Genomic DNA, 144,179 nt, shown 5'->3' on the forward strand with positions numbered 1-144,179 from the left:
TTTATATGCAATTTCAGGAATAAGAGCGGCAATAACATACAGGAAAAAAGAAGCGGATAAGGTTTCAGCGGCTGGAAGGTTACGGCAGGATATTTTGAATTGCGCCCAGCATGTGTTTGGAGAACACAAAGATTGTGCAAATTATTTCTGCCAACGAAAAACGGATACAAACACATGGGACACAATTTCCACTGAATTAAAGGGACAAATTCAACATATTTTGCGCACTCTGGCAAGTCACTCCAGAAGCTTGCTATGCGATGTTGATAATAATGTGGTGGAGGGATTTAACTCCATAGTAGCAAAATTCATTGGTGGAAAAAGAATAAATTACAGCTTGTCACAATCATACGAAACAAGATGTATGGCAGCTGTAGTTTCTTTCAACAGCAAACATGCCCACATGTATCTTGGAAGAATTTCGAAAAGGTCTCGCAATCGTTTACTAGAAACCATGGAAATTCGAAGGCGTAGGAAAGCAATGAGAACGTGGGAAATGGCTAGAAAAAAAGGAAGAAAAGTGCAAGCGACAAACGATAAAGGAAATGCTGATTATGGAGAAAATTGCGAAAAACCGGATATGACTCCTGAAATTTTCGAAGAGAACAAAAAGGCGTTTCTTCAAGGATTAGAAAAAACAGATGCCGAAAGAGTTCAGCTGCAAGAGTCCACAAGGCTTCAAGCTGGCTCCGGACAATGGCTCGAAGAACGCAGAAAGTTGCTTACTGCTTCCAATTTTGGGAGAGTTTATAAAATGAATGCTACCACAAGTCCTGCCAATGCAATTAAGAGTTTGTTGTATCAAATAAAAACTTTAAATGTGCCGTCCATCAACCACGGAAAGGTTAATGAGGAAAAAGCGAGGCTCCAGCTAATGCAGCAAGAAAATGTAACAATTGTGAGCTGTGGTCTCTTTGTCAACAAAAAGTGGAATTTTTTGGGTGCTTCACCAGACGGTCTAATTCTGGATTCGGACTCCATTGTAGAGATTAAGTGTCCATATTCCGCGTTCCAGAAAAAAATGTCATTTGAGGAGGCAGTTATTTAAAAAAAAATAACTTTTTGGAAACAAGAAGCGGCGACAAGAATTCTTAAAATCAATAAAAATCACGTTTGGTATTACCAAATTCAAGGGCAGCTCCAAATAACTGACAAAGAGTCCTGCCTCTTAGGTGTTTGGTTAGGAGATAATTATCCTTTAAAAACACAATGGGTAATGAAAGATAATGAGTTTTGGGAAGAAAAAATGTTACCAAAACTTCAAAGGTTTTACTTCCATTCCTTGTTACCAGAATTGGTTGATCCACGACACATCAGAAATATGCCCATACGTGATAATAAATAGGTAAGCATTTTTTATATATGGAACATTTTTTCCGGCTCTTATTTTTTAGGTCTATTCTTTATCCATGACGGCAGGACTAGTTTATTGTCTAATTTTTATTTTTAGCTTTTAGTACATAGTTAGGTATGTTGTAAATAGCTAGTTTCTTGTAAATATTGAAATTTCTGTTAATTAATTAATTTTTACTACCATTTTTCATTGTAAATATATGAAAGTCTAAATTTTTCATTTATTGTCATTTTTTAATTTTTAACATATAGATACATAGTTTTTAGGTTTTTGTAAATAGCTAGTATGTTGTAAATATAAAAATTTCTGTTAGTTAAAAAAATATTTTGTTTTTTTTTTTGAAAATATATGAATCTTTTTTTACGCATGTTTCATTGCATAACACCTATGTTCCTAACTACAGTCAAATCTTTTAATTCGACTATATGTTAATCGAATCTTAAATTAAAATTAAAATTATATTTATTAAACTAATTCAGTAATCCGAAAAATTGACAATCCAGAGAACGCCTTGAATTAGTTTCTTTTTATCGTGATTTACCAGTATCTTAGAACGTTTTTTCTTTTTCATTAAATAAACACTTCAAATTTAAAATAAAACTGTTCAAATTGGGAACATCTTCTTTGGGCATACAAATATCAAGTAAGACCAATCTAGGTAATGTTGTAAATCACAAATACATTCTTTGTTGTGACATCAGCATAACCACAGAATTTTAAGCGCCCTAAGCCGGTCGGGCCGACAGTTTTATGATCGACACCCCGAGAGCGAGTTCGAGATTCCTTTTAACCTAGCCTTAAATGAACGCATGATATTTAGGTGATGCAGCCAGCTCTGCAAACATGTGGTCAAACCGATTTCGCTCAGTTTAGAGAGAGAGAGAGCGTATTCGGCCCATCGCTACCATAGGCGCATACTGGAATGATAAAAAAAATTTAGTTGGATGACGATAATTGTAAAAGACACTCTCGAATGCATTTAATACCGTACAAAAAATACGGTTTTACACCTTATTGCACAGAATATTCAAACATGCAATCATACTTTGTAACGGTTTTATTTTCTTAAATTCTTGAAAATGGTCACTAATACATCGTATAATCAATTATAATCTTTGGCGGTACGGGAGGCGCTTCGGAGTCCCGTAGATGCTTGGGCACTTAGACATCGTTGACGTAACACCTTCGTTCAACTAAAACAGACCAAAACCCTAACAATTATCGTACCCTGTTTGATTGTAGTACCTGTTTCCGAAATGTGGTTTCTAATTTAGGTTTTCCTTCTGTTAGCCCCGACTTTGGAGGGAGTTGGACCAGGCTCGTTCCCTCTCTGTTTTCCCGAGTTAGTTGTGTTGTCTGGCTGTGAAGAGACTATAAGGATGGGTAGCCCCAGAGTATTTCAAACCGTTCTCTCGGAGAAGTTTGAGCATCTTACTCCGGGTAATTTTAGTGCTCACGTGCCTATTGTGTTGTCGTACCAAGTTGTAGGGCGCCTTGGTACGGTTTAAACGCCCTTTTGTCCCTTTATGTTCTAGTGCAAATGTTCTCAAGAGCACAAATTCTATAACTTTCCTCTTGTTCTTTTAATTGTTACATTTTTCTTACTTACCTCTCGATCACATAACCATCGGCATAATATCGGCCTCTTTTACACAAGCGAAATGTAAACAAACTTAAACTTTTCCACCTGCCATGACACACCAATTTCGCATGCGGCTTTTAAGAACTAAGTGTGCGCTTTCGGAAGATCCTACCGATAAATTCAAAATTTCCACTTTCTTATACACAGGCCGATATTGACACGGTTCGCGCCACGAAAAGGGACAAGGAGAAGTCGTCTGACTTTCCATCAACCTTCCTTTTCTGCTGCGGTACTGGTCGAGTAAGGACGCTCTAGTGACAATTGTGTGAAAATTTACCTTATCTAAATTTACCTTTGCGGATCTCGGAATTGCCGATTTACACATTTTCGTTCCGTTCGTAATTAAGTTCCGCACCAATTTCCTTCGTCGTCCCTCATAGAGGTAATGCAAAATTTCTTTTACTAGAGTAAATTCGCCAGTAGTCAGCCACTTTCAGCATATATTGATTTTGCACAGATACCAATAAAAAATTTGAGCCAAGAATAACCACATTTTAGTCTGTGTAATGGAATAAACAATATATTTTCAGGTTTATAGTTTTTTTTTTGAATAAAATATTATTATGCATAATTATGTCAATAAACTTGTAAAAACAAAGACCAAATACCCTATACTCAGCTACTTAAAATTTTATGTCAGCCACTGATGATCTATCATGCGTTCATTTAAAAACCTTGGCTCAGTTGACTGTGCTTTAAATTTGAACTTGGGAACAGTGTAATCGGATCCGGAAATAGTTGCCGGCAGTCATTTATGGAATGTCAAAAAGTTTTGAGGTTAGATATTTTTCCACCCTTGTAATCTTATTTTACTCGTTACTTGTTTTGCTTTGCATTTAGTCTTATTTCATCGTATTTTTCTCTCTGTTCAACGTTTTCAGAACTCCATAATTGTGTGTGAGTGCACAATTTTTTGTGGTTTGACTGCACTGTGCGAATTTTGCATTTTATTATGCTTTAGTTCGTTGTTCGAGTGTTAATCATGTTTTTTTCATAACAACATAAAATGTTTATGCTGGAATCGTACTGCCCCAACGGAAGAAAAAGGTTGACGGAATTTGGGAGTATTCTGTTAATGCATGCTTTTTCTCTACAACAAACATGTTCTTAGTTTGTCCTTTGACTCATTCTAGCCTGGTTTACTTGTTAGCCTAAATAAAATTTACACCAACTGTTTCGATTAAGAATTCCAGTCACAAACCCACTCATTTATCCAAGTACGCCCGTGTATTTGCATCGCGGGTCTAAAAGTGGCAGCAAAATGAAATCACCAAAATTTTTTAAATATTTTTTTTCTACTTTTTGAAATTATGGCTGCCTTGGGTTACTGCGCGTATTTCTGCTATGGTGCTTGATTTAACTTTCAGCAGGTTTTTGTGTGAAATCAAAGAAGATTTTCGTTTGACGATATTGACATTTCGTAATGGCAGTGGCCCCGTCGACTGTCAAAATTCTACGCTGGAAAATTAAAAAACAAAAGAAGATTCCACAGTCTCCTGAGCCAAGGTTTTTATTTGAACGCTCGATAGTAGTCAGCCTCATCATTGGTAGATTAAATTAACTAACAGGTAAATAGATAATAATACCTATTTCTTTAAAGTATTTATTGAACGATCACATAGGTAAAATATTACATGTATTTAATTTTTGTTTAAATTGTTTTTACAAATTGAGCAAGTAAAGGTCTTTTTTTGAATACCGTCGTAATCACCTCCTTCAAAAGTTGTGCATTCCAAATAGTACCACTTTAGACATGTATCACATTCTATATTTGTTGAATTGTCTTCTGTGTCATTATCTAAATATAAATTACAAGTTGCACATATTTCTTCCACCTTTCCTTCTATTGGCGTAGCATTATTTGTATTGCCGTTAAGCCTTTCATAGTTTTCTTCTTGTTCATTTTTGTTTTGTGTTAAGGCCGATGAAGTGGTTGCTATATCGTGATGCGTGTCATCAAATTGTTCAACAACTTTTCTCTTCTTTGGAACCGTTTTTTTCTTATGAGTTGCACATTTAAGCCTTTCTTCTTTCCTTTTTTCTTTTTCATTTGCTGCTTTTTCATTAATAGCCACCTTTTGTTCAAATTCAATTGAAGAAATTGCAGCTGGTAGTCGGTCCTGAATTTTTCGCTTTCCTTTTGTTAATATGGGAGATGGAAAAAACAGATGATTTCTGAAGGTTTCTTCTTTTCTTGTACTTTTTTCATTCTGGTTATTTGTCAATGTAATGTCTTGTGAAATTCTTATTTTATTATTTTCCTTTTTCAAGTTTGTATCTTTACTTTTCAATAAACAGCTCTCAGTTATATTTATCACTTTTATTTTAAAATTACATCTTTCCGACTTGGACGGTTCACATCTATCAAGTCCGTTTTTATTTTCTTCAGCAATTAGCACATCATCTTGTTCAAAGTTATACGCATTGCAGTTATTTCATTATCTACCTCAGTTTTCTTCGTTATAATCTGATGATGAATTTCTTTAGAATACATCTTATTAGGTCCAACTTTGTCTTCTTCTGGAGCAAATTTATTGTTATTTATAGTATTAGTGAGTAGGATATAAGCGCCGATGTCGTCACAAATTCCGCCTAAATTCTCACGTTAGATGGCGCCACGGTCTGCAAGCTTCTCGCTAGATGGCGCTGCAGTCAGTCAGCGCCGCCGTCAATCAAAGATGGCGCTGGCCTCCATTTTAATTATTTTTTTATTTTTTAAACTTCCCGCCAATATCAGATGGCCGACGACGACGACGACGACCCGACCGACGCACCGCACCCCCCGCGCGTTTGCGAATATGCAACCACAAGAATGTTACAAGTAGTAGTAGTAGTAGTAAGAGTAGCTTTTTGGGGTTGTGAAATTTTGGTTTTTGGGGTTGTGAAATTTTGAATATATGATTTTTGAAATGTGCAATTTTGAATACATGAAGTATACAATACATGCTGTATTGAGTTAAGCAATTTTAAATGGATTATTAGGAGAACAGAAAAAATCGCTCTAGTGTTTATCTAACTACCTCCTACTACGCTAAATTGTATTAATGGGAGAACAGGAATAAGGAGTAATTTTTTTCTGAAAAAAAAACCCTAGTATATGTAGTTTTTATTTATTTATTTTTTTTTGTCAAAGCGAAAGTTGAGAGGGGTGATCTCCGCTCTGCTTTGCTTGGTCTTCCTTTTTTCTTTTTTCGGCTTGATGGCACTTCCATATGTGCCGCTCAAGCCTAAACCATAGCACCTTATGTTTGGAGTCGTATGGACATACGACAATTTCATCTAAATTAAAAAAACACAAAAAAAAATAATTTCCAACTAAACTATTAAAAAATGATTAAACTTAGTATTGTATATTGATGGTTCACGTACTTTTTCCATTTTTTTTTTTTTAGTTTTTAATAAAAGTACCTTTTAACTCAATAAGACAAAAGACACTGATACAGTTGAAAAACAGCATGTTGACTTTTATACTGTTTGGCATAGATAGAGGGTTCGAGTGGGGGGAGTTGTTTACAACGCTAATGTTTATTTAAGTAAATACGTATTAGGTTCGATAAAAAATAAAACAGGAAATAGAACAAACAAATATTTTATTAATATTTGGAAAAAATATTTATAAAAAAGTATTAAATTTTACAAAAACTAAGAAGGGGTTAGGGAATTGAATAATGCCCCCAAGCGTGAGTACTAATTAGATCATCTAAAATATATCTCTTATTATCTAATGCATTTAATCCTAACTTATTAATATTTACAGAAAATAGTTCATGATTAATTGATCTTATACTATTAAAATTAACATAACCTACTGTATTATTAAATAAACATTCATATATATCGTTAAATTCTATTTTTCTAGTATTAATAATCCTATAACTATCATTATCAACATTATCTACAAAATCAACACTATTGCATAATTTTTGTTGTTTATTTTTTGGTTCGTCATTTTCTATAATCACTGCACTTTTTTTAATTCCTTTAATTTTAGGCTCTTTTACTTCTCCATTCACTTTATAATCATAAACTTTTGGTCTTAGAGTAATAAACTCTGTAAGAATTTTACCATTCAATTCATCTTTCATTAATCCTGGAATTTTTTTATTTACAAGAGGAATATTCCAAATATTATTTACATCATAATCACTAGTATCAAATTTTGAATTTGCAAAATCTCGTATTAGATCATAAAGCGAATAATTTTCTTTTTTACATGTCATTTTATAAATAAAACTATCAGTATCCATATATAATAATTTTGATTGAAAATAATTTTTTATTTGCTTATTAATAAAATCGTAATGAAAATCGTACATAATAATTTTTGATAATTCTAAAACAGTAAATCCTACGTAGATTGGCCTTTTCATTTTGATTTCGGTTTTACTTAATTCGATGCTAACTAAATTCTTATTTAGTATTTTAACGTTTTTAAATTCTGGTTTTAGAATGTATTTTCTGGCTTGTTTCCAATTTTTTACTAATACAATTTTACGTTTTTTCCGGTCTGATTCTAATGTTTTTCCAAAGATAGAATTTAATAAAAGTTTAAAAAATCCTTTCTCGAATTCATTTTTAGCATCCATACGCAATTTTGTATTAAATTCAATATAAGGTTTTAATCATGCGTCTTGGTCAAATGTTAAAACTCGATGAATTTTTTTAATTTGTAAACCATATTTTATACACTGTAACAAATTTTTATAATGTATAACGTAATTTTGTTTATCATATAACGTACACATTAACTTTGAATTTCGTGGTTCAGGACAAAAAGGAAAATCATCATGTTCATCGTGTATACTTTTAACATAATATAAGTCAACTTCTAAAATAAACCCTTTGTTATCATTAGTATTTAATTTTTGAGGCTCAGCGAAAATTTCATTAATTTCATTTGTTGATAACCAATGAAAATTTCCAATAGGTAACTTTTGACTTAAAGCCCAGCCATATAAATTGTTAGCATCGATATAAAAAAGATAATCTATAGGTTTTGTAGGATCATATGTTTTTGAATAATGTGTATTATTACATTCAGCATATCTATGTACCGCTTGAGTAATTCCTCCGCGTATTGATTTTTCGATAAACAAAAACATTTCACTATCGGTAAACAATTCAAGTTTAACTTTTGTGATTTTTAAAGCAGCTGCCCATGAAAGGCCTGGACTAGTATAGAAGGATGCAGCATCAAGTTGGTAATATTTCATTGTTAAGTCGCGAAAATTTTCGAAAACATCAGCTAATTGAATTACATCACATTTTAAATATAAATCGGAGTATTCTCCTAAAGTTTTAATTCCAAATTTTTCCCAAACATTCTGTGCATGAAAATAATCTTTATCTGAAATATGTTTATTTATCATTCGATTGAAAAATTGTGGTTTTGTTGGTAATTAAGTATCTTCGAAGACAGATGAGGAAGTGATATAATCATACGGAAATACTCCTTTTTTTAATAATAATTGAAAAACATCATCTGTAACATTGGGGAAAAAAGCTTTCATAAGAGAAAACTGATTTAGCTTTAAAAAAGATACAAGTTTATCTAATGATGTAGGTAGAAAGCGAAAAGAATCTAAAAACGTAATTTTCATGTTACAATGTATTCCTGAAAATGAAATATAATTTTCATGATTCAATGGTATTATTTCAGTATTTGAAAAATTATTAATAAATTCTGTAATAAAAAGGTGAGCGTCATATCCAGACAAATTATGTAAAAAAACTGGCAACTTATTTGAAATTTGAATTTGTAAATTACAATTATTGCATATTGTAGAAATAAATTCACCAGTTAAATGGTTATGATGTATAACTTTTTTATTATTATCTATAAAATTGCAACCACATAAATTACAATTATTAGTTGTTTCATGTAACTCTTTTTCTAATTCTGATAAAGGTTTATTTAGTATTTTCTTTTGTTTTAACAATATTTTATTTACAAATTTGCAAATTTCTTTTAATTCTGAAATAAACCACTCTTGAGGCTTTTCTCCTCTGTAAGTCTTAAAACTATCTAATTTACTATCAAAAGAACATTTAATAAAATATGCTATACTATAGGCAACATGTTTTTGATATGGATTCGTAAAAGAATTTTTTGTATTGGGGTAACAAGTATCTAATGGAACTGTTAAACATTCAAAGTCTGCATATATAACAAATGGTAAACGTAGCAATGACTTAAACTGTGAAAAATGTAAAAGACTTTCTGGAGAATTCGGTTCAGGTAAGCTTGTTTTAACTGCAGGAAATGTTGAACAATCCCGTTTATGTCTATCAATTTTATCTTTTGATTTCGAAGGAATATGTTGTAAACAACGATCACAAAAAAATATTTGATGCTCATTTTTAGTTAAATATAATAAATTTATATGTTTTTCTTTTACATTTTTTGTATGATAAATAGGACCATCAATTTGTCGGGTTTTTTCGTTGAATTTAAATACATTAATAGAAATAGTAGGATTCTGTTTTTCAAATTTGGAAATATCTTTTATTTTAACAGGCATTTCAATATTTTTTAAGTTTAAAATTTCATGAACATTACTAGGATAAGATTCAACTCTCTCATATTTAGAGTGATTAACAGGAAAAAGTGCAGCCAAGATAGAATAAACAAAACAATAATTATCCTTATTAAAAATATTAATAAAACAAGAACCTTTTCCTTTCAGCTCAATAGGAAGAGGAATGTATGTTCCCCCAGAGTCACTAGAATGGGAGGTGGTATCTTCTTCTTCATTTTGCGATATATTAAATATCGATAATTTGTTTATGGAAATCATCAAATTTTCAATACTTTCTAATGCTTCACCAGACTTATTTTCAGTGAAATCATCCATCTGTAAATTTTATAAAAATTAACAAAAAATAAATGTTATTACTTATATTTTACCTGATTTAATATAGCATCAAATAAATTTTCTAAAATTGAAGGAATTTCTTCAGAGTGAAAGACTGATTGATTCTGGGTGTTAAAACTTCGAAAGGCATGTTCTTTAGTTACTTTTAATTGATAAATACAATTTAATATAATGTTAATTTTAAAAGCTCCTAATTTTCGTAAAATTTTTTCAAATTTGATAATTAGAATTTCCTTGCAATGTTCAAAAAAATATTTCGGTTCTATGTAATAATTATTGCTGATTAAATAAGTTCGTAGCCGATTATTAAAAGCTGATGAAATCTAAAAATATAAATTAATTAAATTAATTTCATAATTTAAAAAAAAATGCTTACTTTAACAAAGGAAATTTTCTGACGTATATCTTGTTGTAAACCTTTTCCATATTTTGTTGAAGAGGATATTTTTTCTTAAAAATGCGTGAATAAAGTTTTTACTCTTGAAATGTAGTATTCATATTTTTTTTCCTCTCCTAAACTTGTTGCTTGTTGTTGAGTATTTTCTAAAATTTTTTCCTTGTTTCTAATAAAATTTTTAAAGGTTTTATAATCATAATCGGAAATAGCGTTTTGTAAAAAAATTTTATATTTTTTTGGACATCGTAGAATTTCAATAATGTTGATGGTGATGGAGGTGGTGGTGGTGATGATGATGATGATGATGATGATAATGTTGTTAACGGAGAAGCAGACATAATTATGTGATCTTTTTAAACTCGACAATATTAGCCCAGTTCACCCGTCCCGTATTTTTTTTCCTAAGTAAATTATTACGGAACCTTTTCCACTTAACAGATATTTTATGGCTCTGTTATTTAAAGTTGATACAATTCTTTGAGGAACAAAGAAGTTACCCTCATCAATTTCGCATATAACGCCCCATCCTGTTTTTGTTTTCAATCTTATGAGATTTCTTATTTTATATTCTTTCTTCTGAATTAGAGAATCAATTTTGATAAGTGGAGGCAATTCACATGCACCTCGTTGATTTAATTGTAATAAAATTTCATCTGGACCAACTTCATTGTTTTCACTGCCTGAAGGGTCTTCAAGATTTGTTGAAGCTGAGGGTTCATCAACAATTAGAGGTTCTGGGTCATAATTATTTATATAATAATTTGGAAGATTATTTTCCATTTCTATTATAAAAAATAAATTTAAGTAAATAATAAAATTTCAAAAACTCACTTACTTATTTCTTTTGTGAAAAAGAATTTAAAAAAATGGTATCACTCACTTGTTTACCGAATAACTCGTGGAAGCCAACTGAATCAAATGATAACATCCACTTCTTAAATATCTTTTCTTAATAAGAAGACAAGTCTGAACACGTTAATAAACATATCTTATCGTAATAAAACAAGTTAGAACAAGTTAAACCTACGTAATTCCATTTGTGGTTAACCACAAAATCTTATCTTATCTTATCTAAGAACATCCTGTTTTTATGGTAAACAACAAATTCCTAACTTATCTTAATAAGACAAGTTAGAACGAGTTAGAACAAGTTAATATACAAGTAATAATAATAATAATAATAATAATAATAATAATAATAATAATAATAATAATAATAATAATAATAATAATAATAATAATAATAATAATAATAATAATAATAATAATAATAATAATAATAATAATAATAATAATAATAATAATAATAATAATAATAATAATAATAATAATAATAATAATAATAATAATAATAATAATAATAATAATAATAATAATAATAATAATAATAATAATAATAATAATAATAATAATAATAATAATAATAATAATAATAATAATAATAATAATAATAATAATAATAATAATAATAATAATAATAATAATAATAATAATAATAATAATAATAATAATAATAATAATAATAATAATAATAATAATAATAATAATAATAATAATAATAATAATAATAATAATAATAATAATAATAATAATAATAATAATAATAATAATAATAATAATAATAATAATAATAATAATAATAATAATAATAATAATAATAATAATAATAATAATAATAATAATAATAATAATAATAATAATAATAATAATAATAATAATAATAATAATAATAATAATAATAATAATAATAATAATAATAATAATAATAATAATAATAATAATAATAATAATAATAATAATAATAATAATAATAATAATAATAATAATAATAATAATAATAATAATAATAATAATAATAATAATAATAATAATAATAATAATAATAATAATAATAATAATAATAATAATAATAATAATAATAATAATAATAATAATAATAATAATAATAATAATAATAATAATAATAATAATAATAATAATAATAATAATAATAATAATAATAATAATAATAATAATAATAATAATAATAATAATAATAATAATAATAATAATAATAATAATAATAATAATAATAATAATATTAATAAACGAAAAAACTATATACTTCCACTTTTTTCCATAAAATCATATTATATCTGAGAATTTCCTGTTTTTGTTTTTGTTTCTGTTTGTTTGTTTTCAAGTTAGGAAGAAGATTAAACCACATTTAGTTTATTGATATCATATCGTATCTAATAATGTATATTTGAAGGTAAAAAACAAAATTTTGTTTGTTATTTTGCATCACGCCAACGGAAATTCTTGTTTTTCTTTGATAAATGTGTTATAGAGGGGATTCATTCCTATATATATGCGATCCACTTTAAACAGTGATTAGTTTTACATGTTCAATATTCCATCATCGCAATGAATTTGATATTCATGGGTAACAATGATCTTTCTGTCGGTAAGTTAAAATGTATGATTATTTTATTACATACAATTAATTATATATATATATATTTTTTTAATTTTCAGATGAAACACTCATCATAAAAAATATAATTGAAGATGCAATTATACCGTTAGATCTACAACATCATTTATCATTTGCCTTCATCAATGTAGGAGATTCGCCACTAGACGATCAAGAACACTATATAAAAATAGTACATTTTTTAAATTATACGTTTAAAGTAAGATTAGATATAATATGTAATAGAACGATATCATATTAATTTTTAAAATATCTGTTATCTGTATTGTATTGTATTATTGTATGTATCTAAAAATCAAATAAAACACTTGTAATAAAATTATAGTTTTATTTCAACTTACAAGTTTTTCTACAAGTTGATGAAGTGTTAGCAAACAAAGGTTTTTTAATACATAATGCACACCAAAATAAATCATCCTTAACGTAATTTCCAGAATCAATTGTTCTTATTATAGTATGTTCATAACATTGTTTAAACGAAAAAATACATGAATCTTGTACATTTTTATATAAATTCTTATAAAACTTATAACAGTCTATACAATAACGAAACTTTTTGTTTACACTTTTAAATTTATAATAATTACCTTTTAAACACATTGTTGATGCACCAAAAAAAGGTAAATACAAATCGTAATCTGCAACTTCAAACATGATATGCAAGTACAAATTATCATCATCAATATATTTATCGTATTTATAATCCATCAATTTTCTGTTATTATTCTCGTAGATTTCAAGACCTTCGATGAAATCTTCATCTGAACCACGATTTTTTGCATAATATGGTTTCTTGTTCTCGAAAATTTTCTGCCACCTTATCGTTGGTAATGCGATTAAGAATTTATGAAAAATTTTCGTTGGTATCATCGCATGTAAATATTTCAAAACTTGATATAACTTCTCTCGATTATTCCAACAATTTTCTATAATACATTTCTGACATAGAAGTTCTAGTCGATTTGGCATATTAACGCAGTCACTTTAAGATTAACACCTAAATTCAATCAGACTGTTTTTATAGTTGAAATTTAACAAAAAATGTATCTATTTATATTTATGGTTAATTAACCTTAAGAAAATTAATAATTCAATTTTTTACATCTGTTTATCTACGTTTGCGGTTAACTAATCTTATCAAAATTACTCATTCTCATTCTCATCGTTTGCTTCCTCATATTTTGTATTAAAATGAATAAGTGAAGAGATTAAATTCTTTAGTTGTAATAAGATTGGTTCGTTAGGACAATTAATTCCAAAAATTGATAAATCCTTTTTGCCAGCTCTAATTAAAGTATTAGTAAATTCATCATACTCATAGTAATTTTTTTTAGTAAAAAAATATATTTTTCCGTTTGTAAAACGAATTGCTCCTGTAATTTTATTTGGTATACCATTAAAATCTTTTGATATAAGTCCTAAATTTGATCTATAATTATGATGAGTGTTTATTGTTACATATTTATCATCAGAAAAAAGATATAATTGTCCATCATAATTGTTAACCATTGCTCTGATAGGTACATTTAATTTAAATTCTTGTAAAATTTTTTTAGGATATCCATATTTAAGACTCCAATTTGGCAAAGAAACAATATAAATCATATCATTTATAATTTATAAAATTTCATCGGAGGAAGGTCGTCTAGCAATAGCAGTAATTTTAGTAAAATTTTTAGGTAAAAATGTTAGCCAGGTTATAATTTTCATTGGTTGACCGTAATCTTTCATATTATTAAAATCTATTATCCAAAACCATTCATTATAAATAATATATAAATGACTTTGAATAATTAAAAAATGATTAAATTTTTTTAGCGAACATAAATCAGGAATTAAAGGTATTTTATTTATTTGTATTGTTGTTGTTGTTGTTGTTGTTGTTGTTGTTGTTGTTGTTGTTGTTGTTGTTGTTGTTGTTGTTGTTGTTGTTGTTGTTGTTGTTGTTGTTGTTGTTGTTGTTGTTGTTGTTGTTGTTGTTGTTGTTGTTGTTGTTGTTGTTGTTGTTGTTGTTGTTGTTGTTGTTGTTGTTGTTGTTGTTGTTGTTGTTGTTGTTGTTGTTGTTGTTGTTGTTGTTGTTGTTGTTGTTGTTGTTGTTGTTGTTGTTGTTGTTGTTGTTGTTGTTGTTGTTGTTGTTGTTGTTGTTGTTGTTGTTGTTGTTGTTGTTGTTGTTGTTGTTGTTGTTGTTGTTGTTGTTGTTGTTGTTGTTGTTGTTGTTGTTGTTGTTGTTGTTGTTGTTGTTGTTGTTGTTGTTGTTGTTGTTGTTGTTGTTGTTGTTGTTGTTGTTGTTGTTGTTGTTGTTGTTGTTGTTGTTGTTGTTGTTGTTGTTGTTGTTGTTGTTGTTGTTGTTGTTGTTGTTGTTGTTGTTGTTGTTGTTGTTGTTGTTGTTGTTGTTGTTGTTGTTGTTGTTGTTGTTGTTGTTGTTGTTGTTGTTGTTGTTGTTGTTGTTGTTGTTGTTGTTGTTGTTGTTGTTGTTGTTGTTGTTGTTGTTGTTGTTGTTGTTGTTGTTGTTGTTGTTGTTGTTGTTGTTGTTGTTGTTGTTGTTGTTGTTGTTGTTGTTGTTGTTGTTGTTGTTGTTGTTGTTGTTGTTGTTGTTGTTGTTGTTGTTGTTGTTGTTGTTGTTGTTGTTGTTGTTGTTGTTGTTGTTGTTGTTGTTGTTGTTGTTGTTGTTGTTGTTGTTGTTGTTGTTGTTGTTGTTGTTGTTGTTGTTGTTGTTGTTGTTGTTGTTGTTGTTGTTGTTGTTGTTGTTGTTGTTGTTGTTGTTGTTGTTGTTGTTGTTGTTGTTGTTGTTGTTGTTGTTGTTGTTGTTGTTGTTGTTGTTGTTGTTGTTGTTGTTGTTGTTGTTGTTGTTGTTGTTGTTGTTGTTGTTGTTGTTGTTGTTGTTGTTGTTGTTGTTGTTGTTGTTGTTGTTGTTGTTGTTGTTGTTGTTGTTGTTGTTGTTGTTGTTGTTGTTGTTGTTGTTGTTGTTGTTGTTGTTGTTGTTGTTGTTGTTGTTGTTGTTGTTGTTGTTGTTGTTGTTGTTGTTGTTGTTGTTGTTGTTGTTGTTGTTGTTGTTGTTGTTGTTGTTGTTGTTGTTGTTGTTGTTGTTGTTGTTGTTGTTGTTGTTGTTGTTGTTGTTGTTGTTGTTGTTGTTGTTGTTGTTGTTGTTGTTGTTGTTGTTGTTGTTGTTGTTGTTGTTGTTGTTGTTGTTGTTGTTGTTGTTGTTGTTGTTGTTGTTGTTGTTGTTGTTGTTGTTGTTGTTGTTGTTGTTGTTGTTGTTGTTGTTGTTGTTGTTGTTGTTGTTGTTGTTGTTGTTGTTGTTGTTGTTGTTGTTGTTGTTGTTGTTGTTGTTGTTGTTGTTGTTGTTGTTGTTGTTGTTGTTGTTGTTGTTGTTGTTGTTGTTGTTGTTGTTGTTGTTGTTGTTGTTGTTGTTGTTGTTGTTGTTGTTGTTGTTGTTGTTGTTGTTGTTGTTGTTGTTGTTGTTGTTGTTGTTGTTGTTGTTGTTGTTGTTGTTGTTGTTGTTGTTGTTGTTGTTGTTGTTGTTGTTGTTGTTGTTGTTGTTGTTGTTGTTGTTGTTGTTGTTGTTGTTGTTGTTGTTGTTGTTGTTGTTGTTGTTGTTGTTGTTGTTGTTGTTGTTGTTGTTGTTGTTGTTGTTGTTGTTGTTGTTGTTGTTGTTGTTGTTGTTGTTGTTGTTGTTGTTGTTGTTGTTGTTGTTGTTGTTGTTGTTGTTGTTGTTGTTGTTGTTGTTGTTGTTGTTGTTGTTGTTGTTGTTGTTGTTGTTGTTGTTGTTGTTGTTCGGGAAAATATGCGTGAAAACGACTATTTGTATATTTCATCCAATTTAATGAGGTTTTATTCCACTTTGTTAAATGCAATGTATATTCAGATAATACATCTTTCATTCCACATCTCGGCTGTTTTATGAAATTGAGTGTTTCGTTGTTAATTTTTCCGGTAGAAGGTAAATTATATGTACGTTGAAATTCTAGTAAGGCATCAGAAAAATTATTTTCATTAAATTTTAACTCTTCAAAAGTTCTGTTTTCTTCAGTTTGATTTTCACGTTGTAGATAACCAAAATTTGTTAAGTACTGAGATAAATATCGGTTTGTACAGTTTGTATTATCATCATTACCGTTCACTTCACTAACAACACTTTTACAAGATGAATACCCAATTAAAGTTATAATAATAACGATAATAATTCGCGTCATGGTTTCAGATGTATTACTTTCGTGAAACTAAGCAAAATAGGAATATTTTTTTAAAATACTTAATCTTCTCTCCCTTCAAAAAAATATATTTAATAAAACAGCCAATCAAAACATAATAACGTCGCGTGTGACGTCACAGCAGTCACGTTTATGGTGGGGGGAATTTAGATTTTCAAAATGGCGGAGATTTCAAATATTGGTGGCAAATTCAAAAATCTAAAATCGCGAAAATTTAAAAGTCTGTACTTAAAATTTAAAAATTACAAAAATGTAAAAATAGGAGGCAGGAAAAATAAGGGACAAGAAATTTACAAATAAAAACAAATTTAAACTAGTTTCATTTATAAAGTTTATTTTTACAAGAACATAAGTTTATATTGTCACAGGGTGGGATTAAAAGGCATGTGAGTGTTTTGTATAAAAGGTTTATTTACACAATGACTAGATTGGCAAAAATGTACTTACATCTTAGGAGCGATAATTTTAAGGGCACAGGTCACACTTAGGAAACAAACACTCGACGACAAAATGACAAACCCGATTTCCGCGTATCACTCGACTCAACTCGACTCCCTAATATTCCGCGTTTTTATTATGCTTCGAGAAGCTGACTCGACAGTATTGATAACATTTCCGTGTTACACTTATGAAACGCATCGCAACCCAGACCTCTTTTCGAAACATAATTTTTGTTACGGAATATTAGGTAATAACGAAACTAACCCGATTTCCGCGTATGTGACATATGCCCGGCCCTACGAGTTTGTCGCCCCGACAAACACTTTATAATTCTAACTTACAAACTACCCTAACCAAATATTACATTCTAAACAACCTTCCGCACCAGCGCCTCACTGTCAAAATGTTCACGTCGTTACTGTCTTTGGATTTTCACACTTGTCCAGTTTTTTTTTCGACATCACTGTCACTAGTTTCACCCAGAGAAAGGTTTCAGAGCCTCATGAACTTTGTTGGCGATGCTTGCCACGACTGACCTGGATTGCTTATGATTCCCTTGACTTTGTCTTGGATCCAATTCCGAGACCACCTGGTCCAATTTTGTAAAATCTTCACACATTTCTGCAGCTTTCGTTCTGCCTGAAGACGAGAGACTTGTAGGGACCATTTCGTTCACACCTAGGTGAACAGCTTTATTGCTGACTTTGCCCCTCTCCCTTGGTTCCGCTCCTTGCTTTCTGGAAGAACTTGCTTTCCAACTTGGCAAGAGCTTTACATGTGGTCCCTTTTCAACCGATTGACTCCGAAATGTGCTCTCTCCACCTCCTCCAGACTACTCCTAGGACAGGACAAAGGTCTCCCTCTGATATAGATTTGGCTCGTCTTCCGGTTGGACGTTCTCTTCTCGTGGGCGTTGGGCAAAAAAAACACAACACAAAATTAAATTAAATTCCAAAAAAAACTTAAAATCTACACATAAATATTTTGAAATTTGAGCCGACTGGCTTTACATCACACTATTTACTACGTTGTGCTGACAAGAATGAATTTTCGCGACCTTCATTCTTGCAGCACCGACCTTGACTGGGATGTGGCTGTTTACATATTTTTGCTGACAGCCACATAACCAATAAACTTGACTCAACTAAACGAGATCCCGACGCGATTTTCCAATTTTTTGTTTTTTACTCTAATATTTTCTCAAGATTTTACAAATAATTAAAATATACTTACGTGTTTTTTCTTTGTTTCCTTTTTCCTAACACATGGTTTTATATCCTCCTTCTCCTTAACACCGAGCATACGTTTACTTTCACTTCTCTACTGAAAAATAATTAACTGACTTTAAATTTCACTACTTACGTTTTCTCTCTTTAGAACTACAAAATTTTTCGCACTACGCCTGTCGACGTAGCACGGAATACCTCTTGCTCTTATTTCAGCACCTCCTGTGCTTTTTCATCGTGACTTCTCCGCCACGGACTCAAGTCGGCCACTTAGGCCCACACTTGTGGTCTCCTTTCCACAAGTTTTCCCTCTGGACACCCCATGTGCCCTTTTCTTTCTTCTCTCTTCAGCACCTCCTGTGCTCTTCGTGGTCCTCTCGCCACGGCTTACTCCTCAGCCACTTAGGCCCTCCCTCAGCAGCACCTCCTGCGCCACTCTTCGTGGTCTCTTTACCACGGAATCCTCCTCGGCCACTTTGGCCCTCAGCAGCACACTTTGTGCCACTCTTCGTGGTCTCCCTACCACGAAATTCTCCTCCAGGCAACGTATACTAACACCTGCGGCCTCCTCACCACAAGTACCTATTTGGACACCTCCTGTGTCCTAACTCACGGGCAACTCCAATTTTCGTAGTTCTTCCGCCTAAAATTTTCTCTGATCTCTTCCTATCTTCGAATTCAACCATGCTCTTCACAATTTTTAATTTCCTAAAGTTGTAATCTAAAAGCTTATAATTTTAAAAACACGTAAACACATTTTTTCCCCATAAAAACCTTATCTAACTGATCCCTAATTCTTAGCCTATTTCTCATGTTATACCCTATTACATCTTAACCTAATTACTTATACCTCCTTCTCTACCTCCCAAAAATTTTCTAGGGTCGGAGTCCTCATTACCTTAAGGACTTCTTCTAAGGTTCTCTTTATCATTGTCTTTTTTCTTACTTTCTTACCACGAACATCTGTCTGATTTGCCGACTCATCAGTTTCGCTACTTTGACTCGATTACAAATGCTATGATTGAACTACTCTCGTCAGCAGTTTTATCGTTAAATTGCCCTAGTTTTTTATTGTTACATTCCCCAAAATTTTTACTAAACTACCCTTTTCGCTGTTCCTTTCCGACCCCGACCCGAACTTTTGAATTTGAAGTGAACGGTAAAACATGTCTAATCCTCGATGACGTCCCATACAAAAAAACGATCTTATTTTATTCTGATTAGATGTGGCAACATCGTCAAATATAAAAATAGAATTTGTTTTACATTTGTTTGGGGATATTATTTTTTCATTATCATCATATTGGTAATACCCTATTTCTTTAACTTTATTTAAAACTGATTTAAGTAACTGATATTTTATCTGGTATAGTGATTTACAATATATATACAAATTTTCAAATTTCAATCCATTCGGATGAAAAATTAAACTTAACATTATATTTGTTTTTCCACTTCCGGATGGTCCACATATTATACAACGAATTGAATTTGGAAACAATCGACCATGTTTAGAATGTAATTTTAATTCGCTTGTATTAATATTTTCATAATTGATAACCGGTAAGGAAAATTTTTGTTTAATGACACGCATAATTAGTATTCTTGTTACAATGGACTATGAAGTGATACTAAACAAATTTTTTATCTGCAACACTATAAATTGATGTTTGTTTTACTAATTTAGTCAGTTAGTGCTTAATGGCGAGAGGTGAAGGTTTACTTAATAGCAGCATAAACAAGTTACCGATCGAATTGCATTTTCCGGGGTATCAATACTGTGGTCCTGGTACAAAGTTAGCAAAAAGACTTAATCGACAAGATCCGGGAATAAATAAACTTGATCAGTATTGTAAAGTTCACGATATAGAATACTCTAAATCAAATAATTTGAAAGATAGACATAAAGCTGATCAAATTTTGGAAAACAAAGCCTGGTCACGTGTAATATCAAAAGACGCTAAATTTGGTGAAAAAGCAAGTGCGTGGTTGGTAACAAATATTATGAAACTAAAAAGAAAACTCGGAATGGGTATTAAAAGAACAACAAAGAAGAAAACAATTAAGAAGAAAAAAACTCGTAAATGCCAAAGAGGAATAAAAAGAACTCGTAAATGTGGAAGAGGAATGAAAAAAACACGTCAACAACAACAACAACAACAACAACAACAACAACAACAACATAATGGAAAGACAAAAATGAATTTAAGAAAAAGATGTAATACAAAAAAAAAGGAATTGGATTTCAAGCTGGTATTATTAATAGTCTAAGAAAAAGTGGTTTAACAGAAAATCATAAAATAAGTACTATTCTAAAACACGCACGAGCAGCAGTTAAAGCAGCAGGAGGGAAAAAAATATTAAAGTCCCTAGAATTATCCCTATTAAAAAAGGAGGACTTATACCACTTTTACCTTTAATTTTTGGTGGACTTAGTGCACTAGGAAGTTTAGGTGCTGGTGCTGCTACAGTGGCTCGTGCAGTAAATAATGCAAAAAGTGCACAGAAAAAATTAGAAGAAGCACAACGGCATAATAAAACTATGGAAGCAATAGCTATTGGAAAAAAAGGAAGCGGTCTATATTTAAAACGTTTGCGAAAAGGATATGGCTTATTTTTAAAAAAATTTTCAAAAAACTCCCAATAAAGCTACCCAAGAAAGCATTAACTAATCAAAATTTACTAAAATATGCTAAAATCTTAAAACTTACAGATTTTCAAAGTGTATTTATGAAAGATAAATTACCACAACATTGTTTTAATTATGAAAGTGGAATAGTAAATCTTGATGATAATAAAGGAGAAGGCACACATTGGGTAGCTTATAAAAAAAATAAAAAAATTGTGCATTATTTTGATAGTTTTGGCAACTTTAAGCCACCAAAATCCCTAATTAATTATTTTAAAAACTGTAAAATCTATTATAACCATGATAAATTTCAAAATCTAACCTATAATTGTGGACATTTGTGTTTAAAATTTCTATATAATATGAAACATAATTAAATTAAATCAGTTTCATTCTAACAGTTGTCATGTTTGTTCTTCTTTTATTTACTGATACGAAAAGTGTTTTGAGTGTTAATCTGTCACCATCAATTTATATTGATAATAATTATATATATTCTCTAGCACTAATTGGATTAGATACTTATAATCACATACCAAATATTGAAGATGGTACTGATAAGTTATATTATAACACAATAACCAAAAATCCTTCAAATAATCAAATTGTTAAAACACAAAACGTAATTCGTCTTCCTAAAGGAACATTTGAAATTTCAGATATTGAAAAATACATTCAAGATAATTTAGTTGGAAGTGAAGTAAGTGAGAAAGAAAGAAATACATTTTTTTCATTAAAACCAAATATAAATACATTAAAGTGTGAAATAAAAAGCATATACGAAATAGACTTTACGCCAGCTGATTCAATTTCTAAAATCCTAGGCTTTTCCAATAAAATATTACAAGCAAATCAATTACATGAAAGCGATTTACCTGTAAATATTATCAAGGCAAATTCAATAAGGGTAGACTGTAATATAATAGAAGGCTCATATTTAAACGGAAATTTATATCATAGTTTATATCAAAGTCCAATTACTGTAAGTCTAGCTGAACAAATTGTAATAAGTCCCCAAAATCATATTTATTTACCTATAGATAGACAACAAGTCATAGAAAATATTACCCTAAAACTTGTTGATCAAAACAGTGAATTAATTGATTTTAACGGGCAAACAATCAATATTCAATTAGCATTAAAAATTGAAAGAAAATAATATTGAATATGAGATTAATCTATAAAGATGAGAGTTCCACCAGTTTCTTATCAGTACCAAATGAACCATCTAGCCGTTCATTAGCTATAACAAGTGGTTCTTCAAAAAACTTAAAATCTACAAAAAAACTAACCTTAAAATCGAAAACAAAATTAACCTCAAAAAGTATCAAGATTTTAAAATCATTAGGTTACAATGTCGTTAATATCAAACGTACTCCAAATCTTTCGAAAACCTACACAAGACACATATAATCCTCAAAATCAACTATTTAGAAATAATGATCGCATAAATTTTATTATTAATCAAGAAAACGTATGGATATTATGGAAAAAATCATATATTAAAATCAATTGTACCTTGGAATGGGATCCACTTCCTGCAAACACAACTGAAGAAGCATTTGGTCAAGTTACTTTAATCAATAATATCGGTCCATTTTTATTTGATTCTATTTCATATTACCTTAATAATACTGAAATAGATAGTGTAGACCAAGTTGGTTTGGTTTCAACAGTTAAAACATATCTTTGTTTTATGAAAAATGAATTTGAGGAATATCAGTCTCTAGGATGGACAAAAAATTTAAATGATCAACTTTATACATTTAATCCGAGAACTAAAAAGTTTTCTCTTAAATTAAAATTATCTCAAATGTTAAATTTACCATTTACTTATGAACGTATTATGTGTGGCACTCATAAAATGAGTTTAGTAAGATCTAGAACAGATGATAATTGTTATGTGAGTACAGGAGTAAGAAAAGCTCGAATTACTATAACAGATATGAATTTAGTAGCTTTACATGTTTATCCTGCTGTTAAAATTCAACTTCAGTTACTTGATTCAATAAAAAAAAATCGTGCAATTCCATTAGCTTTTCAAAAATGGGAAATACAGTCTAAGGATTTACCAGACGCTAAAACAACTTCATGGAAAATTCAAACCATTCAACGTGTTGAACGTCCTAATTGGATTATTGTATTTTTTCAAACTGAACGAGATTTTAATTCACGAAATATCCTAAATGATAAATTTGAGAACATAATTAATAATATAATACCCACTGAAATTGATGATAAATTAAATAAATCAATAAACAAAATAGAAAAACATATTTTCGATTTAACTAAAAAAATAAACAAAATAAATAATCTCTTTGAAAAAGAGAAAACCAACTTAACAATCAATAAGGAAATAATTGAAAATCATTTTAATAAAATGGAAAAATATACTCGTAAAATCCTAAATGATAAGTTTGAGAACATAATTAATAATATAATACCCACTGAAATTGATGATAAATTAAATAAATCAATAAACAAAATAGAAAAACATATTTTCGATATAACTAAAAAAATAAATATAATAGATAATCTATTTGAAAAAGAGAAAACCAACTTAACAATCAATAAGGAAATAATTGGAAATCATTTTAATAAAATGGAACAAATTTTATTTGATTTACATAAAGTATTTGAGAAGTTTAAACAATATGATAAAGAGATGAACAGTAAAATAGGAATCTTAGATAGTAAACTTAAAAATATTAACAATATTATTAATTCGATTACCAATGTGCTAGATAAAAGAATGAACAATAAAATTACAACTATACTTGACACTCATATGAATAATAAAATTGATATCAAATGGAAAATGTTAATGAATAATACTAATGAACTAACGAATCGAATTAAAAAATTGGAAAAAGAATATAACACATTAGATAAAAAAAGAACGACCATACCAAAAACTATAACTAACAGCAAAAAAATGAAAAATACAAATAAAAAACAAAGCAACGAAAAAATTGATTCTTATGAGAATACTGAAATAGATGATGTTAAAATAGAACCTTTACCTCACAATAAAAACAAATGTCTTCCAGGTTACCAAGCTGACAAGTATATTAAACATGTCTGTAAGTATTACGAAAAATAATTTCAATATTTATGTATATTTTTTTAGTTTTAGGCTTATAGGTACCTTATTCTACAAGAATTGAATAAAAATATACAATTGGTAAAATACAATTATAACAACATGTAATAATGAAATAATAAATTATTAATAAACATTCCCTTCTTGTTAGTCACAAGGTTACACGTGCAATATTATTGTGATTTGTGGTTTTTTATCTTATCAGTTACTATCTTGTCCCTAATTAAATTTCATTTCATTTCAACATTCTATTTCTGTTAGTCATAGGGTTACACGTGTGATATTTATTGTGGTTTGTGGTTTTTTATCTTATCAATTACTGTCTTGTCTATAACTTTGTTATTGTGATTAGTCTTTGTTACTGTGATTTGTGGTTTTTATCTTATCAATTACTATCTTGCCCCTAATTAAAATTTATTTATCAACGGAAATTGTGGTTTTCATGTCTCATCCTGTTGTTCAACCCAACTTTATATAAAGACGTTCATGTACATGGTATTTCGAGTAGTGTCTAGTCAAACGTAGTGTAGTCGAAAAACTGTCTTAATAAATATATATATAATGTCGTTGTAATGTCGTTACCAAATATTGAATTTCGATTAACTACACTAGAACTTGAAGAATTCTTAAGCAGTGTATATGACCTCAAAGAAAAAATAATTCTCCAAAAAGTATGGAAGACGTTAGCAAATTTTAATTCAAATGGACGGAAATCTTTTTTGAGTGGAGGATACGCAGCATTCATAAAAGGCTACACAACAGCGTATACAGACGTGGATATTTATATAGAAGGTAATCCACGTAAAGAAGAGATCACTGATCTCACAAAATACTATAACATAAACAATTCGAATATTATCACATATTTCGAAATGGAGACGTCGAATCTAAATATCTTATTTAATTTTATATACGTAAAGCGACCTTGGGATAATATCATAATAAATGCTCTGCAGATAATTAGTGAATTTGATATAAATATATGTAAAATCGCATATTTTCCAATCGAAATCAACGGAGGGTTAAAAATACAATTAGTTGAAATGGTATTATCCAGTAAAGATTTATCATTTCAAAAAGCAAAAACGGCAGAACGGGCTCTAAAATATGAACTACGATTAAAAGAAAATATATCAGAAAAACTGCTTGCTATACAGGTAAGGAAAACTTTATTCGTTTTATTAATTTGTTACTTAATATTTTATTTTAGAAATCGATTAATTCAAATCCAAAAATATATATAAATTTGAAAGAAAACGCTACTGTAGAAGACAAAGATGTATAATCAATTTTAAATATCCATTTATAAATAATAATAGCAATTGTTTTAGGCTATGTTCCGAAGATTAAAAAGCCACTTTGAAAAAAAATAAATCAACTTCTTTTCAGGATACGTAAGTTTTTATCTTGTATGTACAATAATTTAGAATTATTTTAATATTCTTGAAACTTTTGATTTTATTTTTTCTTCTAGATCTACTGACGGACTGATGAATTGCGTATCATTAACATCATCATCTACAAGCCTACCATTAGGACTGGAATCATCGCCAATAGGGGAGGACCACTGCGCTTAACATCATCAACAGGATTCAGGTTTTAGGACAGAGCACGATCTCCAGAAGTCCAAAAATCCACACCACTGTTGTTAGATGTCGTCATAATCTTTTTTTAACTTTATTATTATTAGCCAGTCTAAAAACAAAAAGTCAAGCCGAAGGTTATTGGGAGGTTGTTAGGGGAAAATCCTAGACACAGACCAGATCACCTCTCTCAACCCCCCGCAAAAAAACCTTCGGCTTGACAAAAAAAAAACCTACCTATACCTACCTCGTTTGTACCGTATGTAAATATATGATATATTGTATGTTATTTTGTTTTAATATATTATTTTTAAAATACTCTTATTAATGTAAAATATTATTTTATAAATACATAATATGTTACATATTATTGTTTTTTTTCTGAAAACAAAAAAAATAATAATCCTAATCAGGATTTGAACCTCGATTTCCTTATCGATAAAATAATGACTTTCCTTTATTACTTATTAGTGACAAGCGCGATTTTCTGATATTTTGCTTAACTCAATACAGCATGTATTGTATACTTCATGTATTCAAAATTGCACATTTCAAAAATCATATATTCAAAATTTCACAACCCCAAAAACCAAAATTTCACAACCCCAAAAAGCTACTCTTACTACTACTACTACTTGTAACATTCTTGTGGTTGCATATTCGCAAACGCGCGGGGGGTGTGGTGCGTCGGTCGGGTCGTCGTCGTCGTCGTCGGCCATCTGATATTGGCGAGAAGTTTAAAAAATAAAAAAATAATTAAAATGGAGGCCAGCGCCATCTTTGATTGACGGCGGCGCTGACTGACGGCAGCGCCATCTAGCGAGAAGCTTGCAGACCGTGGCGCCATCTAACGTGAGAATTTAGGCGGAATTTGTGACGACATCGGCGCTTATATCCTACTTTAGTGTTTTCTTCAAGGGCGTTTAATTTAGCTAAATATATTTCGTTGTTAATAACTAAAACCATTGGTTGCCCAACTGGATTGTTGTTGTCATCGCTTGTAAGAAGATCTTGATTGATATAAGTTTCTTCATATCTAAAGTTATGATTGGGTAGTTCATTAAAATCGAGTTCAACCACACCTGCAGTGGGAAAATTATTTTGACGTCCTGATACTACTTTATTATCAATGATTTGAAGTGTCCCGTCAGCTAGTACTTCAAAAGTTTCAGATTGTGGAAACAGTTCTTGCTTTATTAATTGTAATTGTTTAATAACGTTTTCAATGTTTTCGATTCCCTTCTCAACAAATTTTTCTTTGAAATGTGTTAAAACTTTTTGAACATTTCAAACTGCTCTTCCGTAACGTCAAAGTTCTGTTTGTCTTCCTGAATGTGCAATCTCTCTAAACGATTTTGAATGCATTTATAATAATCAACAGCCGTAGGGTCAAATGGAAATAAGCCGCATTTCTTGAAGCCATTCTTAATTGTTTTGGGTAAGGACTCATCTTCTAGTACCTGTTGTAATAAAGGGCAAAACTTACATTTGGTTAATGTACAATTTACATTTTCTGGTTTCGCTTGCCACTCCCTCACAGTATTTTTCCAGTTTGTTTTTAAGGGCTTAAACACACTGACATCGGCTGGCTGCATTATGTGTGTGGTATTGGGGGGAAGTGCATATAGAATTATTCCGTGATCATGACAGAACTGACTGAGCTCTATAGACAAATGAGATTTATGCCCATCGACTAAAAGTAGCACGGGTCTTACAACGTTTTTGTCGTCAAGCCATTAGCTATATACTCATAAAAGATATCACTTCTTATCCATCCACTTTCTGATCTTTCTAAGAACCAACCCGAAGGAATACTGTCAACTATAGCTTTGTTTGGCCTCACAAATGGAAAAACCACCATTGGAGTTAATGTTCTCCCACCTGCAGAAAAAAACTAGAAAAACTGTAATTGTTTCCTTTTTATTCCCTTTTTTGACTTTATAATTATTTTTGTACCCTTTCGTTGCTAAAACTTTGCCTGATTTTGAACACATGCTAAAGCTCGTTTCATCTCCATTGAAGATTCTTGAGGGGTCTTTCAAAATGTGTAAAGTTTGGGATATTTCAAGAAATTGTTCTAATTCACGGAATCATTTCTTCATTTAGTGCTTTTGTAAGTCCCTCTGTTTCACGTAAAGCTAGCTTAGGATGTCTTTTGATAAAACCCTCATAACATTTTTGTCCAGGTTTGTTTTGATGAAAGGAGTTTTTTGAACGCTGTTAAGAAAATCGTTTTTCTTTTGAGAAAACCCACATTTTGCTAAATCATTTAGCCATTTTTCTTCTTTTTTTTTGAAAGAATTGTACCTGGACCCATTTTGCGTGGACCTTCTTTAACGCGGCCATGAAGTCTGTCTTGTATAGTTCCTCGCGGTACTCCATTTGAATCAGAAAAAAAATTAGCAATTGAACTATTTTAGCCGTTTCCCCCTTTGCCCCACCCCTGCCTGTGAACCCATAATCTGTATAGACCTTCAGGGGCCTGAGAGAAAACAAATTTATTTACATTTGAAACTGTACGCGGTCGAATTTGGTCGAATTATTGTTAAAAATAAACTAATAATGACAAGTACTTCTAAGCGTTATTGTTCCGTGCCACAGTGTAATACGTATGTGAGCAAAGACATTTCTTTGCATTATTTTCCAATGAAAGACGTAAAGTTGTGTAAGAAGTGGTTAGAAGTTTTGAGGATTGGAAAGTCAGTATCCAAGCATATGAATATCTTCAGTAAACATTTCTTGGTCAGCGATTTCAGACCATCAGGTATTTAAATGTGGTAGCCAAAGCTTTTCACTGGTGTTCACGTGAGATTGAACTTCCTTAAAGCAAAAAGAGATAACCTCAAAGTCAGGCGCTTTAAACCCACAGCCATTCCCTTATAAAACTTGCCAACGCGAAAATATGATAAACCAGCAAAAACACGACAAACTAAGAATAGTTAACAATAGTTGTACATAAATTTACAATATATAATTATAGATGTTTTTTTTTTCAGTGCGTTGAAGATCTTGCTTGTCCTTATCGAAATTAAACTAAACATTCCATTCACATATTTAGCTATTCTTTTTGGTTTATCTGTTTTATCAGCCAGTAGGTATTTTTATTCTACACTGTCATTATTGTCTTTGTCTGTAAAACCTATTGTGTACTGGCCTACTAAAGAAGAAGTTTTGACAAATATGCCTACGTGTTTTAAAAAATATCGACACACAAGGATTGTTTTAGATTGCACTGAAATCCAAGAGGATAGGTGCAAATGCCTGAAATGTAGGATTTTAACATACTCTCATTACAAAGGACGGCACACTATTAAATATTTAGTTGGAATAACCCCAGCAGGAACAATTTCATTTGTTAGTTTTGGATATTGTCACATACGCGGAAATCGGGTTAGTTTTGTTATTACCTAACATTTCCGTGTTACACTTATGAAACACATCGCAACCCAGACCTCTTTTCGAAACATAATTCTTGTTACGGAATATTAGGTAATAACAAAACTAACCCGATTTCCGCGTATGTGACAATATGGTGGTCGCACAAGTGACAAAGAAATTTGTAATAAGGAAAAAATTCTTGATAAGTTGGATATGCTAGATGGTATAATGGTGGATAAAGGTGTTTTAATAGAAAAAGAATGTGAAGAACGTTTACTGAAATTAATAAGACCCCCCTTCTTATGAAAACAAAAACAATTCTCAAAAAGTGATGCAAAACAGACTGCTGATATAGCCAGAGCGCGTGTTCACGTTGAACGCGCAATAGAGAGAATAAAAACATTTATTATTTTGCACGGCCAAATTTCGTGGTATATAGTACCTTAAACCAATGAAATTATGACAGTTGTGGCGGCGATGGTAAACTTATCGCCTCCAATTTTAGCGGACGATAAATTTGAGCCCATTGATGAATGTAGAATATCTAGATCCTAATGTATACCCTAAATAAAGGAAATTGAAAGATTTTTTTTTGTTTTACTTGTGTTTATTTTTACAAAATACATGTAGCATTTTACTTAAATATTTGTTAGATACTCTTTTAATCAATGACCTGGCAAAAGCTTCAACAAAATTAACCAAAACTTGGACAAAAGATTTAAAATAAACAGAATAAATAACTAAATGTGTTTGAGGTAAGTTTAAGAAGGCCATACCCAATTGTATTTGTCCAAAAATTCTATGTTTTTTCTTCAATGTTAACGTATTATTTATAGTTGTTAAATAGTCACATGTATTAAGAAATTCACTTGCAGGAATGCTTTTACCTAAAATTATTGTTCACATACCTTCTAAAGTAAAGATTTACTTTACCAGCATAAGGGCACTTTATTTCTAATAAAATATTAGGTTTTCCTTTCATGATCACAATCCCATCAGGGGAGTATCCCAGCCAAGGAAAATGTTTACAAACTATTAAACCTAGTGTCAGGACTTCACATTGGTTACTAAATTTGTAAAAATTTAATGCCTCTTGCTCATATAGTGCCATGTTCTGTATACTTTGAACTAAATTCTAAAGGGAAAAAGTAGTCAACAGCTTTTTTTTCCAGTCATCTTTTGAAAATGTGAATATAGAATAACATCTTGAACCTGCAGTACACACAACGTATTTTTTAAAATATAAAAAAAGTAGAACCTGTTATTCTTAATTGTCGTTCCTTTTTCCACATGTCTGATTTTTGATTATACTCACTTGCAATTGCAAGCTGATCACTATTTCTCAGGTCACATATAATTTTTTTACAACAATCTTCTAACTGAAATGCAGATAAATTCACATCAATTTGGTCCAAATATGCAGATTGGTTAGCTTGCATTAAAATTTCTGATAATTTGTGCATCCGGGTTGGTGAAGATGCTACCCTAAAATAATACAAACAGCAGAAAAGGGGGAACTCAAAAGTAAACAAAAGTAATAAAATAGTAAAATTGCCAAGGCTTGAGAGTGCCATAATCAATTTTTTTTTAGTTGAAATACACCTGGGCACATTTTTTGACAAATCATCTAATTGATCCTTTCTCTCTGTAAATTTGGATGTCCTAAAATTGGCGGAACAGATTAGCAGGGAGGTGTGGCCTATGGTCCAGAAACATCAAAAAAATTTTTTTTAAAAATCTATCTTTCTTAGTTTTTAAGATATTCGCTCATTTTTAATAGAAAATTTGGCAATATTGCAGTTTTACCTTGATGATCTCGATAGGCATAAAGGTGACCTCTTAAGTTCATGGAAACAAGATCCACGTGCCCCAACAATAATGCAATAATAAAAACTATGGAAACCATATAATAGCGACAATAAAAACCAGACTTCACAAGTCACAAAATCGTTTCAAATCGTCAATGTAAATATGACAGTTTAATGGTAAAACGAAAATCCGTCTTAATACAGCTCTGCCAGTCCTACGACGCTTTTTGTTCTTGTGGTAACAATGGTCGAAATCATGCAACTTTGGCCTGGTACGGTTAGACCAGAGCAGACGGTTTTAAAAAGTGGTTTCTACATCTGGTTTGAATCTTTTGGCATTTATGCTGACAAAATAAAAAAAATAGCAAACATTTTTGTTTACAGACATCAACGCATTAACCTACTACAAACAAAAAGGTAAGGCACAACTCAAAACTCGGAATTTATTACTTAATTTCATTGTCTGCATTGTTAGTGGCAATGATGCCGCATATTTTTTCAGGTAAAATGGTCAAAAATAAATAGCTGTAAAAGCTACAGACAATACCGTAAAAAGCTGTAACTTGGAATATAACTTTTTTATTTATTTCTCTAACAAACCGCATTTAAAAAATACATGAAATTTTTGTAGGTACTGAACTAAGTGAGGTCAAATGTTCCAACTTGAAACCTCCATTACAGCTTAAATAAAAGAGATAGAATTTTTTTACCATTTTTTCTATGATCTCTAACCTATTAGTGTACCACATATCTGTTCCGCCAATTTTGGGACAGCATGTATATAGCTGAAAATTTATTACCTACAAATTGAGCATTTCATAAAAAAATTCAAACAAGTATTGCAAATATTCAAGACTTACAAAGAGTATCAGTCTGTCTAGATTACGCTTGTCTATTGTTTCATGAGAAGAGAAGTTCTCTTTTTTGGGTTTATGGCACTAAAACTCTTCTATGTTATTCTTTTCATACATTTCATCTATTCTTTTTTTTTCTTTGCCCCATACCTGCGTCAGATCTGTGGAGCTGAGTAATTCAAAATCTTCATATCTACAATAAAATAATATGAACTTTGCTGTTGTCATAATCTCACTTTTACCCCACACAAAATTATGTGACCCGCCTTGAAAAGCGCTTCACCTTCCTTAATTGGTCTATCGTGACCACCAATGTAATTAATAATGTCCAAAAAAGAAATATCTATTTTTGGCATGGTTTAAACACGTGTTTATTCCACTCAAACTAATTCACATCGAGCAATGTTTTCCCGATTTCACTCTTATTTCACAGATTTTTGACAGTAAATAGCGCCATCTAGTGACCGCTGATTTTCTCCTATAATCGACGTGCGCACACTTTTTTTTAATGTTTTGATTTATAAGCAGTCGATTATTTTGTTGTCGTTGCGGTTTTTGGTGACATTTTGTTTTAATGTGTTTTAAAGACTTCAGAAAACGGTTTAACGTGATTTTTTGGGTGTTTTTGTGATCAAACATCTCTACTTTTATATGGATCCTTTATTTAAATCTAATGTATAGTGTGAATTGACACTGTTTCATTTAATGAAGGATGAATCAACTTAAGGCAACTTAAGATAAACGTTACTGAAAGGTGTCTATACAACAATTAATTGCGATTTCTAGATATTAATATAATCATATTACACCAAGAAGGATCACACAAACCTCTCTAATAAGGGAATTTTCGGATGTTTTGGAGATGAAGACCGTCCTTGGAGATGATAACGGTTCTTGGGATGTAATTGAAAATTCGATGAAGAGGAGTTAAATGTAATGTGCAGTAATTACTATTTCATAATTATAAATAAATTTATTGTAGTTGCGAAGCCAGTATTTTGTGAAAGCAGGGAGTTTAGAACTTGCTATGGTTCAAGGTTTTCAAATTCGCCATGTCTCTCTGTCTATGTTTTTGATGCTATTTTACACAATTTTATAACGCATATGCCTGTTAAAAAAAACAATGTTTTTTTGTGATTTCTAAATTTAGAAACTAAGCGAAAAAATGTATTCTACAAGTTTCATACAAGGTAAACAATATTAAAGCCTACTACTATTATAAATTTAAATGATTACATGGTAATTTTAATCAGTAACTTTTAGTTATAGTTATGTATATCAGATATGTCGCTTCTTATTTAAAATAATTTTAGCATACTTGTAATTCTCTTGTGTTAGTGTAATTTACTAATAACTATAATACAATCGAGATTACTTTTAAAAAAATTTAAAACTTATCAAGAACTTTAACATCAAACTGTTATAGTCCGTGTTAGGGCTGCTTTTACAAACGTCCGTAAATTTTATAACGGCGAATAAATTTCGAAAAATACGTTGTTGAACAAAAACACTTAAAACTTATCGGGAGTCTGTTCATCTGAGAATTGTAAAATTTAGCCTTAGGGAGCTAAAAATTGGACTATTGTCAAAGGTTACAATCAAAATTTTGATATTTTTTTGCTTTTCTGAACTGTCTGTAGACAAGTTATCGAACCAACAAAACTGATGTATTTATACAGACTGATCCCGAAATACTGTCTGATAGCAATCTGAATTTAAAATTTAAAGGATACCAATAGTGTACACTTCCAGTTAACAATTCAATAAACATTGTGTATATTTGAACAATGTATTTACATAGATTACTACATCGGAGTATGTTTATGGAGAACAATTTGAGTTAAATTAATTTTGCCTATACATTCCAGCACGTTATTATTTTTTTTAATAAATTTTTATTGGAAAGATTTTGTTTCATTTTATTAAGCGATGTTAAATGTTTTTGTGCTATTGCAAGTGTTACAGATGCTTTTTTTTAAATGTCTCGTAACAGTGCATGAGTACAGAAACATTTAACATTTATATTTCTTTAAATTTGGAAAATAAATAAAACGTCCTGTTTGAATTTCTCGCTATTATCGAGTTAGTTCGTTCTCTCAGGGTTAGGTAGCGCTTTCGCGAAAAACGAGGGATAGACAGAGAAATTCGCTTCTCCTTCTCTCTTATTCCATGATTAGTAGTTAACCAGGGTGGTGAAACCTAAATGCACCAAGCCAAGTATAGGCGCCAAATTCAAAATCGACTGTAGTTCGGATTGCCATCGCAGATGTCGCACACACGTTTAGTCAATTTTAGCGAAGCTACCTATAATATCGCACAAATTAACAGTGGACCTGTGACAGTTGCCATTGTGCAAATCGCCATTTTGTGCTTGGTTTGTTTGGTGTTCGCCTTCGGCTTTGTTTTATGTGAAATTTGTACTGTTTTGTGGTTTTTTTCGTGTGTGTGCTTTTTTGAACTTTTTTATTGTGGGAATATAAATAATTTGATGGATCAATCATTAGTTTATAGTTATCGTATCGTGTATTTTGACTAGTGATAATAAATTTTTATTACAAGTTTATTGTCTTTATTTATTCTCATATTTTATTTTTCGTATTCTTTGTAAATATTCAGCAACAATAGTTGTCTAACATCTGAAAGTGTTATTAGCAACTATTGTTGTGAATATTTACAAACAATACGAAAAATGCAATCAAACTTTAAAAGAAAAGTAACTACGGGCAATTCAAATCGCCCGCGATAACACTTAGTACGCGCTGGCAACAATAGATGTGCTAGTGACACTTTCGCTCTATCGGGACAAGGACAGATGCGTTTCTGTAAAACCTGTTATTCTGTGGTAGTTAACGTGCGGAGTGAGGTGAACATGTGAGTGAGGTTGTGCGCTACCAAAAGTATTTTCTAATACAGAATATCGAAGGATATCAGGTAGGATTTGTTATTTTTGTATTATGGCCAACTATCTGTTTTATTTGTTTTTATATTTTGTGGAATTCGTTTGGTGATTTCGAACCAGTTTTAGTTTTACTACGTTTACTGTAGATTTAATTTAAAGTTTTATTGCCTTCCAGTTTTTCTAGCGTATATTCTACAAGAAACTAAAGTATACTAGTTTATCATACAAGTAAAGAAAACTTGTTCATTATCTGTGAGTGATGGGTTTCTGAAGCGAGTGCGGAGCAGATAATGACAACTTTTCTTTATGTGTATAGTACACTCAGAAAAGTTAAAAATGTCGTGTCTATAAACCGATTCTCATTACTCGGGTCTTCCTTCCCACCCAAACGTAGTTGTAAATCATCTGCGAGGGTCATTGCATTTTAAATGGCAACTTAATGGCAAATTTGCTTAATCGTGGTTTAAATTTTAATGATGGTAACTATAATAATAATTAAATCGACGGTCAATTTCAAAGTTTTCGCGTTCTAAAAACGGCAGTAAATATTTAAAATAAAAACTGCATGCAAATATGCATCATTATCACTTTCGCCTCGCATATGATTTACAACTACGGTTGGGTAGAAGTAATGAGGGTCGGTTTATGGACACGACATTTTTAACTTTTCTGAGTGTATAACGTGTCTTATAGGTATATCGAAAAGTTTTTGTTAAATTTTTTCACCGATCGAATAAAATTCAAATGGCTACTTTATTCTATCGAATTTTTGTGGTATGGCTTTAATTGAAGAAATTTATATAACTAGGTGTATTACTCATCCCAAATCCGGGTACGTAATGTAAATCTAATTTCTCAATTTTCTTACTTTTATTTCATAACTCGAATGAAATAATATACTATAGTAACCACTTGTAGAATAAAGGTGTACCACTTCTACCCTTGGAATAAGCAACAACATTATTAATACCTATAAGAGAAATTGTATTTGCTTAATTTCAAGATTTACTTCTTAATGATGTAGGCAAAAGCGTTTTTAAACTTCGTTCAACGATATTTTGAGGAAGATGTAACCCATAATCGGTGGTAATCTTTTACGACGGCCTGTCAATGAGCCACTGTAAAGCTTGTTTACCTACTCGACCGCCAACTGAATATTTCCAGGTTACTAAACTCAACATAAAACGTTTAATAAAGTTAACTAATTAAAAAATATTGAGTACGGACCATTTCGGAAGAAATCATTTTGGACGTCTGGTTGGCCCTCGCCTTGATCTGTCTTGCAGCTGGGGTGCTGCAGCTATACCTGCCAATTCTAATCTCTCTTGCAGGGACAAGACACCCCGAGGCGAAGGTCGGATGCCTATCCGATGATTGACAGCTGTCACTGAAAACAGGTCTAAAAAAAGTATGCAACTTGTAGTACACCAATTCTCAACAATCGCTTCGGTACCCTGAAGCCTTAAACGTCATTGGTTGATTCGATTGCAGTTCATTTTCATGATTCGTTAACGATTCAATTAGTTCCAAATTAGCGTTTAATTACCGGTTACTTAATAAGTGATTTATTGAGAGTTTATTTAAGTGACTTAAGTCTAATTAAGTAAATAAAATATAAATATATATATATTTATATGTATAAAGTAATATATATAACACTTCGCTACTCAACACGACCTTGAAATTTCGTAAGTGGAATTTAGCTGTCAGGGAGCGAACCAGTGCAATAAACGTGTCAGGCCACCCTCTGCATTATCTAGTAAGAATATTTATGATAGGGTTCGATAGTTTGCTTTTCGAGACATAGCAGCGGTTTTGTTGTTTGAAGAGGACTCGCTACAAATCTAGTAATGGTACTAGTAATAGTGGGAATAATGTTTTTAAATAAAAGATAAATATAATATATTTTTGTTTAATTAATTAATTTTTTAATTCATTAATTTATTATTTGATTAACATCATCTAATATTAACAACGTGAATGAACCAAGTAAATTGCTTCAATTTGGTCACGTGAATAGTTAATCACGTATTTAATTGCGGATTAAATTAATGACGTTTCTATAAACTGGTCTTTAAAATATCTGATCTCTTATTATGCAGTTCAATTAGAATGATTTGATGTTTAATTTGTGGTAAAGTTATTTAATATTATGTTGAATAAATTTGTGCAGATTCAGTTTTAAACAATTTATTTATTTATATTATTTTACATTATAAGAAAATATCTCGAACTGGCATACTACGAGTTTGTCTCGGATTTACTAATTCAGGTAGTAAACATTTCTTATAAAAAAATTTTAAATATGGCTTCATTTTAATTTCACAAATATCATTGTTTTAAGTGTTCTCTATTTCAATTTTATTAGGGCCAGTCCATACTCCCAGAACACATACTTGTTTTTGAGTGATATGCAACTGGCCCTGTATGTGGTAGTACCAATCGTGATTTTAGTTTATTTGTATTTGTTGTTTTTTATATACCAAAACGTAATTTTCTTTTGGATGATATCTTCTTCGGGTGTAAGTCCCAGCTTGAAAGCAGTGTATGGACACTTAATTTCTACCAAAGTGTTGTCACCTATGATGTCGTCAGGTCAGGTCAGGCCGGAAGGCTTTATTTTGGTATTCAGTAACTTCTCCATCTCCCTCTTGGCAATATCTTCAGAATTTTTCCTGTGGTTTAGTGATGCCACTTGTAGATTTTTCGTCCAATACAATAAACTTTTTACAAGTTTTGACGAACTGGTGTTTTTTCGGCGTTTGCAAATTTTCGCAAAATTTGAAGCGGTCAGTAATTTTCGACGCTCTTCCATCCATCTTCCACTGCTGCTTTGGAAACGAGTTTCTTTTTCCAGTGCTTCAATTTCCCCTATTTTTCGCTTCAACTTTACCAGAAAATCCTCTTCTTGTTCCAGGTAGACTTCAATTGGAAGGTCTGGCTGTTGACATGAGTCTCCGTAGTCACCAGTTCTATCGTTTTTCGTACATACGGCGGCTTTTTTGTAATTTTTTGTTTGTCGTCTAATATTTTGACGTCGGTTTTTCTGCAGACGCCTCACTTCCATGCGTCGAAGAATTTTTGAATTCCTGAGGGAAGATTTGTTTCGCAAGAACTCGAAATGTACCATTTTGGTATTCCAATTCATCACAGCAGCTGCACATCGCATTTTTTATGAATCCGATAAGGCAAAATTAATTCTTTTTCCACCGACGAATTTCGCAACTATTGAATTATATTGTTCGACGGTGTTGATCTCTACATCGTACAATAAACTTCGTGAATGATTAGCGAGAGCGCAACAGACGTTTAAATTTTTTTCAAAAAATTCTTTTGATAGCTTATCCATTTCGTTCTGTTCTCCGGATCGTGTACAAAAGTACGGTAAATATTTATTGTGTTGTCCAAAAACATGATACGCAACAATCAAAATATCGCTTCTTCTTGCCTTCGTGGCAGATATATTGTTTATCTCAACTTTGTGGTGCTTGATCGCCCCTCTGATTCCCATTAATATTTTTGTGTCTAAAAGTTTGCGTTGTGGCAGGGAAAAGAAAGTATTAGTTGTAAGGGTTTTTAATTTAGTGCAGAAATTTCAACTTTCTCGACGGTTAAGTCACCATATGGTCGAGCTTCAATGATTTTTTTATATGTGCTACTGTCGCCATCCCCTATCATAATATTATACGTTATTCCCTGTTCTTGTATACTAAATTGAAACCCCTTCACCAATATTTCTGACTCCATGCTTGCTGAGCTCCCGAAATGATTTTTATTACAATTATGTAATTTTTTCTCTCCTTCATTACCTCTTGTGCAAATAATACAATACTTGTTTTTAACACCGTAGTCCAAAACTTTTTTTTGTGTTGGCCAGTTATAGCAGTTACCCCTGATAACGCACTGTAGTTACTGCGATAACTTCTTTTGGACCAGCAACCATCTACTACAACTGGTACTAACGGAAATCCTTGCTCATCAACGGAATTTACTGAACGAGCGTATTCTGCTTCTTCCTGTGCAGCCTGATTCATCACATCTTCCGCAGTTTGTTGTCATTGTGGTACAAGTTTGTGGTGGTACTTAGAATATGTTTTTATATGTTTAAACATGATAACCACTCTTCTAAGTTGTAAAAACCTCCACCAATTGACATGATTTATTGCGCACGTATTGAAATCAATTTGACTATCAGGCGTTTGCGAATTTAAATGGAACGACAACTCACAGATGTCATATTTTAAAATAAATTTTGAAATCAATCCGGTCCGAATCTCTTTTACTAAATATAAATTTTGAAAAGAGTATTCAAATACTTTTGAGTGATTTGAGATTTCTTGTAAAGTTTCGAAAATATATTGGAAATCCATAATTCGGTTGCCTTCCACAGACCCTATAAAAAAAATTAGATATTCAGCAACCAAAAATTATGCACTCATAAGAAATCGGAACCTCATTCTCAATATACGATTACATTTTATATAATACTCTAATTGTTATCTATTATTGATAATTTCTAAGGTTCTGTTTCAATAAAAAATTAAATTAATTATTAATAGAATTAATCCATAGAAACGATTGTTATAATCATAATAACGATTGTTTTCCAAAAAAGCTTAAATTTTACGAAAAATAAACATGTACCATGCGATCATTTGAATTTATAATTAGAGTAAACATTTTATTGGCTTTGTGAATGATAAACTAGTGCTAATTGAGGGAAAAAATTTGTTCTAATTGAATATTACCGCTCTAAACATTTTTATTTGATCCTTCGGCTTTATTAATTATCACAATCAGCGTTTTCATCTATGTTAAAAACTGATAAAGCCTACTCTAATTATAAATTGAAATGATCACATGGTACAATAAATCAAGCAATAAATGTAAAAGATTACTTACTTGCTTAATATTCCGTAAGTTTTCCACATGTCCTTTTCTACGTTTTCTAGATGAAAGCTTTCTCACATTTTTCCCATTTGCTTTGGCCATATCGAATCAAAATTTATCTAAATGTAGATAACAAACAGGAATATAAAATAATGCATAAAAGTTTTTTTAGTGTACCTACGTTCAATACAACAATAAAAGTAACTTTCACTAAATATAACTATAAAACACTAAACTAAAAATACAACACTTCACTTATACACGAATTAGAACTATTAAAATTTTTAACAAAGACCGAGCTAAACGAAAGACTTCTTGGAGTCGCACAAACGAAAATGCAAATGAAGGAAAAATTTGTCTTAGGTGGGCCTTATACTTGAACGTAGTAGCTGGGAATGGATTGGAATCACAGGGGATAGGATTTAATTTGGTAAATTTGTAACTCTTCAATGAAAGTACAATCACAATTGCCGTTAGATGTGTTATAAACATTATTAAACAATATTCATTTTATTGAGATTTTCAAAAAAATATAAGAAAATAATTAAATGTAACATAAAATCTATAGATTGATTGATACATATCACAATGTAGGTCTTTGTTTACTATTCAGAGAAAAATGGGTACTTTGGTCGAATGTCGTAAAACGTTGTTGTCCTTCTCACTCTTCGAGAAAGCAGGTAAGAGCAAGAAAGATAAACGTTGGGCCGCTCTCGGCACAAACTAGGGGTAAGTTGTCTTTCTCGCACTTAGGTCAGTTAAAAGAGACAGCAAACTTTCGCAAGCCCAACTACGTCACCCTCCCAAAACATTTCAGTGATTCTCAACATGTCTTAAAAATCATTTTAATATTGAAATTCACAATTAACATGAATGTTTGCTGTTAATAGTAAATATCTTGTTTATGGAGTTGACTACACAAACATGCTGTAACCGTTCGGGGGTCAGGTCAGGTCAGGCCTCATTGACGTATTAGTATGAACTGGACGGAGCTTCGTGTATTCGCGTGGTTACTCGTGGCGGTGACAAGTAGGAAAGAGTGCGATAGATTTTACTGTTAATGTTTCGAACAAGGAAGTCCGAAACATGTCACGTGACGGTAGCCATGAACCCGGCAATTTAAATGGGGAAAATCGGAAAAAACAGTAAAAATCATCTATTTTGTTGAAAATTATTTATTACGCAAATGTATACATGAAAAAAAATCATTCATGTCTGAAAATAATTAACTTGGTACACTTATGTCTAAGTCTATCTTTTACTTCATTTAAATTTTTATTTTCGTGGTTAATTCTTATGCGAAAATAAGTAAAAAAAAATAAGTAAAGCAACTGTATAAAATGATTTTGAATGGGATCCTGATCTAATATATGGTTATTTAAAGAATTAAAAACTGTTTTGTTATTATCAAGCATTCTCACCCTTTTTAGGACCATTTTATTTGAAAAATTATCATTTCTTGTAACGTGACCAAATTCTCGAAAAATTTTTTTGGCAATGTTGCAAATGTAAATTACATCACTCGACGGCTTTACTAAGCCACCCCTAGTTTTTCGGCTTATTAAAGATGAAAGAGAAGTGTCACTGCTCAAAGCTTTAGCACAAACATTGCAATTTAAAGATTTTAAAATTTTTTTAACAACAAAACCTGCAATATATCCCATTACATTCGACACATAAGGTGAAAAGGACAAATCCGTGAATAATAATATCTTCACATTCGTCAGTGGTTTCCTCTTCAATATCGATAATAGAATCAATCGAACTTTTCTTCTTTGTTGAACTTGTTATTTTGAGGATACTGGTTTCATCTTGGGCGAGACAATTAGCAGCCTCAGAACTGTTTAATTCAACATGTAACAATATTTTTTTGTATGCCCCTTGAAACTGTGCTGCGGTTGGGTTTTTAGTAAAGCCACCTCTTGATCGAATATTCGAAAAAAACATTTCGATGTGGTCCTGGCTCACTTCATAAATCAAGAAATAGTCGAAATATTTTTTCTCCTTGACGTAGAAATCAAGAATTCCTTCGCAGCTGGCCATATTGACTAACAAGCCAATGAATCCTGTTTTTCTTCTGCTGCTGAGAACGTTGGAACCATTTGGTGCAGACAAGTTTGAAAAATAGTCCTTCATAACATGAAAATAATTGCCAATGTATGATCTATTCGATGAAGAGAGGGGTTTCTTATAAAGTTGTTTGCTTAACGAGTTACGAATATTCATAAGGTCAAACCAATTGTTCATAAACCGGCAGAACTCTGAAGTATATTCTGAATCTTTGAAATTAGCCAATCCCAAATCAAAATTGCAGTAGTCCAGAGCATCAGCGACGCTATTGCTGAATGTTTGGGCGGCTAATTTCACCTTCATAATTTCGTTTTTAAAATTTAAATGTCTTGGTCTCAATTTTGTTGCAGAGTGTAGTCCAGATTGTTCTTGCAGCTCGACAAGATAAATGAAATACTTCCAGTTTATAATGTTCTTAGTTTTGTCAAAAATGTAATTCCAAAACTCTAGTGCGTTGCGAATTAACTTTAGGACATGACAAGCATCAAGAAAACAATATACTGGATGTTGTGTAACTGGATGCGAAAAATACGTTTTTAGCCGTTTAGGTGAAAAATTCCCTCCTAATTCATTCACTATGGTTAAATTTGAAGACAAACCATGAAAAGTAACGGAAATTATTGCTCCAGTTTTGAGTACCATAGTTAAACATCCATTTATTAAATTTGCCTTTTCTCTAGCAGTCAGTCCGTTTATTAAAAAATGCGGTCACCAGAAATACTACTGCCTCTGTAGCCAGCGGAAGTGATTCACCTTCTGTGGGGATTCCAAAATCCACTAAACCAATTTGGCGCTTTTCCCATTCCACTGGACATGTTTTTTAATTGCCATTTCGTCTATAACGAGGCCAAGTATTAATTTCTTGTTGTCTTTGTTCATTTCCTTTACTTTCATTTCAATCGCTCTTAAAGATTCATGTGTATATCCTGGTGACCCATCGACTGCCCTATACCATTTTTGCAATGTTTTCGGGTGAGGTAAGCAGTTGCCAAAAATTTTACGTACATAGTTATAAGCAGATGATGAATAAAAATTCAATGTAAGAGCAAAAATACGTAATTCCTCTTGATATTGCCTACTTGTTTTTACTTTAGTCTGTCTCAAAAGAACTTGCTGCAGATTTTCTGGTATACAATCTTACAAACAAAACTTATAAAGCAAAACAATATAAAAACTAAAAAAAGCCCCAAAAATTTCTGAAAATAAATTTTCTTCTGTGAAAAATATTTAGAGCAAATACCTAGCATACAAAAAATTTTTTTTACGATTAACAGGAAACTTATACCAGGCAAAATGTATTTGCAACATCGCATAATAAGGAATTACATCTAAATACAATACCGATAAAGATATGCACAAAATTAATAAGCAAGAAGGCGCTAAGCATCAAAAGCATCAAATTAGTACTTACGACATGCAAATGTTATTTACTGTCATGCAATTTAATACTTACAACGAGCTAGATTTCTACATACAAGCAAAAGGTATTTCTACTATAATTTACATTACCTGTAATATCCAGTAGCAATTATCTGAAATCTTGTGAGAATTTTTCAAATGATTTATTGCGTCGGTCAAAGTCTTAATTTTTTTTTAATCGGTAAGTTTTGTTCTGTAAATACTTAATAGTGCGTCTTTGTTTGTTTATGATTTTTTTTGATAATTCGAACATCTTTTTAGCTCTAGCTGGAACATCCATATCTTCACAAAAATCTCCAAGGAAAACTGGAAAGCGCCTATTTCTTCTGCAATATATTAAGACTTATTAATTAGAATGATATCTTTGGTTTTTACTTACTGCCTTTTACTAATGTTCAGCATTTCATTGTTAACCGGCGCAATAACAGACGAGGTAATTTCTTGAGGCTCTTGTAAAGGAGTAACAGGTTCTAAAACCTCATTATAACTAAAATATAGGATTATAATTATGTAGGTATTTTATATATTTATATTTACAATAAAAAATATAAATCTTAAAAATTGAACGATGCATTTAATAAAATAATGTAAGTATAACACGCACCTACTTGAGCCTGGAACATCGTCAGGTTTATTGGTTAAAATTTCATTTCTGACGAGAACTCTTCTGGCCGTTCGCTTTTTCTGTAAGTGATCCGGGAAAGCAAAAATCGAAGGCACGGCATTTGTCATCAATATCAATTTTCCGAATTGAAAAACAAAGTCCTTCTTCTCAAAATGTTTACTACAGACCCTTGAAGCCGTGGTTGGGTTAAAGTTTTTTCTTTTTAAAGCAATGACCCATTTTTTTTTCAACTCCATATCTTGAGGAAAGCTGAAGTTATATTATTCTAGTTATAGTTAAAACAGCAATAAAAATAAGTAATATCACCGATGAAATGAAATGTTATTGCCTTTTTTTGGCGCTCTGTGCAGCCAAAAGCACAGCATGAAGTCACCATAATAATTATTACCACACCGATAAAATAAAACACCTGAACTTATCACTTCCTTGAACACTGTTTACCACTTTTGAAAGTCTTGAAACAATGCTTGAAACATGGACCAACTTCTTTAGAGAGCCATGTTTTGCCTACCGTCAGCTGATCAACTAGCGCTATCTTTGTCAGAATGGTGTCCGCAGTACCTCTCTCTCTAAACTCCCTCCATTTACTTATAATACCTCTATGTCTGGCCTTGTCAAAATGTTTAGTTTTGAGGTGATCGTCTAGAGATTGTTTGGAGGACCGCTACGTTGTCGTGTAGATTTGGAGATTCGTTATTTCAAGCACTGTGTGTCTGGGAAAAGAAAACGCAAAGAGTTCGACCCAAAATGTTTATTCACTAAATTTACAGTAATTGGTGATAGTATGCAACACGTTATACAATTCAGAAGTGAGTATAGACAACAAGTTAAACACTATACCTAGGCAACCAGCTAAACGAGTATTGAATCTCGAAGAACTGAGCGGGAAATTTGAATGCAAAGTTGATTACTCGGACCCAACCTGGTGATTCTAGAAAGACGGTTGCAAGAGGGACTCCCAAAGGTTCCGACCACCGCGTGCTCTCCATTCCCTAACCTTAGGTATACATCTCTCCCCAAGCCCCGGGGGAAAAGCTAGGCTCTCTTTTAAATTGGCATGTTTTGTAGTTGGGCCATTGCACTCACTGGTACTGCCGAGGACTTCTTTCCTAGTGTGATGGCAAGTTCCAAAGGGAGACAGAAAGATAGTTACTACTCAAACATGCAGCCAAATTAAGCCTTCATAATCAACAGTTTGTTTTAATTAAGCAAAAGAGCTCTCGTCGAATTCAACACGTACATATCACGTGCTCCTAACTAAACATAAGCTTTTTACAGTAAGCGAAAGTCTGGTAAAAATAGAATAAATGACATGAAAGGATTAAGGTTGCGCCCTGTGGAAAAAAAGAATAATTAACGCTCTGTAAAAGAAAAGATTAATTAACGCCCTGTAAAAAGAAAGGATTAATTAACGCTCGTTAAAGGTGGTGATCCTGGTGTGTGTGACGAAGTGTTTGTCTCTTTGAGACCTGGAGTATCTCTCGAGGTACATTTCACCGTTTGGCGCTCAACCCGTCGCAGACAAAGAAGCTGCCATGGTGATAAACCCCAACTGAAAGCTGAACCAATCTCATCTTTTGAAGAGGCGCTCAATCCGTCAGAGACAAAGAAGCTGCCTGAGATTTTCGTTCAACTCCAGGAGATTATTTCTCAAACAATCTCTCCAACCCGTCGGCGGGAAAGATTGATCGGCTTCGCGAGTTAGTTGGCTCAACCCGTCGCAGACAAAGAAGCTCAACAAAACTCGCGGCTGGTGCGCTCAACCCGTCGAAGACAAAGAAGCTGCACCTGAATTAAGTTGGTAACTGAATCAATCCTTTATTTGAAGTTGGCGCTCAACCCGTCGGAGACAAAGAAGCTGCCAAGGATTTACATCCAGCACCAGGAGTTACTCCAAACAGTCTTTCCGACCCGTCGGTGGAAAAAATGAGTTTGGAACGCAAAGCTAGTTGGCTCAACCGGTCGAAGACAAAGAAGCTCAACTACAGCAGTGAGACGAGTGCAAGCGTTGTCTCCGAAAAGACGTACAAACACTGTCTGCCTTTCCTCTTCCAAGCGGCAACTATTTATAGGGGTTGCGTGACGTCACTGGATCTGTGGCCTACGTGACTAACAAGAAATATTGTTTAAAGTTGATAAACAATGCGTCAATATCTTCGAAGGATTGACAGGAAGTTTGCAAAAGTCTCTGGATGATGTCGAGATGAGATAGAATCGACGTATTTGTTCCTCAATCGCCAATTAATTAATAAAAGCGTTTCCACGTGGAATAATAGAGCTTTCTTCGGGTTTATTCTGCTTGATTTTTGATAATTTTCTCGTGTCTTAAGCTGAATGAGGTTTGGAGTTGTGTGTTGTATGAAGTTTGCAGGTTTGATTCAATCCGTGACGATTATGTTTGATATAAAATGGGGATGAATTGAAATGTACCTCAGGCGGTATCAAAGATCGGCGATTTCGAGCTTAGGGCTTCCTCTTGTGAATTTGATTTAGATTAGGTTTTTCCCTGGATGGCAATGCAGAGAATTAACGATTTAATAAGGGTAAAACAATAGAAAAGTCCGCCATCTGGAATCAGTTTTCTCCCCTTGGAATTTGAGGAATGTGGTGTTTTTCAGGCCCTCGCTATCTGCTCTTTTGTTTCACATCCAGTGGCTGGGTAAAATCGTCTCTTCGAGGGTCGAAAAGTGACGCAACGAAGCTTCTCAACTTGTATTTAAAACGTTGTGAGATTTTTGACGAAGAAAATAATTTAAATATTGAATGCTTGGCGCGTTAAATGAAAAAGAAAAAAGAAAAAATGGTGTCGAAATGTTGGTTGCCTAAGGTGTAAAGGCCCGAATGGTCTCAATGCAAAAGACACATTAATTTATTTAACAACAAAAAACAATAACAAAAAATATCAAAGTGACATTCCATAGCTGAGAACGCCTGGTAGACCCTCCCGTTACGATTGACGGTTTGTATTTTGTTTCACTCATTCGCATAGCAACAACAAAGACAAAACTAATAGCTGATGGGAAAGTATTAATTGAAACATTTATACGACATCGGCCAAAATTATAAAAATTATACTATATTATAAAGCAATTTGGAGGTTTTGCTTGCGGTTGTAGACATTAGCTTTTAAGGGCTAGTTGTAAATAACAAATCTTAAACTGAATTCTCGATTGAAAATAGTTCTGCCACGATAACTCTGTTATTTTTTAAAATATTTTTATCGGCTTTAAACATATTGCCATAAATGTATATTTTCTACGTTTTAAGGTTGAACTATACTCAGAACGTCCGAAGAGGAGCTGTTCAAGCAAGCGCGTGAACGCAAAATTTGAAATTGGATTTTTAAGAAATGTAATAAACAAAATTCTTTCTTTACAATTACAATTTGTTCCTAAATTCAGTCACTACCTCAAAGGTCAGTTTATATTTCAGTTTAAGTATTAGTAACCGAATTTAAACGGGTTAAAAAGTCGATTTAATTTGTTGAACTATTAAAAAAACTGTAAGTTCAAATTGCTTGAAAAAAATATGGTGACTTTCTGAGGACCTTAGCAACAATATACATAAATTTGATAGTGTCATTTAAAAATAAAATGAGAAAAACCTCAATTTTTAGCTATTTTATTTTTTCATTAAAAAATGGTACTATGTTTTTTGATAATTTTTGGTATAGGTCTTGTATATGACTTACTTGTAATACTATATTTTTTTCATGCGATTTGAACTCTAGGCTTTTCCATAAAAACATTAAGATTATTACGCTGTTTACCCCGTTATAACTTGGTTACAAGTATTTAAATCGAGATAAGAACTGGTCTGTAAGGTAATAAGTTAACTTAGGAACAACATCCAATTGTGAAAAAACGGTTTTGTTTATTATTTTTCTTAAAAATTGAGTATCAAATTAGTGCATTGTGAGCTGAGTATGGTTCAACCTTAACCGAGGGAAATCTTCAAATTCTTCTTAGTTTTTTAAATAAAGTGTTCGACGAATTTCTCCTAATTCATAGCAAATTTGTTTTAATTTTTAATAACCTTAGAGAGAAAATTTTGAAATTCTGCTCGGTTAAATTGTACAAAATTGATTGCTCTTTCAAATGGTGTTAGTTTTATTAAAATCCGTTAATTAACTTCTTCTCAAGAGTGGCAGAACGATACATTGAATGTTCCATAAGAGAGTTAGGTAGCGAAGCCTCTTAAGGGGAAAAGTTACGATGATCGTCTAATTGTTAGACAGTATTAGTTGGCAACTTTCGGCGAATCTAGGACAGACAATGTTACAGACTGGGGGTCACCCCAGGGGTTAATAATAAGCCCCCTATTTTATGTCTGCATTTTTTTTGCTTTCGTCCTTTTCTTCTTGTTTTTTTTTTGAATAAGCCTTTAATTATTATCGTGGCAACTATACATTTGATCACCTTGTTTCTGCGATGCTTCTGTTTTATCGTTGAGTTTTTGCGTCTGCACTGTGTTCGATTTTAAAACATTCACTTGCATAAACCCTAGTAGCACCGAATATTTGTAAAACATTTGAAATAAATATTCCATCCATGTTTTTTTGACAGATGCTTAAATAAGAATAATATATTTCTTTGAAATATGTATAAAAAATATTTATAAAATATATCTTTAAAATAATTCAATTATATTTGTTGGAAATGTCTATACAAGGTTTGGCGCTATTTTCAAAATAAATAAATTTGAGGCTTTATTCACGTAGCACTTTGGAACTGGTTCCGAACCGGTTCAGAACTGATCTTGAATGCATGCACAGTGTGTTGTTGCTTACAATTTTACTCAACGCAAACCAAAAAAAAAAATCGAGACTTGAAACCTCAATAAATTATTGTGGTTGCAATTTGCAATTAATTTAAGCCTCGATTTTTTATCCCCCCACGTTGAATAAAAAGCTGAAGCATTAACGCACCGTCTAGATCAATCCTGAACTAGTCCGAAATAAATTCCAAAGTGCTACGTGAAAAAAACTAATATAAATTTTGGGAAAGGTTTACAACAACAATATAAATGCTAAACTGTATATTATGTTTATTACAGTTTTGTAAACTAAAAAAAAAACAATTCAAAAATATACAGGGTAAGTCCTTCATCTAGGCATGCTTGATTAGACCTACACCGTCAATGATATTGAAATGAGTCAAAGGGCACTGCAATTGGGAGGTCAAAGTGCATTTTATAAACGTATTTTGCTCTAAACAGGGTGCTCCATTTGTACAGTGCAGCCTATAACATAGTTTTTTTAAATGGCACCCCCTGTATGTTTTTACATATTTCAATTTGCACTTTTTTAGGCTTTAAAAATCCGTAGGTGTAATCGAGCACGCCTATATCAATGACTCACCCAGTATGTAAACTTCTTAAAGTATTACAAAACAAATAAATACTAAAACAAAAAACAAAACAAAAATATTACATATTAATATTACACATTAATTCTTATTCAACCTGGATTTGGCTGATGCCAAAATACACCAATTGATTTTTTAATGTCGATGTCCAGCACAGAGGGAAATCTCTTACGCAATGCGGCTACAATAGACATAATTACAATAACATTTAAAATTAAATACTAAGAAAGAAGTGACTTACCACTTATTGCATCAAAAATGCTTTTCAACGAAAAAAATGCCAACTTCTTTTTTTTTCCACAGCCGGAATATTTAAGGGCCAGATCTTTAGTAATTAATTTATTAAGCATTGCGAATACCGCCTTGTGAGAATCCTCCCCACCAAGAAGGAAAAGTCCGTGCACCTAAAAAAATATCTAAATAATGAAATGACTACACCAAACATTTTAACTTACAAGTTCATTGAATAGTTTGATATCATTCTTTATTGTATCATTTAGGTTATCTAAGTCCTATGTGCTTCCTACAGGTAGAGAGAATGGGTTAACACTGTTGTTGTTGTTGTTAAAAGTTGAAGTTCCGCATGAAGCCTGCCCAAGAACAATATTTTCTAGGTTATTTAATTTCTTGTTGACTTCTTCCATAAAATAGAGAATTTTTGTAAATCTCTTATCTGCCCCCATACTCTCTTCTGAACGTATGTCTATAATCATAATTTTGTAGAAGATATGAATCCTTGGTAAAACTAATCATACCATTAGTGTGGTCAATAATATTAGGTGATACCATGGTAGAGGTCGAGGTCATTGTCAGTGTGGATCGAGAATCATTGAAAACTGATGACTGTGAGATTGGACGTGGTGCTAAAAACGATGAAAACTGTTATACTGGACCATTTTAGTAGATAGCAATATACTGTACCTATTTTATTGGAGCAGGGGACTTGAAATTTTTTTTCCTTGTGAAGCGGAAATATTTTCATTATCTCTGTGACAGTTTTTTTACTTGGCAGATCTGCATCATTACTGCTACTGTCTTCGATAAATCTCTTATTCGGTTTACGTTTCCTAACCGTGCAATTATCTTCATCCTCATCACTACTTTCCAAGTTTTCTTCTCCTTTTCTACAGAGATTCTTCGCCTTTTTTAAAATACTTATCTGCGTCTTTTTAATTTTGGCGTTGCACCAGATGTAATTTTTTGTTAAATCTTTGCATTCATAAATGAACTGTCGTTTTGTGTGATCTGACATACCACATGAGTACTTATATGCCGTTCCGTCTTCATTTTTCCAAATGGAAGGAACAAAATCTATTGCATTTTCGCTAGTCCAAACAATGATATCCCAAGATAGCATTTTGGTCTATGAAATAAACAACTACACATAGAAACGCAAGGTAAAGTAAAACATATAAATAGGTTTAATTTTTTTATTAAAAAAAATAATATAAATGAGTACTATTTCCATTTTATTTGATACAATAACAAGGTCTAGTTATACGAATAAAATGGGACTGACTAAAAATAACAAAAGAAAATGACTTACATGTGCGATTCAATTTTTCAAATGCAGTAATTCCATTGCAACGTAATATTTTTCAGTTTTGCAAACAAAACACTTTGCTAAAATATCTCGCAAATTTACTTTAACTAGAGATATGTTGAAATTTTGAAATTTATAAACACCAACATGATTAGAAGGGATAGGATATGTGTAAAAATTTTGCAACAAAGTACTCGTAGATAAACTACCAACAATATGGTCTTCATTAACAATTTCCAAAATTTTCAATATCTTGTGATTTTTTAACAAAACGAAACAGTTTTTTTCATCATTTGCAGTAACTATAAAATTAGAAAAAACAATTTTATTTTTTTGTATTGAACAAGTTTTACTTATTTCTTCAACTGTGGACAAAAAATTTGATTCCGATAATCGTTTACAAATTTGAGCACAAGGACGATTGGGTCGTCTTATCATTGATTTTAAAAGACCAAGATAATTTTCAAAAGGAAAGCAACTTAATTCATCTAAAGTTGCTTTAAAATATTGGACATCATCAGCTAAATGACATAGATTATGAATATTATAAATACACGATTCTTGTCCATAAAGTTCCGCACATCTTTCTACAAAATGAACCAACAATTCCCTTGCGGTATTTATCCATTCAGTATCAATAAATTTTGGTGTTAATAATATTCTGAGGGCGACATGAAATAAAAGAAAGTGTTCATATAGTTCACTGGATAAAATATTTACTAGAACTATTGGGCCAAAATATAACAGAAAAAATCGAAACTCGGTAGCTTTATATCGATCTAATTCCGTAAGAGGCCTTGGTTTTCGACTAAAGTCATTTGTAACGTATTTAGCATAGACCATAATTAATTTGAAAGCCTAAGTCTTAAACTGACTGATAATCTAACAGCTTCCATATTACCTCCTTTATACCAGTAATTTAATAATTTTCGCATAACACCGAGACAGCATAAATGCATGTAATCTAAAGTCACCTGTTTTATAAGATCTATGTTCAACATATTTTTTAATGGTGTATCAAAAAGGTGGTGTGCTGGATACTCTTTACTCACAAAATTTTGATGAGTTCGTGGATGAGAGTTTGTTTCAATATAAATAATCCTTCTGTTCAAATTAACACCCTTCTGAATGCATGTTTCACAACCAAAATAAGCATTATGACCTTTAATACCTTTAACATAGGAACGGGCAGGAGCATCACATGTTATACACATAACCCTAATTTCAAATCTAAATTCATTAATTTGTAAACCTTCTGAGGTAAGTTGATTAATTTCTTTTATAAATTCATTCAAATATTCAAATATGCTAAAAGGCTTGGAGTCACCATAAAACAATGCAACTGGAAAAGGTTTAATTTTTACTTGATTTAAATGTACTCTACATAAAATTGGCCAAAACTGTTTATTTGAACTATTAAATAATGGGATGCCGTCAATATTAAAAGAAACTTGCAGGATATTATTTTGAAGAGAAATGCACTCTTTTACTAAATTGTGTTGTAAATATAATTATAAGGTTGGAGTAATGCCAAAGTAAACAAACTCTCCATTTGTACCTTTGGCACTTTTCATACCAATGATGTTAAATTTTCTTTGTGTCCCTAAAAGAGTTCGGCCATCATTTGGTATGTTTAGTTCAGTGAATATATTTGAAAGCCCTTTTAACAGAATGTTTAACTGTAACAAGTTAATTTTACTTTCTACAGCCCAATTTCTTAAAAATGTGAGCAACTTTTCATTACAATCTGCAGAATGAGTTGTTGCTGTAGCTGTCTCAACTTGAACATTATTGATATTGCAATTGTTATTGGGAATGTCTATTTCTTCTACGTAACTTCGTGACGTTGTGACTTCGGCATTATCGTAACCTATGTCGTAGCTAATAAATGGGTGGTTTGGAGGCAGTAACTCTTCATTTTGACGGGTACTACTCTTATTTACTGTCTTAATATTTTTTTTAATAAAACGGTATTTAGAACAATATTTGGCGTTAGAAGACATCATGGCCAATGCTTCTAGAATAAGACAGACACGTTTAATCCATATTATTAGGGAAAAATATCGGTACAACTTACAACTTTGATTTTGAGGTTAGGTTAAGCACACAAAAATTTTCTTTTGTCACCCGCTATTATAACTGAGGCATTTACAAAGTAAACAGAATAAATGGATAACATACCTGGTAAAAACACACTAACAACAGCAATCAAAAACTTTACAAACAATTTTCTATTATGTCTTGCGGAAAGCGTGTGAACAATTGGCGGGAATGCGGGAAGGTGCAAGCGCCGCCGCCGCCGAACTAAACACTTCTTGTAGAGGTGTGCTTATTGATCAAATCGACAAAAGACTTTACCCTAATCGATGGTTACAAAGATTTTAATTTAAAAAAATCGATTTGACTACATTTCCTAGAGATATGATGAAGGTGATGATTTAGCTGCAACTTTTATGAATCGATAAATCGAATCGGTCGGTATATGCGCACATCTCGAGTTTGGGATTCTGGATATGTAAGGAATAAAAATAAATCTATGTAAATAAAAATCAGGTAAAAGATTTTACTTGATTTTTATTCACACTGCACACTGCTTGTTATCAAGTTACACATATGCTAGAAATTTCTCATTTGTTGTTATTACAAAACATTTTAAATTTTTTTAATAATTAATTAAAATTTTTAATTGGTTATAAAGATTGATTATTCTAGCAAAATATAATATAAATGTTTTAAAATTATTTCTTGTAAATATATTTTTTAAATATTCACGAAATATTTTTTAAATCCTAATAATATTTAACAAAGATATAATATTTTATAAATATTTTATCCATATTTTACAAATATTTGGTGCCACTAGGGAAGCAATAAAAACAATTTTGTACACCACTCCCTGTGTTTCTTGAAATGTCCCGTGTATCACTTCACACGAATTATGACAACCCTACAGTTAGCACATGTAGCGTCGGTACAACGAGGCTTTGTGCATTCATAGGAAGCGTGGTTGAGTCCGCACTTAACACATTTTGGTTTGGCATGACAGTTGCGTTGAGTGTGCCCGTATTTCTGGCAGTTATAACATTGTGATATCAGGTTGTTTTTGCGAAGTGGTTCTATTCTTATCGAGAGACCGCAGCATTGTGTGATATTATAAATTGGTGACTGGCTTTTCGGGAGTTCAACTAAAACAAGGGGCATCTTGTTTTGTCATGACGTATCATTCGTGTAATTTTTATGGGGTCAAATTTTTGTTCGATGTGGTCCTGTTCGATTTCTTCGTTGGGGAAATTTTCGTCTACACCCCTTATTACTATTTTGAGGTTAAGATCGCTGGGTAGAGAAAAAGTATGGTATTCATACTTTTCTTCGTTGGGGATATTTTCGTCTACACCCCTTATTACTATTTTGAGGTTAAGATCGCTGGGTAGAGAAAAAGTATGGTATTCATACTGCTTCGTGTCCAGATATCTTGTGAGAGCACGGAAATCGTCAATAGTGTTAGTCATGATCACAAATCACACACTATAGATGGCTAACTGTAATGTATTTGAACGAAACTGAATGTCAGCGCCCTACAACGTTTGTTTGCAGTACTATAGGGTGAAGGGCTCGAATACTTAAATAAATAAACTTTATTCATTGTCTAAAAACTTTAAATGCAAGTGAAAAGGCTAGTAGAAGAAAACAGAATGAATATATTAAAACAAATGTTTTGTAGCAATTGCTTTAAAAATATTCATTCCATTAACTTCAAAAAGCCTTTTGCACTGCACCTGCAAGGTTAGAAATTGTGGAAAAAAAATGACACTTCTGAATATGTATGTATTGTTAAATCAATAAAACTTACATGATAAAACAATAAGTTAAATATTCTGTTTTTTTCTTTTAAGGTACATATTGTGGGCATGAACTTTGATAGGGTCCGTCGCACGTAAAGTTTTATTTTTTAAAAATTCGTTTCTGTTCCCTTTTAAAATCAAATTTATTTGTTTCGCCCAATAAAATAACATAACTCTAATTTGAAATTCGACAACACTATTGCCCAAAGTAGGATGTATGTTACAATTTAAAACATTAAAGTCAAGTTCACTATTTATAAGTTCCCGTAAAAGGACAGAAATGAACTGTTTATAGCATATTCTCGGAATATAAAATAACAATCTACTGACACATTCTGATGTGACGAAATACAAATAGCTTCCAGGCTTTGTGAGAGTTGACAGGCGGTACTGTCTGGCTTCAATTACTGCCATCGGAACATCACCATCAGAATGTGTCAGCATCTTGACACATTCTTCACATTGGCCATAGTTTTGTAAAATTTTTTTGGCGACATATCCAGCTACGTATGCTATTGTAGCTTTAGCCACGCGGCTTTTTTGCTGGTGAAGCTGAGTATTACCTTCAGCCGATGGTATTGCTAAATCTTCATTTTCTAGACTGGATATGCCGGCAATTTCTTCTCCTGTCAGGAAACATCTTAATGTGCCCAACACCCCCGTCGAAAAATCCTCCTCGCAGTTCGCTCTTGGTGAATGTCTGGAGAAAAAATTGTTCACCAAGAGCGCTTTAAAACTTGAAACAAAATGAGCAACGTCCGGGGACTTATTAAAGCGTCCATGTCCTCTTAAGGACGCAAAAAAGTTCTCCAGACAGTCCTGGTTTATTTCTCGAGAAAGCACGTATGAAACTCGAGCAGTCAACCTTCGTTTGATTTCTATAAAACCTTTCAATGTTTTAATTAAATTAATTATTGAAGGAATTTTAACATTAATTCCTTTTTCGAGGTTGTACCAGCGGACAGTTTCCAAAACTTTTATGGCATTTCTCCAAAATTCCTCGTGAGGGGAATTCCTCCTGAAGCCGCTCTTCAGCGGTTTGTTTGAAGGGGCATGCGCATTGTTGCTATTAAGGCTGTCAAACAATTCGTCTATAAAAAGAATAAAATCCCCGGTATGCACTCCTTCAGCATCTACATTATACGCCGTTTTCGTATCTGTAATTAAAGTATAAATTAATTATCATTATAACACATGTTTTCACAAACATACCCCACTTTGATAATCGCTTTATTAAGCTACCCACAGTATGGCTAAATACTTGGGCCATCGTAGACACTTTCATTTTGTTCATCTTTTTTTCGAAGATGTGCCCGTCCGCCAATTTTGGACCTAATCTTGTCTCTTCGCAATTATCTATTGCGTATAACTGCTCAATGTGCTTCCATTTAGCAGTTTTACACTCTCCGTTTTGTGTAAAAGTTAAATCTTTTTTCATCAAATTATTCCGTATCCCCTTAAAAAGGTGTGGTACATCAAAAAGGGGGATGATATCAGCCCCATTAATCTCAAACCCAAAAAATCGACTTTCCGGTCTTTCTTCCTCGCGATTACTCTCCTTGGTTTTAGAAATTAGTTGATTTAATGCGGCTTGATTGGCTCCACCTTGGTCACAGACCGTACCAACCACCTCAGACGCTATTGTAACAATTTTTACCTATAATCGGCGTAGGCGCATCTGACGTTTCTGAAGTTGAAAATTCAATATTTCTTGTCGAGAGAGATTCAACACCCTGCAGAACAACTTGTGTAGAATCTAGATCTTTTGAAGTCCCAGGCAAAGGCTCTACCATAACAGCTGACAAGATCACCTCCACCTCTATGCATACCTTTATGCATACAATTAGCTACACCGTATCTATTAATGTAATATCTGCATTATTAAAGTAACACAAGCACTACCTATCCCATGTGTTATGTATTATGTTAGGTACTAGCTGTTTCAAAACTATAAAAACGCCAACGTCGCATTTTACCGAATGATTTTTTTAAATAAGACTGATAAAATTGTAAAATAGTTATCAATGACTAGATCTCTCATTGAAAATATAAATTACATTAGCTATTATTTTTCTGAAGTGCATGAATAATTTATAACATCTCTGATAACAGCTAATTATGAGTAGGGCTGGGCGATTACGATTTTGAGTAATCGATTAATAGAGTACTAAAAATAATCGATTATTCCGATTTATCGATTAATCGGCTAATCGATTAATTGATTAATCGATTAATCAGCTAAACGATTAATCGATTAATCAGTTTAGCTTTATTAATCGATTATTCAACGTCGTGATTGTTAAAAAAACACAATTATTTTAAAATGTTTACCTACTTTTAGACACCTCTGATTCAATCTGGCAACAAAAACAAAATATGCGATATAGGTAGATACCATATAGCTACCTACAAGTATGTGTTTAAAATAAAAGTGATTACGATTAATCGATTATTTGATTAATCGATTAATCGCCTGATTAATCGATTAATCGCTTGATTAATTGATTAATCGATCCATTAATCGATAATCGATAATTTTCAAAATTGTAATCGATTAGAGATTAATCGATTAATCGATATTTAGGCGATTAATCGATTATCTTGCCTAGCCCTAATTATGAGAGAAAATGCGACGTTGGCGTTTTTATAGTTTTGAAACAGCTAATATTTTCTTAGCTCTAATCATGACAAACATTGTATTTTCGGGGTTAATTGATAATCGTAACAGGCATGCTCAAGCATAGTTGCAATTAACAAAACTAATGTTAAAATAATGGCCAAAATTAACCCAGGATAAATAAAGCTCATTAATTAGATTTGCAACTCACTAGAGAATTGCAGGCTTGGAATGGCGTCCTTCCGTAGCCCCCTCTTCGTACCAGGTACCCGGTAATACTCTTCAAAATGTATATCACACACAAACTTGTTGTAAAGCTCTGCTGTTGATAAAGTGGATACTTTCGGACAACCAATATTTTGTACCCAAGAATTGCACAAATCGACGTCTTTAGGAAAACGATGTCGCTTACTGGTTGTATCATTACAACCTGGTACACAGCACTTAATTTTATACACTTTTGAGGAAGAAGGCTCCATCAATTACTGCAGTAGCAACAAAAGCGCGACCACGAATTATTTTATACACGTAAATGCGCGAATTTACTTATAATATGACTTAATTTTATCTAAAAACACGAAGTAACCGGAATACCTAACCTAACCTAACCTTAACCGTATTAAATAGAATAAAATACAATAATTAAAATTAAAAATAAGAAATTAAAAATTAAAGTTTAGAAAAGCAAGCAAAATTCCAATACCACGTGTTTCTGGAATTCAAAACAAAGAGTTTAAAATTACAACTAATCACCTAACTAAAATTTTAGAATATATAAACTAATTAAAATAAAAAATACTAATGGAACCAAATGAATCTAATTAATTCACTCTTACTTTACGAAAATTTAAATTTAGAAAAACGTGGAAAAGCTAAGCTAACCTCGAAACGCACGTGTTGCCTCTTCAGGAGTCACAACGAAAAAGACCAAAAAAGACCCTAACCACCCTTAAACCTTGCGGCTGCAACATAGTTCAACCGAACTAACAGAAATTGTAGTTATCGGTTACGTTCAGTTGGTCACAATTAGCGCCTTCCAACGCACGTTTGCTGAAATTACAACTGGTTTGAATCACAGCTAAATTGTATTCAAGGTCATCTCATTTAAGTTTCCAATCTATAGTGTGTGATTTGTGGTCATGATTTTAATTCCTTTAGAGGAGGAAGTGGCTTTATTGTAGTTAATACGAAGTTCTTTGATTTTTGCACTAACCTTAGACCATTTGTCCTTTTGTTTTAGGACAATTGGGGGGATTTTAAGAGGTTTAGGGTTAATTTGACTTGCATTAGAATGGCTACTAGAAAGTCTATTACGACGAACTGGGACAGTGCGATTCTGGGGAGACGGCGATTGGGTGGTATTTTCCCTGGCTTGTGCGTTCTCAATAGTGTCCAGTATTTGGTATTTATTTGACGTGGTTAGATAAGGTTCAGGTTGACTTGAGTTTTTGCGCTTGGTGGATTTGTTCTTATTTACCTGAGTGAATTCTGTCGTTTAATGTTGGTTGTTGGGTTGAGTCGGTGTAATTGTTGAAAAAATGAGCTTCGTTTACATCGTCCATTTCTGAATCTGGGTTTAGTTCGTCGGATTGTTTTTGTTCGAGGACTAATGATTCTTTGACGATGAAGTTTCTGAGTTGATCCGGAGTGAACGTGTCGAGTTTGATGACAAGACGATTTTCCTCGTCTTCAGTCATTTTTAAAGTGTCTCTGTCACTTATACGCGGAAGTCACTGCTGTACACTTGTACAATGGGGTTGTAATGTTTCTTTGCACGGGGGATGATTATTTAACACTCTTTACATTAAAAAGTTGTTTTTAAAAACACTGGCCCAAAAACACTTTCCGCATGTTCAGAAGATCATGGTGCACTAGTCATCATCTAATCATGGTGCAACAACAACTTGGATTACCATGCGAGATTGGGGAGTTTTCCCTTTGATCTCTTCGTCTTGAAATGATTATGTCTTGATTTCATCGTTGGCGTTGTGGATTGTCAGCTACTAGTTAACTGTATTGTTTACTGCATGCATGACTGCAGTGGTCTCGTGTATTTGAATGATGTTTTGGTATCATAATCTATGGTGTAGGTTAGTGAAGGGTTGTTTGAAGTACCGGTTCTGTTTGCAAAGTCTTGGTTAAGTTTTTTAATGAAATCCTTGAGATTTGGTATTTTCAGGTCCTTTTCGAGGTTTTTGTTTCTGATAAACCAGGGAGCATTGCTGATCTGGCGGATGATTTTGTTTTGAACTGTGAGGATATGGGAGAGGTTGGAGGAGGCTGCTGAGCCCCAGCAAGGGGAAGCGTAACTTAGAATAGGTCTTAATGTTGAAAGGTATAGGAGGCGTTTGTTTGCGAGGTTGAGGTGGGTTTTTCGACAGAGAAGGGAGTTTAGACTTTTCAAGGCGCTTTTAGTCTTATTGGCAGCGTTTATCAGGTGAGTTTTATAAGTGAGACTGGTATCGAGTGTTAGTCCCATATATTTGATTTGTTTTATCCATTCTATCGCTTGGTTATTTATGAGAATGTTTTGGTGTTGTGAAGCCCTGCGTTTTGTAAATAAGATAGCTTGCGTTTTATTGAGGTTGATTTTGGCGTAGTAGTTGATGAGGGAATCGGTGTGTTCCTGGAGACGTTGTGTTATTAGCTGAGGTGATCTGGATGTGGCTATAATGGCTGTATCATCGGCATAGAGAGCTAAATCTGTTTTAGGGTGTTTTGGTACGTCGTGTGTGTAGATGTTGTATAGTGTTGGCGAGAGGACTGACCCTTGAGGGACGCCTGCAGTGATTTGTCGAACAGATGATAGGTGGTTCTCAAAGCACACTTGGAAGGAGCGGTTGTGCAGAAAAGATTGGATGAGTTGGACGATTTTCAAATTGATTTTTGATTTGCACATTTTTATTACGAGTCCTGTGTGCCAGACATTGTCAAAGGCTTTTTTGTCATAGAAGAGGATTAAGCCTGTGTGTTGTCTGGTATTGAAGTTGCGGGTGATCAGTTCTGTGACACGAAGTAGTTGCAGGTTTGTCTCATGGGCTGCTCGAAATCCGAACTGTTCTGGTGGTATTGAATTGGTTGTAGCGAGATCCTTTAGTATTCTCAAGAAAATAACTTTTTCTGCTACTTTGCTGATGTTTGAGAGTAGACTGATAGGTCTGTAATTTTGCGGGTAGGTTGGGTCTTTTCCAGGTTTAGGGATAAGTATAACCGAAGCGTGTTTCCATTGAGTGGGAAAGTACCTGAGTCTCAGGATGCCGTTGATTATAGTGACTAATTTAACAATTGCTTTCTTCGCTATAAGTTTTAGGGCTTTGTTAGAGATTTTATCTGGACCCGAAGTTTTTTTGGGGTTGGTTTCCAGAATGATATCTGCATTCTTCTATGGTGGAAGTGATGCAATTCGTTAGGTCTGTTATCTCGTTGTTTATGTCTTCAGTAGAGTGAATTTGTCTGATTCTTATTTTATTTTCAAGTAGAGAGGAGAATTGGCTCCAGTTGGTTATTCGAGATATTGGAGGGGGGAGTATGATAGGATTGCCAATTTCAATAATTATTGGATTGTAATCTGATGATAGGTCGTTAAGAGAGTAGATATCAGCTGTGCTGGTGAAGTTGTTAAGTATCGCAATGTCAAGAACATCAGGGGGTGGCTACTTCCAAAGTATGTTGGTTTGGAAGGGCCTAATATAATTGCGTTGTTTTTGTTTGAGATGTATTGAAAGAGTTTGTGTCCGTTCTGATTGGGGTGCTTGGAGTTCCATTCTGAGTGTTTGCAGTTTAGGTCGCCAGCTATTATTGTTTTGTTGTTTTGTAATAGTTTGTCTAGGTTATCGGAAGTAATAGGTTTATTTGGAGGTTTGTATGCCGAGATTATTTGAATTGGTCCAAGTTTAGTTTTGACAAGAATTCCAGTTGTTTCTATATTAAGTGTATCGGGATTAGGTATTTCGTGATGGTCAATAGAGGATTTGATGTATATGGCTGTGCGTCCTCCTCTGTCGGTGAGACGATCAGTGCGGTACTATTTGTAGTTGTCGATTTTAAAGGTTTCCGAAGGGCGAGCGTGAGTTTCATTTATTAGGGCTACGTCGATGTTGTGGAAATAAATTCTCGTAGTTCATTGATTTTATTTTGAAGACCGTTGTCGTTCCAAGCGGCAATCTTTACGTATCCCGGTGTGGATTTGTAATTAATTATTGGCATTAATTAATTTGATAATTTGTTGTACTTTAGCGATAAATTTGTTAACTTCCGTTACGTCAGCGGCATTTGTGTTGAATTGCAAAATTAGGTCGCAAAGAGCGGAGGTAATTTCTGTTTTTATTCCAGGTGCAATTGGTGAGGATTGGGTTGGTTGTGTAGGGAGTTTAGGTTTGAGAGGAGGGAAGTTATTACTGAGGGTGGCAGGAGAGGTCGATTGCGTGGAGCTGTTCCACGAGTTGATTTTTGGAGAAGGTTGTGGGCTGGTCTTTTGAAGTTTTGGATAAGTAGGGCATCCTCTGTAGTTAGCAGTATGGGTGCCTTGGCAGTTAGGGTTGCCATACGTCCCGTATATACAGGACTGTCACCGTATTTAGGAATTCCCTCCCGTATTCTATTAGGTCCCGTTTTTGTCCCGTATTTCAGTGTGCTAGCAAGGAAAAGTATTTTAACGAAACACAAACACAATTTTGTATGCAGGTAATAGACTAATAGAGAAAATTATTAATAAATAAAAATGCATCATGAAAACAAGGCTTAAAATTGCTTTAAGGACTAGGTACACTTCTTATGGGAATGTAAGGACCACTCAAATTGGCTAATTTTTATATCAATCGATGCGTCTCAAAAAGCTGATCAAATCATATCATTGCGCCAAACGTTAACTTGATTAGGAACGCCAGAAATCGCGATTGAATTTAAATTATTCCTATTATTGGAGACCTGACCTGATCTGACCTGACCTGACCTCTGTCAGCTTAAATCCCTATTTCCATAAAAGTGTCTGTTCCCTATACCTGACCCTCAATCAAGTAATTGTAGTAATACCGCAGTGTTGTAAATCTCCATGATATACGCTTTGTACGCACTGAAAAGCCACCCAATGCTTTTCTTATGGGACAAATCTTCACTTTGATTGCAATTTTCGGCATTCCTAATTAAGCTACACGTTTGGCGCAATGACATGATTTGTTCAACTTTTTGAGACGCATCGATTGATGTAAAAATCACTCAATTCGAATGGTCCTTAAATTTCCATAATAAGTGTGCCTAGTCCTTTATTAAAAATAATCTCACGTTTCGTATTGAGAAATGCTAAACAGTTGTCAAAACTTTCTTACACAGGCGAAAAACCGTAAATTTTGAGAGTTGAAGAAAAAAATATCTTTGTTCGTTTTCTTCTGTGTGTAAATTTTATATTATTTTATTTTTTTCTGTGGAATTAAAATATTCACTTGCATATAGCAATAAAAACAATTTTGTACACCACTCCCTGTGTTTCTTGAAATGTCCCGTATCACTTCACACGAATTATGGCAAACCTAACTATAAAACCTTTTCTTAATCACTCCCCACACGAAATAATCAGAAGGCGTCATATCGGGAGTCCTAGAGAGCCAAGGATACACAGAACTCTTTCCTATCCATCTATTTTCATCAATAACTGCAACAACTGTTTAACGATGGGGTTAAACAGAATTTTTGGGAAAATTCTAAATTCGGGCAAGAATTTTCCATGAAAGTTGTCGCAACGGTTAAGTAACCCATGCGAGCATTTCCGCGGCATCAGCGAATGTCAGCAAAATGACTTAAGTGGGTCACTTGACCAGCGACAACTAAACAATAACAATAATATTTTTAAAATTTAAATGGACAAATTACTATTAGAAGGAACATTGTTTTATATTCACTGTTTTAGTTTGTAAGTAAATTTTGTATATATTCGAATTATTTTTATAATAAAATCAGTATGAACTTAACCCCGAGTTCTACTCATTCAACAACTGTAGCTTCATTTTCAGCTGATGTTGCTACTCTTCTTTTATTTCTTTTAATTGGAGGCCATTTTTCCCGCAGTTTATTTTGGACGTGTTTGAAAACTGTATCCGTTTATTTGGGTATTATACGTGTATAAATGTGCAGCCTACGAAGCATTTTTCAAATAGTCTCCATAAATGAGAACAATTGCTAAACATTTTAGTACAAAAGTTTCACTAAATTCAATTACAAACTCAGCAAGGTGTGATACTAAGTTTGACTTTTTAAATTAATGTTGAAGTGTTGTGTGGTCACTATGTTTAATGTAATAAACCAAGTAATATATCCACGTTATCTATGAAATGTAATGTTGGTTGCTTCAAAAAATTTTTCAGGTTCATTATTACTCGTGGACCACTCTGTATTAGGGCATATTTTCACGACATCGTTATTACATTTTTTTAATAATGACTGACAAGATATAATTTCTTCCCGTAAGTCATCAGCATCAATGCGGGATAAACCGTTCGCAGAAAATTTTTCAATAAAAAATTAAATTAATTATTAATAGAATTAATCCATAGAAACGATTGTTATAATCATAATAACGATTGTTTTCCAAAAAAGCTTAAATTTTAAGAAAAAAAAACATGTACCATGCGATCATTTGAATTTATAATTAGAGTAAACATTTTATTGGCTTTGTGAATGATAAACCAGTGCTAACTGAGGGAAAAAATTTGTTCTAATTGAATATTATCGTTCTAAACATTTTTATTTGATCCTTCAGCATTATTAATTAACACAATCAGCGTTTTCATCTATGTTAAAAACTGATAAAGCCTACTCTAATTATAAATTGAAATGATTACATGGTACAATATAACAATAAATCAAGCAATAAATGTAAAAGATTACTTACTTTCTTAATATTCCGTAAGTTTTCCACATATCCTTTTCTACCTTTTCTAGATGAAAGCTTTCTCACATTTTTTCCATTTGCTTTGGCCATATCGAATCAAAATTTATCTAAATGTAGATAACAAACAGGAATATAAAATAATGCATAAAAGTTTTTAGTGTTGTAGTGAGACCGTGATTGATGATGGTTGATCGATGTTTAAATGATTTATAACTTATTTAATTTATTTATTTAATTACTCTTGAATTTTACTTTTGTTTTTTTTTCGAAATGATTTGGCTCGTCTAGTTAATTGATTCGCTACATGATTATTTCACTTACCTACGTTGTGTTGGTTTGATGTACGAAGTCACTCTTATAGTGATATCGCAATTTGATCTTAATTCTTATCAGAAAGGGTTCAGGATTTATCCGTAACGCAAGTCCGGATTCAAAGTAGTGTCAAAACGCATGGGAGAAGAAATTTAAACCACAAGTTTCCTCCAAAGTTATTTATTACAAGAAGAATGAATATTCCGTTGGATGGATTACAATAATCAATGGTTATGAAAGTTTGATCAAATTTGGCCAATTGTTTATGGGTGTATGTGTTATAAAGTCGTCAAATTTTATCAGAATCGTAACCACAATTCGTTTTGTATTAAATTTAAAATAGTTTTGTAGTCGTTGAGTGATACGAAAAGTTTTTCTTGATAACTCTTTGATATTAACCTGAATTAATTTAATTCAGTAATATTCAGCAAATTTAACCTATGTTTCAGACGATATTGTTCGAACTTATATGATCCAGGCAACTGACAGCGCGTTTCTAAACTACTTGTACCAGAGTCGGATTATAACATGCTCGCGGAATGTTTGATACGTGCATCGCCTTTTACGCCCTAGTGCCGAAGTACCGTCTCCGGTAAAAGTTAGGTGATCAACACCTAGGACAAATTCCGAACAAAACCCGGACACACAAGCTTTTACCAATCAATCTGAATAAATGTAGAAGTAATTTCTCTCTAAAGTTTTCCGTCCACGAGCTTTGACAAAGACTTGTGCAGAACTTTGCCATGTCGCGATATCAGTTTATTACAGATAATCACGGATGATTATGTCTGCTCGATCGTCCGTAGTAGCCTGCAAGTACGTGGAAGTACTTGCCGTTGGGACGGGAATTACAACGTCCATTCTAAGTACAACGGGCGGAAACTACGACCTGCCACCGCGTCTTAGACCTTGTTAAAGTTGGGAAAGAGCGTCCCCGGGGACTACGACTCTTCCCATGAAGATGGCCAACTCACGAGCCTGTAATTTCTGATCTGGACGCAAAAGAGAAACATTCTTTTGCTTTATCGCCTAACACGTCACGACAGAGAAATCGTTCTACTCTAACCCTATCTTTAACTAGCAACAACATTCTACTTCGTAAGGTTTTGGCATATGAAATTGCAACTATTTGTATACAACAGTTTGAAAAGCATCGTGAGTTTTGATTTTAGTTTTTGGTTGTTGTTTAATATTTGTTGGATGCCGTTTCACTCAAATTTGTTGTAACGACGTGATGACTAACTTTTAATATTGTAACTTAAATAAGTGATATTCAAAAGGGAACTAGAATTAGTTGTTGCAAGGTGGTTTTAAGTAAAATACCATTTTTCATAAATTTGAATAATTTATGTGTGAAGCACGAAATTTTGATAACGCGTTTATCGCCTAAATTTTGGGAGAACAAATAATTTGTGGTCACTAGAATTTTATGAGATGAATGACAATGATCACTATTACGAAATGACTTTGAAGAAACTCAAAATAATATTATAAAATTAATTGAATAATACTAATTAACCCTTTTGAGGACTTACCTAGAAATTTTTAATCCTCCTAACGCAGGATGTTAGCTGCTTCCCAGGTGTTGTAGTTCGCAGCACTACCTAATCGAACGAACACTAAACTTATCTCGTTTTTAACTTACTCACTAATCACTAACGCTATCACTTAATTTAAGAATTTAAATTAATTTAATTTAAAATTACTATTAAATGCACTTAGTACTAAAGGCAAACGAAGATGTTTTTAAATTTCTAAAAAATTTAAAGGACAACACGACAATCGACTACCTCGAAAGACCGTCAAAAATCCAATGTCTCCCAAAGTCAAGGGCTCATCTTGCGTAACTCGCTTACCCCACTACCCTTGTTAAGTAGTTTCCACATATGCGAAATTTTGCAAATTTGACTCTTATGATGTCTTGGCATTTGATCAAACCTTGTTTTTAACTTTCTAAATATTATTTTTAATTAACAGCTGGGGTGTTTTCCGATTAACAATTTCATTATAATTAAACATTAAATTTGGTAATCGTCGATCTGAACTGAATACAATACAAGAACGCTATGGAATTTCCCCAAATATCCTGAAAGAGAAATTAAACTCCAAAATTGGTTGTTGTCAGGTCTGAAGTTGTTTTTGGAACACAATGATGTGAATTTTGTGTAACAACAAATTTTGTTTGTTTAAATAACACAGAAAATATAGGGAAGAACCCCGTGAGGAAACTGTAATTTTGGTCGTACTACCCCTTGTTAGATGTCGCCCCCAGTACTACACCGGTACTATTTTAACATTTCCGCGTTTTTCTCCAATTTCCTTAGGGATTTTCCTGTCTACTTTCCTCTTAGGATTATGTTAGTAACGGGCAGCAATCGTGTCATGCAATTTTTTTGCTTACAATAATTTCATTAAATAGAATGATTTATACATCCGAATTTCGACGGCTGCGCCTTAAATATTAGGGTTAAATTTTACATCAAAATGTTCAGAAAAATTACGCGTGTTTTTCTAAACTACCGGTTTCGTGATCTGATTTTGATTTAACAAAGAAATCGTTAATTACGCTGCAATTTCTTATAAGGAATGCACATGTGTGCTTGTAATTTGATATTCTTTTAAAAGCTCTGTTCTGTAACGAATTTGTCAACACCCCCTATTCAAGCGGCACTTGACCAGCGTCGTTTTGGCTATGCTAATCTAGTTAACAGACATGAATTTCAATCGACCAATTCGTTCTTGAAGTTTTGCAACAATTAGTTAACAATTACGCCGAATAAGATGAATTATTCAATTTTATTCGATGACTGAAGTACACTGCATAAAGACTCAACTTTTGGTACGAAACGTTACGGGAATTTTGAATAAGATGAAATTTTGATTCTTTCTCGAGTTGTTTACTGATCATCAACGTGTCTTAAATTGGCTCATAAATTCCTTTCTTTTTGAAACGTGACTAGTTAATTTCTAAACAAAATATTGGATTTAATTTTAGGTTTATCAATAAATTTTGACTATTTTAAACAAAAGTAAATTAATTATGCTTTTGTGAGAAAATCATTGGATTAGCTGGGCGACTGTGGTGCAGAGCCAGGCCGTCGCCAACCCCCATATCTTTGCATATCCACTTGTTAAAACACATGGCCTTTCGACCACCCAATTTGGCGATTTATAACGATTTTAACAGTTCTTGGAAAGTTTCGTGGGAACGATAATTTTCTAAACATTTTAATGCTAACAAAGGAATAAATAAGTTAAATTAAAATTTGTTGAAAACTTTTGAATTGAAGTTGAATTAATATTACCAAAGAACTAAACGTTTAAACTGACTCCGAATATTTTGTGCTGGTTAATAAAATAAAATTTTAAATACCGCGATCATCACATTCGCCCCCTGTCTTGCGTTGCTTCGTAGATGCAGCGTAAGACACCGCAAAGACAGCAAACCTCTTGTTGGTGGTCGGAATGGTGGAATCACCAGATGGTGGATGCGCACATAATGTCAGAAACGCTCGAATTGGTAGATACGCCTCGAGATTGGCCCTCATGAAGCTTCTTGCGGTTTTATTTTAGTTGTCTCGTCGGTGGTAGAATTTCAAATTTGTCATGTTGTATACACCTTTAATTTCGTTCGTCACTGGGTCGGCGATTTGGTATGTGTTTGGATGAGGCTTGGCGATTATTTTGTACGGACCACTGTACAAAGGCATGAACTTGGCGAATTGGTGGGTTCTGGTATCGGAAGTTACTTTGTTCTTCAGTAGGACCCAATCTTCAATTTTCAGTACGGTAACTTCACCCTTTTGGTTTTTCTGCCGTAAGTTCGCGTGATGTCTCAAGTTTTCGCGAGCCTTTTCATGAATTTCTTCTCTCGTGAGTGGCGGACGTACAGGCAGTAAACCCGATGTGACTGTATCTAGTGGGTTTGGTGGTGTTCTGCCGTACAGGATTTCATATGGAGAAAATCCGGTACTGATGTGTGGCACGTAGTTCAAACAATCTTCGATGTTGCTCAAATGGTTGACCCAACTGGCGTGGTTTTCTCTACAATACGCTCGGAAAATTCTCCCCAGCTCCCGCATTACGCGCTCGCTAGGGTTCGATTCTGGGTGACGAATCGACGAGAGCGTTGGTTGAATGTCGGCAGCTCTCAAACTATTTTGCCAAGTGTTCGAAATAAATTGTGTCCCGTGGTCGCTTAACACACATTTGGGTTTGATGTACCCAGAGAAAACCTCTATGAGACGTTTGGCAGCGATTTTGGCGGTGGCTTTTCTCAGTGGGTAAATTTTGAGAAACTTGCTGAAGACGTCAATGACCACAAATACATAGGACGCCCCCAATCGTCCTGTTGGCAAAGGCCCATAGAAATCGACGCAAACTAGGTCTCCAATGTGGTCGTAAAGGATTGGCGTTAATGGACCCTGATGTGGATGGTTGGAACTTTTTGTTTTCTGACAAAGGTCACAACTTCGTAGACGTTTCTTAATTGTACGGTACATGTTCGGCCAGTAGTACTCGCGCTTCATGGAATTGTACACTTTGGTTGCCCCGAAATGGCCCAGGAGTTGGTTATGGTAATCCACGAGCTTAATTACCAAACTCTCAGGTATGGCCAGGCAAACGTCGTTTGAATTTTGAGATCTGTGAACTAACACATTATTTGTGAAATTATATTGGGACCAAACCCGTTGAGTTCTCGCATCTGGAGCAGCTGCACCGGATTGTTTGTTGGCAATTATTTGACTCAAAACAGGATCATCTGATTGGTGTTGTTTGAGATCGGACATCAGTTGGAGAATTTCAGGTGTGTTGTTGACTTCAAACATTGCAACTATTGGTTGTACACGTGGATATTCATAACTGGCTTCACCGTCGGACGGATATCGTGACAGGATGTCGGCAACTACATTATCCTTTCCTTTTACCAACTCGATTTCGTAGTCGTACTGTCCTAGTATCAAAGTCCATCGAGTTAGGCGTTCACTGAGCAAACGACAACGGCTCAGAAATTTCAAAGCTTGGTGGTCGGTTCGGATGATGATTTTTGTGGCTTGGATGTAGATTCGAAATTTGTGTAAGACAAAAATGACGCCGAGTAATTCTTTTTCTGTAGTCGTGTAGTTGAGTTCGGGTCCTTTCAAAGAGCGACTTGCAAAAGCGAACACACCTCGCGAACCGTCTTCCTGAATTTGATACAATTCCGCCCCCAATCCGTAACCAGAACTGTCAGTTTGGACGTAGAATATTTTATTCGGGTCGGGGTAATGTAACAACACAGCTTCGAGGAACAGATCTTTCACACGATCGAAAGCTTCTTGTTCATTTCGTCCCCATCTCCATTTTTCACCCTTTCGAAGTAGTTTGTTTAAGTCTTGTGTGGCTGCACTGTATCGAGCACAAAATTTTCGATAAAAATTAAAAAGTCCCAGGAAGGCTCGAACGTGTTTAGTTTTCTGGGGAACCGGAAAATTTCGGATGGCGCTGACTTTTTCCGGGTCGGCTTTGATACCGTTGATTGTGAGAATGTGCCCCAGAAATTTTACTTCCTTTTGTATGAAATTGGATTTTTCGAGATTTATCGTCATTCTAGCTTGCTTCAATTTTTCGAAAACTTGTCGGAGGTGTTCCAAATGTTCGTTTAGCGTTTCGGAAGCCACTAACAAATCGTCGATATAATTCACGACGAATTCGCGAACTTCTGTTCCTAAAACTACGTCCATTGCACGACTGAATGAACCCACAGCAGTTTTTAACCCGAAAGGTAGGACTTGGTATGTGTAACTGCGACCGTTGTACAGAAAGGCGGTGTACTGTCTGCTTTCTGGCGAAAGTGGGATTTGCCAGTACGACGATCTCAAATCAATGGTGGACATGTAGCGAACTCCGTGAAATCGACGTAATAATTCGTCAGCAGCGGGTGGTGACTCACAATCGGCGATCATTTTGGAATTGATCATTCGGGCGTCGAGGCAAATTCTCACCGTTCCATCTTTCTTTTTCACTACCGTCATTGGACTTGCGTAAGGTGACGCCTCACGTTTTATCACCCCCAAGTCTAACATTTCCTGAATTGTGGCGTCGACGGCAGGACGTAGAGCAAAAGGTACTGGGTACGGTCGCTTCAAGAAGGGAATCTTGTCGTGTAGTTTTATTTCGTGAGTGTATTTGTGTGTTAGCCCTGGACGCGAGCTAAAAATACACCTGTACTCTTGCAGCAGATGTATTAATTTCCGTTTCTCGGCCTCAGGAATTTTTAATGGGTCCACCTTGGCTTGTAGGGCACTGGGTGACTCTAAGTGTTGCTTTTTGTTACAAGTCGTGATCGGCGCCGAATGATTGACTTCGATGTGACCAACAAGATCTTCCACATAATCCTCCGGTTCCGGTGGTATCTCCGTGGTTTTTCTAAACGGAAAACTGTGGTGCTTCTCCCCGTTTCTCAAAAGGATTTCGTTGTTATCGAAATCGATGACCGCGCGTTGTTCATTTAGCCAGTCTGCTCCCAAAATGGTTGGCTTGATTAAATTTTTGACGACAAGCGCCACGACGGGGTAGAGATGTTCGTCGATTTTGATTTCCAGGTAACACTGAATAACAACCTGGCAACTTCGCTGGCCGATGGCTCCACGAAGATGGATTGAGGTAACCGGTAACGTGGGCGGTTTGTTTCCGGTCTCGATCAGCTTGGACCAAACTTCTTCGGAAATACAGCTGACTTCACTTCCGGTGTCCAAAAGCGCGGTGACTGATTGTTGTTGGGAGATTTGGATCTTAATCTCCGGCACGACCCTCTGTTTGTTGTTGTTACCTGCGACAGCGGATTTAATTATAAAAAAAACATTTAACTTAACCTGGGATGCTCGCGGTCGAGCATCGTTTTCCCCTTCTGTTGACTGTGACGAAGTTGAACGTTTACGTTTCTCTCCCGTCCTCGATTGTTGGTTCCTGCTGTCGCTTTGTGGGCCGTGCTGCTGGCCGGAGTACCTTAGGCCCCGTTCTGTACTCCGCCCCCGTTTCCCGAATCCTTGGAGTTTCGTGATGTTTCACCCTGCGCTCTCGAACTTGTGTTGTTGCGGTTGTCGTTGGGGTTGTTTTTGCGCCAGTGATTGTTGCTGTTGTTTCCGTTGTTATTGTGCCAACGGTTGTTGCTGGTGCTGGGTTGGTTGTTGCGCCATTGTTGGTTGTCCCTTGAGCGTTTTTGGAAACCATTTCCACGATTTGCAGGAGCCGCAGGACGAGTTACTTCGTGGCGGTCAATGTTTGGCCGCGGGCGCTTTGGCTCGTTACGCAACTGGTGGTCTGTTGCGCGGGGTCGTTCCCTGGGAGCGATGTTGGTTTTATCTCCCGGATTTTGCCCCGGAATTTCTTGAGCTGCCAGGAATTCGGCGGCATCCGTGGTGGTACAGATTTTCTCTAATACCCACAACGACTGTATTCTTTCGGGGAAGTGACGAAGCAATTCATCCAGCAACACTTCCTCCGCTAAAGGTGTTGTTAACATGTTCGCCATATCGACGTAATAAGCAAAATGCGACAGCATGGTGCCCCTGGTTTCGTCGTAGCGGCCTGTAGCGATTTGAAATCTGATGTCCCGTTGACGCTTGGCCGACCAGTAGGTCCGGAGAAAGTCCCGTCGAAAGTCCTCGTAACCACGCCACTTCTTCTGGAATATTCCCGTCCAATGTTTGGCATTGCCTTTCAAGCAATCCATGGCTACTCCCAAAAGACGCTGTGAGTCGAGCCCGAAAGAACGTCCATATTCTTCAATGGCTCGTAAGAATTTCACCGGATTTTGCCTTTTCAGGCCTTCGAAATATGGTCGTTCAGGAGCTGGAAGTGGGCGCTCCAGCAAGCTGCGGAGTACTCCGGAAATCGCGGCCACATTGTCTGTTGTGATTGGCATAGGTGGTGAGGCCATCACTGCTCCCGAAGTCGCTGATGTAGTCGAACTTCCCGGCTCTTGCACAAGAGGGCTCGAAAGAGGGGCTGATTCCGGAGCTACCGGAATTTCCGGGTCGGGTTCTGGCGAAGTCGTCCCGTCGCTAGGCAGTGGAGTGACTTGCCAGCCATCGGCATCAGCGGCGGCGCTGGTACTTGGCCGTACCTGAAGGACGGCTAGCGGTCTTTGAACCGCTGTCGACGTCGATGGCGCCGCAAAGTTTGGCGCATTCCTTGGTTGTTGGGAGTTTAACCAACGAACGAACCACGTCGGCATTTCTTGCGGTGGGGCTCCGGCGTTTCCGGTGTTCCTGTTGTTTTCCATGTCGACAACCTTCAATCTCGGGTATCGAACGATCAAATAAATTGGAGTCCTAGAAATTTTAATAACACAGCAGTATCTTATTTACGGCAATTTTCCCCTCGGAAATGACACTTTATGACTTTGAATCCTGGTCACGGCACCAAAAATAAATGTAGTATCTGTAGTGAGACCGTGATTGATGATGGTTGATCGATGTTTAAATGATTTACAACTTATTTAATTTATTTATTTAATTACTCTTGAATTTTACTTTTGTTTTTTTTTCGAAATGATTTGGCTCGTCTAGTTAATTGATTCGCTACATGATTATTTCACTTACCTACGTTGTGTTGGTTTGATGTACGAAGTCACTCTTATAGTGATATCGCAATTTGATCTTAATTCTTATCAGAAAGGGTTCAGGATTTATCCGTAACGCAAGTCCGGATTCAAAGTAGTGTCAAAACGCATGGGAGAAGAAATTTAAACCACAAGTTTCCTCCAAAGTTATTTATTACAAGAAGAATGAATATTCCGTTGGATGGATTACAATAATCAATGGTTATGAAAGTTTGATCAAATTTGGCCAATTGTTTATGGGTGTATGTGTTATAAAGTCGTCAAATTTTATCAGAATCGTAACCACAATTCGTTTTGTATTAAATTTAAAATAGTTTTGTAGTCGTTGAGTGATACGAAAAGTTTTTCTTGATAACTCTTTGATATTAACCTGAATTAATTTAATTCAGTAATATTCAGCAAATTTAACCTATGTTTCAGACGATATTGTTCGAACTTATATGATCCAGGCAACTGACAGCGCGTTTCTAAACTACTTGTACCAGAGTCGGATTATAACATGCTCGCGGAATGTTTGATACGTGCATCGCCTTTTACGCCCTAGTGCCGAAGTACCGTCTCCGGTAAAAGTTAGGTGATCAACACCTAGGACAAATTCCGAACAAAACCCGGACACACAAGCTTTTACCAATCAATCTGAATAAATGTAGAAGTAATTTTTCTCTAAAGTTTTCCGTCCACGAGCTTTGACAAAGACTTGTGCAGAACTTTGCCATGTCGCGATATCAGTTTATTACAGATAATCACGGATGATTATGTCTGCTCGATCGTCCGTAGTAGCCTGCAAGTACGTGGAAGTACTTGCCGTTGGGACGGGAATTACAACGTCCATTCTAAGTACAACGGGCGGAAACTACGACCTGCCACCGCGTCTTAGACCTTGTTAAAGTTGGGAAAGAGCGTCCCCGGGGACTACGACTCTTCCCATGAAGATGGCCAACTCACGAGCCTGTAATTTCTGATCTGGACGCAAAAGAGAAACATTCTTTTGCTTTATCGCCTAACACGTCACGACAGAGAAATCGTTCTACTCTAACCCTATCTTTAACTAGCAACAACATTCTACTTCGTAAGGTTTTGGCATATGAAATTGCAACTATTTGTATACAACAGTTTGAAAAGCATCGTGAGTTTTGATTTTAGTTTTTGGTTGTTGTTTAATATTTGTTGGATGCCGTTTCACTCAAATTTGTTGTAACGACGTGATGACTAACTTTTAATATTGTAACTTAAATAAGTGATATTCAAAAGGGAACTAGAATTAGTTGTTGCAAGGTGGTTTTAAGTAAAATACCATTTTTCATAAATTTGAATAATTTATGTGTGAAGCACGAAATTTTGATAACGCGTTTATCGCCTAAATTTTGGGAGAACAAATAATTTGTGGTCACTAGAATTTTATGAGATGAATGACAATGATCACTATTACGAAATGACTTTGAAGAAACTCAAAATAATATTATAAAATTAATTGAATAATACTAATTAACCCTTTTGAGGACTTACCTAGAAATTTTTAATCCTCCTAACGCAGGATGTTAGCTGCTTCCCAGGTGTTGTAGTTCGCAGCACTACCTAATCGAACGAACACTAAACTTATCTCGTTTTTAACTTACTCACTAATCACTAACGCTATCACTTAATTTAAGAATTTAAATTAATTTAATTTAAAATTACTATTAAATGCACTTAGTACAATTTAGACGCACTAAAGGCAAACGAAGATGTTTTTAAATTTCTAAAAAATTTAAAGGACAACACGACAATCGACTACCTCGAAAGACCGTCAAAAATCCAATGTCTCCCAAAGTCAAGGGCTCATCTTGCGTAACTCGCTTACCCCACTACCCTTGTTAAGTAGTTTCCACATATGCGAAATTTTGCAAATTTGACTCTTATGATGTCTTGGCATTTGATCAAACCTTGTTTAACTTTCTAAATATTATTTTTAATTAACAGCTGGGGTGTTTTCCGATTAACAATTTCATTATAATTAAACATTAAATTTGGTAATCGTCGATCTGAACTGAATACAATACAAGAACGCTATGGAATTTCCCCAAATATCCTGAAAGAGAAATTAAACTCCAAAATTGGTTGTTGTCAGGTCTGAAGTTGTTTTTGGAACACAATGATGTGAATTTTGTGTAACAACAAATTTTGTTTGTTTAAATAACACAGAAAATATAGGGAAGAACCCCGTGAGGAAACTGTAATTTTGGTCGTACTACCCCTTGTTAGATGTCGCCCCCAGTACTACACCGGTACTATTTTAACATTTCCGCGTTTTTCTCCAATTTCCTTAGGGATTTTCCTGTCTACTTTCCTCTTAGGATTATGTTAGTAACGGGCAGCAATCGTGTCATGCAATTTTTTTGCTTACAATAATTTCATTAAATAGAATGATTTATACATCCGAATTTCGACGGCTGCGCCTTAAATATTAGGGTTAAATTTTACATCAAAATGTTCAGAAAAATTACGCGTGTTTTTCTAAACTACCGGTTTCGTGATCTGATTTTGATTTAACAAAGAAATCGTTAATTACGCTGCAATTTCTTATAAGGAATGCACATGTGTGCTTGTAATTTGATATTCTTTTAAAAGCTCTGTTCTGTAACGAATTTGTCAACACCCCCTATTCAAGCGGCACTTGACCAGCGTCGTTTTGGCTATGCTAATCTAGTTAACAGACATGAATTTCAATCGACCAATTCGTTCTTGAAGTTTTGCAACAATTAGTTAACAATTACGCCGAATAAGATGAATTATTCAATTTTATTCGATGACTGAAGTACACTGCATAAAGACTCAACTTTTGGTACGAAACGTTACGGGAATTTTGAATAAGATGAAATTTTGATTCTTTCTCGAGTTGTTTACTGATCATCAACGTGTCTTAAATTGGCTCATAAATTCCTTTCTTTTTGAAACGTGACTAGTTAATTTCTAAACAAAATATTGGATTTAATTTTAGGTTTATCAATAAATTTTGACTATTTTAAACAAAAGTAAATTAATTATGCTTTTGTGAGAAAATCATTGGATTAGCTGGGCGACTGTGGTGCAGAGCCAGGCCGTCGCCAACCCCCATATCTTTGCATATCCACTTGTTAAAACACATGGCCTTTCGACCACCCAATTTGGCGATTTATAACGATTTTAACAGTTCTTGGAAAGTTTCGTGGGAACGATAATTTTCTAAACATTTTAATGCTAACAAAGGAATAAATAAGTTAAATTAAAATTTGTTGAAAACTTTTGAATTGAAGTTGAATTAATATTACCAAAGAACTAAACGTTTAAACTGACTCCGAATATTTTGTGCTGGTTAATAAAATAAAATTTTAAATACCGCGATCATCACAGTACCTACGTTCAATACAACAATAAAAGTAACTACGACATCGGCCAAAATTATAAAAATTATACTATATCATATAGCAATTTGGAGGTCTTGCTTGCGGTTGTAGGCATTAGCTTTTAAGGGCTAGTTGTAAATAACAAATCTTAAACTAAATTCTCGATTGAAAATAGTTCTGCCACGATAACTCTGTTATTTTTTAAAATATTTTTATCGGGTTTAAACGTATTGCCATAAATGTATATTTTCTACGTTTTAAGGTTGAACTATACTCAGAACGTCCGAAGAGGAGCTGTTCAAGCAAGCGCGTGAACGCAAAATTGAAATTGGATTTTTAAGAAAAGTAATAAACAAAATGCTTTTTTTACAACTGCAATTTGTTCCTAAATACAGTCACTACCTCAAAGGTCAGTTTATATTTCAGTTTAAGTATTAGTAACCGAATTTAAACGGGTTAAAAAGTCGATTTAATTTGTTGATCTATTACAAAAACTGTAAGTTCAAATTGCTTGAAAAAAATATGGTGACTTTCTGAGGACCTTAGCAACGATATACATAAATTTGAAAAAAATTGATAGTGTCATTTAAAAATAAAATGAAAAAAACCTCAATTTTTAGCCATTTTATTTTTTCATTAAAAAATGGTACTATGTTTTTTGATAATTTTTGGTATAGGTCTTGTATATGACTTACTTGTAATACTATATTTTTTTCATGCGATTTGAACTCTAGGCTTTTCCATAAAAACATTAAGATTATTACGCTGTTTACCCCGTTATAACTTGGTTACAAGTATTTAAATCGAGATTAGAACTGATCTGTGAGGTAATAAGTTAACTTAGGAACAACATCCAATTGTGAAAAAACGGTTTTGTTTATTATTTTTCTTAAAAATTGAGTATCAAGCACGCCCGCCTGCACGGTGAGCCCAGTATGTTTCAACCTTAACCGAGGGAAATCTTCAAATTCTTCTTAGTTTTTTAAATAAAGTGTTCGACGAATTTCTCCTATTTCATAGCAAATTTGTTTTAATTTTTAATAACCTTAGAGAGAAAATTTTGAAATTCTGCTCGGTTAAATTGTACAAAATTGATTGCTCTTTCAAATGGTGTTAGTTTTATTAAAATCCGTTAATTAACTTCTTCTCAAGAGTGGCAGAACGATACATTGAATGTTCCATAAGAGAGTTAGGTAGCGAAGCCTCTTAAGGGCAAAAGTTACGATGATCGTCTAATTGCTAGATAGTATTAGTTGGCAACTTTCGGCGAATCAAGGACAGACAAGGTTACAGACTAGGGGTCACCCCAGGGGTTAATAATAAGCCTCGTATTTTATGTCTGCATTTTTTTTTGCTTTCGTCCTTTCCTTCTCGTTTTTTTTTTTTTTTGAATAAGCCTTTAATTATTATCGTGGCAACTATACATTTGATCACCTTGTTTTTGCGATGCTTCTGTTTTCTCGCTATGCTGTTTCTGTTTTATCGTTTAGTTTTTGCGTCTGCACTGTGTTCGATTTTCTACGGGACATTCTCCATTTTATATTATTTGCCCTTGAAAATATATTAGTTTGATTTCGTCGAAGATGGTATATAGGACACGAGAAATAACGGAGTTAAGTTCGTTACGACGTTTTGATACCGTTATTATATTCTACACTAGGCTACAATTTTGGCGTTCAGTTATTATATTGTTGGATAATTTGATTCTTACCGAAAAATTTTCTTTGTGTGAACGTGGGAGGCATGGTACAGTCTAGGATGTTTTTGAAAAAAACTAACTACTAACTAAAAATTCTCGTCAACATCAAACTATCCAACTACAACTAAACTTATTATAGTATAGTACTCCTTATCCTGTAATATTATATTGTGATCATAAAATTAGTCTCTTGTGTATAAAGTAACCGATATCTTATTGAAAACAAACCTCAGCCGTAAATTATTCAACCAAATTTTGACCTGTCACCATTGTCATAGGTTCCAGGACGGAACTCGAAACAATTTGAGCCCGCACAAAAAATACTAAAAATTAAACAGTGATTTATTTTAGGAACCTGATAATTTTGATGTTTGCAATCTCGGTTTACAATAATTATATTTATACACCTATGCTGAGAGTAAATTCTGAAAACATAAGAATTAGGAAAATTATTCGCCGTCTTGGAGCCGGACCTGTCCGGTGAAATGATAAACCAGTGCTAACTGAGGCTTGCGGTTGTAGGCATTAGCTTTTAAGGGCTAGTTGTAAATAACAAATCTTAAACTGAATTCTCGATTGAAAATAGTTCTGCTACATTAGGAATTAGGAAAATTATTTGCCGTCTTGGAGCCGGACCTGTCCGGTGAAAGCAACCAGTCTTCGAAAAGAGATTTATTACAAGGGCACGTGGGTCCTAATATCTGCACAATATATGGTCCTAACTACGGCTAATGAGGTTTATGGTGGTTGTATAATCTTGGAATATCAGGGCTACTAAACATCTATATACTCCCTCTATTGATATTGTCGCTAAGTTTGTTAATCTTTCCTGACTCATTGTTAAGCGAAGGTAATTTTTAATTAAGTTTAATTTAGAAAATGACCTTTCTGCTGTTCCTACGGTAACTGGGATAGTTAACAAACTTCGTAATGCAATTTTCATACAGAGCTGGTCCACCAGTAATAATGAGCCTGAAAAATTTTTTGAAGCAACCAACATTACATTTTGTAGATTACGTGGATAGTAAATATTTGGTTTCAATTAATTAAGCATAGTGATCGTATTTTTATATTTGACAAATTTATATCAGTCATAATGACAATGCTCCAGTTTTAGAATTTTATTTAGACAAACGTAAATAAATTGATTTACATTTAAAATGTTCAAACTTAATCTAAAAAGTATTTACAGATCTGAGCACAGTTTCCGTATCATGCATCAGTTTTTGTTAAGAATGATCCTCTCACACTAGCAAGTGTTCTAGACGCAATATTCGCACACTCTCCAACAATTCGGTTTTCTAAATGTTTCCTATCAACAACAGCAGGCCAGTATGCTCCCATGGACGGCTTTACGTTCGCTTGGCGCATAAAGTCACTCATAAAGTTGCTGCCGCTTTCGCGCGCTTAAAGACAGTTGTTAAGTTAATAAAACTAAGCAAATAAAAGAATATACAACTTATTTATTTTTTTGTTTTTTTTTAATAGTAGAATATGAGTAGAGTCAACCTAATTAGATAAATCAAACACGTATACTTTTACTCATGATACATAAGTAAGTCAAGACAAATTTTTTTTCCATTTTCTTTTGGTGGCCTTTTAATCTTTTAATGATTGAGTTCTTTTAAACGGAAGAACATCCTAGATCGAAAAAAAGACGTTTTGCCTTATCGTCACATTTTACATGCTCACTTTTTAATAAAAGATTTCGAATAAAATTTTGTCCCGTTACTATTCGATCTTTATTCACTTGTTAAGTTCTTCAATACATGTCATGAACTCGGGTGAAGGTTTTGATAAACCACCCTCAGTTAAGTGATCAATCTAAGTGTAGTTACCATTTGCCGAAGATTGCAAAGAGGGATCTTTTAATTTGTGGCAGACAAATCCGGCTAAATTTTCGAGTCCATCATAGGCCAACTCATTTAACTCCTCAATTAAATGTCTTGGTCCTGATCTGTTGAGTCGTTGGCTGAAGTATTTGAAGAAGTATTTAGTTTATTAACTAAAGACCCACTGGTGGAATATCAGGGGTGTCATCGATTTCAACATTTGAAAATTCGGAATATGCTCCCTCATTTCATTCTAATATGTATGATCGCAATCTCTATTTAAATTCCAGTGGGCTTGGATGATTATACAGGCGATAAGCATAATTTTTTAAGCGACATTCGAAATGAGAATTCCTAAATTAATTGAAATTATTCAATTATTAAATATGATATGGAAGTTTACCTTTTTGAAATGGTAGTTGGCTTCGGCTGTCAATTACTTTCATTTGCGAAATTACTTCAGAGTTTTGTCTAAAATGTTATTTTGATTGTCAAGAGCTAGTCCACAGGCTCTATTCCTTGCCCGGGAATCACTTATTGGCATGTTTACATTAAAAATATCAAACCAGTTATTTATCTGCAAATGAATGAAATTATGTTAGCAACTTTTGCTTGTAGATATATTGAAATTTGAAAAACTCTGCACACTCCATCCAATTCTTATCTAGCAAAAATCCAATTGAGCCGCATCTAGAGATAGCACATGACATTGTATGTGAAAATAATTTGGCTGCGAATTTCACTCGTTGTCTTTGGGGTCCTGAGCAATTTAGCTTTTCAATTGTCATTTTATGTGTAATTTTTAAATCAGATACATTCGCAGAATTGCTTGCTCAACAATGTCTTTTTTTATAACTTTTTCACCAATGTTAAAACCGTGGTCTACAAAATGATTACGAATTAATTTTAGCAGATGTGGAACATCAGCGAAAACAAAAATTTTTTCATTGTTGAAAGGATTTAGAAAATATGGTTTTGATTAGGAAATTGCTAAATCCTTATGCACTCCTCTATTACCGCCACCCAGATCAGACACCATTGCAACAACATGAAATCCTGTAAAGTAAACTAGATTATTTAATAGTAACTGGAATAAATACTTACCAGAGCCCTCCACAAATTTAATAATTTCCATTAATATGGTGGAAGTCATATTACAGTCAAAATCATAAAAATAGGCTGTTTGCAAGCTTTAAAAATACCCGAAATTAAAACCACCTGGACATAGTTGTAGGGCTGCAGGACACAATCATTTGCTTGATCATAAAGACACTCTTTTCGGATTTTCATCTCGTCATACATTATGGTGCATACACGATCACGCTCAGACATATCGGAAAACTCAGCAATTTTTAAAACGTTTTTCAATATTCCTTGATGTAGCGGGATCTTTTGTAACCATTGTTTAAGGGTGAAAACTGCTGGATATGGAAAACCCCTTTTCAAGCCAAGCCTGTATGCTCTCGGATCGGCCGAGTAAAGTGCAGTTGCATTCGATATTTCATCAACTGACCAATTAATTCTTTTATTATGATTTCTGAGTTTTTTATTTGATTTTTACTAAATATTCTATTTACTCCAGTTAACTGATTTTTTTGTTCTTCCAGTTCTTTACTTTGTTCTTTCAGTTTACTTCGTAGGTTTTCTAACTCCTCATCTTTTGTGTTGTCAGTTTGAACTCTAATGAAAAATACAATATAACACATTATTTTAACAAATAAAAAACACCCACTCTTTATCAATAATAGATTTAGAACCCTCCACTAAAATTTCCTAAATATTATATGCATTACCATCAGCAGTATTTACAGTTTCATGCTTTTCCTTATGTGCAACTGAGGCAAACTCAAAATTTTAGTCGTCAAATAGAGATTTTTATATTATGTAAATCTAATACGAGTACAATGTAAAGAAAATCACATTGACGGATAGAATTTTCTACTCGCCTCTATAGATTTATTACAAAAACTTACGTTTCTTTTCTAGTTAGTATTTCACTAATAAGTTGAGCCTTTCTTCTTTTTCACTAAGAAGTTTTCGATGTTGCCCTGATGTTGACGGTTCTAACTCAAAACCAACTTGTGAATGGGGTAAATTTTGAGTAGGAACTACGTCGTCTTTCAAGCCACGATAATTTTTAGGGGTGTAATTAAGAAGTTTATGTTTTAAATTCACCTTAAAATCACTCTCACTGAAATGTTTTGAGCAAACAACGGCATTTTTAAAGTTAACTTTGTCTTTTCGTTTTGTAGCATGTAACCACTACTTGCACAAATCAGGGTTTTTTGGGAAGTGAAAAAATTTAATGTTTTTGTCGCAAGGATTTTTCTTGGACTGGTTATCAGAACTACATCCAAAAACAGCACACCGCATTTTGTACAACACTGAAGTGGCAGCACAAAAACTCACAAAACTGTTATTAAAAACCATTAAAGTTGCTATTGCAGCACAGCTACCATAACCTTTTAAAATCACTCGATGAGTGACGTCGTTCCCGCCAAATTGACTCCGCCACATGCGCAAAATCCTATCTTTCTTTAATCTATCTTGCGACAACAGGTGCACTATAAAACCTTTTCTTAATCACTCCCCACACGAAATAATCAGAAGGCGTCATATCGGGACTCCTAGAGAGCCAAGGATACACAGAACTCTTTCCTATCCATCTATTCTCATCAATAACTGCAACAACTGTAGCTTCATTTTCAGCTGATGTTGCTATTCTTCTTTTATTTCTTTTAATTGGAGGCCATTTTTCCCGCAGTTTATTTTGAACGTGTTTGAAATCTGTATCCGTTTATTTAGGTATTATACGTGTATAAATCAGAGAACAAATAAATGAATTTTTTTTTCTGGTACCCACTTTAAGACTGCTCAACATCACTGTAAGTAAAAATTAGGTTTTTGAACCAATTGTGAATTGGCTTTTGCAGGATCTTCTTGTTCTCTTTTCCTTCTTTGTCTTTTCCGTCTTTTCTTCATCTTCTTCGTATTATTGTGTTAGGGTCGGGAACGCGGATAAGGAGGCTTGGCTTGGAGTTGGAATATCAAAATCTTCCCGGGGAGTAGGTGTATTCTATGAAATGTAATGTTGGTTGCTTCAAACAAAAATTTTTTCACGCTGATTGTTACTCGTGGACCACTCTGTATTAGGGCATATTTTCCAGACATCGTTATTACAGTTTTTTAATAATGACTGACAAGATATAATTTCTTCCCGTAAGTCATTAGCATCAATGCGGGATAAACCGTTCGCAGAAAATTTTTCCCGTGAACAAATACAATTCGTTCGTACATGGTTTTGATCTTGATCATTGCTTAGATTAAATAAAAAATTGAACACGTCGTTATGATTGTTCAACAAACTAAATCTTTCGTTTACTGAGGATAATCCTTGATCTAAAATGAAAAAAAAGATTAATCTTAAAAGATGTTACTGAATCACTTATAACCTGATCTTCATGTTTATAATCAAATTTTTTTGGAGTTTTACGACGTCTTAAGCTTCTAAAAGTTGCAAAATTAGCCTCCACGTCTAATTTTTCGGCAATTACTTTCGCTCCATTGACAATTATTTTAAAATTTTTGCAAGTTTTGAGTTCTATTAAAAAGTGTTTTTATTCTAATAATGCATCTAAAGTTACTTGTATGTTCATGTTTATGGACTGTAACATTTTACTTACAAAGTTTACTTTTGTTAACACCTGATACCATGCGTTCAGAGAACAAATAAATGAAATTTTTTTTCTGGTACCCACTTTAAGACTGCCCAACATCACTGTGAGTAAAAATTAAGTTTTTGAACCAATTGTGAATTGGCTTTTGCAGCATCTTCTTTGTTCTGTTTTCCTTTTTTGTCTTTTCCGTCTTTTCTTCATCTTCTTCGTATTATTGTGTTAGGGTCGGGAACGCGGATAAGGAGGCTTGGCTTGGAGTTGGAATATCAAAATCTTCCCGGGGAATAGGTGTTAGAATCCTGAAGGATCGTCATCCGATTAGGTTAAGTCTATCTTTGTACCTCGTGGTTTTATAAAACAAGCCCCTCTGGAATCGTTTTCCTGGTGGCGTGGCCCTATTTCGTGACGTCATTTCATATATTTTTGGTAGCCTTGGTTACCGACCAAGTGCTTTGATTTTCGTTTCAAGGCTTCACCTTAACGAAAGTTGTTTTCTTGTGGTTTCTCAACTTTTAAACGTTTTAGTTTTAGTAAAATTAAAAGTAAATCATTTGTGAGTCCAGACTCGGTAAATTAAAATATCGTGTTTTTCGTGATATTAATTACGGTTGCGCCGAAGAACTTGTACAAGTACTCTCGTTAGAGGCTGTGGCGGTTTAACTGTTAAAAATTTACCGGTGGTAACTTGTGATCTAATTCTTTGTACAAAATATTAAATTGGTAATAAATTGTATGGTTCATTTTTACCTTGTAAATTAAATTTTGTTGTGTAGCCAACTATTTGAATATAACTTGTTTACTGTTTTTGTGAATTTTAATTTGGAAGTCGGCCTTATAAGATCTTGGATCCCGATATTCTAAAAGTAGTAGGCCGGAGATCATTGCAGAAATTTTAACTGACCGCGCGGAAGAGTTTGTCTGGGTCGGTGGACGATTGCGATAACCGCCTTAGAATATTTATAATTTTATAAAAAAGGAAAATTGTTCGTTTCAACACATTTGAAATTCTTCGGCCTCACAATGTGCCAAGTTGTAGCCAGGTTTCTCATTGAATAAGTCTTGATGTTTTTACGTAATATTCAGACGATGGTGGGTAGCGGATGTTTTGGTACTCTTTAGATACTCTAATAATTTATGTATTTAATATACAGGGTAATTTTCAACTGGTGTCCATAACTTAAACCCTAATTTAACAATGTCCCTAACAATGTCAATTATGTTAACAATATAAAAATAATAAACTTTCACATTTATATTTTGACATAAAACATTGTTATGCCAGTTGAGTGTAAAATTGTAAAACTGAAGAAACTTGAACCTTTCATTTGTGAAGTAGAACCACGATGTAAAATTAATGTGACTTATAAATGTGAGGGAAGACTGGTGGGGGTCGATAGAAAGCTAATTTGTCGAATAGTTATTTACCTAGTGTAAATAATAAATAATAAATACTTAGGTGTTTGGAAAATACAATTTCCCACATGGACACTTTGTTTACGACACAAGCTCAGCAAGGGTTGCTTGAAGTGCGAAGTTAGTTATTACTAGTGAGTTACCTAACGAGTTTGGGAAGTGCAATTTGCCATATGAGCACTTTATTTGAAGTTAAGTACGAATGGAGGGAACTTTACAAACAAGTTAGGTACAATATTATTCGAAACGAATATCTCAAAAAAAAGAAATATATATATAATTTTTTCATAATTTAGTCGCTGATGGGTTGGTAACAGCCAAACAGTCATCAAATTGACATGAACAGTCACTTATCATAAAATAATTCCATCTCAAATATAACAATACCAACCTAGCCATTGTTACAAAGTAAAAAACACCACAGTGCCGGAAGGTCCGTTTCCCATACGCTGGAAATAACCGGGAAATAGCTATCTAAAAGTTATGACTTCAAAAAGTTAATTTCGTGAATAAGAGCATCTCATTAGTTCAATTTGGTCACGTCACGTGTTCAATTTATCACGCATTCAGTTACGGATTAAATTAATATAATATATAAAAATTAAACTCAAAATGATACTACCCTAAATGATATTCATGCAAAAATTCATGCAAAATTATCTTTGTTTTAATTTTTAATCTAATAAAAATATTAATTTTTATTTATATGAAAATTAAAAATTAACGCTTGATATTGAGGTTGTGAGGATTTTCCACAATATACAATTTTTCGATTATTAAATATTTTAATTTTTAATGTTATGGACCAGATTTGTGTTATAAATAGCTAATACTTTTTAATCTTAAACTTAAATAAAAATCTCGGTGGGGGTTTGTCTATTAATTTTGGCAAAAGTGCACCAAAGTAAATATTTGACAAAACGTTTCATTTTTAACAATTAGTTCTATATGGACCACTTTTTCCGTGTAAACCATAAAAAAACATTTATCAATTTCCCTTACCATCATCTGCCCTTGCACCTAATACATATGGCTATGATTTTTTTCACTTTTATTTTTCCCTCGTTATCAATAACAAGAAATGCAATTTTTTTGTTGAAAACTTTTTTATATGAATAACCAGAAGTTATTGGTAGAGACTTGGTAGAGAACAGCGGCCATACCACTGCCGCTGGCGTCGGTAAATGGCAAGTTGGGGCCTGGTCGATGGAGCAGCTGTGGGACTCGATGTCCTAGATAGTTGATTTTCTGGACGCCAAAATGACATTTTCCGGGGTTGCAGCAAAGTCCGAGAATAGTGAGGCGTTCCAAGACAAATCACAGGTGTTGCAGGTGCGACTCGTAATCGTTCGAGTATACGATGATGTTGTCCAGGTATACTAGCGCGAATTTTCTTAGGTAGCCTAGGAGCACTTCTTGGGTCATGAAACGTAGAAATGTGCCTGGAGCGCCCTTTAAACCAAATGCCGGTACCCTAAGCGTAAATCCAATGTAGTAAAGACTCGAGCTTGCCCCAGGTCTCGCAAGGTGTCGTCAATTCGGAGAAGAGCTGTGGTTTGTGAAATAATTTTCCGGTAGTCAACGCAAAACCTTGGTTGGCCTTCTTTCTTGTTGACCACCAGGATGGGGAACGAGAACTCAGACGTCGAAGGCTCGATAATGCCGTCCCTTAAATGTTAAGGGACAGTTTTTGTCCAGTTTTTCGTAAATAATGGTCTTTTTGTGGTCTGAATACTGGTCTGGTGGTATTCGGAAGGTTTGTGGGATCGTCATCCGAATCCGGTGGCAGGTAGAGGGTAGAGGGGTAGAGTGGCTTTTCCACTATTCCACCTATTCGACAATTGATGATGTGGAAGTCGTGAAAGGTGACCGGTGCTTGTCCGGTGGCGGTTTTGAAGCGTAGGAATTCTTGAAGCCGGAGAATGGGGCCTTGGTGTATCCCTTGCCGAATCAATGAGTACGATGATTTCATGTCGAGTAGAACTTGTAGATTCCTAACGGTTGCCTTGATCGCGAGGTGGGGTGGGACACTAGCTTGCTCCATCTGTGCATTGTGTGCCGTGATCTTCGGAATGGGCGGCTAAGCCCATAGTGGTTTGTGGCTTGGGGGCTGCGGTATAGCCTTTTGTGGGTGCCTTTGGGACTGCGGCTGAGCCCATAGCCGTTTGTGGTTTGGGAATTGCGGTAGAGCCTGTTGTGGTTGATGCTTGGGGCTGCGGCTGAGCCCTTTGTAGTTAGAGATACGAGGGGCTACGTTTGAGCCCGAAGATGATCGTCAAGATTGGTTGGAGCGAAGATGTTTCAGATTGTCTTCGACCTGGACCATGGCCTTCACAAACTCAGACATTGACTGAGGGACAACCGTTCCACTAGCGGCAGCTAGCTGTGGAGTAACCAACCCGGCTGTGAGTCGCACCAGATGCGACTCCGGCAGCTCGGGGGACACTCTTTTCGACACAAGCCTCTTCTTACGGAGGAAGGTTTACTGGAGCTCGGTTTGCGATTTAGTCGCATTCAGTTGCACCAAGCTGTGGACGGCTTCGATTAAGTCGTCCATTTCTGGTTGTGTTCTTCTTGTTGTGTTCTTGATGTTAAGGCCCCGGGTCGGGTTGCTGGCACAGCCTGGAGAGTGAAGAGAGCGTTGTGGGTAATTCGGCGTCTCCGACGTCGCAAGAGGCCCACGTGACGGGCGCCAAATTATTACCGCGAAGCTTTGCGGGGGCCTCTGCGCAGCTTCGTCGTAGGAGTGATTAACAATTATTGATTACTTGTGAGTTTTCATTTTAAGAATGAACAGGAGGGTTCGGGTGAGGGGTGAGAGGAGCACTGGTGGAGGGTCGATATCGCCACTCACAGGGACCTGTGTTAAAGGTTGTGGTGAACTGGAGGTTTTAGTTAGGAATCCCTTTGACAGCTAAGGGTTGTGGGTTTTTATGCCGATTAACCCTTAGTTAAGGGCCAATGGGGTAAGAGAGGGTGAGCGTAGGCGGAGCCATAAAGCCCAGAAACGAAAATTTCGGAAAAACCCTGGATGAAAAGGCGGAGTACGCAGCTCGCCGATTGGCTGCGGTTGGTATCTCGTATCTTCTTTTTTGGTGCGCTGTCAAGGAATATTCTTATTATCCGTTTATCTTTCACTTGGTTTTCGATCATTTTTTAACTTTATTTGAGGGTTTACTTTTGTTTCTTGAGCTTCTTCGTTTTAATCTTTCCTTATTTTTTTGATTATGTGTTTTGGGCGTTTTATCCTTTTTATTTTCGGTTGTTCCACTTCATAGTTTGGGATTTCATTTATCTTTAGTTTTTCATGTTGTTTTTTTGTGTACATTTCCTTAGTTATTTGTTTTAAAAATACTTCAATTTTAGGAATTTTACGTGCTTTGTTTAGTTGCTCATTTGATATGTACCATGGTGCATTTGCTATTTGTCTGAGGGTTTTGTTCTGTATTATTTGTAGTTTCTTGATTTGTTTTGTTGCTTGTATAAATGCTGTGGCTCTAGGTAATAATTGGTTTTATTGTCATTATGTAGATTTTTCTTTTATTTTTCATGTCCAGATTGTTTATTCGGTTCAGTTTATTCGTATTGCCAATGTGGCCAAGTGGAAGAAACTATTCAACATCTCGTTGAAGAATGCCAAATTACAAGTTTTCAAGGAGACTTCAATGAAATCCATCAACTGTCGCACAGTGATTTAGAATCGAAAAAAGGTGATCGAAACTCCTGGCTTCTATATTAATTAACGAATTCTTTTGAAAATTGGACAGCAAAAGCTTTTTTGTATGTAGAATACAATGATAACAAAAAAATTAATATAATTTCATTTGCAACCCTTATTGAGGGGTGAAATATAAAAAATGTATGCAGACATAAGAAAGTGTGCTTTAATAATTGAAAAACTTTTTTTTATTTATAATAAAGTTACTAATCATTACAGTTACGTTTATTTACACATAGCATATCGTAATATCCTATTCTTTAAAAAAATTGATTCATATAAGGTAATAACAGAAAATTATATATAGATATGTGTACAAATTTATTTTTAGCATTATTAATTTTTTTCTTGGTGTCATTCTGAATAAGCATTTTATTTTTTTGTCCTGATCTGTCCTGAAAAGAGAATAATGCAGTACACCGTAATTAACATTGTAAATGTAGCTTACCTTTCAGAAATCTTCAAATTCCTGCTGATCTGCATCTTCCTCGCTATTGCTTTCTTCAACTTCTTCCCCGCAATAGCTTTCTTCATCCTCTTGATGAATTATTAGTAATGGACGCATATCAGCATCAATTTTACGCCTTTTTTGGTATAACATTCAAATGAACTTAGGTAGGAATCTGAACTTAAAATTAGTCGGTGAAATAAATCTTCATTAACTTTTTTAATGTTGATTTTTCTCGTGTGACTTTTCCGAAATCTTTTTATGTCTCTGTTTTTTGTTTCTTGTGCCTCTTCAGAAAGTTCTCCAATTGGAAGTATAGCTTCCTTTACTATTAAGGATCCATGTATTAATATTTTATGCACAGAAGGAGGCATATAATACCAATTGTACAATGAGACGTATTTTGCCGCTGTTTCTAAACAATATTCTTCAAATTTTTCTACATTTATTTCATGTCCACTGTTAATTGTTCGCAGAATTACAGCAAATCGCTTGATAAGTTCTTCGTCAATTCCTGTAATTTCTGCGGATAAAGCAGGGTCGGAGAAAAAACGCCTTACAGTGTTTCTATCATTGGTGTTTCCAGCTCCAGACTTTGGAATATCGATTAAAAGTCCCATTTTTTCGCGAAATTTGTTTTAAATAAGAAGTTTCTGATTTTCAAATTCATTTCTTTTATCTCGCGGTACTTTCCAAGTTTTAATTTCCAGCCTGTACGCCACATGTAACAAACATTCAAAAAATCGGATGTATACATGTAACACCGAAAGTCCAAATTGAAAAGTGCTGGTATCAACTTACTTAGACCGTAGAGATACTATATCGTTCATCTGAGATATTTTAGCTTTGCATACGTAGCAAATCATACTTGATGTATCTGTTAACGCACTACAGACCTTCCCGTCTACCATGGTTAGAGGCGATTGGTATGGAGCCAACTCTTGAATTTGACTCTTAATTTCAGCTTCCTCTTGTTTTGATTTTTCTGCTATTTCTTTTACCCACTGTAGTCGTATAGGTCGACAGTACTTTTTTGATGCTGGTCGAGGATTTTTACACAGAATTTTGCTTGCATTTTCGTCTTTTAGTTGAAGAGGCACTAGTGATGTTGTAAACAAATTGTCCTCTGCCCTTGGTGCATCCTCCCGTTGATATTTGTAGCTAGAAAATTCTGAACTTCCATCAAAGCCCCATTTGCACAATAACACTAATTGGCGAGTTTCATTTGGTTCAAGTGAAACCATTCGTAAAATGCTTCCATAGGTTTTGTTTAAAAGTTGTTGTAGAAACACTTCACAGATTTCTTCTGAAACAGCAATTCCAACCGGATAAAAACGTTTCTTCATTTCAAGGACTCTATAATACGGTGGATACAAATCGTGTCTATGTTGCATAGCACCTCTTCTTAAAAGATTATATTGGCTTTGAGTTAAACTTGACGAAATAATAAGAGAGACTGCTTCTTCCAAAGAATAGCTTGTCTGCTGAGTTGCGGGAGTTTGCCAAGATTTTAAAATTCTACGAGCTCGGCTAGGTGTTGTTGTAGTTGTTTATGTAAGCAACTTCGCTGCGGCTTTATCTCCCTCTTCTCTTAGCTTCATTGCGGTGGCAAATGATAATTCTGCAACAGATTTTCCTTGCGCAATATTTCTGTTTTTCTTCTTTTAATAACGGTTGAAGATTCTTCAAAGTCTTTAGATGGGCTTCCCCTTGCTTTTGATGTGGAAGCTCCACATGAAGTACTTGGAACAGCGCGAAGAGCCAAATCCGGAAATTTTATTTCTTCCCGTAACCAAAAATCGTACTTCTTTAAAAATCGGTTGTTGTTTCGATCAACATTCTGCCAATTTCGAAAATAAGGTGCAAAAAATGAATTTCTAGTAAAACTTACGAGTGCTTCTATAGCTTCTTCGTCTCCATTTGTACAAAAACGTTCCTTGAGAAAATCCAAAACCTGTTTTTTTCTAATATCAAGGGAATTGTGTGAAAATTCCATCATTATATTATGCAGTTGCAAACGTGTGATTGGCTTGTTATCCATGGTAAAAAACAAAACAACACAAGTACACAACAATAAACAGAAGTCTAAAACAAGATAAATCATTCGTTTGATTTTGCTATACAAATAAAAAAAAATTAATTACCTTTTGACTTTGATTGAAAGCTCAAAGTCTTGAACAAGACTATTTTTAATAAAGTTTTTGCAAAACACAGCAAACACAACATTAACTAAACGACCAGTACGCACAACAAACAGAAGATAAGTGTTTCAAGTTGTAAAAGTCTTCACGAACCCTGGAATATTAGAATTTTAATTTTACCTGGAGGGATTACAAGTAGCTACCTGCCTGTTGATTTAATATTTCTGAATTTTAGGGATAAAGCAGGTATAAATTAAGAGAAATTTAGGTAATAGTTTTCAGAAAAGCTCATTTTAGATATTATAAAAAAATTAGGGGATGAAATAAATTTTTGTAAATGGTTTATAGCAAGAATATTTTTTACTAATGATTGCGGTTAAGTTATTGTAAACTAATAAAAGAGAAAGATTGTAATCGTTCTGTGAGTTGGGTCCATTTTAACTAACGCAGTTTGACTACCCTGTTCTCGGTAATTTTAATGAGCTGTAACTACCCTTGCCGCAGCTAGCCGCAGATAAACAAATAATCATCGCATTCCAAAAGCATTAAGGAACAAAATTAAAAGCACCCCACTGTGTCTTGACTTGTGTTATTAAACAAGTAGTCAGATTTCCACAAAAAATCTATGAAACATATCGTATATTTGGATAAGTCTAAAAGTAGTATAAAAACTGAATTTTTGTAAATGTAATTATACTAAAAGAATCTCTAAAGATAGTATTTTTTCTTTGATTTAAGATTTAAAGGATACAGCAAAGGATCTTTTGCATACATATCCCGAAACATAGGTACTTTAATTGTACAATTAAGAGTTCTTGCAGCGCACGATTTTACTCATGTTTAGAGGCTTAAATCTTAGATTTGAAGCATGCAATTAACGAAACCTGTAGTAGCAAACTTACATTTGCGTTTGTTGAATAACATACATTAATTTCCTTGCTATAGAAAAATGTTGAAATTTTAGGTTTCGATCGCCTTTTTCCGACGACACACTTCTGACGACACACAGTGATTTAAAATCGGAAAAAGGCGATCGAAACCTAAAATTTCAACATTTTTCTATAGCAAGGAAATTAATGTATGTTATTCAACAAACGCAAATGTAAGTTTGCTACTACAGGTTTCGTTAATTGCATGCTTCAAATCTAAGATTTAAGCCTCTAAACATGAGTAAAATCGTGCGCTGCAAGAACACTTAATTGTACAATTAAAGTACCTATGTTTCGGGATATGTATATATATATATATATATATATATATATATATATATATATATATATATATATACTATGTATATAGTAGGAGATAGAGATATCCTTTGATTTTCTTAGCTTTGTTGGCCACGTTTGTGGTATGTTGGCTGAAGGCATCTAGGGAAGGTATCTTGGTATCTAGGGTGACACCCTATTGTCCATGGGATGTTTTGTTGTCTTAGTTTTAATTCTGGTCGATTTGTTATGGGTGCTAGTTCTCCTTTGTTTCTGAATAATATTGCTTGATCTTTGTCTCCGTTGAGTTTGATATTCCATTTCCTTGGCCACTGGTCTATGGTCTATTGTTTGTTTAGATCGTTAGTAATTTTTCTTGTTTGTTCGGACGAGGCTAAATTGCAGTGTCGTCTGCAAAAGTTGCAATGTTCGTGTTCGGATGTTTTGGTATATCAGCTGTGTAGATTATGTTAAGTAGTGGTCCCAAAACAAAGCCCTAAGACACTCCTACCTTGATTTCACTTGGTTCTGTCAGGCAGTCATTCATTTTTATTCTGAATTTTCTTCCTGTGAGGTAGGTTTTCAATAACTTTATTATTGCTATTGGTATTCCGAATTTTATTAGTTTAATTATTAGCCCTTTGTGCCAAACTTTGTCGAATGCCTTGGCAACATCCAAGAATACTGCTTCTATGATTTGTGAACTGTGAAATTTTGTACTATATTTTCTGTGAGTCTGCTAACTTGATGAGTAGCATTGTGTTTTTTCCTGAATCCAAATTGTTCGTCCTGTATTGTTGAGTTTTTTATTATATGCTCGTATATTAGGCGATAGATTATTTTCTCTGTGGTTTTGCTTAGCGCTGATAGCAGGCTAATTGGTCGGTAGCTGTTTGGATCTGTCCGAGGTTTTCCTGGTTTAGGTAACATTATGATTTGTGAAGTTTTCCATCTTTTTGGGAATGATCTAAGTTTTAAAATGGCGTTAATCATTCTGTTACTTATTCTATCTTGTCCTGGAGCTTTCTTTTTTGATAGCGCATCTGTTAATTGCTGTATTTCTTCAGTGTAAATTGCTTTAAAGAGGTAGTTTTCATTTATTGAAAGTATTCTGTCTATTTTTTTTCTGTGACTTTTTCTTCAAAGTTGGGGACTTTTCTTTGGTTTGGACTAGATTGTTCCGATAGTTGCAATTTGAAAATTTCTGTTTTATCTTTTTCTGTTATTGCTGTTACATTTCTTTTTCTTAATGGCGCGATTTGTGCTCTTTCACTTTTTAGGGCCTTGACTATTTTCCAGGAATTTTCATCTTGCTTGTTTATATTTTCTAGCTTGTTGTCCCATAGATTATTGAACTTTTACAAAGTTCTTCTTTGATTTTGTGTAAGAGTCTATTTTGTTCTCGTTTTATTTGCGGCGAGAGTGAATTGATATAGTTTCCTTAGTCTGCGTTTGAGTTTCATTTTGTTCAGTGTTTCTTGATGAATGTGCTGTTGTTTATTTATTTTCAGTGCATATTTTGACCGTTCCCATGTTGTTTTTATTGCCTCTTCGAAATTTTTCACTGCTTTTTCTAGATCTTCTTTGTTCGTTATATCTTGTGTTGGGACTTTCAAAATTTCCTTGAATTTTTCGAAGTTATGTAGTTCTATTTTGTTTATTTTTCTGTGCTAGCATTTGCGATTTATATGATTACTGGGTAGTGTTCTGATTTAGATCTTCTGTAATTTTGCATTTGATGTTTTCTGTGACGTTTTTTATTATTGCTATGTCCAGAATATCTGACCTCCCATTTAGTGCATTATGTGTGGGTTCAGTCGGAGCTAAAATTACTAGATTTCTGTTTTCTGCGTATTTCGCCAGTTCCTTTCCTTTTTTCTATTTATTCTTGTAGTTCCACTTTTTGTTTTTGCAGTTTAGATCACCTATACCTAGTATTGAAGTGGTTCCCTTCATTATAATGTCCAGTTCTTTTTTGCCTAGGTTTGATTTTGCGGGGCTGTATATTGCGAAAATGTTTATCTTGATTGCTTCTGGGTCTATTTGTATTCCTGTTATTTGCTTAAGTAAGGGTAGTGTTTGATGTTCTTCTTGATGATTATGGCGACTCCGATTCCTTTTCTATATTGTCTGTCTTTTCTGTATATGTAATAATTTGGGATTTTGAATGAATCTGATATTTTAAAATGGGTTTCGGTGATTGCTGCAACATCGATGTTTTGTGTAGTTAAAAATGTTTTTAGCTCAACTTTTTGATTTTTGATTCCATTTGCGTTCATAATTTTTAATGGTTTATTGTGTGCCGTTTTACTGTTTTAAACTAATCTGAGAATATTGAAAATTTAATTTATGTTCATAATTTTTAATGGTTTATTGTGTGCCGTTTTATTCTTTTAAACTAATCTGAGAATATTGAAAATTCTTTCAGTGAAAGGACTAGGCACACTTCTTATGGGAATTTAAGGACCACTCAAATCGGAAAATTTTTATATCAATCGATGCATCTCAAAAAGCTGATCAAATCATATCATTGCGCCAAACCTGTAGCTTGATTAGGAACACCAGAAATCGCGATTGAATTTAAATTATTCCTATTGTTGGAGATATTAACTTCTGTCCGCTTAAATCCCTATTTCCATAAAAGTGTCTGTTCCCTATACCGGCCCCCCAGTCTAGTAATTGTAGTAATACCGCAGTCTTGTAAATCTCGAAGATTTACAAGCTCTTTGTACTTACCGAAAAGCCGCCCCAATGCTTTTCTTATGGGACAAATCTTCACTTTGATTGCAATTTCCCGCGTTCCTAATTAAGCTACACGTTTGGCGCAATGATATGATTTATTCAGTTTTTTATGACGCATCGAATAATATAGAAATTACTCAATTTGAGTGGTCCTTAAATTCCCATAAGAAGTGTGCCTAGTCCTTTGTGTTCTCTTCCTTATTCGTGTTTTTCTCGCTGAAAGCTATAAGCCTTTCGGCAAATTCTGTTGCAACTCGGTTCTTTTTTGAGTTTGGTGAATTTTCTTGTTCCTTTCTTTTTTTCATGTTTTTGATTTCTTTATGTCTTCATTATTTCTCTAAAGTTGATGGTCTTATCTGTGGTCTTTGTTTGAACGTTCCATGCTTTTTTTTGTGTTACTTCTTTCTTGTTGCCAGGTTTGGCCGGACAGTTCCTCCATATTAAGATGTGTTTACCACCACAATTTGCACATTTGGTGGTTGAGGTCTTTTCTTTTGGGCATTCATGTGTTGAATGTTCTCCTTCTCATTTCATGCATCTAAATTCGGTATTACAATGTCTTTGTATGTACATGCCCATACATTTGGCACCTGTGGAATTGGATGCTCTCTCCTCTTGATCTTAGCGGCTCGATTACTACATCGAGGCCGATTATCTGTTTTAAGTTGTATATCGATTAGTACTTTCTATCGATCGCTATCAATATTATTGTTGTTATTTCTCCAGTGACGGTTCGTGATCAAAAATCATGGGTCGGGCAAATTTACGGATAGCTCTAATTAGCCAAACTAATTTTTTGCTCTCAGTACTTGTAATGAGTCAAACAAACATTTATTGTTAATAAGTGGATATCAAAAAATAAACAAAAAATTTATTTGTCCAGCAAGAACCACGAGGAGGTTTAGAGCACTTCTTGCCAGGAAAGGGAATGGATCGGGATAGGTAAAGGATGAGAAAAATGCTTTGTTAAGGAAAGAAATAGACATATTAGTAGTAATAATAAAACAGTTGAGTTTTCATTATGATAAGGAGTTGCAGAACATGGATGTAAAGAAAAAACAATAATGGTTAAGAAAAATTAAGAAAAACTCTAAAAACAAAAGAAAAATATATTTTTCTGTTAATAATAACAGGATTTAAAAAATAATAGAAAAAAGCAAAAAACGTAGAACTTCTTGCCAGGAAAGAGAAAGGATTAGGAAAGGTAAAGGATGACAAAAATATTTTGTTAAAGAACAAAAGAAATAAACATATTGGTAACTCTAAAAACAAAACCAAAATAAATTCTTAAAAAACATGCAACAAGTATAGACTATAATGTGGTACTTGGTGTTTGCAAATAAAGGTCTCAATTATTGATTTTTATAGATTAGTTCAATCCTACGGGATTTAGATGCTGCAAAGTCATCTATAATTTTATTATAAAAACTGTCGTCTTTCATTATTTCTTTTACCAATGTTCTTTCAATCCCTAACACTGATAAATTATTCAAACGCGTTTGCGACAGGGTATTTCTGCTGTATGTTTTAATACGTTTTAATGCCGAAAAACTTCTCTCTACCGACGCTGGTACTGGGGGAAGGGGCAATATTAAACAAAAAAGTTTATATAATTCTGAAACTTCATTAATAATATCATTTTTAAAAATGAATTCTACCATATCTTTTACGTTTGATGAGTTGGCAAAAATTGTTTTATCGGAATATAAAACTTGCAATTCTCTTTTTAATTTTTCGTTATTAAAAATGTTTTTATAAATACTAATTTAACGATTTAAATTGTCTTTCTGAAAATCTTTTATCAAATTCAGAGAACTTATTGTGATCAACTAATTCCAAAAAAGCAAGCGAAGACATATCTTTAAATCGAATTTCAATTTGGTTTATGAGCAAATCTAAAATAAAAAAAAGACGTTTTTTATTTATCAAAATATCGTTGTCATCATTTAACTCAGATTTACGCCGTTTTGTACGTGCTGGAAGTACATCTGAAATTTTTTCAACATCAGAATATATTTTTACAAAATAATTATCTTGATGTCGAAATTTTCTTAAAGAAGACAAAAGCGAATTGATTCTTTCATTACAATACCTTAAATCGGATAATTTAGTTTGAATTATCGCAAACACAGGATCGATATAAGTAAATATGAAATTGAACGTGTAAAGCAAAAACATGAATTCAAAATTGGTTAAAAAATTTTTAAATCCCACAGATTCTCTTACTGAAATATCATCCCATTCGTTTAAATTTTCCATAATGTTATCAAAAACTTCAATTAACGGGATTCTGTGGTCAAATAAAATTTTTACAATGCGCGATTTAAAATTCCAGCGATTGTCCGAGTTACTAGGTAATCTTTTCTTACAAATTTGGTCAAGAAGATTGGTGCGATTTGTCGATTTTGTAAAAAAGCAGAAAATCCCGATACGTTAGAAAAAAAAATTCTACATTCTTTAATACTTTTACAGGAATCTTGCAACACTAAATTCATTTTATGTGCATAACAATGTGTAAAAAGAGCTTGTGGAGCTACCGTTTTAACTTATCTTTGAAGTCCGTTAACTTCCCTTAACATAACCGCAGCTCCATCGCCAATTAATTTTTTTCAATATTAAAATTTGAAAAATTATGAATTAATACATTAAAAATGTCATTGGCAGCTCGACCTTCACTAACATTGAAAAAACCGAGAAACCGCTCTAATAATCTGCCATCGTAAACAATCCGAAAAATAACAGACATTTGTGACAAACAACGAATATCCGTTGTTTCATCGATTTCCCACGAAAAACACGTTGCACTATTTATTTTTTTGTGTATTCTTTAAAGAATGATTTTGGCTACATAGTCAATTAATTCATTTTGTATGGTTTTGGATAATCCCGTAAAAACAGAAGACGGATATAAACTTGGAAAAATGTTCATCTAAAGTCGCAGCAAATTTCGCTAACTCTTTAAAATTTCCCTGGTTATCCGAATTTATTGTTTCGTCATTACCTCGAAACGCCAGTTCTTGTGTCGACAAAAATATAATCATATTTATTAAATGTTTGACCATTTTTCGATTTTCCTTTACTGTTTCGTTGTTATTTATAAATTCTCGCCGGGCACTATCCAAAGCATTTACGATATTTTGTTTTCCGAATAGTTAAAATTTTAAGGCCGAATGGGTATGCTCCTTAGAAATTTTGTGTTTCAATAATGCGCGATGAACTTCTTTTAAATTGTCATAACCGCTTGAATTATATGGAGTTTTAGTTTCCGAAAAAAGTAAGCAATACCAGCAAAACAATTTCTTCTTATTTTCGCTTCCTGTCAACCAAACGTATTTGTCATATAATGTTTTCGAAAATGTACGATTTTGCCCAGCTTTTCTTTGAATAATATCCTTCATGGCCGGTAGTGGAATGGTCAAATTTTTTTATAAAAACTTTGTCATCATAAGATAATGTACTAAATTTATTAGATAATATGTGATCAACTAGATTATTTGTACTAAACCTTTCTTGGTATTCCATTTTAAAAGAGCAAACGTGAATAAATTTTAAAAAAGTGCCTACCAGGTATCACTCAAAAACTACACAGATGCACAAAACAATCATGCACTAAGAAAAATCGTTAAAAATGAAACCTAAACATTTTTTTCTAGTCAAAACAATTCCCGAGTCAACTCGAGTATTGCAATCTTCGTACACCGGTTACCTCCGATCTCGCCTACCGGACGTCTGGGACGGCTGACCGATGTATGCTGATGTCAACCGCGTTTTTTATTTTTATTCATAAAGAACGAAGTCATTATGACAATGCACCATAAAAATTATTAACAGATTAGACACTAGAATTTAATATTCAGTTATTATTTCTTTTAGCGGTAAGGTATTAGGTGCATATATTTTAAATATATTGGAAAAAAACACCATAACTGTACATATTTAAAAAAAGGAAAAATTGTAATGTCACGCCTTATAGTTTTTTCCTTTTAGAAACAAAGTTTCAGTTTAGCTCTCGAACCAAGTAATAAATTAGTTAAAATTTCAGAAGCCTTTAATTTCTTGAAAGCAAATGATTTATTTAAAAAATTCATTACTTTGAATAAAATTCGTTATATTGACAGAAATTTACCTGTTTAAAGTCAGTTACAAATAGATGTAAAAGGGACACAATATTTTGTCTGAAATTAAAATGTAAAAACCCAGAAACAAAATCAACAAAAAGGAGCGCAATCAATTCGTAAGCGAACCCAAGTGGTGGCTCGGCCGGAGCGAACTCGGCCGTCCCAGGCGTGTATAATTAAGGCTCTAGACCCTCTGGGAGCTGGCGCATACGTTTTACGTGTAAACTGTTTTTACTGTTTTTAGCCGCAAATTTAGACTTGAAGAGTTTCTTGACATTTGCAGTGTTTCTTTATAAGTAAATGTAGGTCGAAGATTCATTTTTGATTGAAATAAATGCCTAGATATTTTTTTATTAAATAAAATGTCTGTTAATGAAGTTGATACGAATTTTTGATAACGGTGCATTGTATTGAGAATTTAAAAAAACCATTTTATAGGAAATTTAAAAATACAGACCTGAGATATTTTAGATTTTTGTTAACTGTTCTTAATTGTTAGATATAAAGCAAAAATTAAATTGTAAGTAGGCAACTTTTAATGCATCCTTCTTCGAATGCGTAGCTAGCTGGAAGAAGATTTATGACGGGTTTAGGACGCACCGCAGGAGGTAACCACCATTGGGGTGACCCACAAGATAATAATTTTATTGCATTTGTTCAAGACAGAGAAATGTATCGGCACAAATAGGAATTTTAGCGATTTCTCTAATTTTAGTACAAAAATTTCGTAGTATATGGTTTCGGCATTCAATTTTTTTAATAAAATAATTAGGCCCGTATGGTCTTGCATTACGAATTTTTTTGTAGACGCTACTATCACCATCTCCTATGAGGTTTTTAAATCTTACGTTATGCATGTCTACTGATTTTTTAAATCGATCCAAAATAATTGCTGCTTCCATTGAAGTTGAAGTGTTTTTCCAATTTTTAAAACATTTATAAGGGGGCGTCGTTTGGTTTTTTTTCTTATATTACATACATTTTTTACAATTTTTATTTTTAACTCCCACGTATAAAATTTTTTTAGTCCTTGCACCGACTATTGTTGCAACACCAGAAGATGCGTTGTAATTTGATTTGTAGGAACGTTTAGACCACGCACCATCTACTACAACTGTAATGTAAGGTACTCCATCTTTATCAATCTCACCGGCTTCGATTGCCAACGCACGCTCTTTTTGACCGGCTGCTAACATTTCGTCTAGAGCAACGTTTTCCGCGATATGTAAAATTTTTCCTTCGGTTTTAATATATGTTTTTTTATTAAGTTGTGGAATGTTCAAAGCTGCGCAAAATTCTGTTATTTGAGAATAACCAGCACCTATTGCTACTGTGCCACAGACAGCTGCTTCATTTATGTTATTATCTGCTTTTTCCGTACTAAAAGTCCCTGTTACTCCACACATACTACATTTATATTTAAAAACACTTTTAAAACCAAAATGCGCTTCATGTACTATGTCAACGTTGAAAAAACTGCAAGAATAAATGTCATGTTTTATGTTTTTTAACTCCGAAAATAAATGACCTATGTCAACAATCCTTCTACCGCTTGGAATATAAATTTGTTCTTGACTAGTATCTTTCTCAATAACAAATACTTCATCATCATCGGAACTTGATTCAATTGACTGAAAGCTACACTCCGCGAGACTTGATTTACTTGGAAATTCCGTTTTAGAACCCTTTCGTTGTTTTTTCCAAAAATTACGCATTATTTGTTTTCGACTTTTTCTTTATTTTGAAAAACTTAGTTTACTATTATTACCCATAATTTTAAATATACAAAGATTTTAACTATTTACAAGTGATATAATAAGAAATTAGGAAATACACTTACCAACCAGCAGTCGCAACAAATAATTAAATAAAAAGAAATAGATAAAATTGATATTCTGCAAAGTAACAAATTAAAAACTACAAATACCACTGTTTAAAAATTACCACTTATTACAAAACACTGTGGGACAAGAAAGTGACCAGCACTCTGCAAAGACTCAAAGAGTAAAGAAGTTGTAGAACTATATGTTTTGATTATATATAAGTACCAACCACCACCCTAAACCCTCCACTAAATACAAGTCTTATGACTCATGAGCTTATGAAAAACTTTCTAAACTTTCTAATAAACATTTTTGTTTACATGTGATTTCAGTTTCAGGTACCCGATCTTTAGCAATGTTTACTTATATTTTAAAGAAATACACAAAATTTATATAATGTAAGAGTAACACAGCTATATCTTCGCAAGCTAGTTATAGAAAAATTGTATAAATTTAATAAAAAAACGAGAAATAATTCCTAAATTCTAAAATAATACATAATTATAAAAGTATCATTTATTTTACTAGGCGTAACGTAAACAAATTATATCCCTAAGACTGGATCTTACAATCTCTCGATACGTTATTTGTACTATAATTATTACTGGGTATAGTTACAATAAATTTTTACAACAATGTATTTTTCAGAATTTATTACCTGGATAAAATTATCAGACGAAAAAGCGGGTTTAAAGAAGTTTTCATCATTTTAATGAGATATTCCTAGTAACTTCTTTAAAGTTAAACTGTTTTCTGAAAGAACAATAATGTTTCACCAATTAATTTTTTTATTTTATATTTTTTCAATGCAAGTGATCCAATTAGAAATGCACATGACACATAATATAGCGAACAGAATTCGGTTAATTAAAACATAAAACCCAATAAATAAATGGTGTAATGGTGTATTATTTTTTACAAAACTATGCTAGTATTTTATTATTCTTTAGTATCAAATTTTTTTAACAAAATAAAAAACGTATTTTTCACTGTATGTTGCTTGAATCTCTGAAATAAGAGAAACTATCGTGGGCGATAGTGGAATTCAGTTTGTTTACATTATTTGCATTTTATGAGAAGGGACAAGACACCCCGAGGCGAAGGTCGGATGCCTATCCGATGATTGACAGCTGTCACTGAAAACAGGTCTAAAAAAAGTATGCAACTTGTAGTACACCAATTCTCAACAATCGCTTCGGTACCCTGAAGCCTTAACGACTGTACTTGTTACTCGAGCATGATACAATAACTTAGAAGATATGACACTAGCCGGTTTCAATCTTGTCGAGTTCTGCGCATTACGTCATGTGGTTAGTAGCCGATAGCGCAAATTTAAAATAAACCAAATATAATTGTTCTCTGAGCAAATTAGTAAGTAGAAAAAACATAGAAAATTGTAGTAACATGTACTCCTATAGTTTATTATGAAAAAAAAAAAACAACCTTTGTGTTTTAATTAATTGTTTTGTTTAACTTTCTTTGCGTTTTTAAAGTACAGTTTGTTAACTCTTTGTTTAAATGTCGCATTCTGAAAAACATCCTACTTCAAAAAAATAATTCTTTTGATTTCTGACTGCAGGTAACATTTGAACTCTCCATTAACAAATTCTTTAAGTAATCTTTTGTAATTAGAATGCTATCTGAATTAACATTATTAAAAATAGCCTCCAACTGTTCCATTTGAACCATAAATTCTGGTGATAGTTTAGTTAAACCACCTTCATTTAGATGGTTAACCCTAGAAAAAGACGCCTCACTAGAACTTGCAAGTAAACAGCCTGGTTCATTAACTTTTTGTGAACCCCGCAAGATGTTCCAAACCATCATACACAACGTCTTCAAGTTCAGTAAAATCAAGATGTATTTCTTGTTCAATGTCTGTTTCCTTTTCCATGAGACGCGCAAAACACTGCCCACTTAGATTTACTTCATCTGAATTTAAGGCGTATTGTTTTCTTCAACGTTTCCATATGCCGAAAGAGATCCTTCGTTCCTGCCTAAAATATAAGATCGCAGACGATATCTGAACTCGATGGGATCGGGATGATCATGAAGACCTCCTTTGGCTCTTATAGCCCCGAAAAAATTTTCCAACACGTCTTGGTTAAGGCGGTACGTTAAAATAAATTTTGTGTCAAATCTTGCCACAAGATCTTCATAAAGAAGCGGTAGCGATGTGTTAGTAATTATGATTCCTACAATAAAATAAAAATTGTATATAAATAAAACTTTGTAGGGTTGTACCGTTTTGAAAAGGCAAAAGGGATTTTTTCCCTTTTACTAGAAGATTTTTAACCACAGAAGTCATTTGGCTGATAATATCATTTTGGACTTCAAGGGATAATCCATAAGCTTTCATTCATTTGCGAGAATCTGCTTCTGGGACGCGCACATTCAGACAATCAAACCAGTCGTTTACCTAGAAAATAGGTTGTTGTTGTTAACATGATAAAAAATAGATAAAGCACTCACTAATTTAAAAAATTCTGCGCATTCCATCCAGTTTTCAGACTTTAACTGACCATTCATGCCACACCTTGAAATGGCCTTAGAAACAGTGTGAGAAAACAGTTTAGTAGCAGGCTTCACTTTCTGTCTCCCAGCACTTTTGACATATAGATTTTCCTTTGAAATTTTGTGAGCAATAGTCAAATCAGATGCACTAGTCCCTTCCAGAAGTTCCTCAATCACTGTCTTATTAATTTCTGTATTGTTCAGAATTAAACCGCTATCAACAAAATGATTGCGAAGAAGTTTAATAAGATGCGGGACATCAGCAAAAACGTATATTTTGTGTTCATTGTAAGGGTTTTTGAACCACGTTTTTTTCTAGTGACACTTCTAACTCTTTATGAAGTGATCTATTTCCTCCACCAAGATCGCTAACCATGCCCACAATATTAAAGCTTGTAAAAAAGGCAATAATTATCAAAAATAGAAAAAAATTGTTAGTCTCACCTGACTGTTCAACATAATTTATTATGTTAAGTAAGTAGTCCTTGTCCATCTTGCGGTCGAAATCATAAAAAATGGGTTGCTTCCAGTTTGAAAATAAACCTCGCAACATAGCAACTTGAGCGTAACTATTGAGCGTTCAAATAAAAACCTTGGCTCAGGAGACTGTGGAATCTTCTTTTGTTTTTTAATTTTCCAGCGTAGAATTTTGACAGTCGACGGGGCCACTCCCATTACGAAATGTCAATATTGCCAAACGAAAATTTCTTTGATTTCACTCAAAAACCTGCTGAAAGTTAAATCAAGCACAGAAATGCGTGCAGTGACCCAAGGCAGCCATAATTTCAAAAAGTAGAAAAAAAAAAAAAATTTAAAAATTTAGGTGATTTCATTTTGCTGCCACTTTTAGACCTTCGATGCAAATATCTTTTTTCATCCGTTGGGGCAGTACGATTCCAACATAAACATTTTATGTTGTTATGAAAAAAACATGATTAACACTCGAACAACGAACTAAAGCATAATAAAATGCAAAATTCGCACAATGCAGTCAAACCACAAAAAATTGTGCACTCACACACAATTATGGAGTTCTGAAAACGTTGAACAGAGAGAAAAATACGATGAAATAAGACTAAATGCAAAGCAAAACAAGTAACGAGTAAAACGAGATTACAAGGGTGGAAAAATACCTAACCTCAAAACTTTTTGACATTCCATAAATGACTGCCGGCAACTATTTCCGGATCCGATTACACTGTTCCCAAGTTCAAATTTAAAGCACAGTCAACTGAGCCAAGGTTTTTAAATGAACGCATGATATATGGTTTAACTGTTTCGTCATTGATTTGTTTGATCTCATCAAACGACAATATACAAACTTTGTCTGTGTCCTTCATCTCATTAAGTTTGATGGGGTTTCAAAATGCTACAAGAAATTTTAATTTTTTTCAGCCAAGATCGCAAAATTGTTACTGCCGGAAAAGGGTATCCTTTTTTTTTTTAAGTAAACGATAGGCTCGAGGTCCAGCGGAATAAATGACAATTGCCTTGGAAATATCTTGAAGTGACCATCGTGGTCGTCTTTTAGGATTTTTCATTTTTTTAATTTGCTCAGAGTAGATAACGAATGGGGGGACAACACAACACAACCTTGACCTTGAGTTTGGCCCCGCCCATTTTCCCTCTCTTTCTTTCAAGGCCACTCGTTCTCTCTCTTACTTTTCAAGGCCAACCCCTCCCACTTCCCCCACCACTTCAAGGCCAAGGCATTATTGGACCTTGATGTTTTCAAGGTCAAGTTATTCATGCTACTCCCCACTTTTTCAAGGCCAACAACTCCTCACTCATTCAAGATGAATCGCGCAATTGTCCTTACTCATTTTCCACCCCAAACTGTATAAAAGATAATGTGTTGTGTTGTGTAACACAGTTCTTGTGTATATCTACTATAACAAGAAATTCTTTAAAAATGGAACCCATCAGAAAAAGTTCTATTTATAATACTCCTGGTAAGTTTAATATTTTTTTAGTAGTTTAGTTGGAAATAATTTTTTTTCAGAGGATATCATAGTTTGTCCATACGACAAAAACCACATTCTTCTTTGGTTTCGGCTCGAAAGGCACATATGGAAGTGCCATCGGGCCGATAAAGAAAAACAAAGGGCCTTACATGAAGTGATGATGAAGGAAGAAGAGGAGAACTGGGATCATTTCAATGAGCCCAGCTACCTCGACTTCCTGAAATCTAAAAAAATTCATAATGTCGAAAAACAAAGATCCTCATGTGAAGTGATGATGAAGGAAGAAGAGGAGAACTGGGATCATTTCAATGAGCCCAGCTACCTCGACTTCTTAAAATCTAAAAGGAATCATAATGCCTTAAATTAAAGAAGTAAGTTTTATTGAATCTTTTTCAACAGTAATTTATTGTGAATTTTTTTAGGGTCGGGGTTCTTTCGTAAAAATAGTGTAGAATAAGTTTAGCAAAGTAGTAGTAGTCGTAGTAAACTGTAAATATTATATTATTGTATAAAAAAAATAAAAGTTGTAAAAAAAAGCTACATGTTTTTATGTACACCTATTTCAACCTACTGATACAAGTAAGTGTGACCTGCAAGCAGAGAGTCGCTCACTGTTTCAAGACCACTCATTCCCTCTTTATCTTTGATGTTTTCATCTCACTTTTTCTCATTATCTCACTTTTTCAAGGCCACAATATTGATGCATTTTCATTCAAGGTTAAAAAGTGGGGGTATAGTTAATATATAGAATTTAGTACAAGTTTGATAGCAGTCAGTACTGATTTAATCCTCCGAGAAATAATAATATAAAAAAAGTGCATATATCTGTGTTAATGTCTAAGAGTATTCGCTGCTGGGTCATGGATGTATTGAATCGAATCGCTCGATGCGGACAGAAACCCATTTTAAAAGCTGGTGAGCTAGAGTTGAACACAAGATTCCGCATACATAATATTAGACGCACAAAGTCTCTGTTCGGAAATTCAGTGCTTGTTGAGTTGGACAATTATGCAGTGTTTCTGCCGAGAAGAATAAGTGATTATTTAACTGAGGAGAAAATTGATGAGTTATTACGAGATCCACGTCCACTATATTTAATATATTTGGGAAAAGAAGATGCTAGAAACCCGACATCTGCACATTGTTTTGAGTTTCAACGTGTTGATGATGAAATATTAGGTGAGTGAACATAATGTAAAATGGAGGATGAAAAGAAATTAAAGAAATGTATATTTCATTTACAGTTAACGAGAGTGCCGAAGAGTAGGATGAAATTATCGGAAAAAGACTTATGTGTGTGAAGTAGTGTGCGTTTTGTGCTAGTGATAGTTTCTTAAAATAAATGAATAAAAATCATGTGTCTAGACGATGGACAATATGAAAAATGTTTATACGAGTGTTTTGATAAAAGACTGTTATCATATAAGAACTGGGTACATTCATACCCATCTCCATGGAGTTTAGCAAAAGCGGGATTGTTTTATATTCAAATATCTGATTGTACCCAGTGTTTTGTTTGTGGAGTAATAATTTCACGATGGGAAAAAAGTGATGATGCGTTTATGGAGCATAAAAAACATTCTCCAAAATGTGGATATGTGAAATTGCTTTCCACAGACAAAACTACAATTCAAAAATTCAAATTAGTTACTAAAAATAGCATTGTTGTAGTTTTATTTTTTATAGTATTTGTATTCATGTATTATTTATGGGCGTCTTCTTATGCATAGGTAATGTGATGCAGACTTGTTAACCTTGATCAGTGTCGGGCGCGCGCCAAAGGTGAGGTAAACTAAAGGTTTCAAGAGACGTCTTGATTTAATTAGTTTATAATTAAATAAGTGGTAGAATAATATGGAGGATTTATAATAGATTTAAGGATATTTAATGTACTACCTATAATATTGATGAAATAAAGTGTTTTAATTGATTCCTTTTAGTTTATTTTATTAAAAAAAACAATTCATAATAATAATTATCTATGTAATATCCGATGAATTAATCCAAGAGTTATGAGTTTTATCCATTCCACTCCACTTGACGAATAAACGGTTACCTTTCTTTCGTAAAACTTTCTCAACGAGATATACATTCGGATATTTAACTTTTTGTAATTCTTCAGTGTAGAAACCTCCTCGTATTGTTTCTTCAGAAACATCTTGTAGCAAATAAGTTCTAGGATTAGTATTTTGAATCTTCGAAACTGTAAATACTTCATTACTCCAATTTGGGGTGTACCCTTTCTTAAAAAGATGTCGATGTTTACTAATTCGAACAAAATCACCAACTTTAAATTTGGGTTTATAAATGTCCATTGTTTTAAGATGACTATAAACTTGATCCAAAACTTTGCGTTCGTTTTTCTTATTTATTGAAATCGGTTTTAAACCAGTAGTCCTATGTCTGGTATTATTGTATTTTTTTATTATGTCAGGTAAAATGTTTATCCAGTTGTAGTGACCTTGCACCGAAAATTCTTTATACATCATTCCCTTGATTGTTCGATTCACGCGCTCGACGACACTACTTTTTAAATTCGAATAAGAACTGTAGTGATTAATTTTGTATTTATTCATTAATTGTTGAAAATGTTTATTGTAAAACTCCTTTCCCAGATCTGTTTGAATGTTTTTAGGAACGTTACGTCGAGATTTTAAAATTTCACTCATTGCATTTACAACACTTAAAGCCGACTTATTCTTTAATGGAACAGCCCATACAAATTTAGAAAAAACATTGATAACCATTAAGATATACTTAAAGCCTTTATTGACGCGTGAATATGGTATCATTTCAACCAGATCGAGTTGCAATAAATCATTTAAACCTTTCACTATCACACGTCGTCTTTTAAAGTTCACTCTCGCCGGTGCATGTAGTTCATTAACAACTTGACGCTTAATATTTAAATCACTACGCTTCATGGTGGATTGGTACTTTTAAAACTATTTCTATATATATCGGTTTAGCTTCTGATGTTTTGGGTCCATATTTAAATGATAGTTTGTCACCTTCACGTAAAATTTGACCAATTAAATTCGTAGTTTGTTTCGAATTAATTAATGCAATCCACCCGCTCGATGGATTACCATTTACAGACGTAATCGTTGCTTCTTTTAATGGGAAAATATAATTCGTACCAATATTAAATAATACAAAAAGTTTTTTAGCTGGATCCAGTGTCCCAAAGAGTGAGATTGTGGTATATGAGAAAGATTTGACACGTTGTAAAGTTGTCCGAATTCTGTGTTCACTAATGTGTTCACCAAATTTATCTAATGTCATATTCTTGTCTATTGAATGAATAAAGTATGTAGAAATACTAACTATAAAATATAATGTGTTTGCAATATATACAAGTCGTCTCTAAATTATTAACGAATTATTTTCGATTCACGCAATTCTGTTATGATGCGATTGATTTCATTCATATGATTATTATTACCAGCTACTGTCGATGATAATAAAAGACGTAGTCTATTTACGAGTGTGTTGGGATTTTTGTAGGGAACAAATTCTAAATTTTTATCTGTTAAAGCCAATGTGCGAAGAATACTACCACCCTTAACTCTTTTTGATATTGGTTGGATACTACTTGTCGGAGTTGATTGTTCATGACCTTGAGTCTGCAATCGTTGTATTGCAGGTATGTTGCGAAGTCGCGGATACTGTTTACGTGCTGGTGGTACGAGAATTGAAAGACTACTACTGCGGCTTCGTTGCTGGACAGGAGTCGATTGACCTTGATCTGCATCAAGGCTTTCTTCAGTATCACTGTAAAATGGCGGCGACTGAGATGCACGGTGTTCCTGAAGCGGTTGTGGCTGTCTCGAGAAATGTCGAATAATTGTTTTATATTTGTTCCCTACATTACCCAGAATTTGTGCATTTGGTTTATAGTTTTTTCTGTCTGCATTGGTTCGAATGACAATATTTCGATAAGTTTCTAAATCTGATTGAGTATAATTAGTTGGATTTTTTTTAAATAATAATTCATACAATCCAGGTGTATCAGGATAAGCTACATTTTGAACGATTACATGATCGTCTTTGAAATCAATTTCAGAATTGCCAATAAAAAATTTATTTGCCTCGGTTCCATGTCTCACACCATATTGATGATCAAATTTGTTTTCTGTGTCAATAATCATATCTTCAATGTACTGTCGAGGTAAACCGGTCCATTGTTTAAGAAAATGGCGAAATGCATCGGTTTTTGACAAATTTATTAATGTTTCTTGCAACTTTCCAATGGTCACATTCCTGAGTGATTCTCCCTCCTCTCTGGGTGTGCTAGCAGCCGCATGTTGTCGCATTAAACTGAATCGTGGATCGAGCGATGTAGTACTACGGCTTGTAGTCGTTGACTCAAAAAGTCGCTTCGCCTCCGGTTGCTTGATCTCATGATGAATTGATATTTTTTCCTGTTTTGGGACAACTTCGCGTTCATGTTTAATTTCAGAAATTAAACTTTTTATTGGATCAGTTAGAGGTTGAATATGGGTTGCGAAACGTCTTTGCGAACTTGCAATGTGTGAAGATAATGATCGTACTTTTTGTTTAACGTGTCGTCTTGCCTTATCCAGCTCTAAAGCTAAACGTTTATCCATGTCGATCGTCGACTAATAAATAAATCTTTGACAAACATTTACATTTATATTTTAATGAACTGATCAAAACCGTTACGATAACGCCCATTGTCTTGTTCAGCATCCTTATCAATAGTAACAAATCCATACGGTTTTTGCCAACACTGTGAACACATTTTCTGAAAGGTTTCAAATGACATATCTGTACCAACGTGATCATTAAAAATATGTTTTAAATTCAATACATCCTGAGGAAAGATAATTATGAAATTAGCATTATCACGAATTAATTGTTTCTGAATGGAAGAATACGTTTGGCTAATAAATATACAATCGATATTATAATGCCTACCAAAGCAAAAATAATCACGTATTATATTTTGGTTACAAGTGACTACATCATCAAATATTATTATGGAATAGGGTTTGATTTCTTTAGGAGGAGGAATTTCGGCACCATCTTCATATTCATAGTAACCGACTTTATCGAGAGGTGCCAGAACCGATTTTAAAAATTGATATTTTGGTTGTTGTAGGGTTTTTGAAAATAAGTAAATGTCTGTGAAGCGTAATCCATTTGGATGCAGCAAGAGACTTAATATCACATTTGTTTTTCCACATCCAGAACGTCCAACCACTAGTCCTCTTTTTACACTATTATTGAATAAAGTATTATGTTTAGGAAACTGTTGATAGGGTACACAAACTGAATAGTCGTGGTTAGAAATTTTTAATAAATCTTTTTGTTGCACAAGTTTCATTGTTGACTTACAGAATACAAATAAAAATACTTTACACATTACATCAATTATAAATACATAATAATAATAATAATAATAATAAATACGTAGTATAAATAAATGGTTACATATCGTTACATATCTACAATAAGGTAAAATTCAATCAGTGGGTTCCACATATTTTTGCAATTCTCTAATTAGAGAATCTAAATTTCGATCTCTATCAATATCGTAATGTCCCCAGGCTAATGTATCAATTGAATTACCTAAAATGTATCGTTTATCATCGAAATTAGACAGTGCTATTTTATTCCTTAATTCGGTATACATATTATGTAAATAAGATTTGAAAACGTTCATAACACAGAAAACTGATGAAGATGAAGGATTTGTTGCAATTGCCCGATATTGTAACAGTGTTAGAGATTTATCAATTACATGTTTACTTACACCTTTAGCCTTTTTAATTAAATCATTCACTGTTTGCACACAATATGCTTTGGCACCGGTGCCATAAAGAAGTACAATTGGTACACCAGCATACTCATCTTTCATTTTACCGATAATAGACACAGTTTTAGGAATATCATGAATATTATTCTCGGGATAATTTGAAGTATCAAACCGATCGATATTCTGTTTAATATCATTATATACGTTTTCCGTATAAATTTCTAAAATTAATGAATCCGTATCCGTATACAAAAGCTGTACATTATTTCCATACTTAACTTTAAGGAAATTATAAAAAAAGTCATACATTAAAGTTTTTGAAATTTCCAATATACTGAATCCTACATAAATAGGTTTATCATACGTTACTTGAACTTTATTCATTTCTATTGCAACTAAATTTTCAGTAAAAATAGAACAATTTTTAAATTGTGGTTTGGCTATCCATGTCTCTGCTCCATACTTGTGACCGTTTTTTTTCCAATGTGTAGCCAGTTTAATATCTACCCGATTATCGACATTTTCCATGGTTTTTCCATACACGCTATTATTCATGAGTTTAAATAAATCTTTTTCAAACTTATTTTTAGTCTGATTTCGTAATTTCGTATTTAAATCAATATATGGTTTGAGCCATGACGATTGATTGAATTTTAGTACTCTATGAATTTTTGTCAATTCTAGTCCATTTTGTAGAGCTTGTTTTAAATTTCGATAGTGTATTATGTAGTTTGTTTTAGCACATAGATTTGGAATGAGTTTCGCACATTTTCCGTTTGGTGGAATTAAATTTTCAGGTAGAAATGGCATATCATTATGAGAGTTGTGTAAATGATAAGGATAAGAGATATCTACTTCAAGGACATAACCTTCAGGTGTGGTATCAGTCAAATCCATAATACTAAGTGAATTAATTTCGTCTTGCGTTAACCAAGTAAATCCACCTAAAGGGAGTACTTCACTCATAGCCCAACCATAGAGATTTGTTGCATCGAGATATAAAATGTATGATGTCGGTTTCGAAGGGTCATAATTTGGAAGAAATTTATTATTTGCTTGAGCCGCTCGTTTAACACATGTACTAACTCCCCCACGAATCCCTTTTTTGAAAAAATGCAACATATCTATATCAGTCAATAATTCTAATTTTACATGGGTAAATTTAAGCATAGCATTCCAACTAAGAGATGGTGCTGTCACGTAATGTGCTGGATCAAGTTCATAATGCTTAAGGCACATGTTTCGAAAATTCTCAAAGACATCAGCTAATAGTAAAATATCACTTTTTAAATAGAGATCAGAATATTCGCCTAGAGTCTGACAATGGAATGTATTCCATACGGTATTAGCTCGTTGATAATCATCTTCAGAAATATGCTCATCGCGAAGTTTATCGTAAAAATCAATTTTTTGTGGTAATTCCATGAGATCTAATTTAGAAAAATCATCGATAAATGAATATGGAAAAACCCCTTTCTGTCTAATTAACTGAAATTCTCTGTCAACGGGAAAGTATCGTTTTACTTCCATACATTGAGCATCATCCAAGGCTGCTGCCAGTTTTTCTAATGAACATGCCAAAAACTGAAAACTATCTATAAAACGCAAGTGTAAGTGCTCCTTGACTATTCGATTGTTTGAATTTAGATATTCGCCTACACAAATTTTTTTCGAAAATGTAATATATTTCTCTTTAGTTTTACCAAGGATATTAATTTCACTTTCTTCAAGGGCCAACTCTTTAATGAATAAGTGACTATCATAATTTGTTAAATTATGAAATACTATCGGAATAAAATTTGGAATTTGAAAATTCAAGTTACAATTACTGTGCGCGGCGGACCTATAACGACCCGTTAAATGACAGTGATCTTTTACTTTAATATCATTCTGTTGAAAAGGTTTTTGACAAATATGACATTCCGTTGCTGTAAGATAATCAAACTCTTCTTGAATAGTTAATGGAAGCATTGGTTGTACAATACTTAAATACTTTTTATAAATCTCTATCAAATCTATTTCTAATGCTGTAATAAAGTCAACCACAGATGACTGTCCTCGAAAACTTTGGAATTTAGATAATTGATCATTATATGAACATTTAATGTAATATGCACATGAATATGGTTGATGGATAAAAGTTTTTATCGAAAATGATTGATTTGGATTTGGTGCAACTGTACTCATAGGTTTCAATAAACATTCGAAATCAGCATAAACAATAAATGGGATAGTCATTTTATGATGATAATTTTGAAATTCTAATACATTAGCGGGAACATTATAACCAAATCTATTTGTTATTAATTCATTATTTGGGATTCTAGCATAAAGTTTTCCACAATCAGTCGAAGAATGTCTATCTAATAAAGCTTGGGTTGTGAAATATTGTAGACATCCATCACAAAAAAATTTTGAATGATGATGTTTTGAGAGTTGGGAAGATACTAAACGTGGCAAATTAGTTATTGTACAGTAATGTTGATTACCATCGTTATCACTCAACAATAATAAATTTATATGTACCGGTTTCTTAAAGTTTGTAAAATATAATGGTCCCACAATTTCAAATTTTACCTTATTGTTTACATAAAGTAATTCAAGTCCGTAAACATTAATAGAGACATTATTTTGACTTTCAAATTTTGCAATACTATCCAGTTTTACAGGAAATTCAATACCTTGGAAATTAAAAAGTGTCGACCAATGTGGATATGAACTGGGTAAATGTTCTGGTCCCATAGGTAGACACACTGCTGCTACGACACTCCAACCAAAACAATGAATATCCTGATTTTGAACATTAACTATTGCCCTCTTCATTTTCACGCTTGGCGGTAGTGGGATATACGATGAAGCTTTCAATGGATTGTAATAGTTTACATTTAATTCTAAATGTAAGATTTTCACAAGTGTCCAGCCTAAAATAAAGAAGCAAAAAAATAATTGTATTATAAAGATTTTTACAATATATAACTACCTGAATCTCGTTCCAAAAAATCCATCATTTTTTGACTAATAACTTCTTGAAAGTCATACAACATATTCCTAATATTCGTGCCTAAAGTGACAATTCTGTTAGTAGTATTGAAAGATTTTACATCAAATATATTTTTTGACTCAATGGTATACAATCCAAATAATTCCAAATTAATTTTGATTGTACTAAATTTTTCAATTTGTGAAACAATAAGTCCAAGTAATTTATTGTGAATTTTATCCATAAATTCATTTAAATCGATATAATCGCCCTCATCACAAATCCTATATGAAGCGATGCGTGATTTAAATGCACTGCTGAGTGCAAACACCCCATCCTCCAAGGGAGTACTTTGACAATTATTTCTATGCTGTCTACTTCTCTCATGAGCCGTAATAAGCTTTGGAGCAATTTCTTGATTACATGTAACGCACATATAATTGTTGCTAGCTAGAAAAGAAAAATAATTGAAAATAGAGTACCTATTAGTTAAAACTTACCAGTTGAATGACATATTTTCTGTTTTTTGGCGGCCGGTCCTCCATTTTCCTGTTTTTTGACCACTTGACAATAGAGCTTTTCATGGCGTAGTCGTGATTGACGGGTTGTAAATTGTTTATTACAGTTTTCACAGTGATGCATTTTCTTATGAAAATATGAAATAATAAATTAAACAGGTTACTAATAAAGTTTAATTATAAATTTGCTGCCTTCTGTTACTATCTTTGAAAGACTTTTATTTATACTATATAAATATATATTTTTTGTGTTCAAAGATAGGTATCCAGCAAGACCTCGAGGAGGAGCAGCATGCTTGCCATCGTGTTGTAGGTAGTATGATGTTAAAATTTGGAAAATCACGTCCGAATTAAATGTACTTGATATGAGTGTAGGACGGAAATAGGATTTATTAATAATAATTATTAATATTAACATCATTAATATTAATATTAATATTAATATTATAATTATTAGTAATTAATATTAATGGGGACTTTCGCGCACGTCTACGAGGCTTTCTAGGGCGCCGACTCCTCCTTGATCGTGAGTGAGGGGGAGTGGGTGGAATGATGTTGTCGTCGTCGTCATTGTCTTCGTTTTCGACATCAACGTCTCCACCCTCCACCCTATTCTCAACTCTATTATTTATTTGCCCTAGAATGGGTGACAATTGAGAGGGTTGAATGATGTCATTTTCAACATCCATCTCTTCACCCTGCCTCCTCTCTTCAACCCACGGCTCTGCCAGTGCGTCAATGACATTTTGAGTAATAATACTCATCGGATCGAACGTTGCAGGAGGCTGAGGGAGTGGTGGTGTGATGATGTTAAGTTCCACATCAACCTCGGATCCAGATGGTTGTTGTATGTCATTGACGCCCTGTGATAATATCATGGGTGACGGTGGTGGTGATGGTGACCGAATGATGTTATTTTCGGCCTCTACCACCACCAATCTCTCTGGCAGAACATCATTTTCCTCAATAATCGGTGAATTGGGTTGAGGGGGATGTTCAACGTTACCATTGATAACATTTTCCACCTCAACCCAAGGCTCCGATAAAGCGTCAATGATGTCCTGCGATATTATCATAGGGGGTTGAGTTAATATCGCGGGTGCCGCTTCAGGAGATGTTGGTGTAACGGGGCGGGTAAACACTGGCTCAACGAAGGGGCTTTGTGGTGGTAGTGGTGGACTGGGAGAGATTGGGGGTTCTTCCACCACCACCATATCATTATCAAATACATTTAACTCATCGGTAACCGAATTATTGATGGGACAAGTTCCTTCATCCACAACCGGATTGGACGCCGCCTCGTCTTCGTTAATAAACTGGTCTATTAAGGTCAACGAGATGTCGTCCGAATAATCATTTTCAATACCATGTTGAGCCAGGTATTGCGTGAATGGTAAAGAAAACGATAATTCACTATCAGGTTGTGATGAAGGAGTAACCATAGAATCATCATCCTCATCAACGATTTGAACAATGTTAGCAACAGCGTGATTAGCTAATTGCTTCTCTTTCACACTTAACTGACTACATTCAATCACATCCTCTTCAAGACAATCTTCCCTCAAAGATTGACTTAAAGACGACTTGGCAAATTGTTCAAATTGTGTCTCATCATTTTTGATTAATTTTGAATTAGCAGGTCTAATAATTACATCAGAAACGATATTGATTCTAGGTTTATCCCTATTAAAACCACTACGGTTTTGATAGGGATTTGCAACTTTTCCCTTCAATACTTTAAATAATAACTTGGATGACTGGTTACTTACAGTTGTCCTAGTTGAGGGACCGGGACACTGAGAACACTCGTCACCATGAGAACACGGTTTAAAATGAGCAAAATAATTTGAACACATTATTTCGTACACAGACTACCTGTACAACACAGAATGAATTTCTGCATGCACTCCTTGCAATTTTATAAATTGTTGAAAGCTCCCGTCAAGGTCAACTTCTTACTGCAACTACATTGGTGTATTCCATCAAGGTTAACATATAGACACAAAAAAAATGTAAAAAGAAGACCTATGTAGACAGGGTGGAGTGTAACCGCCTGTTTCAAGGACATCGTTAACCTGTTTAATTTATTGAATAAATGAGAAAAATCACTCATATCCACTGCAATAATCAACTCTTTTTTATAAATGAAATGAATTTTTTGGGTGGTGTACAAGGATTATTGAAAGTGTAAGGGAGTGGTAAATATTATGAAAAAAATACAAATGTTTATAAATTTATAACATTTATTTATAAATACTACAATTAATTAATTCAATTAATATTCCATTTCATTACAAAAAATATTTTTTGAAGAGTTTGTATTTTCAAAGTTGCTTCTCGATGATTGTTGATAATCATTATTAGTATTATGGGATAAAGATGAATCAAAATAATTCCCATTTCCGCAATCAAAACTCCTCCAAGAATATTCACGATGTGGAAGACATCTTCGTAAATGTCGTCGAAGATGTTTTACTTTCAGGCGATGTCCTGGATTATTACGACACGTTATCCAACTCTCTTGATCCATGATTACTAATAGACTGATGAGTTGAGATTATTTACACAATGTTTTGTACACTTTTAACGAAATGTTTGTTTTAAAAAAAATACGTTATGTAGACTGCAATATGCGTTATCGTTTAGATGGTACATGCATTTAACTTTATCGGCGTGTAATGTTGGTTGTTGTGGAAATTCAATAACTTGTTTATGTGTATATTTTTTCAAAAATTCGGCTTTTTCTTTTCCTTTTACGTAAATTTTGTCAACATCCTTCAACACATTGTTTATAACTTGTACGTGCTTCCAATATGGAATATGTCCCATATTCCAGTCAATACAATGATAATACTTCATTAACCATTTTACTTGTTTTTCATCTTGAGGATTCAAAAGTTGTGAAGGGAAAGGGGGTTGAAAAACATAGTGTGCGAGTTTGTCTCCTCTTAAAGCAGCCAGTTCTTTAACTATAAACTTTTTTCCAATTTTGTAACCTTGAACGTCTATAATCACTTCGTTCTCCATTACTATTAATATTAATTTAGACTTGTTTTACAGATTTTGTCAACGGTGTATATGTAAAGGCTCGGTCACTAATGACTAATGCATATGCAGTGGTTCCCTCACTTATACCGGTGTCTGTATCAAATTCAATTCTCAGTGCAATAGACTGTGTTTGTAAACCAGTTTTTTGCATCGAACAATCAATTATGATTAGTGGATAACTGTCGAAAAACTGTGTAGGTGTAATGTGTGTTTCTTTTTTATCTGTATAATAGTATCGGGATCTAAAGTTTGTAAACATTTCATATAATATACCGAAATGGTGTTTTTTATATGAAATATTTAAATTTTCATACGGATATCGTTCATTATTTAGAAATACTCTCATATTGGTTATATCGCCTCTATCAAATTTACTCATATTTTTATCAAGTTGTCCTTCTCTATTGCTTTGAAGGCCAAAGATAATATAACGAGGTGTTTCAAATTTTGTAGAGATTTTCACAGGCCAACTACACTTTGTAGTATTTGGAAAGAGTGGCAGCGAATGAAGTTCCCAGCTTCTGTACGGTACTGCAATTTCTTTATCTTTTTCAATGGTTTTTGTCAATTTAACCTCTTCCTTTAAACCGGGCACAATATGTGGAACTAGCCATGCAATTTTATCAATTACAACTCGTGCTTTCTCATTTGTTGCACAAATTAATGCATTGACATCACTATTACTACGAATTAATATTAACTCTTGCGGTATGTTTAGCATTATATTTTTATAATCTTCTGCAAATCCTAATAGTCGATTTAATGGGATACATGCTTGAAAATATCCATCTATAGGTTTAGTGGCTTCTTCATTTAGATCCCAACCAGACATTGTTAATTTCAGACTTTCACTTTGATTTAATGATGCCAGATTTTTCATAGTTGTTGTAATACCTGGCTTTGTGTTTGTATCTACAGTTACTCCACTTACTTCATACCGTATTTCACTAAACAAAAAAGCGACACCATTATTTACAAACTTGGTTTCTGTTGCTGGTACAGTTTTATTGGTTGTAGCGTCGGTTTTAACCAATTGTCCCTCAATTAAAATTAAACTATCACATGGTAGTGTACACAAATCTTCTTGTAAAGGAATTCGAATTTCATCCGTGTTTTCATATCTGGCTGTATATGCCTCATGACTTTGAAATTTGTAACCTACCACACCTTCATCCCACTCAATACCCTTCTCAATATCGAACATTTTTTATGTGTATAATTCAAATCCTAATGATTTTAGAAACAGTTTATTTTTATTACTTAATTGTTGCACGTTTCGTTTCGTACTAACTGTTTTTCTACACTTTTGTTGCTTTTTATATGAGTCAGTTCTAAAACTAATACCCATTTTCTTCTTTCTTCTGCAAATGTAATCCAACTGTTACAGTCTCTTGTTGAAAATTGACCAACTTTTCATCTTGATCTATTATTTTAAGTGTAATATTTCTGATAGTTTTAACACTAATGGGTAGATAAATCACATGATCTGGTGACTGTACTATTTTAAATCCAGGTGGAACGTTTGGAAAAAATTGATAAATTATGTGTACAGGTTCTCCATTTTTAAAACTTCCAATTGTAATATTACATTCAATCATAATCGAATTAAGTTTCATTATGTCTGCAATATTATCCGAATCTTTTCCAATATTTTTTGGAACTATTTGACTATTAAATCCCAACACTGGTCCGATAGTATTTGGTTTGGTAAAGTCAACATCTTTTGTTGCTTTGATATGTGTATGTAATGTATTATTGTTTGCAGTAATAGATAAGAGGTCATTACTGAATTGTTTTTCAATTACATGTTGTAAATAGTTGTTTATATCGGTTAATTGATAACAACCGGTCGGTATTTTAAATTCGACATCCCCGAAAAAGAATTTATTATTTTCTTCATCAATATTCGGTATACTGTTGTAGACTTCAAAATTTGTAACACCCAGTTCATAGACACCATCACTAACATCAATCGGTGGATTAAAGTCAGCACTTAGTATCGCTGATTTTCCTGTTAATACAAACAGCATCTTTGATTCGACTAAACTTATAATTTGCATGTGTGTCTATATAAAAACTTTAAACATAATTGTCCACAATTATATGAACCCATTTTCTGATATCCATCATAATTGTATGTAATGTTATTACCATCATTATCACTTTTGAAATAATTGATAATCTCTGTTGGAGGTTTTAAATTGCCCATACTATCAAAGTATAATATATTATTTTTATTTTTTACATATGCTGTCCAATGAGTTCCACTATTTTTTTCTTCATCTAAATTTATAATTCCTGTTTCATTTTTATGTATAATTTTCGGTAATTTATTACGCATATATACACCTCTAAAATTTGGAATTTGTAATAGTCGAGCAAACTTTATTATTTCAATATTAGTGAGGGCGTGACGTGGTAATTTTACTGGGAGTTTTTTTTCTGATACCATTTATATGGACCAATGTAAAGACCTTTCCCTTTAGTTTTTCCTACACCTTTACCGCTACTCATTTCCATTGCTTTATTATGCCGCATAGTTTCCTCCAACATTTTTTTATCTACCGAAGCTTTATTTACAGCAGTCGCTATCCCTGCAGCTCCTCCTCCTAAAGCGCCTAGAGCACCTAATAGTGGTAATAGGAATGGTAAAAAACCACCATATTTAGGAGCAACTAGAACTCGTTGTTTTTTTGTCTTCTTTTTTTTACCCTTTTTACTTTTAGGTCCCATTCCGAATTTTACTTTGCCTTTCATTATACCAGCAATTGCTAATGCAGCTGCTTTTTCCCCAAACGATGCGTCTTTTGCTTTTAAACGTTCAACTGCTTTACTTAATAATAACTTATCTGCTTCGTGTCGTTTTTGCAAATTAGTTTCGTTGGCGTACGATATATCGTGTTCTTTACAAGCCTGATCTAATTTATTTCTACCACTATGTCCAAGTGCAATTCGTTTTTGTAATTTGGTTCCAGGACCACAAAACTGATAACCCGGTATATGTAATTCAATGGGTAATTTATTTATTAATTTATTTATTAGACCCCAACCTCTCTTTGTCAGAGTTGAATCAATACTATGTTGAGAATCACAAGTCTGTTTATTATATAACTTCATTTATTTACTTTTATCCATACAGCAAAAGAATAATCTAGATACTAATTTAATCTAAGGTTACAAGTTGTTTATATCTAATTTCTACTCTTATTAACTAACATTCTATACCACTATCACAGCTACTTGATGAGTCGTCAGAATCATAGTCATCAGAATCATAAAACATCATTTGTCGCTCTCTACTAAAATACCACATTTTAACAGTCATTCTGTTTATTAAATTATTTCCACACAACTGAGAATTCTGTCCTATTACTGTATTACACCAAAAACACTTGTAGTTTAACACTGAAGTCACATGTAGATGACAAATGTGAAATCTCACTGCCATAAGCTTCACACATCTCAAACAAAAGAATTTTCTGTTACCACAGTCCTTTGGAGATAGGCAAAAGAGCATGTAGCAGTAAGGATCTGAAAACATTTAAAACTTAATTTCTACAAGTACATACAATCTCATATTACATACCATTGTCAACTTCCATTATGCTGATTTAAGTTAGTGGTATATAGCTATAATTTTTTGGGCATTTTCCGGATCCACTTGGCTAGCTGTGTAACACGGAGTTTTACACTTATGACAAAGGAAACCATATTTTCTAAGTAACTCTTTAAATTCTTCTTCATTACACGTAATGTCAATACTTAAAGAATTATTCCACCCATCTGGATTAATAATAGAAATGTCCTTAGTGCTGCACTGTTCACACACAACCACTCTATTAAAGAAACGTTCCCAACCACCTTCCAAAGATATGTGTCCTAACTGGTTGTGGAAACACGTTTCTTCCACTATTATGACACCTTCACAAGTAAAACGATACCACATTTTTTTTACTACTTTAATATTGAGAAATACTTATTAGATACTGTTTTTGAATTTGTATTGAATTCTATATATATTAGCTGCAGTGACCTTGAATGATAAGTAAAGAGGGAAGTTGTTGGCCTTGCAAAAGTGGGGAGTAGCATGAATAACCTTGACCTTGAAAACATCAAGGTCCAATAATGCCTTGGCCTTGAAGTGGTGGGGGAAGTGGGAGGGGTTGGCCTTGAAAAGTAAGAGAGAGAACAAGTGGCCTTGAAAGAAAGAGAGGGAAAATGGGCGGGGTCAAACTCAAGGTCAAGGTTGTGTTGTGTTGTCCCCCCATTCGTTATCTACTGCTCAGGAGTAAATTGGTAAAATAAAATAAAAAAAATTGGTTCAAAATAGTAAATTCACTTTTAAGTTCTGAAACTTGCTGCTTCAATTGAGCAATTACCGCATCACGATCGTCCCTTTCTGTAGAAGTTCTAAAACAAAATAACAGTAGCTAATTAGAAAAAAAGAATCAGATGTACAAATTTAAGTGTAAAGAACAGGTTGCAACAAAAGAAAAAAAAACTGTCGCATTACCCTACATCTTTCCTTAGTTTAGTACGTTTAGTAACAGCTTCACTATTCATAATATTTTCATTCACATTTTCAAAGGGGAGCATGCCGCCACCATAAGCACCACCACAGTTTCTATCAAATTACAAAGTGCAAAATTATTATATATATATATATATATATATATATATATATATATATATATATATATATATATATATATATTATATATATTATATATCTATATATATATATATAGATATATATATATATATATATATAGATATATATATATATATATATATAGATATATATATATATATATATATATATATATATATATATATACTTGATAGTATAAGTGTATGTACTTACTCTTTTTCAACCTGTTGGTCCAAGAGTTCCTTTACAAGCGCTGAATGTTTCCTCTTTTCTGCACGTTCACGTCTTTCATTAGCTGCTGATGGGGAGCATTCAGAACTTGAAGACGGTTTATTTACCAAGTTTTGGGTAGGTACCACTCCAGGTTTCATTAGCCGCCGATTTTTTGGTGAATATCCCAAAAGTTTACATTTTAAATCTTCTTTATAGTCACTCTCCTGAAAATGCTTTGAACACACTCTTGCGTTTGCTGTGTTAAAATTGTCTTTGCGGCTGCAGGCTTTCACCCAGGCTTTAAGAATCTGGGGATCGCTTGGGAATCGGAAAAACCTCACTTCCCTTTTCTTAAAGTGTTTTGCTTGGTCGTCTACCTTGCACCCAAACACTGCACAACGCATCTTGATGAACAATACAGACCAAAACTCTCAAACAACACCTACATATACGTATAAATTATACCATTACACCAGCCGCTGCGTGTTTTCTTGGCTGTTTACTAACCACATTACGTCAGCAACGAAACCAAAATGGCGGCATCCCTGCGCAGTGTCATACCTTCTAAGTTATTGTATCATGTTACTCGAGGCTGCAGTTAGGCATCCGAAAGCAGGGACCGTGGCGCGTCGATTATTTCGTACACTCATCGCTTACTCTATCGGCTGGCCGTCCCCAGTATTTAAATTCGCGTTCTTCATTTAATAGATTATACTGGTTTGACAGAACGAGTGAAAAATTTTAAATTGTATTAAATACAAAATGTATTCACCTATAGTGCTTAAGAAAAAAATATTTTCCTTCAAAAATATTAACTAAAAAGTATTTTCCGTACCTACTTCTCCATCATTTGGTACGACCGGGCCGGCCCTGCCGTCTCAGACGAGCCGTCACTGTATTTCTCCATTTCTACCTTTTATTCTTGTGATGTCTTTAATTAGGTATTCAAGTTCATTAAGATGTTCTTCGACTTTTTCGTCATTTACTTTATTCGGAATCCTTTTTATGGCAATTCTCAAGGGTTTGTCCTCTTTCAGTAAGTACATGTGAAATTCTTTTTCATTGTCCATTAAAAGTTTATACAGCGTTCTGAAATCCACTGTTGTGGTTGGCTGCATTCTGATGCCACCCTTGCTTGCAGTTGCTTTTGTGTAGTTACTTCTGATTTCTTTTCCGGCTTATTTATAGTAATTTTTTCTTATTTCTTATTATCATCGGTGCTACACTGTTCGTAGCTTGGTATTTGGAAAAGTCATGCTTGAGGTAGTTTGTTTGTTGTCTTCTGTTTTGGGTTTCTCTTTGAGAATGGTAGTGATTACGTTCTAGTTTCTTTGTTGTATCTTCATTGTCTTTTTCAAGTTCATACTGTGTTCTATTTCGGCAGTTTTCGTCTTCATCGTTATCAAATATTTTGAATGGGTTACTTATTTTCACCAGGCTTTCTTTCGGTGAATTATTGCTGCTTGAGTATTTTTCTTTTCTTTAATTTGGTTGCTAAAAGTCCATGTTTTCGCCGCCACTGTTGTTTTCTTTACCATTTACCGGTGAGTTTTCGTTGTTGTGCTCGATTAACATTTGTTTTGTAATGAGGCGTTCGAAATTTTCCTAAGTCTTCAGCCTGCGCGGTCCGAATTTTTATTTTTTTTTTGGAGAGGGGAAATGCATTTACGCAGACCATTAGTCCTTCATCCCTGAACGCACGCTGGGCAGCCATGCCGGTTTGCATGGCGCCAGAACAAAAGAAGAAGGCGCTCCGGGGATTTCCCCGAAGTGATCCATTTGATGGAATCTGAAAAGAGCTGCGACAGATAGATATGGCAATGACATTTGATGCTTACCAGATTCGGAAGATCTGAGTGAGAAGGCATTTTCGATCACAAGAGAGCCATCCTTGGCCTCTTGCATCTGGACGGACCGTTTTCGTCGTAGTCAACGGCCTCTCGGACCAGGGGGTTCGGGTGGGCTTCCGCCTTCGAAAAGGCTCGCTCGGCGGTCTCACGGAAGAATTCCTCCATCGTCGGCATCTTCGCCTCTCGGTGCAATTGGTTGTTGCGAACAAACCACGGGGCGTTGAATGCTTGACGGAGAAATTTGTTTTGGAAGGTTTGTAACTTATGCATCCGAGTCTTACAGGGCGCGAACGCCCAAGCCACAGAAGCATAAGTCATGGTAGGTCGGATTTGTACAACAAGAGCTTGTTGTCAATTGACAACGCGCTCCGCCGGCATACGAGAGATCTCAGCATTCCCGTGGCCATCTTGCCTTTCGCGAGTACATAGTCAAGATGTGGGCCGAAGGAGAGTTTTTTGTCCAGAATGATACCGAGATATTTGACCTGGTCAGACCAGGGAACATCCGCGTTGAACATTCGAACAAACCCATCAGGGTTGACTCTACGTCGTGCCAACAAAAGCGCTTGGCTTTTGTCGGGGTTGACGTTTATGAGCCACCTGCGACACCAGTTTTCGATGCGTTCCACAGACTCCTGCAAGTAGCGGGTAGCCATGTAGGGTTGCTTCGATCTGGTGAGAATCGCTGTGTCATCTGCGTATATTGCCAGTGTCGTACGGTCAGTTTTTGGGATGTCGTGGGTGAAAATGGAGTAAAGAAGGGGTGAAAGAACGGAGCCCTGAGGGACTCCGGCTTCCTGGTCCTGGGGATCTCAAACAGAGTTATTGATTCTCACCTGGAAACGGCGTCCATCGAGAAACGATCTGATCATTTGAACCATTGCGAGCGGAATGCCAGTCTGATGGAGCTTATAAATAAGCCCATCATGCCAAACCGCATCGAATGCTTTTGCCACGTCGAGAAATACTGCACCAGTAACTTGCTTGCGCTCGATACTGATGGAAGCGTGCTCTACGACTCGTAGTAGCTGATCAGTTGTTGAATGATTCAACCGAAAGCCGAATTGTTTGTCGGGGACGATGTGCCGCTCCTGGGTGAGCTGGAGAAGGCGGGAGCGGATGAGACGTTCTGCGACCTTTCCCACAGCCGACAGCAAGCTAATTGGCCTGTGGTTCTGGGGAAACTTTGGGTCCTTTTCCGGTTTCGGGATGAAAATTGCAACGTCAAGGATGTCTGCAGCACCGTCAGAGTTTCGGTAGAACGTGGGTTCTACCGGAGCCATGACGGAGATGTCCAGGTGTTGATCCGTGAAGCCGTTGAGGATGTTTCCGTTCCTGTTCGAACGGCGGCTTCCCCAGTTGATGTGCTTGGCGTTGAAATCACCAGCAGCGATCGTTGGTGTGTTGCCGTCGAAAAGTGTCTGCAGGTCCTCTTCCAGAATTGGAATTTGTGGTCGGTTGTAGCATGCAAACAGGCGCAGGGGCCCATTTGCAGTGGCTACGTTGTTGCCCACGGCTTCCATGTTGCGAAGATCGGGTGTTGCTAGAACAGAATGTTTAATTCTGTTACTTACAAAAATTGCCCTTCCTCCTCCTGGGCCGATCCCTCTGTCCGCCCTGTGGAGAGTGAAACCCCGAATTTTTAGGTCCGTCGTTTGAGGTTGCAACTTTGTTTCGCACACAAGTACGATGTCAAGTTGCAGCCTGTCGACGAATTCTTCGAGCTCGTCCCGGGCCGCTCGAAGGCCATTGGCGTTCCAGAACGCCACCTGAAAAGAATTTTGGATCAGTTGATTCGCACCCATCAACGATTCAAAAGAAGAGCGACGAAGGCTGAGAGTTTTTTTGGCGGTCTTTTTGGCGCCTCCTTTGCCGTTGGTGGCGGTGGGGTTTGCCTTAGAAGCGACGACCTTGGGGGCGGCTGTTGGCTTGGGAGCGGCGGCCTTTTTGGGGCCTGCTGCCTTGGAGGCGGCGACCTTGGCGGGGGCGGTCGTCCTGGGGGTGGCGGTTTTCTGCAGCTTGGGGAACTGCGGACAGCCTCTGTAATTGGCCGTGTGGGGGCCATTACAATTGGCACACTTGGGAGGCTCCTTGATCTCCTTCGTGCACACTTCGTGCACAGTGAGAGACTCCAACGTCTCTCAAGTTCACAAAATAAAAAGAGTTCACGATTAGAAATGGCGGATTCAAATCCGCCATTGACGCTGGAGGCTATCATGGGTGCCATGAAGACCCTTCTGGCACCCATCAGCGAGAGACTCCAACGTCTCGAGGAGGCTGTCTTTTCAGACAAGGCCTCCGAATCCGGTTCCACATCAACATTCACCGGATTTTCAGCCCACTTGCTGAAATCCGGGGAATCCGACCTCATGGAAACCGAGGGCTTCAGCCCAGTGAAAACTGGAAAGAAGCGCCCAGCGCCATCTCGGAGCCCCCAGTCCATTGAGACTCAAAACAAGTTTTTGAGTCTCTCCGAAGAGGAGGAATCGGAAGACTCCGAGGCCCCCCTTGACGTCGAAGCCCCTTTGCAAGGGGAAAAGCGCAAAAAGAAGAAGAAAAGCTCTTCTTCTTCGAAGCAGAGCTTCACGCAGGCAGCCCCCTCATGGTCCTCCATCGCGGCGGGCCACCCCCCGGCAGCCCCAAAGGCCCCATCTTGGCAGCCCCTCAGGTTTCCACCCCGACAGCCCCCCAGGGCTCCGTTCCGACAGCCCCCCAGGGCTTCGCCCCAACGCCCCCTCAGGGCTCCGCCCCGACAGCCCCCAGGGCTCCGCCCCGACAGCCCCCCAGGGCCCCACTCCGGCAGCCCCCAAGGCCTCAAGGATTCCCCCCATTTTTCTGCGAGATGCAGGAAAATGGCACTTGGTTTCCCAAAAGGCCAACTTCACCAAGGCGAGGAGCATAAGCTACAAATCCGCATACAGCCTGCTACTGTTGCTGATCTCAGGTCGTTCACGAGATTCATGGAATCTCGACCGTTCCGGTCGAAACCGTCTTCGCCTGTGCTGTTGGCTCGCACGTAGCCCCCACGCCGAAGACAATCGCCTCTTTGGATAAAGTGGTACCAGCTGCTGCCCCCGAAACAACAAACAAAGTCCATACCGAAAAACCATGTATTCTACCCCAACAAGGCCCTCTCTAAAGTGACTCTAAACCGCCACGACAGTCCCCTTGCTGCAAAAGGCAAGGACACCACAACATCAACACTGCTCCAAGTAAGGGCGTTCCCTGCCAATGTTTCAATCGATATGCCAAGCCATGACGAAGAGATTTCCGAAGGCTCAGCCGCGGACCCCAGACCGGAGGTCTCCGTATACAGCGTACAAGGAGAACAGAAAAATACTCTACCACACCTCGCCATTAACACAACAAGTGGAAACCTACAAGCCTTACTCGACACAGGGTCATCCCACTCGTTAATCCGACGAGGGGATCATCGGGGCTCCATTCATCGATTCCAACAGCCCCTTCAATTAAAAACCGCCGCAAGACGAGCACCCGTCGCCATTCACCACTCCCAAGTCATTGAGTACCGAATAGGTGAGTGGAAAAGCCAAATCGAATTTCTCGTCTTCGATCAGCTGGTTGAGGAACTTTCTGGGGTACTCCTTACACAAACAAAAGGCAATGATCGATACGCGACGCCGCTGCCTCTACATCGGCAAATAACACGCTAGGAAAACAGTATTCTTCCAATACATCGCTAAAGAAGCTCCATCGGGGATTCCCAGACAAATTCTCAAGCCCGAGGAGATCGAACATGGGTTCTCCGCTACTCACAAACATGCTCTGGTGGAACTTCTTGGAGAATTTGCTTCCGTTTTCGATGAGAAGGCTCGACCAACCACTACGCCATCCACCTGCCACCGAATCCGGTTCAAAGCCCCACAATCTTTTCGGATACTACCATATCGCTATTCGGACCACAAAAAGGCAGTTATTTACGACCAACTTGAATTAATGCTGCGCGACGGTATCATTGAGCCCTCGACATCCGAGTTTTCGTCCCCGATCGTGGTAGTAAAGAAAAAGGATAGACAGCCAAGATTTTTCGTCGACTATTGCAAACTCAACGCCCAAACAGTTGACAAGGCAAGCGCACTTCCTCGCATCGACAAAACCCTGCGTGACCTGGGGCAGGCTAAAGTTTTCTCCACGCTGAATCTGCGTCCGGGATATCGGCAGATTCCCATAGCGGACGAAAGCCGTCGTTACACCGCCTTCACCACCCCCGACGGGTCCCTATATCAGTTTTGCGTAATGCCATTCGGCTTAAAGGGGGCCCCAGGCACGTTTCAACGACTGATGACACAAGAGGTACTCAACCAACTCACTTGAAAGAGGTTCAAGACGCCACGAAGCCCCGAGACCGAAAATCGCTGCGGTCTTTTCTGAGCACGTGCAACTGGTTACGAGACTATGTGCCTAAATTTGCCGAAATCGCCCACACACTTACGGACCTATTGTCCAACAAAGGGAAGTAGAAATGGGGCATCAAGGAAGAAGCCGCCTTCGAGGATCTGAAGAGCGCCCTAGCCAAGCCACGCTTCCTCTAGCGACCAAACCCTAACTTGCTCTTCACTCTTCAAACCGACGCCAGTAGCATAGGGATGGCGGCGGTCCTCTACCAGGAGCTTGGAATCCACCGGCGAGTGATAGCCTATGCAAGTGCAAAGATCAGCCCAACAGAACAACGCTACCACGTAAACGAACAGGAGTGTCTCGCGTTAATCTGGGCCACCCAAAAGTTTCGGCCCTACTTGGAAGACCAATAATTTAAAGTACGAACTGACAGTCGCGTTTTAACCTGACTACAGACCACCACAAATGAACGAGCCAAGCTGGCTCGCTGAGCTCTCGAACTCCAACATTACAATTTTGAGCTCGAGCACTGTCCGGGACGAGACAACAAACTTCCGGTCTTCCTGTCCCAGAACCCCAGCAGACCCCCCATTTCCATCGAGGAGGACGTCGAAAGGTTGAGTCCGCCAGATCGGATGCGACCCGCGCCCTTGGTTCGTTAAAGACATTTCCATTGTAAATAAACCGTGCGAGTGAGTGTAGATTTAAGTGCATGATAGTTTAATTAATTAGTTAGTGATTGCGGTAACAATGTTGTAAATATTTTATTAAGGTTGACTGTCTGGTAATGGGCTACGCCAGAAGTCGAGCGGTACGCCTGCGGCTACCGTTTCTTTGTGCAATTATTATTGTGATTTTAATTTTTATATCACGTACATAACAAACATGAGACATTCCTTATCCTATCACCCAGAATCCTCCGAGCCCGTTTCGCGTTTTTTTTGAGAGGGGAAATGCATTTACGCATACCAGACCAGGTCTGGTTATGTGGGACTCGGTCGGTAAATGTGCAAGCCGACAATACCCACTAAAACCCTTCGCGTCACCTTAGAGATCGGAATCATTGATCATTCATCCCTGAACGCACTCTGGGCAGCCATGCCGGGTTGCATGGCGCCAGATGGCGTCTCGCGACTCAAACCGGGGGCGATTTGTTACCAGCCGCAACCAATCCACGAGTCGTTCTCGGGAGCCTTCTGGGTTTTTCGCGCGATTCCGTGGAAAACTATTTCATACAAATCTTCGCTCCACCCACACTCACCCTCTGTGAGTTGATTGGATGTTGGCTAAGGGTTGTTTAACATAAATGCAAACCTTCCTTAGCCACATATTCTAGTCGTGATCTGACAGCGAGAAGATGTCTCATCGTCTCGCTCCATCCAAAGCCCTCTGCGACCAAATCGAAAACCGGTGAGTCTGTTGCCGATTTACTAAAAAACCAAACCTCCATACCACCTCCCCAAACCTTCGCTACCTCTTCTAACATGCAAAACCTTTCCCGTTCTCGCTCCCCCATCAACAAAACCCAGACCAACCCTGTTTCCCCTATTTCCTCCCGCGAATACAACATGTCTGTTACTGAGTCCGAATTTAAATACACAGTCCGAAACCTGCCCCAAAACATTGCCACCCAAAAACCCTTCTATTCCTTTTTAATCAGCTCAATAAACCTCAGATCAATTCTAACCCTCAAAGTCAATTTCAACCGAATCGCTCTCCTAATTATTTCTGCCCCCATTACCCCAGCCATCATCAACCAATTCCGCACCGCATCCGGCGATGCCAACATAACCATCGACCCTATCAATAAAAAGTCCCAAAATACTCCTTTCCAAAAAGTCCCTACATTTTCCGTTGTTATCCGGAGCGTCGAACACGACATTACCGAAGCTGACATCATAAATCAAAACTCAGTTTTCAAAATTAACCGCCTTCACAGAATCATCTCCAAAAAAACCAAAACCCCACCCCATTAATCCGCGTCATCTCCGACGATAAACCCACAATAGACCACCTTTTAACCCAAGGCATCACCATCTTTTCCCGCATTTACGACTGCGAAGTTTCCCATCCACCTCCCCCAACCCCACGGTTGGGCCACGGCCCCAACGATTGTACCAACAAACCCATCTGCCCCAAATGCCCCGAATCTCACCACCCATCCAAATGCACTGTCAGTACCGCCAAATGCCCCTTCTGCCAAGGCTCCCACCCTGCATGGTCCCGTCAATGGCCAGTCATAAAAGAAACCCTCATTATCTTATTTCAACTTATCGACGAAATAACCTCTAATGAAGTTAAACTGCACATTTCTCGACTAAACAACTCAGAAGCACCCGGTCCTGACAACATCAAACCCCAACTCTTAAAACACCTTCCTGACACGGCAATTCTTTTACTAACACAAATCTACAACAACTGCTTAAACTCCCTGTACTTCCCCGATGCATGGAAACACGCTAACACAATCATGATTCCAAAACCTAACAAAGACCCCACCAACCCACTCTCTTACCGTCCAATTTCTCTACATTTTTGGCAAAATCTTTGAAAAAATTCTTAACACTCGACTTCGGTTCCTGCTCGAAAATAACAACCTTTTACCCCCCGAACAATCCGGTTTTCGCCCTCACAGTAACACCTCAAATCCAGTCCTCGAACTTCACACCGACTCCTCTCCTTTTGTTAACCTTGGAAGCAGCACGGTCGCTGTCTTTTTGGACATTGAACGTGCTTTTGACAAGGTCTGGCACGACGGACTTATCCTAAAACTCCTAAGTCTCCAAATCAAACCCCGTTTTGTTCGTCTCATCGCATCTTTTCTTACTAACCGTACCTGTAGTGTCAAGTCCAAAACGCACTGTCAAATCCAATCCCTATTCGCTCAGGAGTCCCCCAGAGCTCCATTCTTTCCCCCTTACTCTACATTGTATACTGCAGAGACTTTCCAATTTCAGATCACCCGAGGACCAAGACAAGACTCTTCGCCGACGACACCGCAATCTGGTCATCCCATAAATCTCCCTCCGTAGCCGCCAAACGCATCCAAACCCAACTCCAACGCATCCAACAGTGGACCGACCAACACCTGTCGCGTCAAACCCTACCCCACAAAATCCCAATCCATTACCATGTCGTACATAGCTCCAGACGAGCCCTCTCTCAACCCATTCAACTTCTTCTCAACAATCAACAAATTCCCCATCTCAAAACCATCAAATACCTCGGCGTCACCTTCTCACATGCTTGTTCTTTAGCCCCCGACATTCACGAAACCCTTAAAAAAGTCCGAAACCGCCTTAATCTTCTCTATCTCATCCGGGGCCGCCTCCACGGCTGCAACCCCCAAACTTTTCTTCACACCTACAACTCTTTCATCCGCCCCGTCATCGAATACCGTGCCCCAATCTACGCCTCTATCCCCCTCAACCAACTTCTTCAAATCGCCTCCATCGAACGCCGAATCCTTCGAAAAATTTTCCGACTTGACCCCAGGTACCCCTGCCATCTTATCCACGCCACCACTAAAACCACCCCTATCACCGAACGCCTCATCAAACTTCAAAAATCCTACGTTTCTCGCACTCTCAACGGCCCCAACCAAATCGCAATCCAAACTCTCCACACCTCTTTCAAATACCCAGCTGCCAACCGTCTTTTAAACAGAATTCCAATTATCCCCAAACAAAAATATTGTCACCCCCCTACTGCTCTTCTTCAGTTCTCCTACGATTCTCTCCCGCCAATTCTCCAACAACTTATTGACGAAACCCCTCTTTCATTGCGACAACCTCCCAAACAACTCTCATTCCACCCCGACCAGATCACCAGAACCAGGACCATCGCCCCCAAGACTCACCACCCCCTGACTCGTCGCCCCCAGGACTACGCCTACTTGCGACAAGCGCTATAATTTTAGATTAAGCCTAGATTAAGCCACACAAATTAAGACATCCATTGTTAGTTAGTTTTAAGCCTACAAACTGTAAATTAATAAAATATTTTAAGAAATCTATACTTGCTGAAAAGGCCTTAAGCCTCGGCAGCGCCTAGCCCTTGTAAACTAGCCCTAAGTTTTTGTAAAAAACAACGATCGAAAATAAAGAGATTTGGAATTGAAAGCCACATCAACAGTCGAGTCCGAGCAGTCATCGAGAGCAGTCCGTTTTCCAAGCATCTCCAATCGACTTCAAAGAACACAGTTCAGTCTTCGGTCGGGTCAAATTTAACGTCTTGGCGTGTTCTCAACAACACGCGGACACCGAGGGTTTCAGTCCAGTGAAAACTGGAAAGAAGCGCCCAGCGCCATCTCGGAGTCCCCAGTCCATTGAGACTCAAAACAAGTTTTTGAGTCTCTCCGAAGAGGAGGAATCGGAAGACTCCGAGGCCCCCCTTGACGCCGAACCCCCTTTGCAAGGGGAAAAGCGCAAGAAGAAGAAGAAGAAAAGCTCTTCTTCTTCGAAGCAGAGCTTCACGCAGGCGGCCCCCTCATGGTCCGCCATCGCGGCAGGCCACCCCTCCGGCAGCCCCAAAGGCCCCATCTTGGCAGCCCCTCAGGTTTCCACCCCGGCACTCCTCCAGGGCTCCGCCCCGACAGCCCCCCAGGGCTCCACCCCGGCAGCCCCCCAGGGCTCCGCCCCGACAGCCCCCCAGGACTCCGCCCCGACAGCCCCCAAGGCCTCAAGGATTCCCCCCATTTTTCTGCGAGATGCAGGAAAATGGCACTTGGTTTCCCAAAAGGCCAACTTCACTAAGGCGAGGAGCGTAAGCGATCAAATCCGCATACAGCCTACTACTGTTGCTGATTTCAGGTTGTTTACGAGGTTTATGGAAGCCGAGAGGATTCCATTCCACACCTTTACTCTCCCGGAAGAGAAGACCACCCGCGTCGTTCTGAGGGGAATTCCAGTCCAGGTTTCAACCGATGAGGTGTTTGCGGACTTGAAACGCCAGGGTTTCAATCCCATCAGCACCCATCGGATGCACACCGGGAAGAGACAACTTCCGCTGGTGCTCCTGGAGGCACCACTCGACCAGGCGAAGGAAGTCTGGAAGATGAAGACTGTCTGCAGCCTGATGGTCAAGGTTGAAAAACCAAGAAAATCAGGCAAAGCAGCCCAGTGCCATCGATGCCAGCGATTCTTCCATGCCCAACGGAATTGCACGGCAGAACACCGATGTGTCAAGTGCGGGGAAGCACATGACACAAAGGTGTGCGCGAAGGAGCGCAAGGAGCCTCCCAAGTGCGCCAACTGTAATGGCCCCCACACGGCCAATTACAGGGGCTGCCCGCAGTTTCCCAAGCTTCAGAAGACCGCCGCCCCCAAGACAACCGCCCCCGCAAAGTTGGTCGCCCCCAAGGCAGCAGCCCCTCAGAAGGCCGCCGCCCCCAAAACAGCAGCCCCCAAAAAGGCCGCCGCTCCCAAACCAACAGCCGCCCCCAAGGTCGTCGCTCCCAAGGCAAACCCCACCGCCACCAAAGGCAAAGGAGGCGCCAAAAAGACCGCTCAACAGCGTCAAACGGTGACCTTTGGATTGCAGAGGAACCAGATTGCCACGGCCGTGGCAATGGCAAAGAGCCCGGAAGAGTTGGCTGAAAAGCTCTCAGCTTTCGTCGCTCTTCTTTTGAATCGTTGATGGGTGCAAATCAACTGATTCAAAATTCTTTTCAGGTGGCGTTCTGGAACGCCAATGGTCTTCGAGCGGCCCGGGACGAGCTCGAAGAATTCGTCGACAGGCTGCAACTTGACATCGTACTTGTGTGCGAAACAAAGTTGCAACCTCAAACGACGGACCCAAAAATTCGGGGTTTCACTCTCCACAGGGCGGACAGAGGGATCGGCCCAGGAGGAGGAACGGCAATTTTTGTAAGTAACAGAATTAAACATTCTGTTCTAGCAACACCCGATCTTCGCAACATGGAAGCCGTGGGCATCAACGTAGCCACTGCAAATGGGCCCCTGCGCCTGTTTGCATGCTACAACCGACCACAAATTCCAATTCTCGAAGAGGACCTGCGGACACTTTTCGACGGCAACACACCAACGATCGCTGCTGGTGATTTCAACGCCAAGCACATCAACTGGGGTAGCCGCCGTTCGAACAGGAACGGAAACATCCTCAACGGCTTCACGGATCAACACCTGGACATCTCCGTCATGGCTCCGGTAGAACCCAAGTTCTACCGAAACTCGGACGGGACTGCAGACATCCTTGACGTTGCAATCGTCAAAAACGTCGTGCACCAGGTTCGGCTGACGGCAATAAACGACCTCTCTTCGGATCATAACCCCGTCCTGATGCAAATCGGGAACGAGGCAAACGATCCGATTGTATGTCGTTATACCTCAGTGGATTGGAGGAAGTTCACCAAGCACCTGGTGAACAACTTCGGAACAATCCCACCGATCAGATCCACAGAAGAAATCGACGAGGCGGTCCAAACCTTCGAGACGAAGATCCGGGACGCCATCGCCTCCGCCACCAGGGAACGGAGAACTCCGGCCCCAAGACTGGAGATTTCATGGGAAATCAGGGACCTCATCAGGGCAAAAAGGCGAGCCAGACGGATTGCACAACGTACCGGTTTTCCGGTGGACCGTGCAGAAGCCAACCGGCTGAGATGGGAGGTGAGAAAAGCACTTTCTGATTTCAGAAACGAGAGATGGGAAGCCAAGCTTCAATCTCTCACCACCGAGGACAACTCCGTCTGGAGAATGTCAAGGGTGCTGAGATCTGACCGAAAACCGCTTCCACCAATCCACAGTGAGAACGGGATCGTCTTCACCGACGAGGAGAAAGCAGAAGCGTTCGCGTTGAGCATGAGCAGACAATGCTCACTCAACCTCACGAATGCGGACCTGGACCACGTCGAAGAGATCGAGGATCACGTGGAATCCATCGCCACCGAAGACCCAGATGAACCCCTGACCCCGACAACCCCCGAAGAAGTTTCCGGAGTGATTCGGAAACTGAAGAAACGGAAGGCATCCGGACCAGACGAAATCAGCAACAGGGCTCTCAAGAACCTCCCGCTGAAAGTCATCGTCGAACTGACAGGTATTTTAAATGCAATGCTCAGTTTCAGATATTTTCCACAGCGTTGGAAAATAGCAACGGTCATTTTCATCCCGAAACCGGGGAAGGACCCAAAGTTTCCCCAGAACCACAGGCCAATCAGCTTGCTGTCGGCTGTGGGAAAGGTCGCAGAACGTCTCATCCGCTCCCGCCTCCTCCAGCTCACCCAGGAGCGGCACATCGTCCCCGACGAACAATTCGGCTTTCGGTCGAATCATTCAACAACAGATCAGCTACTACGAGTCGTAGAGCACGCTTCCATCAGTATCGAGCGCAAGCAAGTTACTGGTGCAGTGTTTCTCGACGTGGCAAAAGCATTCGATGCGGTTTGGCATGATGGGCTTATTTACAAGCTCCATCAGACTGGCATTCCGCTCGCAATGGTTCAAATGATCAGATCGTTTCTCGAGGGACGCCGTTTCCAGGTGAGAATCAATAACTCTGTTTCAGATCCCCAGGACCTGGAAGCCGGAGTCCCTCAGGGCTCCGTTCTTTCACCCCTTCTTTACTCCATTTTCACCCACGACATCCCAAAAACTGACCGTACGACACTGGCAATATACGCAGATGACACAGCGATTCTCACCAGATCGAAGCAACCCTACATGGCTACCCGCTACTTGCAGGAGTCTGTGGAACGCATCGAAAACTGGTGTCGCAGGTGGCTCATAAACGTCAACCCCGACAAAAGCAGAGCGCTTTTGTTGGCACGACGTAGAGTCAGCCCTGATGGGTTTGTTCGAATGTTCAACGCGGATATTCCCTGGTCTGACCAGATCAAATATCTCGGGGTCATTCTGGACAAAAAACTCTCCTTCGGCCCACATCTTGACTACGCACTCGCGAAGGGCAAGATGGCCACGGGAATGCTGAGATCTCTCGTATGTCGGCGGAGCGCGTTGTCAATTGACAACAAGCTCTTGTTGTACAAATCAGTGATCCGACCTACCATGACTTATGCTTCTGTGGCTTGGGCGTTCGCGCCCTGTAAGACTCGGATGCATAAGTTACAAACTTTCCAAAACAAATTTCTCCGTCAAGCATTCAACGCCCCGTGGTTTGTTCGCAACAACCAATTGCACCGAGAGGCGAAGATGCCGACGATGGAGGAATTCTTCCGTGAGACAGCCGAGCGAGCCTTTTCGAAGGCGGAAGCCCACCCGAACCCCCTGGTCCGAGAGGCCGTTGACTACGACGAAAACGGTCCATCCAGATGCAAGAGGCCAAGGATGGCTCTCTTGTGATCGAAGATGCCTTCTCACTCAGATCTTCCGAATCTGGTAAACATCAAATGTCATTGCCACATTTATCTGTCGCAGCTCTTTTCAGATTCCATCAAATGGATCACTTCGGGGGAATCCCCGGAGCGCCCTCTTCTTTTCTTCTGGCGCCATGCGAACCGGCATGGCTGCCCAGCGTGCGTTCAGGGATGAAGGACCAATGGTTCCGATCCCTAAGGTGACGCGAGGGGTTTTAGTGGGTATTGTCGGCTTGCACATTTACCGACCGAGTCCCACATAACCAGACCTAGTCTGGTATGCGTAAAAGCATTTCCCCTCTCCAAAAAAAAAAAAAAAAAAAATCAACAACACGCCGATTGGTAAATAAAAAAGTTTTCACTCGAACTTTCACCGACTTCGAAACGTGTTTTTCAACACACTAGAAGAAGGGAAGGTTCTTTGTTTGAAATTGAACTGAAGTTTCGCATTACCTCATTACCGCCACTGCCTCCTTGGTAGCGTCGGTGAAGGAGTTGACCGAGCGAATGAACGCTTACGACGAAATGCTTCTTGCAGGAAAGTCATCTACGGCGGGATCCACGTCCACCATCACGGGTTTTTCAGCGCACTCGCTGAAATCCGGGGATTCCCAGACCTTCGGTCTGCTGAGAGACCCCTCGAGCGATGCGGAGAAGGAGACGGAAGTCTTCAGCCCAGCGAAAGCTGGACAGAAGCGCCCGGCGCCATCTCGGAGCCCCCAAATCACCGAGACTCGAAATAGGTTTTCGAGTCTGTCCAACGAGGAATCGAAAGATTCCGAGCCCCTCGTTGACGTAGGAGTTCCTTCTCAAGGGGAAAAACGGAAGAAGAAAAAAAGCTCTTCTTCCAAGCAAAGCTGCTTCACTCCGACAGCCCCCTCATGGTTTTCCATCGCGGCTGGCCGCCCCTCGGACAACCCCGAGGGCCCCATTCCGGCAGCCCCCCCAAGGCTCAACCCTGACAGCCCCTCAAAGCTCCACGCCGGCAGCCCCCAAGGCCTCAAGGATTCTTCCCATATTTCTGCGAGATGCAGGAAAATGGCATTTGGTTTCCCAAAAGACCAATTTCACCAAGGCGAGGAGCGTAGCGTAAGTGACCAAATTCGTATACAGTCTGCTACTGTTGCTGATTTCAGGTCGTTCACGAGGTTTATGCAAGCCGAAAGGATTCCATTCCACACCTTCACTCTCCCGGAAGAGAAGACCACCCGCGTTGTCTTGAGGGAAATCCCAGTCCAGGTGTCAACCGACGAGGTGTTTGCGGATCTGAAACGCCAGGGTTTCAATCTCCGACGTGCACCCATCGGATGCACACCGGGAAGAAACAACTTCCGCTGGTGCTCCTGGAGGCACCACTCGACCAGGCGAAGGAAGTCTGGAAGATGAAGACCGTCTGCAGCCTGATGGTCAAGGTTGAAAAACCGCGAAAATCAGGAAAAGCAGCTCAGTGTCATCGCTACCAGCGATTTTTCCACGCTCAGAGGAACTGCACGGCAGAACACCGATGTGTCAAGTGCGGGGAAGCACATGACACAAAAGTGTGCACGAAGGAGAGTAAGGAGCCTCCCAAGTGTGCCAACTGTAATGGCCCTCACACGACCAATTACAGAGGCTGTCCGCAGTTCCCCAAGCTGCAGAAAACCGCCGCCCCCAGGACAACTGCCCCCGCCAAGGTCGCCGTCTCCAAGGCAGCAGCCCTCAAAAAGGCCGCCGCCCCCCAAGCCAACAGCCGCCTCCAAGGTCGTCGCTCCCAAGGCAAACCCTACCAAAGGCAAAGGAGGCACCAAAAAGACCGCTCAACACATCAACATTCGAGTCGTGATTTAATAGTGATAAGATGTCTCAACGTCTCGCTCTATCCAAACCGACTGTGCTGAAGCCGAGGCCGCCGAAGCCCTCTTCATCAAAGCTAAACAAACCCGATGAGTCTGTTGCCATTTCAAAGCTTTCCACCATCTCACCCACACCAACATGCCCCACTTCAAACCCTACTACAAATCTGATAAACTCCAACATGCAAAACCCGTCCCGTTCACGCTCCCCAAGAAACAAAACCCTAATTAGACCCCCAACACCTTTTTCGCGCCAAAAAACCGCCATGTCCGTTTCGGACCCCGAATACAAATACACCGTTCGTAACTTGCTTCAAAATATTTCAACCCAAAAAACTTTTTACTCCTTCTTAATCTTTACCATTAATCTTAAAACCATCTTGACCCTCAAAGTTAACTACAACCGCACCGCTTTACTCATCACGTCCGCCCCCTTAACCCATGACATCTCCGACGACAAACCTACAATTGACCGTTTACTAACTACCTTCAACCCCTCTTCAATGCTCTAAATGTTTCCAACTTGGCCACGTCCCCAACGACTGTCCCAACAAACCCATTTGCCCAAAATGCCCCGAATCTCATCACCCATCCAAATGCCAAGTTATCACCGCAAAATGTCCCTTCTGTCAAGGTTCCCACCCTGCATGGTCCCGTGAATGTCCAGTCATCAAAGAAACCCCCATCACCGAAAATACCCCATTTGTCCCCACAAAAATCATTGACCCTCCTTCCGAGTTCGCCGACCGAGACATTACCGAAGACCCCGACAGCCCCAAACCAACCCAAACACTCCTCCGTCAAGTCATTGCCTTCTTTGTCAAAATTCTTTTCGACATTTTTCCCCTTCAAAAACCCAAAATGCAACAAATCATCGAACAAGCCTCCATGCATGCCTTCAACATTGTAACTAAAATTTCCCACTCCGGCCACCGCAACCGCTTTTCTTTTAACCAAAAATGGCAACTAACTTTGCTTGCGTTAACATTTGCGGCGAAGGCCTAAAAAACTTTCTCCACACTGACAACATTTCTATCCTAGCTCTTTCAGAAACTAAATTCTCCCATCAAATTAACATCCCTCACTACAAAACTTACCAAAACAACTCTCCTAACCCCCTAACAAAAGGCGTTGCGCTTTTAATTGATAACACTTTTGCCTCTTCATTGCATTGCATGCCCTACCCGCTCAATTTTCTCAACTTGAAGCCGTCGCCGCTAATCTTCTCGTTAACAATACTTACATATTAATTATTTCTTACTATAACTCTCCAAATGAACCTGGCTCTCTTGATCTTTTAACCCATGCATGCCAATTTCCAAACGCTCTCATTCTTGGTGACTTTACCTCTCGACACACTGACAATGGTGATACACACTAACCCCAACGGACGCATTCTAAACTTAGCACTCCAAATCCTCCCTGCTGCCTCTACAATACAACTGGTAGACTGCTCTCACACACATACGTTCGTATTGTATAGGCAACACAACATTCATTCTTATTATAACATCTCCCCCTTTAACAAAACTAAACTAAATACAGACGTAACTTAAAATTAATCATTGTAGGTACCTTTTTAGGCGTACAATAACCCGACCGTACCTAGACCTAAGAACAGGTGGCGACGAGGAAGTAGTATCTGGATCTTGATTTATCTCTTCCTCTTCCCCTCCTTCATTTACATGATTTACTAATATGATTGCCAAAAGTAGGTGTCTTGGATTGATTTGGACGATAATTTTCGTATACTAGCAAGTGATCGTCTAACATTTTATGAAAATCATCATCACTAATAAAAGTTTTCTCAACCTTTTTCAAAAATTTTCTATTTCTAACGTAAACTCTATTATTACAATGTAATTTAACCAAATAAGAGCGTGGACGTGTTTCATCAATTTGTGTAATAAATCCAGGAGACCAAGTTTTAGTTTTGTAATCTTGCACCATTACCGCGTCACCAACTGTAAGAGACTCTAAATTTATCGCATTTTGATTATAATAAGCTTCCTGTTTCATTTGAGAATTTTGTAAATACGAAACATGCCCTGAAGTAGCAAATTTTGGTTGTAAATGGCTAGAAGTAATTGGAATGATACCTCGTATTTTCCTACCAAATAGTAATTCGGCTGGTGAAGGGCCGTTACTATATAAGGGAGTATTTCGATATTCAAGCAATCCTAAAAATAAGTCTTTTTTGTCATTAATAAGTTTCTTAACAAGTTTTTTAATGGTATGGACGTGTCTTTCGATAAAACCCTTCGATTGGGCGTAATGTGGCGTATTAGTTTTAAAACTTATGTCCCAATCCGATAAAAATTGTAACATCAATTGATTATTAAGTTGAGGTCCGTTGTCACTATATAAAATTTCTGGATTGCCATGCCTTGCAAAAATTGATTTAAAGTTTTTAATTAAATTAGTAGTTGTATTATTGTGCATTAAACACACTTCAGGATACTTCGAAAAAGTATCAACAATTAATAAATAATTATTGTCTTTATACTCAAAGAGATCAGTAGCAACAATTTCCCAGGGTCGTGTTGGCACCTCTTTCATAATTAGTTTTTCTTTTTGAAACGAATTTTAATATTTGAGACAAATTGGACAGTTTTTAACGTTATCTGTAATTTGTTTTGTAATTTGGGGCCAAAAAACAAGATCATTAGCCCTATTCAATGTTTTTGTAATACCAAGATGATTATAATGTAACTTATCTAATAATAAATAAAATAAATAATAATAAAATACCATTTATCTCTGTAATCTCATCCCTGTGTATCCAATATGGATTTATTAGATTACTTACTTGCTTTTTTGACTCAGGCCAACCCTCAATTAGAACTTTCGATAACTCTTTAAGTCTTTACTAGATTCTAATTTTATATTTTCTAATTTTCGTGGAGTGAAATCAAAAAAATTAATCATGTTTATTTGGGATTCATATTCAGATTCATTTAAACAAAAGTCATTGACATAACTATTTCGTGAAAGAGTATCTGCAAAATATAGTTTTTTACCCGATTTATATTTGATTTCAAAATCGTAAGTTTGAAGACTCAAAATTAGTCGTTGCAGCCTAAAAGGAATTTTTTCAAACGGTTTTTTAAATATCATCTTTAATGGTTTGTGATCTGACTCAACAACAATTTTTTTTCCGTATAAATATTGGTGAAAACGTTTACAGCCAAACAAAATTGCCAAGGTCTCTTTCTCTATTTGAGCATAGTTTTGTTGAGACTCTGTGAGTGATTTTGACGCATAAGCAATTGGTGCATTATCTTGTAAGATTACCGCTCCCATTCCATCTTTACTGCTGTCTACGCTTAACACAATCTCTTTTTCTTTATCGTAATATTGTAGCACAGGACTATGACTCAAAGTATTTTTTAAGAGATTAAATTCTTCGTCATGTATTTGGAACTACTGAAAAGCAACATTTTGATTTAATAACGATCTCAAGTTAGCGGATTTTTTTGCCAAATTGGGAATGAAACGGGAAACATAAGTAACCATCCCCAAAAATTTTCGTAATTTGTCTTCATTTTCTGGAACTGGGATTTTTACGATAGCTTCTATTTTTTGGGCATCTGGTCTAATTCCATCACGATTAAAAATGTGATCAACATATTTAATTTCTTCAATAAAAATTTTACATTTTGATTTATTAAATTTTACACCGTGTTTACGAGCAGTTTCTAAAACTTCTCGCAAATTTATATCATGCTCCTCTTTAGTTTTTGCAAAAATAATGATATCGTCTATATAAATTTTAACTCCTTGTATTTTCCCAAATATGTCATTAAATGTTCGATGAAAAATTTCGCAAGGTGTAATATCAATACATCCTAAACCTGTAAAAACGTCATCGTAATTCAATAAGGTATCATTTCGACCAAAGTTTTTCGCAAGATTCTAGACCTAAAACAGGTGCCGTGTTGTTGTTATCTGTTTGGATGATTTCAAAAGTCAAGATAAATTTTTTGTCTCTATAAACAACTTCTAAATTGCAAGATCCCAAAACTTTTAAAACTGTACCTCCGTAAACAGTTACATGATCCTCGAACTTATTTGTTAATTTAAGTTTCAGTCCTATCTCATCAAAAATGTACTTAGGAATAACATTAATGTCTGAACCAGTGTCTATTTTAAATTTAACCTTTTTGTTACAATCTAAAATTTGTAAAATTTCGAACCATGAGCTTTTATTATTTATACTATCAATGACAAAATTTTTACTCGCTGACGCATCATCTCTATCAACATCAGACGCAACACTTTTGTTAAGAGCCTTCACTATTCGCGAACGACACATTTTTTTAAAATGACCCTTTTTGAGCACTTGTAACAAACCTCATTTAAAGCTGGGCATTTCCCTCGGTACTCATAACGCCGAAATTCACATCGACCACAGTTCTGGGAAGAAAAGTCGTTATTTCCTTTCCTTGTTTCCTTGTTTTCATTCCTCGAAACTGTCCCCCCTCTGCTTCTTTGATAGGCACCACATGTATCAAAACTACGTTGCGCCGTTACCTTGAAATCCTTGAATTGCTGTTTTGACGTCGCCGATTGACGATACTGACTGGACTGCGATTGCTGAATTGACGAAATTTCCGTTTTATGATTGTTATTTCGTTGAAATAACTGATTGTTCTGCTGCTTTACAAATTGAAATGGCCTTTTCTAAATTCAAATCTGTTTCTCGTAACAACCTGTCTTTAACTCGTTTGTCATTTATTGCACAAACTATTCTGTCCTTTATCAAATCATCTTTCAAATCACCGTACTCACAATTTGCAGCGATTTTTCTCAGATCGCCTAAGAATGAGTCGAAATTTTCATTTGCCATTTGTACTCTTGAATTGAATTTATGCCTTTCCACACTGACATTCGTTTTCGGCACA

At 35.5% G+C, this 144,179-nt stretch overlaps 4 protein-coding genes, 6 long non-coding RNA genes and 2 other non-coding genes across 15 annotated transcripts in view; 3 read left to right on the forward strand and 9 right to left on the reverse strand.

Annotated features, from left to right (window-relative positions):
• LOC107398362 (uncharacterized) overlaps positions 1-1,631 on the forward strand; it is a 2,230-nt gene extending 599 nt beyond the window's left edge. The window contains exon 3 of the mRNA XM_064358484.1: positions 18-1,631. Within this exon, the coding sequence (XP_064214554.1) occupies positions 18-1,048 (1,031 nt within the window). The 3' untranslated portion in view covers positions 1,049-1,631. The remainder of the gene's footprint in view (positions 1-17) is intronic.
• A 5,393-nt stretch (positions 1,632-7,024) lies between these two features.
• On the reverse strand, positions 7,025-11,404 carry LOC103313764 (uncharacterized). 2 transcript variants are annotated; one of them, XR_010335193.1, is made up of 4 exons: positions 11,104-11,404; positions 10,248-11,050; positions 9,904-10,194; positions 7,025-9,850 (listed from the first exon to the last, which is right to left on the reverse strand). It is a non-coding gene; the product is annotated as an uncharacterized LOC103313764 (transcript). The 2 variants fall into 2 exon arrangements; XR_010335192.1 differs by having other exon boundaries at positions 10,248-11,404.
• A 3,186-nt stretch (positions 11,405-14,590) lies between these two features.
• LOC135266990 (uncharacterized protein DDB_G0287625-like) lies at positions 14,591-15,151 on the reverse strand (the record flags this gene model as incomplete). Its single annotated transcript, XM_064358485.1, has 1 exon — positions 14,591-15,151. A coding segment is annotated over one exon (561 nt), but the record flags the coding sequence as incomplete, so codon positions are not given.
• A 9,560-nt stretch (positions 15,152-24,711) lies between these two features.
• Positions 24,712-26,304, forward strand: LOC135266974 (uncharacterized). 2 transcript variants are annotated; one of them, XR_010335196.1, is made up of 4 exons: positions 24,712-25,511; positions 25,565-25,633; positions 25,686-25,763; positions 25,829-26,304. It is a non-coding gene; the product is annotated as an uncharacterized LOC135266974 (long non-coding RNA). The 2 variants fall into 2 exon arrangements; XR_010335195.1 differs by having other exon boundaries at positions 24,713-25,511; positions 25,686-25,748.
• Positions 26,305-43,643: 17,339 nt separating this feature from the next.
• LOC103314245 (uncharacterized) lies at positions 43,644-44,399 on the reverse strand. The gene is made up of 3 exons (XR_010335257.1): positions 44,187-44,399; positions 43,860-44,129; positions 43,644-43,742 (listed from the first exon to the last, which is right to left on the reverse strand). It is a non-coding gene; the product is annotated as an uncharacterized LOC103314245 (transcript).
• Positions 44,400-48,902: 4,503 nt separating this feature from the next.
• Positions 48,903-53,403, reverse strand: LOC103314242 (uncharacterized). Its single transcript, XR_511645.3, has 6 exons — positions 52,971-53,403; positions 50,168-50,609; positions 50,002-50,109; positions 49,702-49,949; positions 49,488-49,650; positions 48,903-49,427 (listed from the first exon to the last, which is right to left on the reverse strand). It is a non-coding gene; the product is annotated as an uncharacterized LOC103314242 (long non-coding RNA).
• Positions 53,404-54,626: 1,223 nt separating this feature from the next.
• LOC103314243 (transposable element P transposase) lies at positions 54,627-56,654 on the reverse strand. Its single transcript, XM_015984552.2, has 2 exons — positions 55,844-56,654; positions 54,627-55,788 (listed from the first exon to the last, which is right to left on the reverse strand). Exons 1-2 carry the CDS (start codon positions 56,067-56,069, stop codon positions 54,656-54,658), a joined length of 1,359 nt encoding a protein of 452 aa, XP_015840038.1. The 5' UTR covers positions 56,070-56,654; the 3' UTR covers positions 54,627-54,655.
• A 2,614-nt stretch (positions 56,655-59,268) lies between these two features.
• LOC103314246 (RNA-directed DNA polymerase from mobile element jockey) lies at positions 59,269-67,991 on the reverse strand. Its single transcript, XM_064358486.1, has 2 exons — positions 67,817-67,991; positions 59,269-60,578 (listed from the first exon to the last, which is right to left on the reverse strand). The coding sequence occupies exons 1-2, from the start codon at positions 67,989-67,991 to the stop codon at positions 59,269-59,271; spliced, it is 1,485 nt and encodes a 494-aa protein (XP_064214556.1).
• Positions 67,992-101,730: 33,739 nt separating this feature from the next.
• LOC103314244 (uncharacterized) lies at positions 101,731-105,036 on the reverse strand. Of its 2 annotated transcripts, XR_010335101.1 has the most exons (5): positions 104,188-105,022; positions 103,702-104,135; positions 103,474-103,648; positions 103,021-103,424; positions 101,731-102,967 (listed from the first exon to the last, which is right to left on the reverse strand). It is a non-coding gene; the product is annotated as an uncharacterized LOC103314244 (long non-coding RNA). The 2 variants fall into 2 exon arrangements; XR_511646.3 differs by having other exon boundaries at positions 101,731-103,424; positions 104,188-105,036.
• Positions 105,037-105,294: 258 nt separating this feature from the next.
• Positions 105,295-107,637, forward strand: LOC135266888 (uncharacterized). The gene is made up of 3 exons (XR_010335100.1): positions 105,295-105,695; positions 105,746-106,078; positions 106,130-107,637. It is a non-coding gene; the product is annotated as an uncharacterized LOC135266888 (long non-coding RNA).
• Positions 107,638-111,010: 3,373 nt separating this feature from the next.
• Positions 111,011-115,393, reverse strand: LOC135266889 (uncharacterized). The gene is made up of 2 exons (XR_010335102.1): positions 114,470-115,393; positions 111,011-114,410 (listed from the first exon to the last, which is right to left on the reverse strand). It is a non-coding gene; the product is annotated as an uncharacterized LOC135266889 (long non-coding RNA).
• A 114-nt stretch (positions 115,394-115,507) lies between these two features.
• On the reverse strand, positions 115,508-116,887 carry LOC135266890 (uncharacterized). Its single transcript, XR_010335103.1, has 2 exons — positions 116,757-116,887; positions 115,508-115,850 (listed from the first exon to the last, which is right to left on the reverse strand). It is a non-coding gene; the product is annotated as an uncharacterized LOC135266890 (long non-coding RNA).
• Positions 116,888-144,179: the final 27,292 nt, after the last annotated feature.

This window comes from Tribolium castaneum, chromosome 8, assembly GCF_031307605.1.
Source record: "Tribolium castaneum strain GA2 chromosome 8, icTriCast1.1, whole genome shotgun sequence".
NCBI classification, from domain to species: Eukaryota; Metazoa; Arthropoda; class Insecta; order Coleoptera; family Tenebrionidae; genus Tribolium; species Tribolium castaneum.

Bases quoted from the DNA above. Each gene is read 5' to 3' on its own strand.
- LOC103314243 (XM_015984552.2), bottom strand. From the start codon at position 56,069: ATGAAAAAAGATTTAACTTTTACACAAAACGGAGAGTGTAAAACTGCT. The intron at 55,789-55,843 runs GTATGTTTGTGA...CTTTAATTACAG, and splicing joins AAAGCGATTATCAAAGTGGG to ATACGAAAACGGCGTATAAT.
- LOC103314246 (XM_064358486.1), bottom strand. From the start codon at position 67,991: ATGAGGGCCAATCTCGAGGCGTATCTACCAATTCGAGCGTTTCTGACA. The intron at 60,579-67,816 runs GTATTTAAAATT...CTTCGGGTCCAG, and splicing joins GGGCGAATGTGATGATCGCG to ATAAAATCTCTAACAAAGCC.